Genomic DNA, 115,761 nt, shown 5'->3' with positions numbered 1-115,761 from the left:
TATTCATGGATGTTTTAGGAGTAGCCTACAGCATTACTACAGGGCTATTGTGTAGGTACAGTTTTTCCCATTCAGTCTGAAGAAGAGCATTCAGGTATTAATTATCTGGTGATGCAGAACACCTTACTTACTGTGGAAAGATTGTATGAGTACTAGAATTTGATATTTAATTTGACTTTCTAGAGTATAGTAAATAAAACACATGATCATGCTAATCTGTTGTAAGTTGTTTTGTTTTTTATTCAGTTTACCAGTGTAAGTAACAGCTGATTCTCTAATGGGCTTGTGTCCCTTACAAAGACATTAATGGGCAACATACCTTGTGAAAACTGGAGAAGTGAGGGAATTTGGATATTCTACTGCTTCACCATTTGCTGCCTTAGTTTTAAAGCCTTAAATTACTTCAAGGAAAAAGGTAAATCTTTGCAGCTCAGCACTTCCTTTAATACTTCTCCCTGTGCACAATGTAACTCCGCGCACCTTCTCTTGCATTTAATAAAGATTTAAGAAATTGCTATGTTGTACAAAATGACTGATGGATGGGAGAATGTTTTCCCTAATTTCCCACCAACTTTGTGTAAAGGGTTACAAAGAGGGGAATTTGTCCAACCAGTGTGTAAACTGGTGGTTTAGAGGACAGGGGGTTTATCATGAATCCATTTAGCATTTACTATATTATGCTTTAAACCCTACACAGAACTGGGAGAAGAGTATGGGTTTAACTAGATGGAATAGCCCTGAACTACTTTCAACTAGCAGGTTCAGTGTTGGACTATCACCCCTCTCTTGGTTATAGTGCCAGCTGTAGCAGACACATAATGGAAGTCCCTGGGGTTAAGGTGCACCGCCGACCTTTTACTAACTGAAGTTGTTTTCTCGCTCTGCGCAGTTCATACCAAAAACTGCTACGTAGCAGTCTCTGCATTATACCTAAAAGCTAAGTGCATGAAACACTTTTGAAGGTGGAAATAAGGCACAGGAGAGCTTCATTTATCAATTAACCTTTTCATTTTTATTACATAATGTATAAACACCATGTGGAGAAAAAAAAAAAAAGGGCAAAGAATGACAGGTCTAGTTTAGCAGAACACCATGTGGACTGGCACTAAATGAAAAGACCATGGATTTGACTCAGCAGATAGAAGAGGTGCAAAGATCACTGCCAGTCCATGCAGATTAAATCAGTGTTAAACCAATACTCTGTCCTGTCATGGAATACTGTCTGCCAGGTAAATTGTACTGTAATCCCTTGCAATAAAGGATCCTTAGAAAGTGTCCTACAGTTCCTCAATAAAAAAGGTAGCTGCTTCTTATTTATTATAGATTTCTGAATCATCCTAATTAACTTAAAACATTCACCAGTAAATGCTTCAACAGAAGTGCAATTAAATTATAGACAAAACCAGCAGAGGCCACTCATGAGTAAGTCAGGCTTCCATTTTGCTAAGTTAGGAATTTGTGAAAACTTACCAAGTCCTAAACCAGATCACATTTTGGATCTGTCAGGCCTGAAAACACTGTCTTTTAGTCTTGACATTCGTAATAAGGAATGGCAGGCATGTTTAAGAGGTATGCTTACTGATCAGAGTAATCAGTCTCCATTAAAACATTACAGCACACAAATATCTAAATAAGCAGGGGATGACATTTCTGACATAATTTTTCTATGCAGGTGTTCAATACCTAAATCTGATCTAACAGTGGCAAATTCCTAGGAAGTAATAAATTAGTGTTAATGGCATTGGTGGGTTTGGGGGTTTAACAGCATCTTGACAGGTGTACTAGATAGAGGCACATAAACCATCCTTAACTGGTTACTGATGGAGTGACAATAACTAAAACACCCTAGTTTGTGTGCACACAACTTAAGAAAGATTAGTCTTCTGCATCTTTACCTTTAGAAAAGTTTTGCAGATTTTTTTTAGACATTAAAGGCTCTATTCTGATAGCTCCTGAACTTTGTTCATAAGTTTTGAAAGCTTATTTGGCTACTTTTACTTTCCCCTCTGGCTCTGCAATCATGATAGCCAGACAGTGTAAATAACTCACTCTGCAGCACACCTAAAGGTAAAATGTACACAAACAGTGATAGCTTATTCAGAAATCTCCATCAGTATCACATTTTCCTAGAACTGAATGGTCAAATTTCTTCCAAATTATGTTTTGATTTTGTATTCACTCAAGTCGTAGAAGGAAAAAATCCTTTATCCACTTCCTCCACCTATAAAGAGCAGTTCACGTTTTGCAAGTGGTGGTAAATATGCTGTTTGGCCACACTGGAGAACATTTCCATTAGACCTGAGAACATCTGTTACAGAAGTCTCTCTGTTCAAAAGTAGTTTAAAGAAAACTCAGTTTTGGGAGCTAATTTGTAGTAGACAGGACAAAACATACTTTTTTCAAGTCATGTAGTAGAAAAGTTCCTGCTGTAGGAATATTCACTTTGTCAAATTCTGCCCTCTCTTATATGCAGTTATCAGCACAGACTTTAAAAGGCAGTCACAGTTTATAGTTTCTCCAAAACATTATTTAAAAAATCACTTTCTCTTCTGTAATCAGCTTTTTTTTCTGCTGTTAACTGGCTTACCTAACATGAGCACAGACATGTAAAATTCATTTGTTGCCAGTTAAATATCAGTAGAATTCAGCATAGGATTGGAACTTTCTGGGGAAGGTAAAAACATGGTGAGAAAAGTGGAAGACATAGGTATTAACTTGTGCTCCAACTCCTATTACCCAGGATATCTCTCATTCTTCTTTAATTATAAGAAATTCATAACCTAAAATTCCAAACCATTCAACTTAATAAGGCCAAATACCTTTCTTAATGATAGCCATCACATGCACTAGTGTGACTGACCACCTGTTTGCCAGTTAATCCACTCAGGGACGGAATCTTTCTTACTTCAACATGATTTCTATAATTTGTATATTCCCACTGAAGGGCTTAAGAAAACCTTTGGGTTTCAAGTCCCTCTCTAGCCAGACAGAAGAAGTAAAAGCTACTTCATTCAAGATGTACTAAAGCAGGCTTTTACTTCTGATGTAAGCCTACAAAGTAGAAAAAATACTGGAAGAACAAAAAAAAAAATTGCCACAAGTTGTATGAAACTACAAAGTTGTACAATTTTTGAAAAGCATACAAAAGGTTTGTATTTCCATTTCTATTACATCAACATCACGGTTTACCAAAATCTATATATCCTTGCATCAAATTGCTAGATCGACAGTCAACTTTTCTACAAAAGTGTATGTATGAAGGTACTTAGTTTCATCAGTCCCAGACTGTTACTAAAAAACTGTACATCTGAATATTTAATGCTACTGACTTAATACTTGAACCCAACTACCTGTGTTTAAAAAGCTGTTCTTTCTTACAGGTTAAAATGTCAATTTTCACTGAAGTTAGAGATAACACTTCAGATACATTTCTTTTACACCAGATGCAAAAAGAGCTTAAATATCAGGTTTATGTTTCCCCAACCCAAAGGAATGAAAAGTATTTCAAGCTTCCTCTAAATGCTCTTGCATCTGAAAAAGCCAACATCCAGTATAATGCAGCATTGTGATATCCCCATGGTTTCCCTCTATGGATCCATAAATGTTTCAGCAGAAGACTTGAGGGTCCTTCATTCTTCCAGCAGAACAGTGCACAGTGCATCCTCTGTGTCAATCAGTATCGACGCTATCGCCCCGTCATTGAACTCAAAAGATGTTCCCCCATCCACAACCATACAGGCATCCCAACAGCGGGAACGGACACAGACTCTGCAAAAACCCAAGAACTCAGTTTTCACAAAACTGCTCAAACATTTAAGTATTTCACAGAAGCAACTCAACAATAAGACTGGTTTTTGGCCCTTCTTTTGCGTGGGCCTACAAATGCTTCATCACATACTTAGAGAACCATTTAGCATGTTAACAAGCACTAGAACCGCCCCCAGTTACCACTACTTTGTGTGGATGTAGCGAAGAGTCAAGGACTTGTTCAAATAATTGTTCCCAGAGTCTGAGAACAGCCTATAACTTAACACTTAGTGTTGAAAGCTGCAGTTTAGGTGTATTTTTTTAAAGAAAACCCTTTAATCTTCACAGAAAAGTTTTCAGTTAATCTATGATTCTAAGGCATTGTCTTCATATTAAGTGAAACATACAGTTTCAACTAGCAGTGCTTGAGATTCAAATAATTTGGATATTAATATAGTCTATGTTGTTACATGAATCATTCAAAGAAAAGGAAAGTAATTTCAAACACAAAGATGAAGGTCAGAATGCTTGTCAGTAAGGCCTCTCTTTTAGAACCAGACAAGACAGAATAAAGCTACTAACCACCTTTGTCATCACTTACCTTTAAAAGGAAAATTGACTCAACCATTGAAATTTATCCCTTCATGCAGAAAATGAGAACGCTATTAAGTAATGAGTTCCTGGTCTATACAATGTTCTGATATTCAAAGTTTAATCAACACTTATGCAGGGACTTAGATTTTCAGGAAGACACATCTCCCAGAAATATAAATAGCTTTATGACTTGGTCATACAATGTTGTTGTAAGACTGATGTTTCTCAAAAGGAGAAGAATTTGGGTCCCCTTCAGGTCAGAGCTCCTTTAGACATTTGTTTTGATATAAAAGGTTGAATTAACATTTAATTAATACTGAAATCCTGTATTGTTTTCAATTGTTTATTGTTTATATGTTCAGTTATTCTGAACATATAACTAACAGTTGTACATCTTTGTATTTAATTATGGCAAACTCCACAAAAATCAAAGAATCATTTAGATTGCAAAAGAAATACAAAACCATTGAGTCCAGCCATTAAACTAACACTACCAACTCCACCACTAAAACTATGGCCCTAAGTGCTTTTAAATAATTCCAGGGATGACGATTCCACTACTTCACTGGGCAGCTACTTCACTGTACTAAGTTCCAGAGCTTGACAGCCCTTTCTGTGAAGAAAATTTTCCTAATATTCAATCTAAACCTCCACTGGCAGAAGTGCCCTAAGTTAAAATGATTAATTACCAAATAATTCAGTTTGGAAGGGCAACCTTCTACTCAAAGCAGGCTTTACTTCAAAGATAGGTTAGGTTGCTTAGGGCCTTGCCCAGGCAAGTTTTGAGTATCTCCAGGGATAGTGATAGCACAAACTCCAGACAACCTGTTCTACCACCTGACTACTCTCACTGTGAATATTTTTTCTTCTTTTTTTATCAGAATCTTACATCCTATAAAATCACAGCTGTTGCCTCATATTCTGCTCTGAAAAGAGTTTAACTCAGCCTCCTCTGTAACCATACTTTGGCAGCTGAAGACAGCAACTGGCTCCCCCTGGCTCAGTCTTGCCTCCTCCAGGCTACACAAAAGCACTCTTTGAGTCTCTCCTTTACACGCGGTGTGTTCTGGCCCCTCATCCTCTCAGCAGCCCTTTCCTGAATTCACTCCTGTTTGTCAGTGCCTGTGTCTCATACTGAGGGAAATGGCACACACTCAAAACTGAGCACAGCAAAATCCTTTTATTCTGTAAGACTGCATGGATCAAACATTAAATAGGCATAACACAACTAGGAAACATTTTCCTCCTGCTGTTATGAGAACAATACTCAAGCCACTCAAAACACAAACTGGATGTTGAAACACTTCAAGGGAAAGTCCTGGATTACTCATACTTTTTGACAAATACACAGAATGAAATAAGTCTTCACTGCTGCAGCCAACACTTACTTTGAAGAGAAGCCACGCTGACGGCTACTTGAAAAAACCCTGTTTACAATAGGTTCTCGAACACTGAAAAACATCTTTGGTTCCTCTGGACTATAGAGCAGAGACTCATTGAAATCATTTGTTACTGTAAACAGAGAGATCAGCCATTAGTTTTTACAGGGAAAATTAGTTACTCGCAGAAACACACATTCCTCCAGAAAAGAGTAGCTTCCCTAGCAAAAGGGAATATTGAGTCTTGATAGATGTTTAATAGTCTTCACGGGCAAAAAAAAATTACTTTTACAGAATATTCCTTTCAGTTCTATTGCATGATGAACACTCAACAGCCCTCTTCAGGTAATTAAATGTTTTGTTTCAATTGTGTATTAAATTAAGTGTTTCAAATCTTAGGAGAACTGAAATTTTCCTGAAGATCTATATATATACAGAAGTCTAAATAAGTGTTTTCACATCAAGTAAGACATCTTTTGCCAAATGTGCCTAAATAACATTTGCAAAAAAGACTATTCTTATTGAAGGAGCGCTAAAATACTGAAAGCAGTGCAGACTATTAAGAGTACAAACAAAACGGACTGGTCAAAGTTAAGACACTTTAAAGAAATCTTGCCTTTTCCACTGACCTTTTTGCACTAAGTCCGTGTTCAGAGGCATATCCAAACTTCCACGCTTTTTCGCTGTTAAGAGCAAGAGCCCCAGTTAGATAAGAGTATGTTTATATAAACTTGGCTAATAATACCACACTATTCACTCACCAATCTTAAGGATCTCTTCAACAGCTTGATGTGCAACTTTGTTAATATTATAGGACCTAGACAGAGAAGTAGAAGTCTTGTTTGCTGGGCAGTACAACTTAGAGAAAAACAAAGCAAAAAACCCCCCAAAATTTTGCATACAGACAAACAACTATGTTCAACATTTGGGAAAAAAAACCAAACAATGAGATTAAGTGTGATATCAGTTTCTTCCAAGAAAAAGTTTTAAATTAACTCTTGGTTTGACATCTATCTGTGGCTTTGCAAACCTTAAAAATCCACTACCTGATGTCTTCAGGAAAGAGCATGATACATGGGATGTAGTCTCCTTATCAATAATCCTTCTGCCTTAACTCAGTAACTGCTGTTTAAAGTCTGCCTTAAAAAAACTGAAGCATGACAGTTCTACAGATTCAGTGTGTTCTTATCCCATCTATCCAACCCTTGCAATTTAATTCTGTCTGTTCGTTTTTGTTTATGAATCCCACATTTATTCACAAATATTATGCCTCTTTGTTTGTATCCTAAGGTGTGGGCTTGAATCTCACAAGAACTGGCACATATAGAAAAGGGGCAGTCAGACCAGCCACTTCTGCATTTGACACATTTGGATGAAAAAGTCAGCATAAAGCCTATCAGACCACAGAGCTGCTAAGTGTGGCTGTCCAAGGCTCCTTCTCTTACATGTACTGCCTATCTGCAAGCCTGATCAGATACTGGCAAGAAACTGAGATGCACAGTTTGAAATTTTTCTCTCTCTCACCTAGATGTCCTTTTACACAAGTTTTGGCAGCTAAAGACAACACCTGGACATTTAAATGTCTCTCAGTCCAAGGAGGCTTGAAATTCCAGGAGAGTGGAAAGCCCCCAAACCACAGGGTAAGGAAGATCACTCCACAGGCCTGGTCTCAGTTTAGAGAAGTCCAGCCACATACTGATCACAGCAATGGAGAGGAGCAATCCTAGAGTTTGATCTCTGGTTCTAGGATTCCTCAGTCCAGAGTGTATAAGCAAATGAAATGCGTAAGAACAGCATTGAATTAAGAGTGTACTTTCCCAAGGTCCTGAACACTAGGAAAGTTTCCCTAGCAGTCTGCCAATTTCATCCTTGGCAGGCTCCAGGACTAAGTTATGCTGACTGAATACAAAATTCTGAATTACAATGAAGAGTAAAACCCAGTAACCATGGTTACAGCATGAATATTCATTTTCGAATTTCATTAAAAGCTTCTGTTGTAGTTCATCTTAGCCTGCCACATAAATCCAGGGCCTATTGTACAACTTTAAACTGTGAGCACAAATAGATTTCAAGGCTTTCACTGTACATGTCCCTCACATCTCAAAACTAAGTTGATTAGACTTACATGCAGTACTGCAGCTTGTTTAAGCTGAAAAAATAATCCACCCCTTTGATTAAGCTAGCACAGTTCTATGTAGATATGGTCATCTTTGTTTAAGGAGAGTACTTTGGCAAAGAGATTGTGCCTTGTCAATTAAATATGAAAGAAACAAGAGGCTTGAAAGGAGAATGGACAGTAGATGTGCCAGAGACAACTTAACACTGCTTCCAAGTACATGTTTCCCCATTCTTCTTAGAGCTTAGATTTTTATAAGTTTACTGAGTTACTTCATCTAAGTATTTCCATTTTAGCCAACAAGAGTAGTTCACAGATCATCCCAGTACGCTCTGCACGTCACAGCAGAATCTTTTTCCCTCACCATTCCCAACCATTCATCTTCACATGTGGCATTCACCAAAATTACATCTAAGGTAAACTTCTGTCTCAGTGCTGCAGCTCCTCACCCTTTCAGTGCTTGTCTCCATACCTACAAGTAATGTGAGCTTTACTGTACTGATATGTCTGAGACAGATTTGAACCACGCTGACAGTGAGAATATTTGATGTTCACTGACTTACCCACAGCCCAAAAGAGTCCCAGCATGGACAAAATGCGTAAGCAAAATAGGTCCATCTAGCTTATCTGAAATGATATTTTATATCAAAGCAGTAACATGTACTTACCATGCTTTTGATCCTGTTCCAGTACACACATTAAGCCCTGAACTCTTCTGTTTTTCCCAAGGACCATCATCAACTGATATTTCATAATAGGAGGCCCTATGAAGCGAGAATTTAAAACTGGGTTTGCAGGACTTAAAGTTCTCCCTGAATAAGACAGAACACACAGCCTTATCAGGCACATAACAATTTAGAGGGGCTAGTTTCAAATCTGGATGACAATTTCACAGGCTTTGCACAGTGTTTCCAATTTGACAGTTACTTCTGATTCACTGATTCCCTTCTCATATTAATTTATGAATAAAACCACCTCATGGTTTTGGTTCATCGAGGAATCACTTTTTATACAAGCAGGATTTGTTGGACTTACAAATAAAACTGTAAATAATTACCGTCCTTGCATAATAGTTGCACTACTGAAAAGCTGTGTTTATACTACCATTAGGTCTCATTAAATTATGTCAGGGAACGCTACAATGTAAGGCACTACAACCTAAGTAAGTAATAGCATGGCCTGAAGCTGAATTCTTGATCACTTCAATAATTAAAAATCCACTCCTTCAGGAACAGCTTTAAACCATCAGCAGGCTTATATTTCTCTCCAGGGCAAATTCTTCCCAAAATGGAAATGTACTATGTCTTGGGGTACAATCATCTCCTGCATGTTACTGTTCATGTATCAGGGATTGCTAATGTTAGGTCTAGAGGGGGCAGAGGGTTTCTCTCTATAAGCTTCAGAACATTCAAGAGTTTATTTATGAATTAAAGTTGCTGATGTTCATAGTGCCTGATGCAAGCAGTATGATACAGCCTTCAGATTACTAGGACCCTCTTAGAAAAACACTACATTCACTGTTATGCATGACTGAGTTTCACCTTTCTTAGTAAATGGACCTTACTGAGCTTTTTTAGCTGAAGAATGTTTCAGTCTGGATCCACTAGGAATACAACTCTTGACTGTTTAGTGTCAAACAGTTTCTACTCTTAGTAACTCTTGAGAATATGGGGAGATGAAAGAACTGGAAGTAAATTATTAACACAGGTGTACAGTTTGATTCAGTTTAAGATAATTTTTGCAAGGTGAGTCTGAAGGATTTTTTGAGTTTTTTTCTTCTGTTTCCTTGTTTTCTTCATGGACATGCAGATTAAGACCTTAGAAGCAGCTGCCAGTCATTTTGTATTAATTAAGAGCAAGCCTGTATATTTGAACTTTACAGAAGAGTCATCTCTGTGACATCATTATTTAAGTCTTCGAGTGTAAGGTCCTATGAACACAATAGTTCTTTCTAGAGATTAGTTCCTACAGGCACTGTGTTCCCCAGTGGTTCTCAAATACACTGGAACCAAAGACCACGATGCACTTGTGACACTCCAAGTGTTGGAAAACAACTTTGTGTTCCTCTATCACTGTCTGTTAAAGAAACTTCTCAAAATCTTGATAAAATTAGTAGAAAGCAAGATTTCTATCTCTTTGAGACTAATTCCTTCTGCCAGACTGAGGCTGCAGTCTAGATGAAAGATAAAGCACTCATGGAACACTTATTCTGTTTCCTGCAGCAATCAGTGTCCCAGGCACTGTACAAACACAAGAAGTTGTTACACTCTGAAGTGGGTTTTCTGTTGTTGTTGTTTGGGGTTTTTTTTAAGACAAAAAATAAATGGAAAAGGGATATAAAATACAAGTAAAAGTTTGGCCAAATCCTGACCAAGGATAATGTTTTATCTCTTTTATCACAGCTCCAGTCATATTACCCATATCCTTCTTCCTGTTTGTCTGCCAAACACAGTGAATCTAACTATCTTATCCTGGATAAGGTAGTTCCACAAACTGATACAAACTTGTTTCTTAGCACAATAAAGTAAGTGTTATCTCCCAGTAACGAAGCTTCTGCCAAAGGCAGGCCAAGACCTTTGCTCCTAATGACAAAAAGGTAGGAAAAGGAGTACTTGGTCATGCTAAAACCTATTTCTGCTTAGTCGTGATAAAAGCTTACCAAAAGATATTTAACAAGAGATGTGGGAGAGAAGGCAGTTTAAGGATGGGTATTTAAATCTTCAATAAAGGGAAAAGAAAACAGCCAGGGAAAGGAAAGAATGTCCATACAGGAGGTAGAAAACCAGAAATTAACATCTCTAAAAATACACTTTGTAATATGCAATAATACAATCAGTGTTAAATATCTATAGACTAGAACTGAAATTTTACAGTAAAATCCCACCACTGATTGTCCAATGCAATGTCATAAAAAGAAATTAAGCCAATTGTGCCTTGTTGTAACAACAAACAATTAAACATACCTGGATGAAAGAGATTCCCCAATGAAGACTTCATTGAGTGCTCTCACTGGTAAAAGATGTGGACCAGAAATGTCAGATCCTGCAGATATTGAATACAGCAGTTTTGAATCACAGGTTTACAACCCAAATTTTTAGAAAAAGTTCACAACTCATTGGAGGAGACTCTGCTGCCTGGATTTGTATTGTAAATCTAGTGCTCCATTATCTTCAAGGACTCAATTTTTTACTGATTTAGGCTGTAGCGAGTCACTGTCCTTTACTGGATACAACAAGTATTTGAACCAAGGTCAGTGAGGCAATGACATTTAGGTTCAGACATTGCTTTCCCTGAAAACTCATGGGCAACCAAACAGAATGAATTCTTCTCCTCTGTCAGTTACTCTTCCAGCCAAGAGGTGACAGTGACTTCACAGCTATTTCTGATAAAGTTCAAGGAATCAGACTTTATATCACAAGGTAATTAAGGGGGATTAAGAAATTTTTTGTGTTGACAAGGACTTCTACGTGAGCAAATGCAGTACTGGAAACAGGTTAATCAGAGAATCATCACGAAAAAAACAGTTGAAGGTGTTTGACAACCAAGGAATTACCCAGGAAGAGAATCAGAGAATCTCACTTCTAATTTCTCATTTGCTTGCTGGTATTCTGAGACCAGCTTTTTCAACTGTGAAGTAACAAGTTAAGAGTATGTGTGTACAAACACACAACACACTCAAGTGGTTTTAGTAACCCGAAGAGGTAGCATTTTAAAAAAGATCAGGTATTTTGACATTAGATAAATTAACTGTGGATACTGAAAACTGGTTCTAATTGTACAGTCCCAAATATACAAAAAAAAAAAAAATCCCTTCTAAAAAACATTAATCTCGGTCCTCAGCTAATCAGAGGAATCTCTCAAATGCAGTACCCAAATTTCAAATACTTCAACTCTTACAAATCTTTGTTTTCTATTTCAAGTTATCATAGCAAATTGATTATATTCCTGTAAGATTTTAACCTACCTTGATCCTGGAATCTTTCATTTATGTGAGCCCTGCTGTGTTGCTCTTGGCTCAGCTGCTGTTCATGTAAATCTACAGGGGTTGGGTTAATACCAGTTCCTTCGAGATACAATCGGATTCTTTGCCGCCACTGCCACCTAAGACAAGAGGAAGAAGTTGGTATCAACAGCTGAAATATTCATTACAGAATTAGATAGGATCAGAAAGTCTTCATTCTCAAAACAGAACATCATAACAATTAAATATATTCAAAGTCATGTTTCAAGTTTTATATCTTCCACTATGAGTCCTAAATTTAGAAAGTTAATCACACTAAATTGTAAACGCTTTACACTTCCCAAGTTGCTTCCTCATGTTTTTTGCATGTGTGAAGAGGACACTGGCCAAAAGTAGTCTTAAAAAATCATATAAAGAACAACTCTTCTTTTTAGGCATGTGATTCTAACTTGTGAATGAATGATTGACGCAGGGATTTTGAGAATAAAAAAGATCTCAAGTACAGAGTAATATGTGCTATATTTTTAACATATTTCATTTGTATATGTCCAGAAAAGCAGCTCTGTCCATCCCTTTATACATAAGGACCACAAGTATCCTCTCATTTTAACAATCTCCCCTAGCCTAGGAATTTAGGATGCATCAGAGGAATTCAACTGAAGCACAAGAAGGGTATAAAAGTTATAATACAACATTCAGATCTTTTTATTTTTCCCTAGAGATATCAATTCCTTTTCCTCTTACAATTTAGAGATTTCATGAAATAAAATAGCAGTAGCTTGATTAAGAAAGCAAATCATGAGGAATTGTTATGAGCACATTTTTTCCCCATTCATACTGTTGATACCCAGCTGACAGTCACCAGTTTTTCCTGAAATTACAATAAGGAAGCCTTATGCCTTCTATGACTACATTACTCCTTTTTCCTCATTGTCATCTTTGTAAAGCCTCATTCAACATATCCTATCTGCCCTTAAATTCCAAGTATGGTTTTAGGTAGTCAGGCAGACAGCTTGCAGTAAGTATCACTACACTGGCCTCCTTACGATGCTCACACTAGAACACGTCACATCCCCTAAAAAAAATTAGAAAATGGGACTGTATTCCTATTATACCCCTATTCTGAGACCCAATCTATTACACCACTGGCCACCAAGAAAAGAAACATGGGTGATCTGATATGGTTTGTCCTTTATAAATCAATAATGTTGGTTATTTTATGAGACTACAAGGTCAGTGCTTACATGGATTGTTACACTGACTGACACCTCACGGGTAAGAAGACAATTGCCCTTTTCCAGTCTCTGGCACCTCACCATCCACATACAACTGCAAGCCACCAAAAGTCCTTCCAGACAACCTGATTCAGTCACCCACCTATTTTAGAGTTTCCTTAGGGCCAAATAAATCTGAGAACTGTCAAATGAAACCTCTGGTCAGGTTTTTGCTTAAGAATAAGAGTCCTGTTATTTCAGAAAAAAAACCCTCAACTGATACGTATTTCAGGTGACTGATTTCTGTTGAATGGTTTGTCATCCTAAAAGTATTCCAGAAAGTTACTACACCACAGAACAATGTCTCTTTTAAAATAATTATTAAAAAACTCTTCCCTAGTCTGTCCTTTAAAATCCAGCCTGTTACTTCTTAATTCGAGTGAGATTTTTCTAGAATATCTAGTATTGAAAACATCAAGCTCTCTTCAGCGTGAAGAAAAGCTTTGCCTTACACTCATCTGTTAACAAAAGTTTAGCCACTTTACCTCAGTCACCAAAACCCCAGATCCAACACACTGACCATTTCCTAAGTGCATATGTTTCATTAGCTTCTAATGGCCCTCACTGTACTACATATGCTTTTGAGTCTTAAAATATGTAAACCAATGTACCCTTTAGAGGCATGCAGTTCCTCATTTATGAATTTGCTAAGTCAGAAAAGAAAATAAATTATTGCAGGTCATAACAGAAGGCTTTTTGCTGGAGCTGGCAGTCAATTTTATCCTTTGTATTCCAATCTAACACTCGACCATGAACTCATTTGCAACACAGTAAACAAACACCTACACCAAATTCACAATTTGAGGCATGAAGATTTTACTAAACTTCACCTACTCCTTAGGCATTGCACATCATTCGTTAAGTATTTTCCAATCCCACTGTGCTTTTGAAAACCAAAGATCAGTGAATCCTACCTGAACTCACCACGATAAAGCTTCTGTAGTGCTTCAGGAAATGAACGTGTGTATCTCACAGGCAAGCACAAGTGACCCTCAGATCTAGCAACAAAAAACGACAATGAAAATGACAGTATATCTCTTAAGATTTGGTACCTTCAAAAAATAAGGTTATTTCTCCCACATTTCCCCTAAAAATTGTCTGTTCAGCTAGTAATCCTGCAGGGATATATAAATACATGTATAGTTCCTGTTACCACTCTGGGCAAGGAATTCAAGTTTAATAAACCTGACAAGTGAGAAAGTAAATTTCCTCCACTTACACAACTTAGTGAAACAGGTAAGCAACCTGCCTAAGATCAAAAGAAATCTCATGTCAAAACTAGAAGACTAAACACTGCTCCCCTTTCATGAGTGATATTCGATAACTTGACGGCACTTGTTATTTGAACCCTGCTATTCAAGATTGATAAGGCAGAATAAATTAGCTGTTAATATCAAAAGCAAAAATCTAAATCTGGACTTCCCAGCAGATAGAGCCTTGGAGAATTCTGAGTTTTACTTGCCATTCATTCCAAGCAGGCACTACACACTAACACACTGCATCTACCTAACTGCAAGATTGATTTGGGCAGGTGGATGCAACTTGTGTAGAGTTTATAATAGGACAACTAAGTGCCAATAATTGGCTGCAGAGACTGTATCCTCCGAGGTATGACATGGTTTACATGAAGAAACCACAGCAAACCTCTTCATCTAATGCTCTACTGGATCCACCTGTTTCATAAAGAGACAAAGTTTCTGTGTTTTCAGGCACCACACTTAGCTGCTTTTATCAAATCCCTCATCCTGTCTGGGTTCTATACTGCCATCTCTGGACTCAAACTTCTGGTTAATAATACAGGTTAACCAGCTGCAAGTGCTGTTACACTGGTGTGTGAAAACAGTTGTGGCAGTTTAACACAGTCACATTATCCAGTACTGCTTAGTGTCCTCTCAGATGAGACAGGGTAACTCACTGTGGAAACTTTTCTAAAAAAACCAAAGGGTTAGCCTGATACCTACAACCCACTAAAATAGACATTTACACTGCCAAATACTACAGGCATGCCTCAAATGCACAATGTGCCTGATATTAAATAAAGCATTTTTTCCCAAAATATGTTTTTACCTTTCAGGATCAGTATTTACTCCAATGACTGGTTTAAATTTATCAAAAACCTTACTGGCTGCCAACAACATTGTACCATCACCTACAGAAAAAGTAAACCAAAAGTTAGTATCACTTCACATTCTAGTACCCAAACAAAACAGTTCCCATGTATACTCCAGCATTACCACTACATGCTTTTATATCAACAAACAATTACGTAAGCTGGACAAAAATAAAATGGGACTGCAAAACTACTGACTGTCTTTCAAAGCAGAGCAGTGACAACTGAGTTCAAGATGGCAAATGTGACTGGAAAAAGTACAACTTATCTGACAGCTATACATGCCCAGGCAACTGAATTTGGTAGAAGCAAGCTTTAAAAAAATTTATGGAAATTTCTCAGTGTTTATCAGCAGGTAGGAGAAATTCTTTAATGAATGTAAATTTAGAAAGTATTGCTAAACAAAGCCACAGGAGACAGGAAACAAAACCAAATTTTACTGCAAATCACATAAAACCCATTACTTTAGTTTCATCCCAGTTGTCCTCCTAGAAGGCACAATTTAAAGATCTTATTTGGCCCCAAACAGGCACACTTAGAAAAGAAGTCTTAGGTAAGTAGAAAGCTTCAAAGGAGAAATCCTTAAATGTACTGGTTTCTTCAGATATTAGTATTTTTTTCCTGGTTGTTAAACAGCAGGACAACTATAACCTCAATCAGTCTTTGCAGCTAGATATAAGCTCTGAAAACCTCAGATGAGGTATCACTTCTCAGCTGCTTTCCTCAACTATGACAAATTTTGCCATAAATGGGCACTTTAGTCTCCAGCCTAGAGGAGTTCTTTGAAATGTACAAGAGTGTATTAGGAAGTTTCAGTAGTGTACAGATACCCCTTTCTACCCATGCTGCATGGTGATCAGTAGCTAAGGGCAAAGTGGACTAGTGGGAAGAGGGAAAGCCACAGTCAAGTCTACCACAGATGATTGAACATTATGTTAGAGCCCAGCAACACACAGCACCAAATCCCCAAAGAACAACACTGAAAGAACTGATGCAATCCAATATTAAAAATCAACAATCAGGTTAGTTGTTCTGTTGATTCATCTGAAAACCACTAATCAGTGGCACCAGATGCTCAGCATTCGAAGATTTTTGTCTGTACCATCCAACTTGATATGCCAGTCACTGGAATTAAGTGTGAAATCAAGAAAGACAGTTTGAGGAAGGGGATCAAGTGGTAGTATGTTAGTCTACATCTCACATCTCCCACAAAAAGAGCAGGGTTTAGGGCTACATATAATTACCTGACAGTAAGCAATTTATCCTCTTTATTTGAAAACTACAGTGAATTCCACAGTTTACACAGGACAATTAAACTTTTCCAACATGGCCATGCACTAGGATTCACTTCCTGGTGCTCTACAATTTTAGATACTAGAGGCAGACAAGATGGACACCATCACTCCATTTTGTAATATTTTCTGACAATTAAATTAGCAATTTGCTTTCAAAATGTGCATACCTCAAGTTGCACAGCTGCAAAGCATTTTTGAAAAACATGTCCATGAAAACATACTGAAACAAACACCTCCCTTCCATAAAGTCATACCTCCTGCAGATATAACAGCATCTGCCCACCGAACTGTCTCTTCGTTATATTCTCGACGTTTAACAAGGCGAACTTCGATCCTCTCATTCCTACAAAATTCAAAAAAAGCCTGAATTCTGTCCTATATTGCTCATTGTCACATCCTTCTGAAAAGCTGACGTGTAACTAAGGAGTAATTACAGCCATATTTAGCTTATAAACACTTGACACACAAATCCTTCACATCTTTCTCATTTGTTTTCAAGATGATAACAGAGCGTGCCAGTTAACTGAACTGAGCTAGTTCACATCATGATTTTTTCAGGAACAACTGCTCATCTGCACTCTTTTGAGTACTTCTATTTTAACAGAGCTTCTAACACAAAGCTTCCCTTTGTTATTTTACACTATCTGTGGGTATTTCACTGTGTCTGAAATGTTCAGCATCCATATATTCTTACCTTAAACTGTCTACAACATGCTCCACATTTTTTGTATGGATGCGATGCCGCTCCAGCAGACCAGCATAGTTAGATCCCTTCAAGGCAAGCTGTAAGACACAAATTGTTTTGCAGCAGTTAATCACTACAGTAAGTGCTCTTGAGTAATGCAAATATAAAAAAGCATGTATTTTATCTCAGCGCAGATATGTGTTTTTATAAGCATTCCATTAATTACATCTTTATATACACAGCAGTCAGCTTATATTGACGAGTTCATTACATTAATCCCATGGCCACAGCAGCCAAGAATCACAGACTCTACACAAATATGCAAACAAGCATACTACACTGACTTCCATGCAATTTCAGACACTTTGCTCTACATAAATCAGCACAGTTATACTAACTAGAGTTCTATCATGTGCTAAAAGCACCCAGACAAACAGTTAGCTAATTACCATTAAAATTAGAATCATTGTGCTGTAGAGAAAGCAGACAACAGAAAAAGCAACGGGAATGATAATTAAGAAAACGAGAGTCTGAAATACCTAGGGAGCATTACCCTTCAAATTGTATTTGAGCTAAAATGGAAGACTGCCAAGTGCTTACAAAGGTGACATTTTCTCTGCATTAAAAAAACTTTAAAGACAATCTACCTACTGCCTTTGGTACTGTTCCCTGGATTATATGCCAGGTTTTTCAAACAAGTTGATGTCAATAACAAAACAGACAGTGCAGGTGCATTCTAGCCTCTTCCTTCTTGGAAGCTGGAGAATTAAAATACTTAATGTCAACACACCCTTTAGACCATGGAAACACCTTGCAGTTTATACAGACTCTTATGAGCAGGCAGGGGAGACTGCTGACTGAAGATTAGTTTTGTAGCAGGTTTCTGCGCGAGTAATTCAGTCACCATCTGTCTGCATTCGTTCTTCACCTTATTTAGAGTGCTCATTTGGGGCTGGTACTGCCAAATTTGTTTTTGCATTGAGATTAAGCAAGTGAAAGAGAAAAGATGAAAAGGATGTTAAGAGAAAGGTGTTTATAAATACATTCATAATGAAAGTGATCCTACTTTGAGCAGCATGCTCCTGAAGCTCCTTCTAGATGGAATTAATCTCCAATTATACTGTCACTGTTTTCTTTTCCCTGACCAGTTGAAACCAATTTATCAGCACAGAAACAGAACTTCTCCTAGAGTTTGTATAGAGAAATTTATCTGTGCCAGAAGCTCTGAACAGGCACTTCCAGTAATTTATTCAAGTGCCTTTACTCAAAGTTTTATAACATTCCAAGAGAAAGTGGTGCCAGACAGCCTCGCCTAATCCCATTTTCACAGACTCAAACTCTACAGAACTACCCAGTGAAGGGGACATGACCAGCAGGATATGACAACCAAAGTTAACTGCAATCCAATACCCAAAAATGGAATCTTTATTCATCTGACACCTGTTGTTGTCAAGAAATACAACCACAAGCTAAGTACAAAGACTCAGCATTGAAGAAATTACAGAAAATAATGCAACTAGTTGCTCCGGAACTGCACTGCTGTCCCACTCTTTGTGTTTACAACTGGTGATTTAACTTGCAGGAACAAAATCTTCAGGCGGTCTTACAGCTGGGATCAGGAAACCACCTCCAAGAGAGGCTCTGAGGCTGCCTGGATACCATCAACATGACCACACAGAGACATGATCATAATGTGGATGATTAGAAAACAGCCAGCCAAATATTTTAAGTCATCTTCCCAAAGCTTGCTGGTACTGGCTTACTGGGGTACAGGGCATTATGTCCCATTAATTGTGTCACACACTTAAATCCTTTGTTTCTACTTCTGAGCTATAATGCTTGTACACTCCGTACACCTCTTGCTCCTCCAGAGTCCATGGTATTGTACCAGGAACTTGAATGGTGCCACTGTGGGCTCTGGGGACAGAAAGAGTACATGAGGTCATGGCTAGTTACAGTACTGCCCATTGCTGGGTCTGCTGTTGGACTCTCATCATCCACTTGGAAGCGAAAGGAGAAAGTGGAAAGGAGAAAATAAGGTATTAGCCTCCCACTGACATCTGCTGCCAAGCACCATAAGTCTAATTTGTTAGAAGAACTTTCAGTTGCATGTTTGAAGCACAAATTGATCTTGCTTTACCACCAGAAGAACAAGAAATTCACCAGCAAATAATCTCTAGAAAACACTGACTGTGTTACTAAAATCAGGGTCCCCATTCATGCTTCCTCTAGAAATATCTTCTGCAAATGAAACACAAGCACCTGACAAGCAGACTGCTGCAGCAGCACATGTTTTCCAGGCTGTTGTTAGTTCCACACAACACAGAAACCACACACTGCATCTTGCAATTTTATGTTCCTCATTTATTTGGCTTATTTGTCAGCATGCTATCTTTCAGCTTGGTGGAAGAGAGCTTTTATTTCAGAACAATGACAGTGTAATAAATCTCTCTGTGATCACTGTGGTATTTTTGAGTCACCAACATCAGTGGTGAGCCTACAGCTGACATTTTACTGCAGTACTAACAAAGAAAGTTACGGGTAGTGCCAATGTTGTGGAAAAGAGTCTGTTCTGTAACTTACATTTGCCATAGCTGTGTTAAATTATTTCGACAACAGCTTCAGAAAGCAGAAGAGGCTGCTCAGCAAATAAGCTACCAGTATCTTGACAAGTGGATGAACAATTTCAGCAGCACTGCAGAACAGGTATAGAATATGTAGAGGTCTCCTCTTTGAATTTAGCTCTAGAATAAGTAAGCAAGTATCACTAAACAACAAGATAAATGAAACATTAGGGCCCTGAGTTTAAATAGCTAAGCTACAACTATGGAGCTAACAATTGATCTAATTTGCAAAAGTCTGCAGAGATTACAACACTCCATTCATCTCCAGCCATATCCCCCTAGTTTAGAGATAACTAACTCACAAGTTCATTCATCTAAGAACTCAGAAAGGGACAGCCTGCCTAAGCCTAACCACAGTCAAGTATATCAAACAGGATTGCTAATCACCAGCTGCTTTTCACTTAACTACTCTCAAGAACCAGAGAAGTGCCTACAGCTCTTATGGTCAGAGGCAACAGAATCAGAGTGGTTGAACTGGAAGGAACCTCTGGATGTCAACTGGTCCAAACCCCAGCTCAAGCAGGGCCACCTGGAGCCACCTTCACAGCACCATGTCCAGATGGCTTTAGAAGATCTTCACAGATGGAGCCTCTACCATATCACTGGGCAAACAGTGCCAGTGGTCAGTCATCCTCCCAGTGTTCAGACAGACATACCTGTAATTCAGTCTGTGCTCACTGCCCCTGCTCCTGCCTCAGGTCCACAACCTGAAACCACACTAAAACTATGACAAATATTGCATCTCAAAAGAGCTTTCCACTAAGGAAAAAGAGTAAGATAAACTGAGACCACCATCTGCTTTTTACTTGGAAAGAGCTGAAGGCAAAGATCCAGCAGTCCAGTTACTGTCTGTGTGGTCATCTCCCTGAAGAGCCTGGCAGGAATTTGGTATGTACAGAAAACCCAAGACTGCAAAACAGCCTGGCTTCTGAGCCCCCTGATCAGATAGACCCTTAAACCCATGCCAGGCTTGGGTCTTACCAGGCCTGGGTCTTACCAACTGACTCCTCAAAAAGGCACAGAGGTGTTAGCTTCTGCATGAAGACAACTTGCAAATTCTTCTTCCTTTGGAGGAAGTTCTGATCTACAATTAGGCCTATTAATCTGACCTCAATACCCTGCAAGATTGCAAAATAAAATGCATTATATACATGCATAATAATATAAATGAGAGCTATTACAGCAAAAAGTGCATTAGCACATGAAAGCAGAGACAAACTGGACACAAATATATTCAGGCATAAATTCAGTAATGGTCTTAAACCTCACAGCAGAAATGCAATGCAAAGCAGGTTTCCAGAAGAGCTTGCACTGGAAAACACACTCAGGGGAACAGAAAATGTTCTATGATGGAGATACTTTTCCTCAGAAGACTGAAAGAGAAAAGATCTATATTGGATATCTAAAAATTGCTCTTCTTGTATATTCTGGCCTGATCCTTCTTTAAGGAAAGGATAATTTTTCACAGAGTTCCTTAAGCAGTCACTTAGGCAAAGAACATTTGCTTGACTGCCTTCCTTCTGGAATCTTAGCTCTTACCTCTGGCAAGTCTCACCTTACTCAGTTTAAACTGTGGGTCTGTTGTCCTTGAGTAATGCTGGTCCTCCAGGAAAATGCTGCAACACAAGGACATGGCTTCTAGACACAAATACAGAAGCAACACGAAGCCAAGCAACTTGAGAATACCCATGTTGTCTACATATCTGGATTATGACCTTTGATTTAGAGAATGGGGAAAAGAAGAGCCATAGATGAGTCTTACTGACATTGCTAAACTAAGCATTAGGATAAAAGTGTATGTTCTCTCAATACAGTAACATGATTATTGTCCGGGGTGAAAGAGTCAATGGAGCGCTTTCTACATCTCATCCCAGTACACTGAGATCAGAGAACCATAGAATTCTTTGGGTTGGAAGGACATTAATGATCATCTAGTTACAACCACCCTGCCCCAGGCAGCCTTGTCCAAGACAGTGACACCTTCCACCAGACCAGGCTGCTCAAAGCCTGACCTAAGCTGGACTAACCTTCACGTAGCCTTAAACTGCCACTGCACCAGGGTGGAGTTATTGCCTCGGTGTACCAGTCACTTGTTTTAGGATTGTTGTTCAGTCAAGAGTTAAACTAAATGCCTGACTAGAAAGAAGGAGAAAAAAAAAAAGAGGAAAAAAAAAAGAGAGAAAAAAAGCACCGATCTAGAAACAACTGCTCTCTCTCAAATTTCTACAATGAACTTGCCCACACATGCACTCAAGCAGGAAAACAAGAACAGATCACAGCTTTCTAATCTACCAACCTTTCTGTTCTACAGAAAGAAGCACGAAACAACCCAAATGGATTTAAAGAGCAATAACTAAACACAGAAATTTGAGTTTTAACCTAGAGAAGAAAATGCTATTAACATTATAGGCATAACAATCTACTATTTCTAAGCAAAGTACAGGACTTTTAGAAGTTTGGTATTTTCAGATATTGTCCCTCAAGATTTAACCACACATCCTGTATAAACCTTAGTGCCCTCAGTTTTAAAAGAAACAAGCTTTTGATAGGCATATAGGAAAAAAATATTTTTCTAAATACATTAAATTCTGAACTACAACCAACTTTGAATATAGTACATGCTTCAAAGCCTATGCTTCTTTTAACCTTCCTGACAAAACTTGACTCTGACTCAAAACTTCCTTAATTACCGAAGTCAAAGACTGGCAATGTACAGCTGTATGCAAGTGATGTTCCCAAGTTCTAGTGTTAACTACTAGTTAGGGTAAATCTCCATCTATCATGCCAAAAACAACTGCAGTTTTCCTCAGAGGTCAGGCACACACTGAACTTTTGGATTTCTTATGAGCTCCAATCACATATTAAGCTTTCGTATTTCATAATCTAAGAATAATCCACACACAAATATGTGGGATTAAATCATGATTCAGCTTCTGAATCTTAGATAATAAAATTCCAAAGATGAAATGGATAAATACATACCGAGCAGTTATCCATCGCAGAACTTGCGCAGTAGAAATCTGCACTTTGGAGACATATTTCAAGTGCCCCACAGCAAAGACTAGAGGGCAGCCATAGCAACCTGGAATCACAACTCTGAACCTTTAATGTGTTTTTTCCAGCATTAACTGGCACTGATGGGGGAACTGAATTTGGTATAGACAACAGACAGCAGGTTTGGATATGACATCCACTTTCACACTACAGGACAGCACACCGACTCTCAATTTCTTCTGATTATAGAAGAAGAAAAGTATCAGTTGTGTGCTTCAATTGCTGTATTCCCACTAATGAAAACAAGCTTGCTGATACTAGCAAGCTGTGTGGTAAGGTCAACACACTGGAGAGTGGAGATGTCATCCAGAGGACCTGGACAGGCTTGAGAGGGGCAGCCTGTGCAAACCCCATGAAGTTCAACAAGATCAAATGCAAGGTGCTGCACCTGGGTTGGGGCAAGCACCAGCCTTGACAGCAGCTGGGGGATGGAGGGATTGAGAGCAGTTGTGTGGAAAAGGACTTGAAAGTGTTGGTGGCTGAACAGCTGGACATGGCTCAGCAATGTGTGCTCACAGCCCAGAAGGACAACCACAAGTAAACTGCATCCAAAGCAGGGTGGCCAGCAGGGCAAGGGAGGGGATTCTGTCCCCCCTGCTCTGCCCTCAGGATAACCCATCTGGGGCACTGCATTCAGCTCTGGGGCTCCCAGCACAGGAAGGACATGGAACTACCAGAGTGAGTCCAGAGAAGGACCACAACACTGATCAGAAGGCTGGAACACCTCTCCTAGGAAGACGGGCTGAGAGATCTTTACCATGCCTTCCAAATCAAATCATTCTATGATTCTGTGACTCTGCTTTCACAGAAGTTGCTTGACATTTCCCCATTCTCAAACTTCTTAAAAAGAGGAACTGTGGTCTCCTAAATGCTTTTGCTCTAGAAATACTAAATGCATCATCTGATCTCATATGGTTTTGCTATAGAAAAAAACAAGATTGTAAAATCACCCCTTTTTGAAAAACAAGTTAGACAAATTTAAGTGTTTATTAAAAAATTCCAGGCTCACTGAATAATACTGTTTGATAGGTCTCTGGCTCAGTGTGGTAGGTTGACCCTGACTGGATGCCAAGCACCCACCAATGCTGCTCTATCACTCTCCTCCACAAGTGGACAGGGGAGAGAAAATATAACAAAAAGCTCATGAGTTGAGATAAAGACAGGGAGACGTCACTCATTGATTACCATCATCGGCTAAACAGACTTGATTTGAGGAAATTTATTAAAAATTAAATTCAGAGCAAGATAATGAGAAGTAAAACAAATCTTAAAAAGACCTTCCCCTCACCCCTCTTTCCTTCCCAGGCTCTGCCTCCTCCCCTCCAGTGGCGCTGGGAGGCAGGGAATGGGGCGTACGGACAGGGAATGGGGTGTACGGACAGGGAATGGGGTGTACGGACAGGGAATGGGGCGTACGGATAGTTCATCACAGGTTGCTTTTGCTGCTGCTCAGGGAGAGGAGTCCTTCCTCTGCTCCAGCATAGGGTCTCTGCCAAAGTAGACAATTCTCCACAAACTTCTCCAACGGGCTTTCCCACGAGCTACACTTCTTCACAAGCAGTTCCATCGTGGGTCCCTTCTACAGGGTGCAGTTATTCAGGAACAGGTTGCTCCAGCACCAGTTTCAAGTCCTGCCAGCAAACCTGCTCTAGTGTAGGATCCTCTCCATGAGCCACAGGTCCTGCCAGAAGCCTGCCCCAGTACAGGCTTCCCATGGGGTCACAGCCTCCTTCAGGTACACCCACATCCTCCATTGTGGGTCTACCCTACAGGCTGCAAGTGGATCTCTGTATCCCCATGAACCACAGTGGACTGTGGGGGCACAGCTGCCTCCCCATGCTCTGCACCACAGGGCACAGTGAAACTTCAGCTCTGACACCTGGAGCAACTCCTCCCCCTCCTCTTTCACCGACCTTGGTGCCTGCAGAGCTGTTCCTCTCACACATTCTCACTCCTCTCTTCTCTGTGGGCAATTATATCTGCACAGTAATTTTTTTTTTCCTTCTTAAATGTTATCACAGAGGTGTTACTACCATCTTCAATTGGCTCAGCCTTGGCCAGCAGCCAGTCTGACTTGGATCCATCTGGCAGTGGCTCTGTCAGATATGGGGGAAGCTTCTGGTGGTTTCTCACAGAAGCCACCTCCCGTATTCCCCCCCAGTACCAAACTCCGGCCATGCAAATCCAATACATTCAACCTGTTGCTAACAATAGGAAGGGCTTCAGCAGAACCATGTTGGTATTACTAGAGAATTAACCCATTTTGGGACACTCAGCTCTTTCAAGGATCTGCAGTCCAGCTCATTCAGACTAGAACAAGCACTCTGAAGTGAACCTGAGAACCAGTGTCAGTAAGCAGCTGAAGGTCCTAAGTGAACTTAAAATGCACTAGTTTCTGATAATGTAATAGCTAACAATCCAATCTCCAGAGTCAGTGCACTGTTTACAGCATGGCTTTAATAGTGAGTATCTGCCTTAGCTAAAGTAGCAGAGAAACCGTGCAGCCTCCTAAAACAAATTCCCACTGAGAATCAGCAGTAACCAGGCTCAGGTTTAAGTTCTCTATAAAGTTTTAAATAAGAATTAAATTTTCCATTACAAACTACTGCTGAGTTGCAAGCCATAGGCATTAAACCCAGTTTCTCCTCGCTTCCTAGTCTGGGTTATTATTTATCATACAGTCTGTTTGCTTTTATAAAAATGTGATAGGTTAACTGATGCAGTACTTACCATACTAGAAAGATAAGAAGGCTGGTGTTACCTGCAGCACTACTGACTGATGTACTGACTAGCTGTCAGTTGCTCAGAATTGTTCCTAATATTTTTCCTATACACCTGCTAGGTTTCTACTGTTTCGCTGCAATGCTCTGCATCCCGTAGAATTTAAGTCGGCTGCTTTAGGTAGGTTTTTTTTTTCCCTTACACTTTCCTCACTTTTTTCTTCAATAACTTAGACCACTCACTTTCATTAACATGGTCTCAACAGTTTTTCAAATGGTGCCTTTGTATCTGCTATAGACTGGTGATTGTGAAGTGTTTTGCATATTATAGCATTTTGCATGCCTTTAATTAATGGCCAGTCTTCGCAAGTAAAGATCCAGGAAAGGTCTTTACACCTTCCAGCCTGCGCATTGGATTTTTATTTCTGTAGCAACTGACTTCACTGGCAACATTATGTTCCTCAAGCTTTATAGAAATGCTGCTTTAGGGCAAGAGTTTGATCCATACATGAACCAAAGTAAAATTGCCATAAACTGTTTTCTAATTCTTCATCCACCACATTAAAGCCTTATTGTCATTTTAACCACATCTGAGGAATACACATAGTTGTTTGCAATTGAAAGGCTAATGCAGAGCAAATTGTTGTGTTAACTGTAAACAGAGCAGTAACTACTTTCTGCACTAACATGTTTCTAGAAACTTTGTGCAATCCAGGCAGTACAGTCACTCAGTTCTCATTAATTCAGCACAACATCAATATAACGTCATAAATCACAACTAGCGAAGTACTTCAAACCAATATTGAAGTAACTTCCAAAAAGCAGCCTTTTTCAGCTGTGTACAGTATCAGATGCCTGGTTATATAATCCATGAAGTTTAATTCAGGTACACTGAAATGCCCCCTATTTTATATTTATATTTGTTATATATGACTAAGTGTACTTGAACAAATGCTATGGAAAAAAAATAATTACTATATCCTATTTAATTGTTTCCATCATTTTCCAGACTCCTCTTATGACAGAACAACAACATGGAAGGAACTTTTTAATAAAGCAAATGCAAACTGAAGTTACTTAACACTGATGCAAGTATATCAAATTGCAAAGGTAAAGATAAACAAATGTACACTATGGTTGTGTAACTTGTGTTACATCTACACCCATCTCAGTTTCCAGTGGACTAGCTCAAAAATTTTATTTCTGAAAAGAAAAAGTGTCTTTAGCTTTATACAGTCCAGGTGTGCTGTACCCTGTGTCTTGAATTCTGTATGCTTCAAATTCACTAAACTGAGTTGATATTTCTCCCCCTCTTTTCAAGGTAAGGTAAAGCATAGTACAGTCCTAGCAGTTTTTAAACTACTCCTTGAAGGAACAGCTACTGAAATAATTCACATTACAAAATAAGCAGAGATGGGTAGTCCGAACTCAACAAAACAATGAAAAGCTTCACACTATGACCTCATTCGGTAGGTTTCTATTTAAAGATACTACTTCAAATGTACTCCTGTATATCTGGATCTACAAGAGGACACAGACATAAATGTCCTAATACTTACTGCTTTTTAAAGGAGCAACTTTTTTTTAATTATCTGCTAAATTATCTCATTTCATTTTAAAATTAGAATTCAGTTGAACTTTGAAGTTTGCACATTACTTTTTCCTTCTGCTACCTTCCTTGCATCTGTAAAAATTCCAGTGTTTTGAAAATATTTAAGTACTAAATAATTGCAGTGGATCACAGGCATCTGTATTGAAGTGCAGTCCTCTAAATCAGAAATCTAAGAATGAAATACCTGGCTGGTTTCCAAAAGCCTATCTTCAGGTGGCGGTGTGAGATTTACTAACCTGTAACACTAGTACCCAGGAAAGGTAATTAAAAAGTGATACTAAAAAGGGTATCTTTCACCATTTAACATAAAAGATAGTAAAGAATTTTTCTGTAATTAAAATAAAAAAAACCAATCACCTATCAAGTTATAAGTAAAACAGTACAGTTCCCACAAGAGAGAATTTTCTTAAGAGACACAAAAATATGCAGGCTAGTAACAACTAGTGCTATGCACATCTAAATTAGGAATTCAGGGGAATGGGAGGGTAGTGTTCTTGTGCGCACACACACACACACTCCCTCCACACTTCTGTGGGGTTGTTCTGGTGCAAAACACAGAAGCTTCAACTGAAGCTCTCCTACCTGCTGGGAAACACTCCTTCCTTCCTTCCTGACCAGCCCAGCTCCATGTGTTATTGGTGGTGCCCTACGCACCACCTGTGTGCCTCTTTCAGGGGAGGCAATATCCTGCTAACATGTTACCTCTTCTCCAACAAAATACCAGTTTACAACAAAGCCCTATGAACTTCACATCACTGAGATGAGCACCCCTACCAATCTGTCGCAGTGGTCCAAATGAGCCAAAACTTGCTCAAAAAAACTTTAACCCTGTGCTCTCCCTGCCCGCTCCAAATGATGACAACATCAAGGAGCCACAACAGAGTATCAGCTGTTGTCCACACTGAACCATTTCCTTCCAATTAAGACCAAAACAAACCTAGCTTTTCATATGACAAGACTTTTTTCAAAGGTAATTAGAATTGTGTATGAACTGTGTTTGGACAGCTAAACTGTTCATCTTTCCTAAATACCTTCCAGCCATGAGAAGTCAGCAGCTACATCACATCTGCACTATCAAACAAAACAAAGAACAGAACTCAGGAAATTAGTTTTCTCTATCACTGGGGTATTAAATTCTCTTAGTTTACATAAGGACAACAGCAGTGCTTGTTCTGCATGGATTTACTGAGAATGAAATAAACAGCCAGAACATACAGTAACCTTCAGTATTAGTTGACTGGATCATTTACTTTTGTAACCAATCATATTTAGATACTAATCCAAATAAACAGGTCAGAAGAAATGCAAACTGCAGTCACTTCTGGTAAGCAAACTGTCTGTATGGACTTGGGAAAAATATTAGTATTTTCATCTAACTTAAAGATGGTAACTGCAACTTTTAGAAATCCAGTAGGCCCTTCAAATTTCATGAAAGAAAAATATTCCTTGCATGATATGATGCACAGAATTTACTGATGCAGCACTTTTTTTAAAAGTGCTGGATCATTTGGAGGCATTTTCCTTTTGTGGTATTAGAAGAGAAATCTCATCTTTATAGGTCTTTAATCTCCCTTCAGAAGTAAGGACTCTGAAAACCTCCGCAGTAAAACAGCATCCAAAGCACTCAATTATGCTTTTCAGAATTCTTCAGAATTAGACAGTTAATTATGATAGTCAGGTGTGTTTGTGTACACCTATAAACAGATTTAAAAGACTTGTTTGTAAGTGTGTAATAATATCTGCCACAAGACAGGTAAAAACAACTGCCTGGAGCAAGCATGCAGAAATGCAATGGAAGAATTAATCTTTCACAGATCTGCCAAACACTCCAAAGAGTGTTTGCCCTTTTTCTCCATCTCTCCTGCATCTGTTTTGCTCTTTTGCTGTCTGGACTGCTTCTTTACCTCTCCTATCTCTGTTTGCACAGAGAAAGAATTCAGGAATTGTGACCTTGCAGCTTTGACTTTGCAACATTTTACAGTGTTTGTATAATACAAATCACCTGGGGTCCAAAGGAAAGGTCACAGAAGGATTTAAGCCACAGGTGCTCAGGGCCTCTATGCGTTATCAGAAGTGTCAGCCAGTCTGCCTTGATACCGATGTTCTGCTCCTTGGAGTATTCTGTGATTTTTACTGGATATATCATACATATGGTACATACTATGATCTGTACTATATTTTAGTATGTATTGGTGTATGCCAATGATTCATCTTCAGCCTCCTTAAATATGGAACAAATCCCATCTCATTAGGACGTGTGCCCAAAGGCACCACCATTTCTGCATTAAGTGATTGCAGCTTCAGTCTTAATACATAAACACACTGACTGCAACTGCTAAATTCAGGACTCCTCTCCTGTCTCAGTGATCAGGTAGAACTGTTTAAGCCCACAATTATAATTATTTGTGTTATACTAAAATCTGAAGCTTCCAAGTAGAGACATCAGTTATCTTCTAGAAACTCGCAAACATTTCTTCTGCCCACAACTGGTAGGCAAATGAGCTGAGGTACAGTTGGTCAAATCTAACCCTGGAACAGGGCCTTGAAGTTGAATTTCTGTACTTCAGATGGTCAGCATCTAGACAACTGAAGGTCTGTGACAGATGACGACAGCACTGTGCTTCCTTCTTAGACTCCCTCACACCATGATGCTGCCACACCACAAGTCAGGTCCGGGGTCACCCAAGCTTGAGCCCCTGCAACATAACACAATCCCCACCACCATGTCTGGGTTAGCCAACAGCTCCAAGCACCAGGTAAACCAAACCCCTCCTAAGCTCCTTTGCTTTCACTCTCTGTCTCTACCCCAGCGTGAGGCTTTCATATGAGCCTCAACTCCCACCCTTCCCTCTGTGTGGTCCTTCAGCACCGCTGAGCCACAAATCCAAAGGCAGTAGGTCTGGGCTCTTTTCCGAGATCAGTTGCCTTCAGAGCAGCTTCTGAAGTCTCCCCAGGAGAAACAAGGAGAGTAGAGTGCAGCTAACTTCAGGAAGCAAAATGCATCATGTTCCTATGCTGCCCACAAAGGACATGACGCTGCAGGGAAGGACACTTCGCAGTGATCACTCTGTTATGAAGTGGTCTCTGTCCACAATAGAGAGACTAAGTGTCTCTGGAACTTCAGATAACATTATCAATAACGCTGCCATTAACTCAGTTGGAGGAAAAACAATCTGAGACCAGAGTCACAGCAAAATGGAAATACAGAAATTTTTACAGGTCAGCTAAAAAATTTAAGAAACTGTCAGTAAAGATAACTCTTTCGCTCTCTTATTTTCTATTTCAAAAATAGAATTCTAAAAGAGCTTTTCAGTGTGTTCTTGCACAAATCTTCATATTCCTGCCGATACAGCAAGAGCTTAACTCAGTATTGCTACACACACAGTTAGGCAAGTTAGGCTTTGTCTACCTGGCGACACTGAGTTTTATTGCTGCAATTGCTCGCAGGGAGGTATTTTCAGGGGAAAGGTTTTTAAAAAAAGCAGCAGTCTTAGAACAAAAATTCTAGAATTCTCCCAAATGTGCAGAATTGTCTTATACAGGTATGTTTCTCCAACAGGACAAATCCTAAGGTGTTTCTGCAACTACTACAATCGGCACTGAGTTCACAGTTACTTATTTTACAATGAACACAGGTTACCAATTATGCAAAACATGCATTCCTGTGAGAACAGAAACTGCAGCTTCCACTACACTGAATCAAGGGATGTACAATACTAATGACGCTGCTCACTGACTCGTTCACTGTCCTGCCTGTACACAGCAGTAATGGAAAAGTAACAAAACACCCTTTTGTTTTTCTTGGTTTTAGCTGAACGCTGAGGAAAACCTCTATAACTAAACATGAAATGCTTCCTCAACAGAAGCTTAACTTAAAAGGAAAGCAGTCTTACAGATGAGCTGTGAGAGACATTGTTTTTCCATAACCACCATATGAGAGGAAGTACAAGGACCTCTCAGCAATAGGACCCCACAAGGGAATCAACACAGAATGGTGTTTCCACATTAAACCTGTTGATATATGAAATATGACTACAGAGCCATACAAAACATGTAAAAATGTTTGGACAGGAATTCCATAGGGGATGGATTAACAACTGAAGCACGCAGAAAGATGTTAGAACTGTCTTGCTTTAGATAGTGTACTTTTCACCCCAATTCTTTATAAAGCAAGGCTATGCAACCATATAATTTGTCCCTGCAACATAAGTTAAGCATATGTACAAGTTTAATCCAAACATTACAAATTACCAGAGGTCTAAAATATTTCCAGTTCTAAGAGACCAAAGAGAAGACAAATTAATGGTCTTATGCGGAATAAAGACGGTAATATGTGCTCATAATTTGGCCTGCTGGCAGCACAGCACTCCAGCAGGTACCATTCTTTGGTGCACCAGGGGTAGATGAACAATGGAAGGAGACAGACATAAGGTAAATGGAGAACTAGATGAAGTCACTGACCTTGGGGGAAATGAAGACATAAACTGCTGTGTGCACATATCAATTCTTAGAGACACCTGCTTTCCTTAGTACAACTTCATTAATGGACCTTTATACAAAACGCTTCTTAGAGACTAAAGAAAAAGGTTTTTCTAAAACCTTTAGCAAGGGGGACATATGTGGAGGTGAGATTTGACTGTCTGGGAGGAGTTCTTAGGAAAATATATAAGGATGAAAAAAAGATGTGGAGTAAGGAAAGGATAAAATGTGAAAATGTGAATCGGTCCTCTCTAAGTCTCAGAGGAGATTTTTTTGCAATACTGTGCTTTCCTCAGCATGCACTTCTCTAATCTTTACATTCCACGCTGCAAGGAAAAGCCTACCGCTTGCTGAGGGCTGCTGGAATCCCTCCGAGTGTAAAACCCAAACACGCTTACTACACAAATCCCTCGGCAGGCTGCGAGCGATGAATGAAGGGCGGTCCAGTGGCGCGGCTCGCACCGCTCTGTCCATCGGGGGCCGGGGAGGTATCAGGGGGAGAGGCAGAGCGAGGGGACAGCGAACGCCCCGGGGAAACCCCGGGGACACCCGAACACAGAGGCCCGGTGACCCTCCCGCCCCCCGACCCCGCCGCGTCCCCGGCGGCAGCGCCGGCCGAGCCCGTGACCGCGGCCCCCTCCCGCCCTCACCAGCTGCTTGAGGTCCTCCTCGGAGAGCCCGGCGTAGCGGTACCGCTGCTGCTCGAACTCGTACCGCGTCGTCTTCACCACCACGGCCACCCGCGACGGCCGGAACCCGCCGCCCGCCGCCCCCGGCCCGCCGCGCCCCTGCCGCCGCGGCTCGCACGGTGCGGATCCCGTCGCCCCCCGCCCCGCCGCCGCCGCGGAGGAGCTCAGCCCGCCGAGGGCCAGCAGGCGCCGGTGGGCGCCGGCGAGCAGCGGCAGCCCCGGCGGGACGGGGGGAGCCGCTGCCGCCGCCGCCCCGTAGCAGAGCAGGGCGGAGCGGCGAGCGGCAGCCCTGCCGGCGAGGCGGAGGTGGGCGCAGGGGAAGCCCCGCGCGGCAAACATCGCCCGGGCTGGCTGCGCCGCTCCCCGGGACGGGCGAGCGGGGCGGGCGCGGCGCTGCCGGCGGCGGCTGCGGCCGCTCGGCGGCGGCGCCCGCGCACATGGCCCGGCCGCGCCTGCCGCCCCGCCCCGCGCGCGCGCCCGCCGAGCCTGCCAATCGCGGCCGGCGCTGCCGGGCACCCGCCCCGCGCGGGGGCGGGGCCGGGAAGGGGCGCGCCCCAGCGCGTGCGCCCTCCGCGGCCAACCGGGGGGCAGCGCGCGGCGGGCCAGGGCCCCGCCCCGCGGCCCCGGGAAGGGCGGGCCGCGCATGCGCTCCGGGAGGGGAAGGGGCTGCCCCCTCCTCCCGCCTCCGCCGTGGCCCCGCCCCGCCTGCTGGCGGCGCGCGGGACGGGCCGGCAGGCACGTAGGCGGCGCGCGCGGCGCCGTGAGGGGACGGCGGCAGTTCCTGCAGTGCCTGCAGTGCCCCCAGGGGGGCACAGCGACAGCCCTGCCCCCCTCCCCGGTGGTATTGTTGAAGAGATGTCAAAGAGGAAAAAAATTACGCGGTCCTAGACCACGTGAGCGGAAACCTCACGTACTCGTGTTGCTTCTCAGGGTTCTCGGTTTTTATGGTGGTATTACGGCACGGCAGAAAGGCGAATACGAACAGGTAGTAGGATATTTGCGAAATTTAAGATAGGCTGGGGCAATATACAGGAATTCTGAGATAAACAGGGCGCCTCACCCTCGCCCAATCTCCCACACGCGGGATGGCGACAGTGCCCCCCTTTTTTGTGAAACAAGTACTGTGGTGTCCCCTGTTTGAGCAGGTGGATTCAGGGGTAGGTGCTAAACAGGCTGTGGAAGTCCCAAGATGGCACTGCCTGCCTGGGAGGCTGGCCTGCTTCCCTGTGAAACTTGCCTGAGGAAAAGGTCTCTGAAAGTTGGAAAAACACAACAGGTGTTCTGTTTTAGAAGGACTAAATAGCACGTGATCACTAAATGACTTCTGTTGATGTTCTGTCGAGAAACACATTGTTTGAAACCTCTGACTTATCCATGACTGTTCTGATGTTTGATCACAGTGTGTGAGAAAGGGCAGGAAGATGCAGCTCCCATGGGGAAGGATCAGGGAGCAGTGCTTGCTGTGAGTGCCACGTAAAAAAAATAAAAAAAAATTGATCCTGAGTTACTTTTTAATATTGTAAGCACGTTCTCCAGAAATGCTGTGAGAGGTTTTCATCATTATTAATAACTGCCTGCTCAGGCATCAACTGCCACCATCAACAGACAGCACTGCTGCACCAAAGGCCTCACTTAGGCCTGTATTTCTCATTACTCACTTTGCTTGTTGCTCTTCCCCTGGGGAAGTCATAGCCTCTGGCTGCGGGTAGGGATTGAAGCAGGAGCTCTTGCCTGTCACTGCAGCACTCCTCTATACACTATCACTATCTACACAGAGATGGAGTAGCCGGAGCCAGTCAGCCTTTCCCCGCTCTTCGTATAACAATATATTTGTATAACAATACAAAGGCTCTCTCCAGTCTTTACTGATGGGTAGGAGGATTTTCTACCTACAGATTAGCCTAGCCTTGAAGGAAACTATCACAAACCAGATTGCCAGGAGAGTAATTAAACATAAGTAATTCCATTGCTAACAAAAAAAAAGCCTCGTTCTGTGTAACAATTAACTTTTGGATTGTACAAAGCCATAAGTAATACAAGATCCTGAAGGCTCAAAGGATAGAGGAGGTTTTGAAAAGTTATGACTTGGTTCTGTAGGTATCTATTTTATAACTTACTTGACCATTCAGCTGCTTCTCTAGGATTCTGTACTTCATGTATTATCTATTTATATTTAATTGTTTTGTTCTTTGAAAAACAAATCAGCTTAAACTACTAAGGCGAGCTTGAATATGTAACAGTATTCAATTCTGAGATCATGCTATTATCGTGTTACGGTCATTTGAATTAATGCTCACAGCAAGCTTATAAGCATAAAATATATGCATTTAAAAATCTGAATTCAAATCAGTAGATGATATCCTAAAGTTCTGGAAACAATGCTGAGGCACAGAGCATGAAGTGATTCATCCATGGTTCCCAGAAGGAAGTGTCTGACAGACTAGCTGTCAGATCTTCTGGTACCCCACTGTCTACATGGAAAAGGGTTTAAACTTTTGTAACATATAAAATAAAGTTTGTGGAACATTACTTACACTTTGCATCTTACTTTGTAAATGGACCTACTTACAAAATATTCAATAGACACTAACCCCTCCTTACTACAATTCTTGATTTGAATTTCTGTCTGATATATAGGAAGAAGATACAAGTATCTGTCAAATGACACTTTACTTATTTTGAGATATATTCAGTTTGTGACATGTGACATGTCTTCAGGCCCCATTTTCAATTACTTCAGAATGATATACCATGGTGATTAAGGTACAGATTAGTTTATACAAAATTAAATTAATAAATACAAGCGTTTGAGCCTGGTATCCTTATAGGATACAAGTATGGAGTAGGATTGAATTCCTGCTGTAATAACTTTTTAAATCCCTGGCCAACCACAGATAACTTTGATTTGGGCACAGGGGGCTTAAAAATTCTTCATAGAAACAGATGCCTGCAGTTAGAAAAAAATGTTGCGGAATTGCCTATTTTAGACAGCAAGGGCTTACAATACATGAGGTAAATTTCAAGACACAAATCCATAGAAAACCAGACATCCTTAGCTCTACATTTTTTATGTTATATAGAGGATTTAAAAAAAAACCACTATGTAATACACTTAAAATAATCTGTGTTACAATGTAACTGGGAAAATTTATATATAAACACTAAATGATTCTTTAATTATTTCACCAGTTGCAAAACTGAGAATGCATGACTGTACTATTAGTTTAACGTAAGATGGTCTCCAAAAGTAGCCTTTTTCTGCCCAAAAGGATGTACATATTGCTTCTAGTATAGTTGCATCTAGGACAACGGTTCATTTTGTTGAACATATTCACATATTCACTCCTTACTGAATAATGCCTTCTTGTGACAGTTTAATTCATAACCACTGTAGAAGTAACTGATCCAATTATTTACATTCTCTAGACTTTCTTTATGTGACCCTAAGTGCTACTGGTAACCTGAAAATGACAGTGGTACCTTTGTGTTCAAAATGGTAATGCTGTCAGCTGCATTCACAGAGGAGGAGGTAAACACACCATCACCATAACATTTCATGAAACCGAGTCCTCGGATTTGGAGCCCAACTGACAACAGCTGTTAATTCTGATAATCCAGAGGAAAACTCCAAACTAATGGTTAGAGAACATGTCACTTGTGACACATCAGAATCTTATAAGGCATGTAGATGAACACATTTCTGAGCCCAGATTCTATCTATGTGCACTTGGATTTTGCTTGCAATGTGTATACCCTCATCAGTGATTATATAGTTAAGTCATACAATTTGGTTCATAAATTCCAAATTACAAAATGGAAAAGAAGCTTCAGAAAAAGCAAAAAAGCAAAGTAAATGCAGCTATTGTTATTAATGCAAATTTTTTTTTTTTTTACACAAAACCAATGACAGGAGCAAGTTTTCTTGTCCACACTTTCTTTAGAACATGTTTTAATTAGCATAGATTTACTTTTCTGCTTTTCTTCCCACTCTTTGCTTATGCAAAGCAAAGTACACCATTGCTGACTTGGACTAATAAAATTGACTTCAACATTTCAGAAGCAATTTGAATGTGCTTAAAGTGCTGCAAACAAAATTGTTTTGTAAGAATACCTGTAGTGTTTTTAAAAGACAGCTCAGGAATCTCCACTTTTTAGACAGACAACTGCTGTAGAATGAGCCGTGTATGCTCTTTCTATATTTTCCTGCCAGCATTCCCCAGTGGTAAGCCCTCTAAAACCCAGCTAGGAAAAAGAGGACGCTCTTTCCCTCCCTGTTCGTGCTGTACCAGCTGTCACTAGCACTGAAAGCAATTTCAAATGTGCTAAACGTGTTCCCTGTACTCATTCATTCAGTAGAGACATTAGCAAACTCTTGACTTCATACAGTTTGCTAAAACTAGTTCAGAGGTCACTAAAGAGCATGGCGTATAAACCTGAGGGACAAGATTTATCAAGAGATACAAAAGCCTCCGGAATGTAAAGTAAGACATTCAGGCTTTTCCATCCAAGCAGAATTTGCTAGAAATTCATCATCTTAGTAGCAAAAAACTGCATATGTATCATTATTATTAGGAATTATTAGTTTTTCCTTCCTTTGAAAATTACAATTGCATAAATACCTAACATCTTCCAGCTCAGCATCCCTTATGTATATAAATTTATCACGGGGGTCTGTTAGAAATAAATAACATTTATCTGGGAAAAAAAATTAATGATACCTAGTTTCATATAGATTTGGGTCAAATCCCTACACCTGTCTTCAGGCCACAGTAATCCTGGGTCTCATCCATCCATGGTTTATTTCTGCTCCCTCCCAGAATATGCTGCAGCTTGTTCAGAAGCAGGAATGTGCCACTCAGCCCCACCAGCATCACAGGAAATACCCTGAAACTTTTTCCTCAAAGAGTGCCCTTCTCTGATTTCTGTGACTCAGCAACTCCCAATTTTCATTAGGGAGTTAAATTGTCATAGACCTTTCTAGCTCCTGTCCAATTGTTCTGAAACTGAACTATGTGCTCATTGTAGGTCTGACACACGGATGGAGTACACAACTGCTTACGTCTTGTTTCTTTAGGAAAGCAGGCAACAGATTCTGCAGCATGGAAGGAACTGTCTGTAGGAAGCTCTAATTGGGCTGTAAATAAGACTGCTAGTTACATGGAAATTAAAGCAGTAAGAAAATTGTTTATTTTTCAGACATAGAAATTGCTCCAGTTGTCACAAAGTGACAAACTTTACATTTTTAGAATCAAGTTAATATATTACATAATAGCACACCTTCAGTTTTAGTGCAGTGAGACTAAAGAGAATAAATTATTAGGATGTCTAGAGCAAATATTTGTTCTCTATTACCACAGTATCCAATCTTTTAAAAATAGTTAAACATCTCTTCCTCCTCAGCTTTTAGGAGATGTAGCTTTGTGTTTGAGTGTGTGTGCACATGAGCATGTGTGTTTGTGTGCATGCTTATTTATATTATGGAATGATCTTGGGAAGAGGCAGATCTAAAGAGAGTTTATTTATAAGTCTTGTCCCTTACCCTGTGGGACCACATTACAAAGTTTAAGTCCCATGTCCGCGAAAGTTCTGTTAAGCCTGCCCTGGGCCACTCCTTCATTTGCCAAAGATTTTACAGCTGTAGTAGAATTTAGAGGGATACCATGACATTCATGTGCTTAAATCCTGTTTCACAGGCGGCTTTGATTATCAGGACAGACTTTGAAATCAAACTCTGCCTTCAGTGCACAGCCAGCTGAACTCCAGGGCAAAGTTATCACTGTGACCTGTTGCTAAATACACAGGACTGCAGTGTTTTACAACTACATGAGTTTTTATAACATGGAGCTTTGTTCCTAAGGATGAATTGCAGCAATGAAATATGAAGGTCAGTGATGTAAATATTGTCATGGTCAGGAGTGAGACTGATAAAAAAGGACACAATGTACAGCTAGTTATGGAAAAAACATTTTTGTTATTGGCAGATTGAGCTTCACTATTAGACACAAGTGCTCTGTTGTGAAGGATTCCCCTTTTCTTGAAGGCAAAAATCAAGTTCCATTTAAGTTTACTGTCATCCAGATGCTAAATCAATGTCAGACAAGTGGTAATTTTGGCAGGCCATTTAGGATTCAGTGTAATCCAGATGCTAGTTCAACTTCATCTGGATGCCAATCTTGACAGGGCACTGAGAATTCAGCAAGTTAGTATTGTTCCAGCTTCATACATTCATATGTTCTGATGAGAAAACTAAATTGTAATTTGACTCTTCAAGTGTGATGCAGCTTTTTAGATGTAGAAATCCTTATAATTACCTTAATTAAAAGGACTTGAGATATTTAATTGTTTCAGCTCTGAGGACAACAAACAATACAAAAGGCATCAGGGAGCTGCAGCAGAGACATTATAGACATATTTTCTTTATCTTTTAACAGAATGAAAACACAGAGTGTAATTGGTGTGTTTTACTGTGCATGGGCTTATGAATAATCCTGTAAAGCTTAATTTACAGGTGACATTAGAGAAAACTGTTTTTATCTAACTCCTCATGTAAATGGTTAGGTAGAAGGCAGCAGTTTGTGGAATCACTTTTACAGAGAAACTGCATCTTGGGCACTGTTGGGATTATTGAACACATTAGGATGTGTAACATACTCATCTATATCAATGAATGATGCTGTTTAAGGATAGCTGCAGCTAAAGCAGAAGTAATCTCACACATTTAAGGGATTTTTTTTTTTTTGCTGATACTCGTACTGCGCATGAATTTATTTGTGTATATCAAATGGACAATTAATAGTGCAAGTGCTTGTTTTGTGCAACTAGAAAGGTGTTCATGAGTGCAAGCACGTACACTGTTATATTTTGAAGTTCACATGCCCTCTAGAACTGGCTTGCAGTTCTTCATGGTGAATTCTTCTGGTGCTTACAGCTCTAAAGGCAGATCGTGGTTCTTTGCCCTTAGGCAAAATTCTACAGACAATATACAATTCCAGACACTTTCAAAACATGCATTATAAAAACCCCAAACTTAGATGAAGGCAGGTTTCTATAGGCCTTGGTCATGCTAAACTACCAATCCCAGTTTTGCTTGTATGTGCTTACGAATGGGATACTGAATGTTACCACACAACCTTAAATAAATGTTTTCAGGGAACCAATTTAAAGCTTTCCAAATGTATCTTTTAAATAGCAGATGAAAAGTAACAAACAACAGTTCACATATATTATTAGTTCGTGCTTATGTGGTATTATCCATCAATATGATGAATAAACATTTATTCCCTATAAAATTCTTTAATAATGCATCTAAATATATTTAATTCTAAAATTGGAAGTATTTGTAACCGTTCTTGACTATTGGAAGCCATTCATATCCCAGTGCAAAGCAGGCTGTCTGTAATCCCCAATAGTGCATCTCAAGTTCTTTCTTAATATAACTTAAACTGTCCCTAAAATTAATCCTTACTTAAAAGTCATAAAGTAGAACACATCTGATTTCCTCCTTCCAGGGGCTGATGAGTCAGCTTAGACATTATGGTAAGATGAGTTCCCAACTGAGATCTGGGAGATGTCTTGAGCAGACAACGGGCTGCCTGCGGTTCCATCTAGAATGATCTGAAAAAGAATTAAAAAAAAAAATCTTGCTTATTTGGGCATATTCATGTTTTGAAACAATCCAGTGTTTCATAATACCAAAGCAGTAGGTTAAAGTTTGGATATGATCAGTTCCTGGTTTGGGTAAATAGCTAACTAGATAACACAAGATTATTCACAAATATTTGAGCATGTGAATAGTGAATGAAGCCTGTGACCCTCCATGTCAATAAAGACAAGCGCATAAGGACTAAGGAATCTGATGTCTAGGTAGGGCAATGTGCCTGGCATGCAAATATCTCGCTCTGTACAGGGAACACTGTCTTAAGACTTCATTACAGGTGCTCAGAAAACTGTGACAAACACAATATATCTTAACTCATTGGTTATGACAAAGGGGTTTTGGTGCATAGTCTCTGTGACTTTGCACCAAAATTTTTTTGCATCTGCAGAAAGTAGAATAGAGCTGACTAATGCAGACACTTAACATCACTATCCCAGTATCTTTTTAAACGCTGCTACGGCAATCTGGCCACACCTAAATATTTACTAAGAGTTTTAAACTTCTAACAGGTGAAATGAAAGCCTGCATTTGTCAGAACATTAAATCTGATTTCCTTCCTTCTCTCTCCTGATATGGCAGTATTTAAAGCCAGTCACAGAGTTGTCTTTTCTTCTCTGCTTTAGGTGTTACTGATACTGGCTGAAAAGAAAACAGAAACTCCAACAAAGAAGTTAATTCTTAACTTTTCCTCAGTTTTAATCACTATCAGGAGTTTGTGTGTTAGATTTATGATCTGGAAACCTTAACAGTTGATAATAATTTAAATTAAATTGACAGGAAATGTCAAAGATAGCAGTTTTTCAGGAGTACTGAGGTGTTGCACACTTGCCCCTTAAGAACTCTACAAGTATTTTACTCAAAAATAAAAAGGAAGTTCATGTAACATTTTAAACCCAGCAGAGTCGTAATGAAGCTGAGATGGGAAGTGCATATGTAATGGACTAGAAAATGTCTCTAAAAAACCGTTTTGCATTTCTACAAGTGCATTTGCATTTCTGTGGTATGATACTGTCTAGCTCTCAGACCAACACACTGCTGGTGTTGAGTGACTACTGGCTCTCAACACCAGTAGTCTCCAAAATCCATGCAATTATTTGTAGGTGCACGTGGGACTTGCTCCATGTCTTTGCACACTGTGATTTTCTCTCAAGGTCTACGGCTACGTATGGAGAGACATCTTAAGACTTACCTAGTCCTAGATTCCACAATCTTTGAGTTCACTCTAATAGTTTCTAAGAGAGGATCCCTCCCTCAGGATGAAGTTAGGATCATAGAATCATAGAATTAACTGGGTTGGAAGAGACCTCTGAGATCATCAAGTCCAACCCTTGATCCAACCCCACTGTGATTACCAGATCATGGCACTCAGTGCCACATCCAGCCTCATCTTAAAAACCTCCAGGGACGGTGAATCCACCACCTCTCTGGGCAGGCCATTCCAATGCCTGATCACTCTCTCTGTAAAGAACTTCTTCCTAATATCCAACCTAAACCTCCCCTGGCAGAGCTCAATCAGATCACTCAATCAGAATTAAGTTAGGAGGAGATTTAAGATTGGTAAGGTGCAGTATAAAAAATAATGCATAAAACTTTTCTTTGCCTGGTGACGCTGTCATCCTTGTACCTCACGTGTACTTTCCCTGTTTCTTTGTTCCCACTCTGGGATCCGGTCAAATTCCTACATAATCAGAAAATAAAAAGAACGGAAAACATAGGAACCACTCCTACCTATAGCCCCATGCTATTCTACTGCTGTGAGTGACATTTCATGTGAAAGAAATGCCTTATGTCTCTCATGGAGTTAGACATTAAGGGCCTTCTGCTAATTTTGATGAACACCATGGATCTGTTTCTAAATGTAAACAAAGTGCATTCCTTGGTAGCAAAGACAGAATCTCCTCATGTTTATGAAGAGAGCACGGAAAAAATGTTTTAAGAGTGTCAGAAGCAATGAGTAACAGTTTCAGAGACATTTTAGTCACTTATGGATCTAAGTAGTGACTTCTGATCCCTACCACAAATGGCAAGCTTAGGCGTTGTGGCCCTAACAGATCCATGTTATGGCATTATGATTTTCTGAGCCTGACATAGGTTCCTTGTTTGTTTGTGCTGCCAGTGGAAAGAGATGAGCACCCTGTGAGGATTGCACAGTGTCTGCACTGCAGAACTGTCTATCCAATAACTGTATATGGAATTTACACATTAACTGTGCAACTTAGTGATCCTACAGACTGAATTTGTAACTGCCTGAAGTCATGGTGTTTAAAAAACAGGAGTCAGAAGATTTTGTACAGCTCACTGACAGGGGCCTGCCAGCATACAGAGAAGCCCCAAATTGATGGTTCAGATACAGTAACAAAGCTGGCAGAAGTAGTGACGGGTCTGACATTATGCTCCTCGTTGCAGAACACACCCAGGGCACAGAGCTAGTGGGTTCTCTTTATCCACAGGGGTCAGGTACCACTCCTTGCCTATGAGGAGAACATGCTCCGTTACTAGGTTATTCCATATGTCTGGCTAAGGGATTTCTCTGTTCTGTTTGTTGAAGTGGATCTACCATATACCAAAGAGTATCCAAAACCAGGAAAAACTAAAGGGGCTATTTCCTTTCTGGCATTTCCCTCAGAAAGGAAGGGACCACTCTAGATCCAATCATTCACACATTGTCATGTCAGCATTTTTCATAGGTTTATTCATTAAATTAAATAGTGAAAAAAATTTTCAAAAGTGGAATAAAGAATTCCGCTGATCTCTCCTCAGCTAGATATTACAAAGACAACTAGAAGCAAACATAGTTACACTAACTAGCAAAGAAATTAATTAACAACGAAAGAAGTAGAAAAATGAGAGATTTACTTGACTTTGGTCAGCTTAGAGGTTTACTGTCTAGTCTAAATTCATTTCCACAGCTCACTTTGTAGTCAGAGGGAAAAGATAAATACTTTACAGAGAGTTATTGATCTCATCCACTCTCAAAATCTATTTAAAGATTAATTGTTCTGTTTCTTTCCACTTAAGATTTACAGAGCAATTTGTTGGCAAAAATATTCAAACTTCAGCTGGTGAAATATGATCTGATAAAAAATCAGGCACAGCAACTTATTCTTTATGGACTTTATGAAATTAGTATCTCTACTTGAAAGTAAAGTAATTCAACTAAGAATTTAAAAAATACTGGAATAAATATCTATGCTGAATTTGTTAAATCCTAGAAATACCTCTACTATCTTACCCATTGCCCGAACATTAACACCCTGTAGATGTTAAAGAATTCTGTGTAAAAAAATCTTACAGCAAAGTCTTGCAAACATACAGGATCACTTCAACGTCTGCATCACTTTACTGATTATGTACATCATATTTGCTTTCTTCTTCAGTCTCAAGAACTAATTATTATAAAGATAATATAATTATCTAATTTTTCCTGTCTTTTATAGTGTCATGAAATACATAGCATAATCTAGGGTACTCTATGAGTTCACTTTAACGAAAAGGAAATAGCTGTATTAAGAAAACTATCATTGGGGATTTTGAGAAAAAGATAGAATGGAATGAAAGAAAATGGAGGCATTCTTTCTAAATTCTTGTATTTGTAAGAAATATGTAAAGAAACAGTCACTGAGGACTTACGCTTCTTACAACTTATGTACTGTTAAGGAGAAGTGATCTCTGAAACTGAGTTACATCAATAAAAATAAGATGACTTATTCATAACACCCTTCAATGAAAATCAAAGTATGAAAATTAAAGACTTAAACAAGTGCTCTTAAATATACAGGATCTGATCTCTTTCATCTAAATGGACATTTCTATGGTGATATTTAAAACTGACCTCATTCTGTTCAAAACCCATGAGACTCATTTTAATTCCTATGTTTCTTTGGGAAATGAGAGTTCCAGGGACAGGCATATGTAAGATGTGAATGTCTGAAGGTAAAGTGTCTTGGATACCAGTAACTGAAATGTATGCAAAATTAAAACCTTGTGCCTCTGAAGATAATAGAAGATATTAAGATAAGCAGGAAATGCTAGAAGCCATTAAAGAAACACTTAAAAGGGATTGTTAGAACCGCTGTCAGTAACAGGACATAAATGAAGGACAGATGCTTTAACTAAAAGGTCAAGAATAAACGGTACCCCACACATTTCAGAACTTGTTTGCTGGCTGTGATCTGAATATTTGTATCAGAAGTCTCTGCAAATCAAAATAAATATTTAACTTGTAAATCTGTGCTCCTACACTACTTTGACATTCCCTTCCCCCCCGCCCCCCTTTTTTTTTCCTGAAAGAACAAAGAGTTCTTATCATCAATGATCCTGGAAAGGAATCAAGCTCATTCCAGAGTTTCGAAGTTACTGGAAACTCTTTGTAAAAAGTCAGTACAGACTATTTAGAAATTACAGAGGGAATGTTTGATTATCTGGGAGCAATCTAAGGAGTTCTCTGAGCCAACAATTTTCCCATTTCCTAAACAGAGAAAAGGTATTTTTGAGAGAATTGTGTGTGTAAGAGCATCATGGTTTTTTTAGAGCACTGAATGCTACTGAAATGTAGTTTAACAACAATCAATAATGGGAACAAGCACTGTAAACTGCGATCTATTTGACTAAATAGATCGCAGAAAGGGACCTGGGATCTTGGTCAACAGCAAGTTGAACATGAGTCAGCAGTGCCAGGCAGTCAACATGGCAGCCAGAAGGGCCAACCATGTCCTGGGGGGCATCAGGCAAAGCATCGCCAGCTGGTCAAGGGAGGGGATTGTCCTGCTCTGCTCTGCACTGGGGCAGCCTCACCTGGAATATTGTGAGCAGTTTGGGGCACCACAATATAAAAACATATAAAAATATTAGAGATCAGGAGGAGGCCAACTAAGATGAGGAAAGGTCTTGAGGGGAAGCCATATGAGAAGCAGCTGAGGCCACTTCACCTGTTCAGCCTGCAGAAGAGGAGACTGAGGGGACACCTCATTGCAATTACAATTTCCTTGTGAGGGGAAGAGGTGGGGGGAAAGCAGTGATCTCCTCTCTCTGGTGACCAGTGACAGGACCTGAGGGAATGGTGTGAAGCTTAGCCAGGGGAGGTTTAGGTTGGATATCAGGAAAAGAGTTTTCACGCAGAGGGTGGTTGGGCACTGGAACAGACTGCCCAGGGAAGTGGGGCTGACAGAGCTCAAGAAGCATTTTGACAGTGCTCGCAGGCACATAGTGAGGCTCTTTGGTTCTTCTATGCAGGGACAGCAGTTGGACTCAATAATATTTAGGGGTCCCTTCATATTTAGGATATCCCATGGTTCTATAATAAAGGGAAAAAATCAATTTCCTTAAGGAAAACAGTACTTATAGCCGTTACTGCCCATTACTTGTTTCTTGTTGAATAGTTGTTGAAAGGAAGGTTTTAAATATAAGGACAAAATGTTACCTAGGTGCAGAGGGAATCTAATTTTGTGACCTACAGCTCAAACATGCCTGATGTAGCCCATCTGTTAGAAAACACAATGTAATTGGCAGCTCCTGTATCCACTGTAGCAGTTTGACACAAGCAAGTGAATTTGCCCCAGAAATGTGACTTGTCTTTTGCTAAAATAGAAATAAGTCTAACAGCTGTTTCTGCCTTGCTTTCTGCAAATGGGACCCCAGCTCTGTTGTGAGCTGTACTGATAGAAGGATTAAGTCATTAATATCTTGTATCCTGTCTTTTATTTCTTGTTTTAGTGCCATTTTCCCCTTTCAAGAACCTACATTTTTGTCATGTTGAAGAAAGCCAGCAAAACTAGTGTGTAAATCCTGCAAATTTCCTAGTGAGGTGGTAGTTTCAGCTGATCAAGAATCAGTGTTTCAAATGAAGTTAATCACTGCATAATAAATACCTTATTAAACACATTGTGGTTCACGCTATTAGTAAAATGTAAACACTGATATGAATGGACTCATTCTTCTCTTACTCAAAAAAAAAATGGTATTCAATATCTCTAGTAATCTCTACTAAAATATACTGAAGAAGCATTTAGGTAAAGTTGGATAATATTAAATTTCTTAAACCTCAGCCTTTTGTCAAAAGAGTATTCCACTGCTATAAATATGTGGATGCTTGAGGTGGCACTTTAATAGTAGGAAGTCAAAATACCAAAAAATATTATTCCATTCTGCCTGAAAAAGGGTTATCTGTAACAGATGAAAGTTACAGTCAGTATGAAAAACAAAAGGCCTGATTTTCATTGTTTTAAGGAAATACCCTGAAAGGATTACAGCATTTCCAGGAAAACTTCTGCTTACCAGATCCACTGCTGCTCACTGGAGTTATTTTTTCATCATCTTCATCATCACTATCACAATTTAATGGCTGAAAATCTATTTCTGACTCTGCATCTGCTTGATTAGCATCTGGCTCTTGCTCAGCAAAGCTCCTCAATGCCACAAGGCGATGATGTATTGCTGCATACAGGTCTTCAGTGTCTTTTGAGCCTGCCTGCAGAATATAAAATGCATACAGTCCAAACTAACTGAGAAAAATCTCTTATCTTTCACGGAAGAGCTGACTAGGAAGTTTAAAAAAATAATGAAAGAGTTGTATTTTGTCCTTTTTAATCAAACCACCCATTTCAGATTCACACTTAATAATTAATATCCAAATATAAATTTAAATACAGATAATGTCAAGTTTCTGTAAGTAGCCTGAGTTTTATAGTATGTAGCTGTTGATTATTTTCTCTACAGTTACAAGAAAAATAACTTTAAAAATTATTTTCCCTGAAAAATGGCTGTTTGCATGGAGGACTTGATATTCCAGATGATTCCTGGGTATGATTCTAGAAGTAAGAAAGCATTGAACTGTTAATATATACATAAATATATAGATATATATTCATATATACATGGATACTATAGGGGTGGATACCAACCACTTCAGTGCATGGAGAAGCAGCTTCCTGCAACCCTTGCCACACCCATACAGCTGCCATACATTTTCATTGTGTCTATTTTTACTGCCCAGAAGTTCCGGGACAGAATTTGCAGAACATCTATGCAGACTAGAAAAACTGTGCAGCACCCATGGAAATCAGGACATTTATAATTTCTTACATGCAGATGAGCAGTCCAGCACAGCCATATTTAAGTCAGTCCTTGTCTGGAAGTGACAGACTTACAGTGCTTGCATATACAGCGCATGCTGCTTTGCTTGTGTATGACATGTGATGCTTCCTGGAAATGGTGATTTAGTTTTTCTTGCCTGGGAGGCTGAGTCCTTCCTAGAAAGGTCTCCTAGGGAAACTGTAAACATCCTTAAAATCATGTGGATACTCTCAACGTATGTCTAGGACATACGGGCTATTTATTCTTAAATAAGTCCACCACATTTCCATCCCCAACTTAGCCCTTGCTGGAGAAAACCAGGTTTCCCAGGACTATTGTCTTACATAAGGTGACATTGCAAACTGTATGTTCTTCTCAGCTGAGAAATGGAGGTCCTACACTGGATGGATTATTGCAAGCCCTGTGCTAAAAACCATGGCAGAAAACTGCTGCCTTTTACCAGAGCAACTTAGAAACATGTAACTACCTGTGTAGAAATTCTTATAGTATTGCTTTCATAAAAAAAAAGTAATTGATGCATGCTACTGGAACGATATCCATTGCATCAGTGCTGTGTGAGCCAGAGTCTGGACATGTCTGTCCTAAGGCCATAGCCCATCATCACACCTAGTTTTTCGAAATACTAAGGGATAGCACTTCTAACACATTCCATAATAAAAGCCACATAATAGCTAAGCTAAGCAGAGCATGAAGGCCATTTGTTACAACCAACCTTCAGCAAGTCTTCAGAGTCCTGGATGAACAGGGGGATTTGTGTGGAGTTTTTATTTCCCGCTTACCTGAGTTAGAAACACTTGAACAGAGTGGTCCTCTTGGTCTGTTGCAGTGAAGCACAGGCTCTTTCTGTTTGCTCTTTTTATAACCATTTGTTCCCAGAGTCGGGTGTTGAGAATCAGTCTCAAGCTGCCTTGATTTCGCATAACTGAAATAAAAAGGTTTATATGATAAGATAGTGGAACCATCTTAATTTTTACTGCATTTTTCTCTAACACCTATATACAAGTACTATTTTCATCAATTATTCTTTTAAATTTGGTCTAAAACCCTGGTGAGATTTATTTTTTTGGTTTTTTTGTTGTTGTTTTTTTTTTTTTTTTTTTTTAAATACCCAGATATATCAGTTTCTTTCAATACACTGCCACACAAAGGAAATAAATAATCTGCTGAAACTGTGCAATGGCAGCACAGTAAAAACAACATTCCAGAAGCATCTTGAAAAGTGTTCCTGGAAAAGCAGAATCAACAAAGAGCCAACTGTCAGACTGATGACTGAGCTGAAGACATACTGCAGTAGCAGTGCATACAACCTAACAACCTATGCAAGCATGGCTGTATAAACCAAGTGAAAAATGCCCAGTGCCTCAGTTTGTAACACACCAAACATTATCAGGTAAAAAGATTCTCAGCAACTTGACTTAAATAAAACTAGCTTCTCAGTTTTAAATGTTCTGAAATAAACTTATTCTGGCCAGCATTAGTACAAGTTACTTGGTGTTTTGTGTATGGGGTACTTGTTATTTAATTCTTACTTAGCCTTGACTGCAACATTCCATGTTTATTGCTTGAAGTGTCATTAAGCCTCAGGGATCCCCTGCCTCTTTCAGTCCAGGTTAAAGAAAGCTTATTAAATACAAAGAGTTTGCAGTTGATCTGAAAGAGAAATACTTGATGAAAATTGCCAGCCAATACCATTTTTACTGTTCCAAAACTTTATGGTTCCAAAACTTTTGATGTGGCTTTTAATACATCCATATGCATGTATACAAAGATAGACGTATAGATATATCACCATTGCTACTTAAAATGAAATGACTCCTAAATCTGTGCTAAATGCTTTGCTCACCATGGAAAGCATTCAGCATGAATTCCAGTTTACTTTTTCAATTATTTCATCTCCATTAGTTCTTCATCTGTAATATCCACAGCTGAATTTGGTGCAAGTGTTCTACAGTCTGATTCCCTCAATCAATACAAACATTTTGCAACTTGGGATACCAGTACCACTAGTAGAAGAGTGGTCTCCAAAGAGAGTAAAACTTTCATATTCTGGCAAGACAGAAGAATTATTCAAAGATAAAATAATACTAGGGGTTTTTAAATCATATACACCATTGCTATTTTCTGAGAAAATAGCATTTTGAGGAATAGCAAGATATGTCATGCCAGGTTGGAAAGATCATTGATAATTTAGATGAACTATAAAACAAATTACTTTAAAAACACGTTGCTTTTTTCCCAAAAAACTTTTGTCATAAAACTCATCTTTACTCAAATCACTTCCAATTTTGAAGCTTTAGTTACTGTTGGTATACTGTGTAGATGCTTGTAAAATACCACTACAGAATGAAATTCTGAATAAGTCACTTACTGAAAGAGACTACAAAATGAAAAACTGTAATATGAAAATGAAAATACCAACCTACAGGAAAATGGGTAAGCTGAGGCATGCCTTAAAAAAGTGAAAATGTAAAATATAAGCTGAAGTTATTTTCAGATTGCTGCAATCTGTAATAGATCCAGATGTTCTTTTGAACAAAAAAACTGGTCACCATCAAGGCTTTATGTAATACACACCTGCAATACATTGTGTTCTGCTTCTTCTCCAGTTATAACTTCAACTTTATCTAACAGGATTTTCTCCACTGGCTTGGAAATAAAAGCAGCTGCTGATTCAATTAGTGTACCATTTCTCAACAAAGTTCTTTCTGTAGGGGAAAAAAAAAACACACAAAAACAAAGGAAATCCTTTCTGTACAGGGAATATTTTTAGGATAACAAAACTAGCACACAGGATGCCCTGTGACCTCCATAATACCTGCGTTATCTGACATTATTTAGTGTCATTTATAAGTTTTTGGCCAAAGCAATAAACAGAAGAGAAAAAGAAAAAGGCTGGAATACAAAATGCCTCATGAAACAGGCTCATTCTCAATTGAACAGGGCTGTCTGCAATTGCAGAGGTTTGTCCCTAGGGAAACAAGCAGAAACAAGGCATAAATAATGAGATGGTTTTCCAAATTATTGGAAGTATTATATCTGTTATATTGCTTTGAAGATTAATAAGAAAAGACAGGTCCTAATATTCATAATAATAATACATATACAATGAATATTTGACAGGAACACAGAAGGACAAGATTTGACAGGAACAACATTGCTGAAAAATTTGGTATGTTTGCATAATCTATACACATTTTCCATAGGATTTTTTGTTTTAACTTGTAAGAATACATGAAACCAGAGATTAGTAAAGAGGGGTACAAAAATTTGCAAGAGTGCTTGGCACCTCCTTGGGATTCCCTCACAGCCTAGGTTTTCTTGGCTGAGTAACTTAGATCATGCATTCTGAAGTTAGGCCAATTCACATGATGTAAAATATAGCCGCTTTCTGAACACAGACTTTGGCACATACTACAAATGTGTGTGAGTAGCTGGAGTGGTTGAGTAGCTGGAGAATAGATGAAAATTATTGACCATTACTCATTTGACATCCTCTGAAATACAGTGAAACATAAGAATAAAGCTAACAGTACTTGTTTTCTGAGTATGCTTACTTGTTTGTGGACTAACATGAGAAGATCCTCTGTACATGGATGTTATTTCTCTTTTGTATAAGTCAGCTTTATTACACAGCTTGGGATACTTCCCGGGACTCTAGAAAAACACAGCAGAAATAAAAATTCCTATTTTATATCAAATAGAACACTGAATCATTTAATGCATGCTAAACTGCAATTTTAATATCATCAGAGTTAACACTGATGGAGATGATACAATTTCAGTCTTGAGAGGAAGTAATTTTATTATTGCAAAATCATAGAATCATAGAATCATAGAATTAACTGGGTTGGAAGAGACCTCCGAAATCATCAAGTCCAACCCTTGATCCAACCCCACTGTGATTACCTGATCATGGCACTCAGTGCCACATCCAGCCTCATCTTAAAAACCTCAGGGACAGTGAATCCACCACCTCTCTGGGCAGCCCATTTCCATTAGATAGAACTTCTTTCTAATATCCAACCTAAACCTCCCCTGACAGAGCTTAAGCCTGTACCCTCTTGTCCTACTGCTGATTGCCTGGGAGAAGAGACCAACCCCCCACCTGGCTACAACCTCCTCTCAGATAGGTGTAGAGAGTGATGAGGTCATCCCTGAGCCTCCTCTTCTCCAGACTAAACAACCCCAGCTTCCTCAGCCTCTTCTCACAGGACATCAGTACATCATTCTTCCACCAAGAAGAATGGCCCTTCTCTATGGATCCTGGACTAGGATTTAAATTCACTGAAGAACTAGAATGTTAAAGTACCGCCTGATTTTCAGTTCAAGCACTTAAGTCCCAAAAGAGTAGTTTAAAACTCCCAGACAAACTTAACCTTTCCATCACCTTCAGTTTTTGCAGATTAAGGTACTTAGGCATGTCTAAATAAATATTTGTGGCTCCTGATAATGTTTAATGGCTCAATTCCTACCATTCCTATCCTTTCAGAAGTCATAACCCAGACCTATGGTTGCCAAGCTTTTTCACTGGCAGATATGCATACTGTTTTCATTCTACTTCTATTGAAAACTGAATTTCAGTTCCAGTTTCAATAGTGCAGTCCTCAGCTCGGGAACCACCTTTTAGTCCTAATGCCCTTCAGGACTTGATCCATTAAGCTGTCTCACAAGTGTGCCCGATATGGTTTCACAATGATGTGTCTAGGATGGGTGTCCAATTTTTCCCTCATACTTATTTAGCACAGAATCATAGAATGGCCTGGGTTGAAAGGGACCTTAAAGATCATTTCATTCCAACCCCTGCCATTTACATTTGCTAGAACAGGTTGCCCCAAGCCCCATCCAACCTGGTCCTGAGCACTTCCAGGGATGGGGTAGCCACAGCTTCCCTGGGCAACCTGTGCCAGGACCTCACCATCTTCAGAGTAAAGAATTTTTTCCTAATATCTAATATAAAACATCCCCCCCTTGTCCTGTCACTACATGCCCTTGTAAATAGTCTCTCTCCATCTTTCTTGCAGCCTCCCTTCAGTTATCCTATCTCTTCACAGTTATGATGGAAACTGATTATAGAGTGGTAGGGACCACATTCCTTTATCTCATGTTATGTGTGTTTTACATGGAATATCTAAAACTCTAAATATAAAAAAAAAATCCTTTTCAGGTCACAAAATGAACAAAACAGAAGTGCATATTGGTATGAGTTAGTGATTAAAATGCTTATTGAGGATGGGCAAGATAGCACTTTCTTAGATATTTTCTCCTCAAGAGTCATTGAAACCATATTTGCTCCCATCTTTACAAGAACAGGAGCAGCTAAAAAGAATCAATATGTGAAAAATTTATACTCTTAATTACATTAACCTTGATAAAAAGTCTGCTGGCATTTAGAGATCTTACCAAAACTCTTTCGACCATGTTTTCCCCAAACACAAAATCAGAATTGCTGCTGGTTTTTACACTTCTTTCTTCAAGTAACTGACTTCTGTGGGAACAAAATAGCGTAAGAATGTTATTTAGGATAACTTAATGCTTTTTAAAGATTTCCCACACCTAACATTAAAGACAAACAAAAAGTGACCATGTAAGTAATGAGACTCTTTAAGAGAACCTGAGAATATTCTCTATGTAACGTTTCAAAAAAGGAACAGATAGTATCATGCTGCATTTCAGGAAGATTATTGAGGATATTCCTTAAAAGCAAAGAACAAGAAGCAAACAACATACCTTTTCTTCCTCAGGGAAGTGTCTTACCCCAGAAATTTTTAATGAGTTTTTAATGAGTTACTTTTGTTTCCCCCTTTCCCTTTGCGGGAAGGGAAACAAATACTTGTAATCTTTTGATACTGGACAACTATAGTTTTAGGATTAAATTCAAGAATATTCTAATATAAATGAAGTTGTGATTTGACCTGCTAATTACAAAGCCACTTTAACATTAACAGAGTCTATTTTTTGTGAAAATCACTAGAAAAGTGATCACTTGCAAACTTCCTTATGTGGAAGCTGTCTCTGATGCTGGTTTGCTTTTGCTTTTTTTTTTTTTTTTTCTTGTCACATTCTGTTCCAGAAGGATGAATTGGCAGGAAGACAATCTGATATTGTGTCACAGACTGCATACTTCAGCACCACTTACTTCTCTTTCACATTATTCATCATTCTTGGGAGGGTTTAATAGCGCATGTGTCATCCAGAGGACATTCCTGTTAATAAGCTGGGTTTGTGACAGAACTTTGATGATTGCCTCTAAAACGTCGTTTCTGTGTTCACGGCTACAATGTGCTTGGAATCTCTTCAAGTATTAAGGGCTTACCAAACACTAGCAGTCTCCATTTTACATATAATGAAAAAAACATTCCTTAGATTTCTCATGCTTGGTGTGTTGCTAAGACTAAGAGTAAAAATGAAAGAGAAATCAGAAAATACAGCTCTTTTCAGCCTTGAAGTGTTGTATACGTGTTTTGGGCCATGAACAGGGAGTCTGAAGCATGCTTAAATTAGTGAGTTTCTTATTCTTACACGCACCCTCTTCTAAAATTCAGAGAATTTTGGTCCATTTCCATCCCAAAGATTCATCTGCTACTTCTGTGCTGCTCCAGTGGCAACTTCTTAAGGACAGCACACCAAAGGAGCCAAAAACCAGGAACTAGAGGCTTGTTTCAAAGAAATAATGTGGGAAATGGATTTCAATTATTTTCAGAAATCTAAGACAAAAATACTCTGTGCAGAATCTTTCTTTTTTGAGACAGTTAACTGGAAGCACCAGCCTTAAAATCTTATTAAAACCTCAATACCCTTATGCTGCTGCATAGCAAGAATGAAGTGTACCAGGGATGACATTACCATGGAGATGCAAAATTAAGTCACTGAATTCAAGGAACAATCACTAACAAGGAACAATGGGAGGGAAAATGTGGATAAAATACTGGTAAGGAACTACACAAGGGGATCAGATCCAGCTACTGCCCTTCTCAGAGTAGCATAGGTTGTACAGGACCAAGTAGCTGCCACTTCCAGTGCGGGCCTTGAACCCTTCCTGTTTTCCAAGCAATCCTTGTGCAAAGCTGAACACATGACCAGAAGCCTGTGTTTTCCCAGCACTGTATTTCTGTCACTTGTGACACAACATTTCCAAACTTTTAATCAGAATCAAGCCACTGCAAATTTCTCTTTTTCAGTTCATTACTGCAGCCAGTCCAGGAAATGAAACTGGTGGTGGTTTCCTGTGACAGGGACAGCTGCAGCAACTGCAGAGGGCTGACATGCCATCCCTTTCTCCACAGAACTGTATCACACAGAGAACATGTGGAAGAGGAGGGAAAGTCAGAGAGACGTCTGCAGGCAGGAGCAATCCCTGCTGTTACATGCCTCTGTATTTAATTTTGTAAATAAATGTCAATAGTTTTGCCTTGATTGAAAATCAAAAAAAAACCCTAAAAAGTTATTTTCTTAGCAACGGTCTAGTTGCAATGTTCACTACTGTTTAGCATGTATGTGGAGTTTAATAAAGTTGTTTGTTATTTATGGGAAAACAGCTGTGCTAGAAAGATTTTACTTAAGTATTTCAAAGCATCACTTAATATGGATCAGAGGAATGGCATTTACACCCTCCCTCAATCTCAGAAGAGCAGTTAGCAACTAGTTATAACTGAATTAGTTTTCAACTGTCAAATAAACCAACATTTACCCCAATGGCGATATACAGAATTAATGAGGTCCAAAACCACCACAGATTAGCAATTCCTCTTCTAAAAAATGAAAATAAATACAAGAGAAGCACTGAAACACTCTGTTGCATTTCTCTGTCTACTTCAGAAGAGAAAGTTACTCACCTATATTTTCCCAGGTACTTTGCAAGTAACAGAAGGTAAATAGATCAAAAGTATCAATACAAACTGATTTAACTTTTCCAGTATGTGCATTACCATCATTCTGAATCTGCTAAAAATCCAGTGTGCTGTGCAGCTCATTGTTATCCTCACAGGGCATCGTCATAGCATTAATTGTAATAAAAAAGACAGGCTGGCTCTTCCAAAATCACAGTGAGTATCTGTCCTTTAATGATGTCCTTTTTGTAGATAAGCATTAAGAATGTTTGTGCATCTAAAAATCCCTTATCTCCTCAGAACCCTGGCACTGTGCATCCCAACCTTTATCTGTGGCCCATCCAGCTCTGTAGAAGACTGGCACAGACTCCTTTGCAATTAACATATTTTCTCCCTTCTTTAGGTGGGAGGGGCAATTAGGCAACATCACAAATCTGTTACTTGTGGCCCTAGCAATTTTAAAAATCATTCTGTCATCATAATTGATATCAGGGGTATTCCTGATGCTCACAGCTTCCATGTAAATAACCCTCACCAACCATCAGCAAGCAGTATTAATACCCACAAGGAGACCTGCTGACACTGATCTGGCTAACCACAGACCTAAAATTCTCACGAGCCAGTCTTCAGAGAGAGGCAATAGCCCACTTTTGCAACAGTATGAGCTCTTTTGTTCACATAGGGTGTCAAGAGGTGGGCAACATCCCAGTCCAAGGAAGTCATCTTCCTCATACAGAAATTCTGAAGTCTGTGCTGCACAGAAATGCTAGCCTATCAGTCATCACAGCTTGCTCTTTGTGCCAGAAATGCTGATCTGTGGACAGAAGTAGAGCATCGGTTGAAGCAGTCACCTGGTCTTCTAAATCAGCCTTATATGTTTTTCTTTATGCCTCTTGTGTCCAATATGCTGACATATTTTAGTAGTTCCTTAAAAGATTGAAACATCCTGAGTTTCTCTACATCTTTTATGAGATGTAGCAGATATATCATCAAAAGAGAGATAGCAAACCGATAGTCTCTTGCTTGGTGGTTGCTAATGAAAAGCATACTGTCCCACAGAGATTAATTCAAATCAGGAGTCCATTTTTATGGCATATGAAGCTCATGCAAACCTTGGCATGCAAACCACTGCACTCTGCGTGGGTGTAGTTAGCATTGGTTTAGTACTATGTGAGACATGCAGGATGAAAGGGCATGCCATCATCCAAGTGATACAATTATGTAGAATTACAATAAATAAAAACTTACTGTGTTGTCTGAGAGCTAGACAGCTTTGTGGTAGTAGATGACCTCACTGCTGTTTTGGAACTTACTGAATTTTCAGCTGAGGAATAAGAGCTGTCTTCAGATAGCTAGGAATAATAAAACCAGATGGATTAATTAGATCTTGTGTATTTTCTGCTTAAACAAATCTTCTAGAATCCAGAGTCACTGATAGATAGACAGACAGACAGATACAGATACATATACAGGTAGTCACAGATAGCTATGTGGTAGTTGGCAGAGCTTCCTCCAGCCAGTGCCCTGAATTAAAATGCTAAGATCTCACTTTCTGAATAAAATCCAGAAGACCCAAAGCTGATTTGCCCACAGAATCCTCATATGAGAAAGGTGGGACAGCCTGCAGAGAAGAGATATTGTTTTCAAACACACTCAGAATGAGCTTAACATCATATCAAGTCAGTAATCCAAGAATTCCACTGAGACTCGTATGGGAACTTTCTTGAAAATCATGCAGTGGAATAATTAATCTCTTTAAAACAGCACTGTTTTGTTGAGGGGGGGGGGTTGTTGGTTTTTTTGTTTTTGGGGGGTGTGTGTGTGTGTTTTAATTTGAGCTCCAAACATACATTAGCCAGGAAAATTATTTTTCTTTTTACCTGAACACGTGCTTCTTTCTTAGTCACTAGAGATACTACAGGACTTTCAGGACAGGTCTGGGCTCGTGGGGGTTGTAAAATGGCAGGTCTAATGACATTCCGCAGTTGACTTGGTGACAAGGATCCTTGCAAAATACAAAGACAAAATATTTAAACAGAAACTTTTTCTTCACGTCTAATTCATACCTGTATGTCTTACCTCTTTAACTGAAAGTTTCAAAACATTTTAAAATAATGTTTATTGTTGTTTACATATTCTGAAAAATTGTAATGCTTTCTGAAATATATAACTGTGCAGTGAAACCAATCCATGTTACCCTATCAGGATAAAAAAGTAATGTGTTATGTACATAAACAAACATATTTGTATTTATAAAATATATTTCTATTTATGGATTTAAATATATCTTTATATTTATACTTGTATTTACTGCTTTGTTTTAGATCTGTCTTCTGGCATTTCAGATTTAATCCTTCCTCTGCAAATGCAAGATGGTTTTTCATTACCTTCTCCAGGAGCAGAAGTACTCAGAAATTCACTATTTAAGGCTATATTCAGTTCTACTCAGTTATATTCAGTCCACTCAGGAAATAAGTAGTCAGAGCAGATACTCAGAGCAGAGTTCATAGGACATTTGCACTGTCAAATGAATAACCTATGAATTGCATAAAGATATTTAGCTTATCACCCATTATGGAAAATGGCTGACATTTTTATGTCCTCTGGATCTGCTAAGAATGTCTTTGTGGAACTACAATGAAAAAATATTACAATGTCAGTTACCTTCTTTTGTACTTTTCATGAAGTCAGGGTTTCTTCGAAGAAGAGCTGTAGTCATGAACATGTTATTCTTCTTTACTACAGAAAAGGAAATTAAACTTCAATAATTAATAATAACCAATTTTAATCATTAATTCATGTTTCTGTAACCCCTCCCTATTTTAGAGGTACCTGAACAATATTTCATCCTATCCATCTTAAAAAGTTCTCTGAGATAGCTGTTTGCTGTCTCAGTTTTACGGGTGGGTAGACTTACGCACAGAAAGCATCACAGTTTTCCTGGCTATGTCAGAGACACAATGTTTTGGATATTAATGAATGTTTTAAATTCAATTTTTATTTTTTTACCTTTGAAACTGTAGAAGTCATTGAAATGGGAATGCCATCTAGCTGAGTGTTAGCCAGTATTAAGATGGATAAACGATGCCCAAGCATATGGGAATAAATAAATGTATCCTGCCCTGTTCTGCTAAAAAGGCCTTCATAGCTTACTGTAATAATGATGGCCATTCACTCTTAATGCTTTCACTGTTTTAATAAAGACATCAAAAACCAGAAAGAAAGTGATGGCAACTATATTGTCAAAGCCTAAAAGATAAGCAGGCTGTTGTTGCTGTTATGTCGTGAGGATCCAATAAAAAACACTCAAGAAGGCTGATTCAGGGCAACATAAGAAAAGACCTCTTCTTTATTAAATCCCAGCTCCTTTTATATCATTTTCAAAAAGCAGCAAGCAAGTAGCAAGTAAGTAGCAAGCAAGTAGCAAGCAAGCAACAACATCCTAATTGGCCACTCATCATTACTGATACACTTGGCAGCAGTCGTGAGACACCTGGAGATGCCCAAGGCCGAGGCTGTGGTTCTCACACACCGAATCTACTGACTCACAGTCTGCCCTCACTCCCCAATTAGCCTGTGAGTAAAACTTACTTATCTTCAAGGCCACACTCGAAATTTCCCAAGTTAATCTCCTCTTCCAGGGAGCTAACAGACCCGCTGTTAACCCCTACAGGCTATTGTGGATAGCTGTGGAGCCAGCCAAGGATTGTTGCTAATAACATGGTGTGTGAAAGTGCAAGATGTAGCTGGAGAAGGGACCATATGGAGGTAGGACAGCTTTCTTGGGGACAAAAGTCCTTGTTCTGGCTCCTGGAGATAAGCACAACACAGCACAGTGCAATCACAGGAATGAGGCTGAGAAGAGGGGATGGACTGTAGGGGGGATCAAGACCACTGAAGACACCCAAAGCCTCCAACCCATTTCCAGAAAGACTTGAAAGAACAGAAGACTGCTCCTGGTAGCTGATTTGCACAGAAAGAGACAAACTTGTCTGCAGAGTGGGGAAAACTTCTCTTTTAAAAGTTACCCTCATGAACCCCAGGTGTATGTGCACACCAGGGCCCTGGACACCCCATCAGCTGAAGGCAGGATTAGTAATCTCTTTTTCTCTTTCTTTCTCTCTCTCTCTCTCACTGTCTAATTCATCTCTCTCTTTCCTTTCACCCTACCCCTTTATCTAAAACCCACTGCTCATACTAGGAGATCAGGGACTAACTTGCACCAATTTCCATACCAAGTATGTTATTTACTAATAAAACTTTGCAACCTTTTGTAGGCTGTCTTTCCTTTCCACCATGAGCATCTCCGAATCTTGGGTGCTCCCATCACACATGTCCTGTAAAATGGCACAACTGATACACTACATACTTTTTCACTACTTTTTCATTGCAGAGAGAGTGTGGTTTGTTGCTTTTGCAATGGTGTGTCCTCTTATAATTGTTTAGAAACCCTTTATGCCAGTGTCTGTCAAGGACCTGTCTCTGGTAAGAGACAAACTAGGATTCAAGACCAGTCCATTGTTCTTGTTAGTGCTAAGTAGGTCACTGGTTAGGTGGAAGACTGGATAAAAAATTATTTTCCTATATTCCATCACCATTAAATTGCAAGCAAACTATTAATGTAATTACTGTAACTACATTCTAGGTTTTTTCAAATATAATTTGTACTACATTCTGTAATTGCCGATTTGCAAAGTATTCAAAGATTCCACCCCAAACCTTCAGGATGCAAAAAACATGTCTTCTCTTGAAGTGCCAGTCCTCCTCCTAAAACATTCCTTTCTTTTCTCTAAATACCAGACTAGTCCAATACACTACAGCTCTGTCCTGCAGAAGAAGCCTTTCTGTACACCTCTTTATTGTAGCTAATACCTGCTTTTCTACATACATGTTTATTTTTAACTACCTGTTTGGGAGGGAGGGAAGGTAGGAAGGATGGTAAAGGAAGATGATCTCCCTCTTTTCTGAGTGAGAGGTGTATCTGAAAGAATAAGAGACTGAAATTATCATCTGTTTGGAGAATAAGAAAGATAAATTTTAGCCAGGTTGATGTCATGTCTTCAGTGGTAGCAGAACAAATTATTATCTGCTATCTACAAGCTTTCTGAAGTAAAGTGTTGGGTGATGTCTATACTGCTGATTCCGAGAGGTCTCTGAGGCCAAGGGGCACAGCCTGGGTTGGGCACACAGCTGATCCCCTCTGTAACAGTTCTCTCCTGGAGACCTCCAGCTGGAGAGGTGCAAAACAGAAACACGGAGTGAGCTACCACTTTAACAGTGTGGGCAGTCAAGAGGTCAAATACTCAAGTTTCCTCCTGCACCCGATGTTATTGTACACATGCCCTACAATTTCAACCATATATAAGATTTTTTTTTTTTTTTGTATGATGTTGGTGTAATTTTCAGAGTAAGATTTAAGGTAAGCTTAGCTTATCTTAAATCCTCTTAGCTACATTCAAGTGTGTCACAGAACTGCATAAAACAAAATACAGTGTACATGATAATGTATTAATACATATAGTGTACACTTTGCATATTAATTATTAATTTATTTTACTAATTAGAACATATTCATGCCTAAATTCAGAAGTACCTTTCTGGTCCCATCCATATGTTAAATAAACATTATAAAAAACAGATCAGTCCTTCTGAACTCAGTGATCTGTGTGCATTTCCCATGGAAGCAGTCCTTAAAGGGCCTTACCAGTCAGCTGTTTGCTGGACAGAGTGGGGGCCCTTTTGGAAACTGCTTTACATTTTTAAGGATTGCCCAGGGAATGATGATCTCTTCCAGAAGCCAGGGAATATCATTCCTTCCATCTTTCTTCCCCCCCGACTTTGTGAGCAACTCAAGAAAATTATATGAAATACATAGGTTTTTCATTACGTTGTGTAATATCTTATAGGTATGGAAAAAGAATATATTTTTACTTAAATAGGTTTTATTGGAAATTACCAGTGAGTATATCAGTGTTTTATTTTTGTGACTCGCAGCATGCCTACAGTGCAAAAATATTTCTTAGACAGAAAAATTCATCATTTTCTTCACCAGATGAGAATATGGAGCTACAGAAATTAGAATATGACAGGAGCTAAATGTCATACCAGTGTTAGGCTGAGAGCCAGACTTTTGGAAAGTAAAAGATGATGATCTTGCACGTTTTCTGGAACAACTAATGAAATCTAGAGAAAAGTAAACATAATGTTATGCAGGGACAGGTTGGCAGGGAGATTTCAGCACAATCTTATGATGTAGAATTAAAATCTGAACGCAATAAATTCTAGGACTGACTTACAGAACAGCTTTAAGGCAATAACTAAGAACAAGAGGCCTTTGGAATCTCACCTGCCACAAAGCCCTAGGGAGTCTTTTTTATTTCTACTAAGTTCAGGGAACTCAAAGCAGGCACTCAGAATCAGTTCATAGCAAGTTAATAGACATTAATAATGAGAACTGACATTATAATGCTGGCTAAACAAATAGAAAAGGGCAGTGAGGAGCTCATATAGCTGATGAATATGTTTGGTAAATTTTCAGGGCTTCTGGAGTTTGCCTTTCTGGTAAATATGAGAGTTAGGATGGAAGGATTCTTGAGGTAAGACAGGGACCTGTATATTAGGGCATAGTAGGTTGCTTTACAACCCACAGAGTCTTAGTCTGCTAACAGGGATTTGCCCCTGCTCCTACCAAGTAAGTGTCCAAACATCATTTTAACAGGCAACAGTCAGACCTATGAATAACCTGTTGTGTATTATACATGAAGTGTATGAAGTGGTTATTACCATTTTCATCTTTGCAGACTGGGTCTTCTGCAGGACGCTGGGAGGAAAAAAAAGGCATGGAAAGGTCAAAGAAAATAGAAAGTCATTTTCTAGACCAAGACACAAACTCTATCAATCCAGCATACATGCGTTAAAAGCAGTCTTGTCTCTACTTTCTACTCTTCCCTGTTTTATTTTGAGAACATTTGTTACAAGTCTTAACCTGAGCTAAATTCTTTTACTACTACTAGGTAATTTCTATAGAATCCCCATTTCTCAGCAATTTTTATCAATAAAGTTAAAAAAAAGCTTTTTACCTTCAAAAGACGATCCTTCTTTTCAAAAACAAACCTTGGCTGGGCAAGCACTGATCTCTCTGGAAAAGAAATAATTTCTAATAACAATTCTGTAATAGTACCTCTCAACCACAGTTTTGAAAATGCTCTGTTATAATAAGCAGGAATTTATCCTTTTGTGACAAAGGAAGAAAATATAGAGCTGCAGTGATTTAAAGCACAGAACAGCAATTTTTTTAAAAAAGCTGTAGTCCTCAAATCTGAGTGTGAGTTTTGCCTAATTAGATGCCATGGGATTTGGCCTCATATTTTTTAACAATTCTTTTAATGAAAAAGAAAAAAAACCGTGCTTGTAGCCTTTACAAACAACACCTGCCATCGTTTAAGAACAGGGGTGAACTGCGTCTTTGGGTGTAAGAAAAGTGCAAAGATGTGACATGCAAAATAACCATAAAGGAAAGAAAACAAGGAAATGTGTTACACTTGGCCTCTCAGCCATCATTCACACATCCCACTCTTTAGGCTTTAGGGAGGTGAATGCTTGGTGTTAGTTTTAATGTGTGATTGTGATATATAAACATAGGAAGCTCTGTACAGCAAATTCTACTCTCAGTACACCTCTCCATTTCATGATTGAAAAAAATTTTGGATCCATTCTCTTTTCTTCTATGAAACATTTTTCACACACACTTGCCTCACATCAGATTTTATGTTGATTCAAGGTTCACTACTTCTGCATCTTATACAACTTTTTCAGGCTGCTTCAGGTCACTAAGCTTGTGACCTTCACAGCCTGTGGAACTCTAATGGATTAAATTTAGTTGTCAGGTTAAAAGAAGAAGGGGTTTTCTCCAGCACCACTGATTAATTGCACATTTATTATTCCAATAAATTGAATAATTAATGAGCAAAGAAGCAGACGCAAATGGACTTTTTTAGACTACTACACTCAGGATTTATCTCATGCTAGCTTGAGGTATCTGTGATGTGCAGTCAATAAGAACAATCAGCTTCTGAGTATGAGCATGTTTTAGCTGTGTACTTCAGATGAGGAATGAAAACCTAAATGCGTGCATTTCTCTCCATGGCTGATAAGGACAGACTAGTGTGACTACTGAACTATTTGACTGGCCTCTGGCCAGAGAAATCCCACACTTGATACCGCTTTAAGTGACATTTGATAGAATATTAATCACGTACACAACATATTTATAACACTGGCTTCCTCTGTTACCTCTTCATCAAAAATGTCCAAGTGAAAATATATGGATAGATAGTTTTATCTTGGCTTGCACACCTATCTGTGACCAAACCACTCTAGCATTGGTATCAGTTACTTAAGGGTTTAATAAAGCAAGCATTAACCTACCATGGAGGGGTTAATATTACTACATAAAAATATTTTCAACAATCAAGAAAAAAGTAAACATTGTCAAAATAAGTGCTTAATTTCTGTAAATGGGCAAGAAACATGAAACTGTTACTCAAACTCAATGATATAAAGACACAGGAGTAATTTTATATTTTCTGGGGCATTATATGTGTGTAAAAGACAGATTTTAGCAAACTTGACATGCTTTGCAATGAAAGACTAGTTGATCCTTAAAGAAAAAGCAGAAGAAAGTTCACATTGTTCCTCTGGAAAAAAGATAACTCTCTGTTGCTGAGAGTTGAAGAAAAATTCCATAATCCAGTTGTAGCTGGGGTCCATGGCACGGCATGAGATGGAGCAATTCCACTTTTATTCACTAGAGGGGAGTGGCATACATAAACAATAGTATTTCACTGAAATATGATTTTTTAAAGATAATAGGCTTTTTCCTGCCCCCTTAAAAAACAAACAAGCAAACAAACAAACCAACACTGATATTCTTATTTAATTAAGGAAAAAAACACAAAAATTAAAGCATGACTAGACAAACCTTTATATTCTCCACTGTATTTCTCAAAGCTCAAAAGCTTGCAACATTTTTAAAGGCACATTTTCTACTCCAAAGAACAGAATTAGCAAAAAGTGAATTACTGTGAAAAAGGAATTGACTTGCTATCACAGAGTGAACTTTTTCTGGAGCTAAAAGGCTGTAGGGAGTTTGAAGGAATTATGAAAGTTCACTACATTTCAAACTACGAAATTCCAATAGTAGTTTAAAACCCAGAAGTTCCTGAAGAAAAAATTATAATTGCTTGATTACCAACAGAAACATGTGAAGCTATTTAATAATGGTATCTCATAAGATAAATAGGTATATTTTATTATTGCAGTAAATATAAAGGATATATCTCATCAATTGCTCTTGAGCCAATGGGTTGCCTATAGATTTAATTTTATATTGCTGGTACACAAATCAAGAAAAGTTTTTCATAATTCCTGAAAAGTACTCCACAAGAAGAATATTCTGTTGGTCTTACTCATCAGTAAGATCTTCACTCTTCAATCAGGCTGTTCGTAACAGGGTTTTAAACATACATTTGTGTTAACCATGTTTGCCTCTGAAGCATAAATTTCCAGTTACGTTTTCAACTTCCTAGATATTGGAGCATGAAACATCTGCAGCTGACCCCCACAGAAAAAGATAAGCAGAATTTCTTGTGGATGTAACACGAGGCCATCAAGGAGTAACCACGAAGGTGTCCATGTGATAATTTTAACTATGGTGAGTACATTTGCACTTCTCCTCTTCATTTTCTGCACTAGATCTTGTGCTGCCAGGGTGGATGGCTGTGCTGGGAGGAAGAAAAGTCCTTCTGCACCCTCTGCTCTTGGCGGCATTGAGGGCACCTAGCCAGACAGTGCGAGACTCTGCTCCAGGGAATAGGCAGCAGCCAAGGTTGGGTACAAACAGATGCAGAGGAACAGGAACAGGGTGGGCTGGAGCCATCCCCCTCATCATCACCAACAAGACACAGACAGACACAGACTGGCTAGTGCCAGATTAGGACTGGGCCACTCCTGTCCTCAGCAGCTTGGCACTTGCGGATAAAAGAGGCTGATGGAAAAGTTACCAGAAAAACATACCAAATTAGCTGCCTCTGGCTGCAAGGACCAGAATAATCCACCAGCCTCAGCCAAGAGTCCAGACACAGAACCTGTCTGCCTGCCCATGAATAATCACCACAGACTGGGCTCTCTTTCCCATGCTACAGGTCCCCTGAATCTGTCGAATTAGAAAGGTCTTGGCCTAATGCTTGCTGTATTCAAAGTTCAACATCGGCCCTTGCCTGGAAGATGCATTAGAAGTGCCCAGTTCCTCTGCTTGAAACATCACCTGGATGGCCTCCTGGCTCTAGCCTCCTGTCCTGCACATAAGCACTGTCAAGTGTGCTCCAACCTGAGCTACTTGACATGGAAGGCACCCTGGTCACAGGATGGAGCCTGCATTTTTAAAGTTCCATTTGAAACAGCCATTTTGGGCTGCTGCCTAAGAAGCACTGGCCAGAATGACATACAAGAAATAATGTAAAATTGCTTTTACCAGCTTTGCTAGTATCCCAAAAGCCAGCACTGTTCATGAGATATAAGGATCTCTCCGCTTTAGCTGTGACATTCCACTCTTCACTTCCATTGCTATTGCTTTTTCTAAAGCTGTTGAGACTTCACAAAATATATGCATTAAAATAAGTGGGACACTGATGGGTTTGAAAATTTTATAGTTATTATAATTGTTCCATCTTGCCCTAAACACAGATAAATGACCCTTAACCTTTGAGGGCTAAGGAGGCAGTGGAGAGAATATAAGCCCATATGTGTTTCTAATTTTCAGGCAGTCCTATGCCTGAAATCATATGTGAAAAGCGGTGACAGTGCTATTCCTCCAAAAGAAATGCAAAAAACCCCTCAAATCTTTAAAAATGTAAGATGGGAATTGTGATCTCAATAAAGGTTTTTAATTTCTGACTTTGAAACAATTAATTTTTACATTTTTACGTTTTCAGATTAAAAGAAAAAAACTAAAAAAAAAATTAGTTGCCTCTTCACCATTACCAAACTTGACAGAAGTCTGAAAATGTTTTAATTCACATTCATACCACATACTTTCACATATTTATATCTAAAGATGGAACTGCTGGTGGCCAAGGCCAAGCCCACCAACCAACAGTGACAACACCTCTGGAATAATGGATTTAAGAAGGGGGAAAAATTACTACACAAGACCAATTGCAGTTGGAAGAGAGGAGTGAGAATGCATGAGAGGAGCAGCTCTGCAGACACAAGGTCAGTGAAGGAGGAGGGGGAGAAAGTGCTCCAGGTGCTGGAGTAGAGATTCCCCTGCAGCCCGTGGTGCAGAGCATGGTGAGGCAGCTGTGCCTGTGGAGGTCCAGGGGGGAGCAGAGATCCACCTGCAGCCCATGAAGGACCCCACACAGGAGCAGGTGGATGCCAAAAGGAGGTTGTGACCACATGGAAAGCCCAAGCAGTCTCCTACCAGAGCACATGGCCCCATGGAGAGAGGAGCCTACTGGAGCAGGTTTGCTGGCAGGACCCCCAGAAGCCCATGGGGAACTCACATGGGAACAACCTGTTCCTAAGGACTGCACCCTGTGGAAGGGACCCACACACTGGGGCAGTCTGTGAAGACACACAGCCTGTTAGAGGGACTCCTGTTGGAGAAGTTCTTAGAGGACTGTCTGCTTTGGGCAGGGCCCCACACTGGAACAGGGGAAGAGTGTGAGAAGCCCTCCCCATGACGAAGAAGGAGAGGCAGAGATGATGTGTGATGAACTGACTAAAACCCCCATTCCCCATCCCCCTGCTCTGCTCAGTGAGAGCAGATAGAGAAATCAGGAGTGAAGATAAGGCTGTGAAGAAGGAAAAGGTGGGTGGGAATGTGTTTTTTTTTTTTTTTTAAGATTTGGTTTTATTTCTCATTACTCTACTCTGATTTGATTGGTAATAAACTAAATTAATTTCCCAAAGTCTAGTTTGTTTTGTCCATGACGATAAATGCTGAATGATCTCTTCTTGCCCTTATCTTCACACACAAACCTTCTGTTATGTTCTCTGCCTTTTCCAGCTGAAGAGAGGAGTGACAGAGTGACTTTGGTGGGGATCTGGCATCCAGCCAATGTCAATATACCACAACAGTAAATAACAAAACAAAACGAAACAAAAATCCACCCCTCTTGATCAAAAATAATCTTTCTCAAATAGAATATGATACTGGAAAATTGTATAATCTCTGAGTGATGTCACTGTCCTAAAAAACCTTTGACTGCATTCAGCTTTTCTTCATAACATCCTAGTAAGCATTACACAACAGGCCAAAACTACAATATGAAAATATATAATCAGATTATAATTTTATCCTATCAAATGATGTCTATGATGTAGTATTAACAAGTCTCTGTGCTCTGATATCCTATAGAATGAATTTCAATAGCTTTGCACATTACTGCTATAATTCATGAACATAAAAGCAGAAACACTTTTGAGTTTTGATGTTATAGCTTAGATTGCTGGTACCTGAGTCAGAGAACTCAAACCAAGTAAAGTTAATCGATAATAATAAATTCTTGCACATAACATTGCCACTTTGCTGGTTTCACATATAAATTAGGTCAATGAGATCATGTAGTTTGGGAAGATGTTGGGAAGAAAAGTAGATTTACTGTGACTTTAGTTTCTACAACCCCAGAGATAGTTTCATATTTCTAAAATACTAAGAAAAAAACACAAGGAAAAGCTCTGACTCTGTTGCTTATGAATATATGCTGTTTACAACTATTACTTGAAAAAAAATGCAGATCAAATTTGTGGTAATTTGTGGCAATATACAAGAAGAAAAAGCAATGATCAACTAGCATTTAAGTGGAAGACATGGATCCAGAAATTTATATAGTTCTAATCAAAAAAAGAAATTGTTTTATTTATGCTAGACAATCATCTGTCCATTAACACTTGGCGTCAAGGAGTATTAGAGTTAAAATGTGTACTTATGCAACTAATTTTTGTTCAATGTGCTGCAAAAATATAGAAAACTACACTTATATTTTGGGCAATAAAAATGCAATGACAGTCAGAAGAGAAACAATCAATAGGATAAAATAACAAAATACTTTGTCCTCTAAGCTCAGACTCATGTTTAAATATTTTTTCTGGCTTTTGATACAAAAAGACATCTGTCAGTATTTCCAGAGATGGACAGTTTTCCTTTAAAAAGAGGTGAAAAATAGCAAAACCCTTCTGGCTAAGGATTTCCCAAACCTGCAGTAAAACCATGGTTTCTGTTTTAAAAGTACTCACTGGAATTTGTAACATAAAGTAAGAGTCAGTTCACAGGCAAGCAAAAGTGCTACAATGCTGCCAGCCAGCATCTCAGGTTCCTCAGTGATCTCACTACATAAGCCAGGTTTTTCTCTGCCAAAACTTAAGCAAAGAAGATTATATGAGGCGAAATGGGGATGTCCTAGAACAGTACTTTATGCATCAAACTAAATAAAAGTTAATTTAAAGAAGTACAGAAAAAGGTTTATAAAATTTCACATTGCTGATCCCGAGGAACAGGTGTGTTTCTGGAAACACTGGGCAGTTGAGTGCTCTGGTGGAATTCACATGCACAGCTGGCTCCTCAGCACTTTTGAAAAACCAGGCCACTAATTTAAGACCCTAAATATGGACCTAGAAATATGCTTTCAGATTCTCATTTATTACCCTTCATGCTTTTAATTTTTACTTATGAAGAATATTCAATACTTTCTAAGACAACTGTCTTGAAAATTAAGATCAGTTTTAATGCCAAGACTACGGGATTTGGATTTTCCAAGCAAATTTACCTTTTTTTTTTTTAATGAAGACATCATAAGATTGATTAGGCCATTTGCATCTATATCTATTATATTGTCTATTCTATGTACATAATGGGTTTTATTTAATCTGTAAACACTAAAAACAAAATGGGAAAATAAAACAGGATCATAAATCAAATTCTAATCTGGTCAAATCTCCAATGCTAATGAGAAGAATTTTCCATACACAAAGGTGCTAGAGATTGCGTGTTGCTATGCAGTAACATCCAGATTCAATATCTTACTCATAATTCCAGACTTCTATGGTAATGGAATTTTTTCCTTTGTAATACCCTTCTGAGTGTCAGTGAATCAATAAATTTGCAACAATTTCTCATGAATCTTGATTTTCCAAAATTGTTCAATAGAAATTGTTCTAATTAATTGGTCCAAAACCATGATGAAACATTTTATGTGAAAAAGTAGTCTCGGTATTGTTAAAATAAAGTATTTCAAACATATTGGGATGAGATTTTGACAAAGTCTTTTATTATTTGAAAAAGAACATTGGTGAGAGTTTTACTTATAGAGAACTTAAACAGATACCACAGATATCTGGCCTTGCTACAGAAGTGACTGTACTTCAGTGGCCCACTAAGAGACTGCTGAACAGAGCACTGCGTGCTGTTCACTCAGAGTTAAAGATGAAGTGCACATTGCTTATCTTGTGTTCAGACAGAGTCCTGTAAATACAGCTTGGGGAATTGATAAAGAACTTCGCATGTCCCTGTTTGGATCAACAGAGGGTACATCATCAAAGAAGTCAGTTTCTGTTTACACCGCTCAGCAAGAAGAAAGGGAAAGTTCATCCAACTGACTATTGCAAAATAAAACTTCTGAAAGAATTTTTCCTGGGACAACTTCACTGCACTGTTAGGACTCCAATCTTGCACACTCTTTGTTGTAGAAATAGTTCATAACCCACATAAATAATTTCCCTGTCATCAATGACACCAGCTGTGAGAGCAAGGATCCTTCATACAGGCACAGTCATGCATAATCAAACTCTTAACTTTTTAGAACATATTCATCCTCTCTTAAGTCACTCTTCTCAATGCTACAGATTAAACACAGATAAGGATCAGGGTGGAAAGGGTTCTTCTATTCAAACAATTCCATCTAATACTCCTAGCTCCCACTGTGGTTTACAACATGCCATATGAGATTTAAAATTAACATACTTCTCTTCAGCCATGAAAACTCAGATGACAGCCTGAAAAAGTGTTTATGAATACAGTATATGTCACACCCACTCATCTCTGTAGAGCACAGTTCTCATCTTTATATGGGCAAAACATAAACAGGCATTAAAAAAACAATAAAAGTCATCCTATTTCAGCAATACTTTAACGTAATTTCTGAGAGAAATGAAATCCAGTTGGCTTTATTTCAAAACATTAGAGTGAAGAAAATATTCTTGGGAGTCTCACCACTACAGAGAAATTCTAGCAGTGATGCAGTGCCAGAAGTAAATGTGTCACTAGACCAGCGTAACTGTGCCAAAGCACGTAACCAAAAATTGTTTTAGAAACACTGAAACTTCTGGCATCCAAGGGCTCAGCATTTTTCATCCATCATAAAAGTCTATAAAATACTCAATGCAAGAGCAATAAAATTCATAGGCATATAAAGTGTTACAAATTTCAGGGCATTGTACCAACATTAAATTTTGTAAATCCTACAAAGTACCACAGAAGTAACACTCGGGGGTTTTGTGCAGAAATTGAACTATGTAGATAATAAGGCCACGACTGAACAACACTCACACATCCTTAAATTTCAGTTAGTAAATTGGACTGTGTGCTCCACATTAAGCACAAACTGAAAGGCTGATCTACTGATAAATTAGTCCAAGCACTCTAAACTATATCAGGCATAGCATCAGGTTTAGACTTTGAAAGTGAACAGTTGGTTCATGCTAATTTGGGTTCCTTCATCAACCTGTGTGGTAAAAAATGGTTGGTGGCATCATTTGCAAAAAGTCCTTAAAATTAGCACTTGTTTCTCTTTGCATCCTCTTAAAAACTGATACTTTTAAAATTTCAAATAAACCATTCTCAATTCGTGGCCTTCCTCACAACCTCAATGACAAAAGATTTTGCTGCCTCTGTGGTCAGACAGCTGTTTGAGGAACTAGAGCAGGACAGTTTTGCTCTCGCTGGGCAGGGCAGGGCAGGGCAGGTATGGCCAGGAAAACAGGTGCTGCTCTCAGGTATGGCCGGCAATGCAAGTGCTGTTCTCACCCATTGCCAGGCCCAGCATTTTGGAAAGCTGCAGAAATCTTAAATGGCAGGAGAGTCAACACTGTCAGAAGCATGGAAAGGCCACACACAGTGTCTGGTAGCGTCCTTTCCTCAAATAAGATACAAATTGAAGATTTCTGACAGATTACGACTAAAAACTTGCAATAAAGAAAGCTCAGCCAGCCAAGCTCTTGTTTTCCATTATGCGCAGCACTGTTACCAAACGGGCACATTCTTTGAGTTTATCCCATTCCCCAAAAACCTCCAGGGGAAAACAAGAGACATGCAAAAGACATTAGCTGACAAAACCTACCTGTACAGCATTCCTCCTTGGGATCCAACGTGCTGCTACAGGAGCCACGGCTGGCGACGGTCTCTTCTTGCAGGTGAGCAGCTTGGTGCAAAGCCCAGGGACCACCGGGGCAGTCTGTTCTTTTGGGTGGGTCAGGCTTAGCCTTCGCACCCTGCCCAGGTCTGGTTGAGAAGTCACAGCTAGCACAGGAGTGCCGCTTGCCTTCGCCAGCAGGAATGGACTCGTTTCTCATTGTGAGGTCAGCACAAATACGCTTTTACAGATACATGTAATCATGTATGTTTTGTATATAAATCTGTATATATAAGCCGTAGTTGGGTCTAGAAATCTGTATTTGCCCTCACCAGCAGTTCCCCGGGCCAGCCACCCTTCAAACTAGTCAGCGAGGCCCCGGACGCGCATTCCGTGCAAGCGCTTCCCGGGAGGGAAGGAGGGATGGAGGGAGCGGCGGCGGCGGCCGGCGGGGACTGCGGGCGCTGCGGCCGGAGCGCGGTGACAGCTCGGGCTCGGGGCCAACTCCTCGCCCGCGGGGCGGGCCCTGGGAGGGGACATGTAAAGCCGGGCTCATGGACGCGGGGAGGGAGAGAGGGCGGGATGGGGAGCGGCGTTTCCCGGGAGCTGCCGAGAGCGCCGGGATTCAGCCGCGGAGCGCGGCGTGAGGAGGCTCCCGGCGGGTGCTGTGCCTGGTATTGATTTTAGTGGGCTCTTTGTTTTCAAAAGGAGATGAAATATCAAGCAAGGCAGCCGAGTGCTGTGATTGTTCCCGTGCTGACGTGAACCAAATGCAGCGTCAGCAGAAATAGGTGTTGCGGTCCCCTCCTTCCAGATGCTCCATGCTGCGAGTTCATAAAGCCTTGCCCGTGCCTCCTGCTGCTCTCTTAAAAGACAACAGCCCCAGATTCTTCATGTGGGAGCAATTTCAGGCCATTTAATTTTGCAGGTCTGGTGTCAAACTGCCTGCAATCAATAACAGTTGAAAAAAAGGTAGGAATTTGCTAAAAGTTCATCAGAATCATATGTCTAGTCAAATCTAGGTTCTCCACACAGCTAGTATCAGATTTTTCACAGAAAAAGATGTAAGAAGTCCTAGAACAGGCAGATGCTCAGTGATTTTCCCTAATTAGAGCCCCAGAGTGTGGCATAACTTCTGAAGTGTGCCATTTTACCCCTGCTGCAATAGAATCAGAGAAACTTTTACATTCAAAAAGACCTCTAAGATCAACAAGTCCCACCCTTAACCCAGCACTGACAAGTCCACCACTAAACCATGTCCCCAAGTGCCGCAACTACACATCTTTCAAATACCTTCCACCACTTTCCTCAGCAGCCTATTCCAATGCTTGACAACCCTTTCAGCAAAACAATTTTTCCTAATATCCAATCTAAACCTCTCCTAGATCCACTTGAAGCCACTTTGTCTTGTCCTGTTGCTTGTTACCTGATAGAAGAGGCTGACCACCCCCACCTGGCTACAACCTCCCTTCAGGCAGTTGTGGAGAGTGATAATGTCTCCCACACTCATCAGACTTATGCTCTAGACCATTCCTCAGCTTCATTGCCCTTGTCTGGACACACACCAGACCCTCAATGTCTTTCTTGTAAGGAGGGTCCCAAAATATAGCATTTGAGATGCAGAACTATCAACCTTAAATGTTAGTATTGGGTATTTTGGTGAACTCCAATTATAAGTGCAGCCTATGTCTAAACCTTACTAAGCCTTTGACTTGATGTGTGCATTCTGTCAGCACATTCCATAGTCATCGTATTGCATGAAGTTTGCCAGTTTTTATTTTCCAAAGTTTCAGCTTAAGTTGAATACTGCCTGATTAGTATTATCGGCAGCAGTTCTATTCTAGCTTCTGAACAACACTTTAATGTTTTATACTTATATCATATATTCTAGCTATCTTCTAGGATAAACTCTTTAAAATTTTTTGATCATTATTGCTCTGAAAATTGCTTCTGCTTCTGTCACAGCTCTCCAGCCTCAAATTCAAGAACACCCTTCTTTAGACTTAAAAAGTGTCTAAATAATTGACAAAAGTGCCTTTTTTTTTTTTTCTAAATCTACTATATGTTCACTTCTGCCAAGTATATGAATTCTTAGAAATTAATTGCTAATAAATATTCTTCTGTGTATTCATACACAGTGATCTACATATTTTCTAAGTACTTAGAAGTTTTAAATTTGCTCTACATGTATGCATTTTCTACCATATAATCTTACTGTGTCTTATTCTACAGGATCAAGACTCCTATGCTTTCAGTGAACAGTCTGAACAATTGTATCCTGGACTGCATTGATAGAACGGTTTGGCCAGCAGATTAAGGGAGGTGACTCTGCCCCTCTGCTCTGCCCTTGTGAGATTCTGCCTGGAGCACTGCATCCAGCTCTGGGATCCCCAGGACAGGAAAGACAAGGACCTGTTGGAGTGAGTCCAGAGAAGGGCCATGAAGATGATCAGAGGGTTGAAGCACCTCTTCTGTGGAGACAGACTGAGAGAGTTGGCATTGTTCAGCCTGTAGAAGAGAAAGCTCCATGGAAACCTTGTAGCACCTTCCAGTACCTAAAAAAGGCCTACAAGAGAGCTGGAGAGGAAGTTTTTACAAAGGCATGTACTGACAGGACAAGGGTCAATGGTTTCAAACTGAGAGAGGGTAGGTTTAGATGGTGAGGCACTGGAACAGGTTGCCCAGAGAAGAGTGGGAGTGTTCAAGGCCAGGCTGGGTGGGGCTTTGAGAACCCAGTCTAGTGGGAGCTGTCCCTGCCCATGGCAGGGGGGTTGGAACAAGGTGATCTTTAAGATCCCTTCCAACCGAGCTCATTCTATGATTCTATGAAAGCAGCTGCAGTGTCTGACAACAGATGCAAGTGTTTGAAATTAATCCCTATGCCTCCCTATGACAGACTTTACAGAATTGTGTGGGATCATTAGATATCTACAGATAACTGCTGGAGAAGGAAAGTGTTCTGGTAAAGCATCACATCAGCTTGTCCTGTTCTCAGCTTCAGCATGTGGCCACTGCTGAAGATGGGATACTGCAGTGCAACACAGCATCACCACTCTTATACCCTTTTGTTAATATCATTATTCACTTTCCTTGCCAAACTCCTTTAAAAAATAAAATCTTTAATGCACTGTGACAGCCAAGTGAGTGCAAAATATCATCTGAAACTGGAAACTAGAAGTAAAATAAAAACTGAAATAATTTGGAAATTATAAAGCACATATATCCTTACTTTTGGAATTTCACCTATGAAAAAGGAAATTAACCAACAGTTAGCTTCTCCATAAGTAGTTTTTCATCACATCATGGTGAAATTAATTTTGGATTAAGAGAGAGAGCAGTAAAAAGCAGAGGAGTTAGCTGGGTCTACTCTTGACTAGTCACAGCATAAATGCTTTATTTCTTCAGGCCTGCAAATGGTGCAAGGTTCTTTTATAGGCAAAGTAACAATGAATGCTAGACCAAAGTCATTATAATCTAATTATGAGTCTAGCAGTTTTGTGAATACTCAATTGTGAAAAACAAAACCAAGTGTTTGCAATTAGTGTTCAGTCAAAGTCCTGAAAATGCCTGCATGTGTCCTGCTGTCATTTTAACCTCTTCCCACATTTCTTTTCTCAGAGCACTTCAAATGCTGTCTATGTGACAGACTTTCTGGTTTGCCTGTCTGTTCAGCTGTGTGGTAAAACAGCTGAACACAGTGGAGCTCAGCGAGGTAGCTGAGTATATCCTTGTTAATGCTCACAGAATGTTCTCCTTTCACCTGCTACAAAGGCAATGGCAAGAGCTGGGGTTGCAATACACTTCTCCAGACTGGATAAAGCCAAAGTCCTCAGCTGCTCCTCACAGGAAATGTCTCCCAGCCCTCCCATCAGATTTATTGGCCTCTTTGAGACCTCCACATCCTGCTCCACCTGCAGGGCCCAGCACTGCACACGGTGAGGTCGCACAAGGGGAGCACAGCGGGATCATCCCCTCTCTGGGCCGGCTGGTTGTGCTGCGTTCAATGGATCCCAGGATGGGTTTTCCCCCTGGGCTGCTGGGGCACTCTTTGGTGACCCTCACTGAGCTCAGCATCAGCAGGGCCCCTACACCCCTCTCTGCAGGTGTCCAGCCACTCCTCTCCCACTTTATACCCGTGCCTGGTGTTACTCAGTCCCAGGTGCAGAATCCAGCATTTGGATTTGCTAAATTCCATCCCATTAATGATTGTCCAATGCTCCAATCTATCTAGATAGCTCTGCAAGGCCTCTTGTGCCTCAAGAGAGTCTACAGCACCTTCCAGTTTGGATCATCAACAAACTTTCTAACAGTGCATTCACATCATGCATCCAGATTGTTACTACGTGGAACAGAACTGACCCTAGAATTGAGCCCTAAGGAACACTGCTAGTATATAATCACCAGTCAGATGTAGCCCCATTTGAGCTAGTTCTTTACCCAGTGCACCATGAATCTGCTCATCCCACAGCTCGACAACTTGCCCAGGAGGATGCTGTGAGCAACAGTATCAAAAGTATTACTAGAACCCAGAAAAAATACCTTCCCTTCACCCACCTCACAGGTGACCTTAACATAGGAAGATATCAAATTATTCTGTGAACTAATTAGTTTGTGAATTCCCTTTGTGAACTCACCTTGACTGTGCCTGATGATCACATTGTTCTTTAAATGCCCTTCTTCCCACTCTCTACCCCCTATATATTCTGTTTTCCTACCAGGAAAATCTACGCAGGCACAGACCTGTAGCTCCCTGCAGCACATCCTCTGAATGCAGGGCAGGAGGCCAGGACTGCTTTATCACCACACACAAGTGCAGACCTAGTCCTCCCAGAGACAGGGCTGTTCCCAGTACGTTTCTCTACTCTATGCAGATGCACACATTCCCACTGCTAGATTTTTAACTTCATATTTTGCAATATCAAAGCATTTGTTCTTTACATAAGCCCAAGTTACAAAGCCAATTAGACAACCTACTTCAAAATCAGGATGCTACCCACGCTCTGTTGATGTAAATGTAGAACAGCTGCGCACTTCCAATCTTTAGAAAAAGCCAAACATTTCAATTGTCGTTCTGCAAGGACAGCTACTTTTTGAGCAACATCAGTCAATTTTTAATTCATTCTATGTGAGCTCTATTTACATTGTAGAGTAAAGATTTATAATAACGACATGATGCAGTACTAAATCAAAAGTCTTGCAAAATTTTATTTGAAAATATATAATAAATATTATATATAATATCATTAATCCAAATAGAGATGTATGGAACAACTTTTACTCCGGAACCTATTTCTATGACTAAAGTTGAAATATTTGGACCTTTATTTTAAATCACTCATGATAACTTGCAAGACAACAATAATTACTTTGATCTAACATTTTAGAGCGTGTCATGAGTAAGTATACAACAAATGATTCAGTACAGCAGAAAACCTAGCAAAATACTTCAGGTATTTATGGGTTTCAAGTGGGAATCAAGAAAAGAATTGTTAACTAATACTGTAAGATATGTTAATGCCTCCAGGAAAGCACATTCCAGTTCCCTGTATCCAAATCCCTATTGCCTGAAGTTACACCTATCTAATAGTAGGAACTTAAGTAAGGCATCTAAATTAAGAACCACATTGCTTTACTTCTACACTATACCTCACACAGGGTGATTGTTGGGGTCTACTTCTGAGACAGGGCAAGCATGTTCATTGTTAACAGATATTTTGGGGTGAATTAAAGTGAAATGACACTAAATAACTGATATAACTGATATCTAATGAACTGATTTTATTAGAACAACTGCTTTGAAACTGTAACTGGAAAAAAAACCATAACACATTAGAAAAGGAGTGAATAACCATTCTGGAGTACATGATCACCCTAACAGAGGAAAAATTGAAAGAGACAAACAGAGAAAGATAGATAGGAGAAGAGATACAACAATTTCACCACCCTTGGCTCCAGCAATGCATGGGTGACCATGGGACCATGGTTTGTGGTTGGGATATGCAGTCCTGATCTGTTGGGGGTGGGGGCCCACGTACACATTGAAAATTGAGGTTTTATAACCCTTATTCTTCCAGTAAATGCCCCAATACCTGTTCCAGCAGTTCTGAGCATGTGCACTCTTCTTTCTGGAGGATTCCAGAAGTCTGGCAGCATCAAGGTGGGGAGGGGTGAGTGTGAGTGTGTCTGTTGTGTCCGGGTGTGCCTGGACAAAGTTTCTGAACAAAGTTTCTGAGTAAACCTAACTGCAAGATCCAAGTGTTTCACTAGAGTGATTTATTCCAGTGATCTGAACTGCCTCTGGACAGACACTGTCAATCCACTGACTGTGGAAGAAGAATAGACTCTGAAGGTTTTCCTTCAGACAGGTCCAAAGGGAGATGAAGAGTTTCTTGATTAGTCCACACTGAAGCAGCTGTCCATCTGAACTCGGTGGAATGTCTTACTATAGCTTATGTATAAACATAAAGACAACATAAACATTCACATTATGACAGCATCATGGCATTACAAAATGTAAAAAATGTCTGATACTGTGCTGCATTGTTGCTATTTCAGTACTGCATGCTCTGCTCTAAGTGACACACAAAATTAGCTGGATTCAATATCCTGGCAAATTTCCAGTCTTTCTGTAATGAATATTCTAGGGCATTGTTAACATTACTTAAAGCTATGTACAACAGGCTTGGTTTTAATTAATCTGCCTCCAGCAATTATTAAAAGAAAATTCAAGGCGTATTAGGAGATAAAATTCCTGCTGTGCTCAGCAGGACAGGATCAGACCATGTCCTGTCTTGTTTGCTCTTCCAGGGAAGAAGAGGACTGGAAAAGGTCCGCTCTGCTCTGTCAGCTGACTCCAAGCCACGTTAACAGCCACCTCAAAAATTTCTATATGAGCTAGTCCAGAGATGAAACTGAAAGAATGAAAAGAAGTGAAGAAGAAACATCCAGGAATCCAAGAGAATACTGATTAAAATGGACTAAAGCTAAATAAATATGCCATAAATTCTAGAAGCTTAAGTCCTTGAAACTTATTGTAAAAGACCGTGCTTTTAGTTAGGAATATCTGGGGTTTACCTTGCTGTTAACAAGTACTCTATTCTCTATTGGTGTCTGAGGCTACTTAATACACCCCTCTTTCACTGAGTTTCCATTCTGTTCTCTGTTTGCATTGCACTCTCTTTCCTCCTGGGATAGGAAATGAGCTCATTACCATCAGACCTCTCATCAAATACAGAAACCCAGTGAACTACAAGACTTACATATAAATCTCATTTTTATGCCATAATTTACATAATATTTGAAATCTCTGTAAAATTTTGAATGTAATGTAAAATTGCTTTTGAACGGCAGAAAACTACTATTTTAATGGGCACCTTCTTTTAATAATGAATACTATGAAGAATGTGTCTTAAAGTGAAACCATTACACTTTTTACAGTAGGTTTGCATCTTTTCTACCTATGGTTTGTGTCTTCCCTTCTTCTACCAGCACTGTTTAACATCTTCGCTGGCAATATGAACAGTGACATGGAGTGCATGCCCAGCAAGTCTGCTGATGACACCAAGATGTTGACACAACATAGGGAAGAAATCCAACCGTGTCCTGGGCTGCATCCAGAGCAAGGTGGGCAGCAGGTCAAGGGAGGTGATTCTGCCCCTCTGCTCTGCTCTGGTGAGAGCCCTCCTGGAGCACTGCATCCAGCTCTGGGGCCCCCAACATAAGAAGGAAGTAGACCTATTAGAGCAAGTCCATAGAAGGGCTGCAAAGAAGCTCAGAGGGCTGGAGCACCTGTTCTATGGGAACAGATTGAGAGCTGGGGCTGTTCATCCTGGAGAAGAGAAGGCTCATGGAAGACCTTGTAGCCCTTTCCGGTAGCTAAAGGGGGTCTACAGGAAAGCTGGAGAGGGACTTTTTGCAAAGATGTGTAATGATAGGACAGAGGGGAATGGCTGGGGTCTCACCAGGGCAGAGCAAAGGGGTAGAATCACCTCCCTTGATCTGCTACCCATGTTCCTTTGGATGCAGCCCCGGACACAGTTGGCTTTCTGGGCTGCAAGCACACATTGCTGCTTTTCATGCACTCACGTCCAGCTTTTCATTCACCTGTAGCCCTAAGCCCTTCCCCACCGGGCTGCCCCCAATTCCTTCATCTCCCAGCCTCTACTGATACTGTGAGTTGTCCCAACCCAGGGGCAGCACCTTGCACTTGGCTTTTTTGAACCTCATGAGGTTCCCACAGTCTCACTTCTTCAGCTTGTCTGGGTTCCTCTGGATGGCATCCTGTCCTTCAGGCATGTTAGCTGTATCACTTGGCTTGGTGTCATCTGCAAATTTGTTGATGGTGCACTTGATCCTACTGTCTCTGTCATTGATGAAGATACTAAATAGTGCTGGGCCCCATATGAATCCCTGAGGGATACCGCTTGTCACCAATCCCCAGCTGGATGTTAAGCCATAACTGAATGTGACCATCCATTCAATTTCTTGTTCACTCAATAGCCCATCCATCAAATCCATATCTCTCCAATCTAGAGCAAGGGATGTCTTGGAGGTCTGTATCAGATGTTACTCATTTCTCTGAAACTGGAAAGTTTCACAGATAACCCATATCTAACAGTTACTGCTTCATTACTATAAAATCAATTATAAATGGAAAGTTTAATGAAATGCAATGCCTGTCCTGCAGTTTACTTATCTAAAGAGCATGTCAGACCAATACTTCAGAGGTATTAATACTGAACAATAAGAATTGCATGCATTGTATTCTGTAGTATGATGCAAATAGACAGAACTAGTTCTTAATAGTTCAAGTGTAGGGAATTATTTCAGTTCCAAGAATACATATTTCTGTATAGGCAATATATACTACTCCTCTAAAGGTTAAAGCTTCCTCGGGTATTTCTGTACACTTCACTCAACTGGGAGATTTTTCTTTCAAGCTCAGTGAGTGGTTGTATTCATATTTATATCACCTAACTCCAGAAAAAAATTATTTCCAGAGTTATTGAAAGAATTCAGGAGTAAAGTGAAAGGCAGCTGGACGCCTGGCTTCCACGAATGTCTTAGGAGTATGCATGTACATTTGAGTAAATGCTAAATGGCAACTTAGCATTAACTATTTTTAAACTTAGTTTAGCATCACATAAAATAATACCAGTTAATAACTGATGAAGATATGCCACTAATACAATTATGCCTTAACAATGTAGACATTTTAAGTAAAATAATATGGGGAGTGGGATCCCTATTACCTCAATTTTCTGTTGGGAAAAGAGCAGATGTATGAATTTGATAGAAATAATGTTTTCCATTTCACTATTTTGTTATGTTGGAGGAGCAATTTCCTGAAAGAATCCCATTCATGAACTGGAAAACGAGTACACCCTTCATATTTGTTGAAAAAAACAAAACAAAACAAAACAACAAGCTGGAGCCTCTTGTAGGCCTGGAAGGGTTTCTATGTGGCAGCTCAGCTAGCAAGAGAAATCAGTAGGTTATCACAAAATGGAACAGACCCTTCTGATGATTACATCAGACTTCAGGCAAAAGTAGGTTTTATTACCAGTTGGTTTGGCTTCTTCTTTCAAAAAATTGCAAATTACATGACTGAATTGCAAGAACCATTTCATTCCTTTGTGGTCCCATAGTACTGCATTTTTGTATGGTTTTTTTGGTTCCTTACAAGTACAAAGTGACTTCCTGGAGCACAGGGCAAGAATGACTGAAATTTTTACCTACACTATGCAGGACATCATGAAATGCTCAGAAGGATCCCTTTTAGCAATATCATGTATTAATCTGTAAATCAATGAACAGCAACACCTACTTCAGGTTTTAAGACTAATTAGTTTTTTAGCACATGCAGAACAATCCATTCGCACTCTTTTGTTTCAGGCGACATGCAGAGGAAATTCCTTAGTTGTTTTCTGAGTGCAAAAGTTTATTAATTTAACTATTCAAATAGCTTAAAGTAGTGGGTTTCCCCTGGTGGGAAGGAAATCACATTCTTCAACTGAATTCTCATTTACTTTAGAATGGGAAGAGGAATAAAATTATAAGGTACCTTTCTACTAGTGTGCTAAGTCAAACCTGGATATAATCAAACCAAAAGTATATAGTGTTCTTGACCAAATCTAATGCCATGTTACAAAACCTGGCTATAAACAAAGCCTTAGTTCTACAGTACAACAAAACAGACAAATAAATGAAACAGTATTTCTCTAAGAGTGTTGGCAAAACACATCCCCACTTCCAAGGTGATTCCTTAGTAATTTTTTTAAAGCACAGGAATTGTCTGTCAGTAATACAGTACATGAAATCAGCTAGATGGCCATGGTCAACAGCTGATGTTTCACAGAAATTTTGACTCAAACCTGAGGCTCCAAAGAACCAGAACCATATAAGCTTTATGAAAGTCAGGGAAATACTTTTGATTTCAAAAAGAGTCCGTTCAAACCCTTATGAAATCCTATTAAACATACTAAACTCTACTTCCTTGCAGCAGGCAACCATATGATATGAAACATGAGGTTTTATTTATACCACTCTTTACTTAAATAGAGATTAATTGTCTAGTTCTTTTAATGTAAAACATACATACATAATCCAGCCACTGATGTTTGGTGAGTTCCTGTGACATTAAATTCCCCAGGCTTACCCTGTGAACTAGATTTCCGTATATGGACTTCATATTTTAATGTTCTTGGAGTCTGAACCCTTTGGAGTTCAATTGAAGCTGATACTCAAAGCAAAACTTTGGTTGTTTAAGCCTGCATCGAGTGAAATTCTAAAAAGAGCCTGAAAAAGCCCAATGGAATGCAAGTGTCATGTTTCACACGTCTCTGATAAACACTGAAATCTCCTTCATTTGCCTCCTGCTTTGGCTCAATTTCAAGAGCGTGTTGTATGCTGTGGGAGTCTGTGCAGTGAACAAATGGGGCAGGTCCCAGAAAAAGGAAACTGAATTTCAGTCACTGCTGCACCACACTGGCAGCTACCAGACACGAGAAGGATTCCTTCCTTTGCAGACCCGACCATGCGGCTGCTAAGTGTACTGCAGGACTATCAGTTTTCAAGCCCAGCTCCCTCGCCTGTCTGTGAATGATTTCTCAATGTTCAACACAAAGGAGAGAGAGAAGGGCACTTCCCACATCCCACAGCGGCTGGTGGACCTTGCTGGCATGGACCTGGCAAAGCTGCATTTTGTTGCTCTGAACTTCCTCTTAATAAACTGACTTTTTCCAGGCAGAGAAAAATTCATCAAGCCCCATGAAAGCTACTGTGATGATATAATCTCCCTGTCAATGAGTAATTTGTTTTGGTTTTGTTTCTAGTGTCAACATCTTTATGTTACTTTACCTTTGTGTGTATATATGCATACCTGATCAAGTAGCTAACTGCTCACAGCTGCCAGTTCATGGTATTTTAGAGTAAACAAGACCTAAAGAAAGTAGCTCTGCATGAATATGTTTTTATGTGATAGCTTGTCATACAGTAAATTAAAGTTACTATAATTAACACTGCTACAGGGGAAAGTATCAACTTGTTATGGGATCAGTTTCTCATCATTAGACAAACACAAACAGGAACTAAGTTACAAATGCTGGCTTTTTTATTATACTTTATTCCAAGAAAATCAGAAAGCCAAGCAGGCTAAAACACACAGGAAAGGCTGGAATCCAAAGCTACTGTTCAAGGTTAAAGTTGAAAGCCTGATGTGAGTTACTGGGACTGTGGCAAATGTAAAGACTGAGAGATTGTGATTTTGTATAATAGGTCAGTAAGTGAAAAGAAAATCAGGAAGAAAGAGAAGCATTTAAGTTCTTTTGGGAGGAAATCAGACAGAACAAATTCAGCATGTAAACTCAAGTAGTTTTTTCACAGATGCTTTGTCAGTTTCCTCTTTTCTTACCTGGAGGTAACAATAACAAGAATAATGGATAATGACAGATTTTACTATAGTCCAGAAAGGTTTCATTCTTTAACAGTGATTGCAGAGCTCCTCAGTATGACTGGACACAAATTGCTAGGGAAATGGAAATATTAGAACCCACAGCAACAGAGGATAAATAATAAAAGGTAAAAGACAGCATTGTAAAATATATTATTGGGGGGGTTTTCCCCCAGGAAACGTAATAGCAGGTATCTCCCTTTGTGTCTGGGCTATGAAATAAAAGATGTTTCAATACTGTCAAAGCATAAGTAATTACATGCCTTTGCTTCTCCATAACTGTACCTAGCTTCACTGAAAATAAAGTTTGAGATAATTTACTTGTGTAAAATTAGTGAGAAATGAGAACTAGCCAGTGCTATACCCTATTGCACAGCAATTAAAGCAATTCAGCATATCCATTTACTGTCCAACCAGAGGGACATGTGTCCTGAGAATAACTTCATCTGTGTATAACAGAGAGCTGAGTGTTCCTGCACCAAGCCCTAGGTCAAATAACAGCTGCTTATCCTGAAACTGCACAATAAAAACACTAAAACTGGTTAAAACCATTTTTTACACATTGGTTAAACAGAACTTTGAACTCTCTTCTGCAAGATGTACTTCTAGCAAGATAGTAGTAAGAGTGTAAAAGGTACTGTATGTAAGAATAACAATTATATAGACTAATAAATGAGTAAGGGATAAATTCTCGTGACCCAAGGCATGAAACACCAGTGCATTTACAGGAGGTGGGAAGACATATCCAGTTGAGGTATTATGGAATTACACATTCCTCTGAAGTTCACTCAAGCCACTTTCATAGACAGAATGACAAACCATTTATCTCATTTGCATCTAAACATAACAACCTTAAAGCAGGATTGGACTTTTTAAAGTCCTACATTTAGACTGATGTGAAGCCTTTTGTGAAACACTGGGCTTCTTTTGATTTGGAGAGCTGTGTCACTTCTCTACAGGTTGTTAAGAACCATAACTTGTTAGTCATACAATGTCTTTCCTCAAATAAACTGTTTCTGCTTCCTATTAAATCATGAATTTTCTGATACTGTGATTTTCTTAATATTTATTTCCTGACTTGATTTATCAGGTGACTTTTACTAAAGCCCTGAGCATGCTCTGATAATAATTAGGTAAAAGGATAAAATAAGAAGGTAGTTGGGGAAGAGATGGGGAAAGCCACACAACTGTTGAAATCATCCGTTCACATCTGCACATACACTTCTCCTCAAAAATGATTCACACTTACAGGCGGGGGAAAGGAAGAGGGTGCTGAAATAAATAAAGGATTTAGAGGAAAGAAAAAAATCCAATAGAAGACACAATAAATTAATGAAAACTAGAGGTTTACAAGGCAAAGGATCCAGGTCAATGGCAGGGATGGAAACCCCAACTACTAGGAGTCACATCTTCCTTGCTACATTGAGGAACAGTATCCCATAATGTAAAAGCCCTGAATTTGTAGTCCATAACTGGCAAGACTTCCAGAGAAATAAATGGGACTTCAGGATTTGCAGAGGTTTATCTGGCAGTCATGTCTAACCCTTTGAAAAGAGCACATACAGAACCCTAACAAGAACAGAGGCAGGTACTTTCTTCATCTCTGTAGTTCAAATAAATTTTACCCTTTTACTATGTCTCTTTAGGTGTGCGCCCTCTTCCTCTTTTGAGGTTACAATTTTGGTTCCTCACTGGGACTAGAACATGAACTTGTTCTTGCCTGGGTCGTTCTCTGTCATTTTTCATCTCTCCTTCTCTGAGACAGAAGTAGACCTGTACTCAGAGCTCAAAGGCTAACTTCCTCAAAGGAAGTAAAATTGACTTTCAATTTCACATCTGGACACAAGATTAGAAATCCAAGTTCAATAAAGAGCTCAATCTATAGTGTTGCACTTGCTGTAAATATGTGCTGTCTGTTCACAGCTACACTATGGAAAAGTCACAGTTGTTAGTCTGGAAGACTGTTCAGAACAAATATGACACATGCTATGCACCACGGATGAGCCCATGGAAATATTTATCAACAGAAGACTAAAGTTAGCAGTGTAATGAATTCTAAAAAAACCCAGGGATTTGGTATCTCACAATCTGTCATAATATTAGTCAAAAGCTGGCCAACACCTAGGGCAGTCTAAAGGGAATGCTAACCAAAGCATGTCATGTCACAGGTGTTGAAGCAGAACGAGCTGCATGATGGAAAGTAAAATGGTTTATAGTACTTACAGACACAGATTCATTCAAGCTACCTTCTTTAGGATATTAATAACCAATATTCCATCAAGTATCCTTTGAACTATTCTTTATGCCACATTGTTGATTGCCTTTTCAGCATCATAATTTGTGTTTAGGATTTTTTAATGGAAAAAAAAGTAACTGCTGTTACTTTTTTAGGAATCTTCATCACTTTCTGGCAGTCAGTTCATCTTCTTCAAGAGTAACAGGCAACCACTGGCTTTGTAAACCTTTTGTCTACATGGAAAGTTGGAGTATATTGCCAATATACTCTGGTGAAATGGTAACAATAGCAAGGACCTATAATACAGCTGAAATGCTTTTATTACAGAAATGTACTGACTTGGAATTTGCTTTGGTATCTCTAGAGTGTCTTACTTCATTCAGGTAGAACTTATATATATATTCCTTTTCTATCAATGTTAATGATACATAACATTTCCATAGCAAGAGAAGCATTTTCTTTCAAATGCATTTTCATTCAAAATTGCCTGCTTCTTCCATGCTATAATCTACTTAACTGCAATCTTCTTTCCATCAAAAGTTAATTGCCAATAAATAAAAATTATAAAGTTTTTTTCCTAGCACAAATAACTGGCCAGTCAAGAATACAAGAAAAGGCAAAAAGAACTGGCAGTTTCCCAGTCAGGCAATAAACTAGCGTTCCTTGTATCTTTCTTCCAGTTGCTGTGAGCTGGGGAAGTCAAACTGGTATTGCCAACTCTCACTGCCAAAACCAAAAGGAACTCTTAAAATAATCTGAGATTTTTAAAAGTGCATTCAGGATCCTTTCTCTTTTAGCTTTTTCTGGTCTTAGCTTTAAAAAAATTTTGACACCTCTATGGATCAAAAGAGGAAGGAGAAGAGTAAATCTGGAAAGGTGGTCTTGGTTTACGGTGTGACAGAAGTGTATTGCAGCCTCCCAGAAGTGCATAGTCTTTCCATGAGAAAATTCAACACTGCACAAAAGCAGAGTGCTGCCAAAGGAGACCAGAAAGTCTGCTGTACAACCCAGGCAAAGCAGAATTTCAGTAGAAGAAACAAAAGGTTTACACTCTATTGAATCTTTGGTTTAAAACTGTCTGGGTTTTTTCTGAATTAAATTATTTTAGTTGAAGAAGTTTTGGTAAGCAGAGAAACAAATATTTATTCAGTTCTGCTCTGTATTTTATAATCACTGTTGTCATTTTCTCTGAAAAGTCAGGAAAGACTGATTTTAATTTTCTGGAGTATTGTGCATTTTGTTTTGTTTATTTATTGAGTTAAAAAATTTCAAACTCTTTTCACATGGATGTTTTTAAGAATAGATAGGACAGTTCCTTGTTGTCTGTAAGCGACTTCCTAGCTCCCCAGTAAAATATCAAAAGAATCAAATTCACTACTCTTGCAGCTTTAGCAGAAAACCTACCACTGGTGACTAGTAAATATTTTGTGTTTGTAAATCTGCCTGGAATAAGACTCTTCTTGTTTCTATTGTATCAAAAAGACTTAGTTTCTACTTTCCCATCAGGAATCCTTAAGGGATTTAAGACTCTTTGACATCCATCCGGTGATGAGTACTTAACTAGGTTAGGCTCCTTTGAAATCCTACCCTTACATTCTGAAAGGCTGACTCAAAGTGCTCTTTGCAGAAATAATTAACCATCTAGCACTCAGTCTTGGAATTTGTAGTGAGCTGATACACAAAAGTCTAAGGAGACCCAAGATGAAAAGATATTTATTAGTAATTAAAGCCAAAATCTTTCTGAGTTTTATTTTTCTCAGGAGTTCTCTAGTCTTGAATTCATATACAATTGAATAACTTGGTTTATAATGGACATGTATTTTACTTCTGAGAATTATCCCAGCGAAGGATATACAAGTATGAGACATCTTTCCTCCAGCATTCTTAAAGTAATTGATAGTCTGTTCATCTTAATGCAAACTTCATTAAATAAAATCTAAAAAATATATTTCTTGAAGCTTTGGTCCTGAATCAAAATCTATTAGCTAATCAAAGGACACGATCTTCTGCTGGAAGTCCAACAGATTTGTTTTGGGAGTTTGGCTCAGAAAAGATAAAAGATAAGTTAAAACTGGGCAGAAACTTTACAGATTTGCAAAGGAGTTGTTGTCCTAGAAACAGACTGGTGGACCTAGTTTAAAACAAACAAACAAACAAACAAACAAAAACAAAAAAAAACAAAAGCCAACTCTGTAGAAATGCATTTTTAATCACTGAGAAATCTCAGCGATTCAGAGCTGAATGTGTTTATATCCTCCAAACTTAAAGAACTATTCAGATTATTTTCTGATTATTTACAGAAATGTATAAATATTAAATATTTACCTATATACCTGAAGAAATATGAAATATGAAAAGCTATACACATTCACAGTAAAGCAATATCTATATTCATACAATTTATAATTATGTACTGTAATAAATGGCAATTATTTGTATTTGACAGACCAACCATATTTATACCAAATACAGATAGAATGGAGGAAAAATATTAGGGAGAGCAGCTGAAGAGATAACGGAGAAATAAAAGAAGACAATATAAAAGGAATATAAGTAGTAAAGGGAAGAGGTAATGAGAAGGTAGCAGTGAGCAGGAGTGTAAAACATCTGACATGTTTATTCAAACACCTTTCCTCCAGGAATCCCATGTCCTTCAGATTGCCCTGGAAACAGGCACGTTCATTGAGACAGTGAAGCTAGAGGAGAGATAATAAACTTGGACAGAAGAAGCTCTGTGAGTTCCCTTTCATGGACCTGTTCATATTACAGGCCAGGTCACTGCTCTTCTTTGGGCACTCTCAGAAATAACACTTAATTCTTGCAGCCATTGGTTTCACGATCTATGGATTCTCTACAGGTGCCTTCCTCCATGGATTCTTACAAGACTGAATGAAACTCCACCTCTCCTCATGCCCAGACTCTTCTACCTACCTGTTGTCTTTTGTTCATGAACAGTCTTTTCAGCCCATGTATTCATGGACTCTATTACTTTGCCTTCTTTGGGAAACTCTTGCCTGTGCCTTTTTTCCTTCCTTTCTTCCTTTCATCCTTTCTTCTGCTTCTTCCAAGTCTTGTTAGAATTCAGGATGATCCGCTGTTTCACAGCAAGATTATTGCATAACTGTGGATGCATGATCTCCTGATCTATTTACCTCAAAAAGCATATTTTTTAATAATGTTCTTTTACTACCATTTTGCAAGGAACTGGAAATTTGCAGCCTCAGTTCTCTTTCTAGCTTCTATCATGTTTTTCTTTAATAAATCATGTGCTCAAAGACAGAGAAGCAAAGAAATACAAGGCTCTTGATACATCTAAATTGAAGACTATACACTACTAGGAACAATGGATTATTTGTGCTGCCTCAAATACTGAAAAAACTAGATTTATTTGATTAAAAATAACAAGGCATCACATAAATTATACCCAGTAGACTCATTCGAAATAGAAGTCTTTTGACAGTTGTTAATGTTCAAACACATATCTAACATATTACCACAAAACTCACAAACAAATGTTGATTTGTAATGGACCATGGGATTACCTTACAGAACTGAAAGAATCTCCCATTTAATCTACCTGTTTTAGTGGTCAAAACCTGTGAGGACGGGTAGATTTTTTTTTTCCAGCCACATAAGTTGGATTATAAATCTTTTGGAGCACACTGACACTTCCAAATCAAGTGATTGTAAAATGGTGTGAGGCATTGCTTTCCAGAAGCTGATAAGAAAGGACACTCTGCTCCCTGTGAGATAAATGTATATCAAGTTAAGAAGCTTGAAGGACAGCCATCTTACAAAGGAAAAATGCTATTTCATTTCAATGACACTTCACTGAAGGATCTGAAACTCTAAAATTTAAGATTCCTATCTAAAAATCACAGAGAGAATTCAGCAACGCGAAAGACAGTTTTGCACAGAAAAAAAATCATAAAAATGTTTCCTTGTTTCAATTCATTTTGCTACTATGTAGAAAACTCTGTCATATGTGTCCCTTTCTGTCCATGTGGGGAAGCGAGTGAATGGCAGACAAAAGAGGCAATATACAATTTACAGTAGTGGATTATTGGATTGCCTGACTATTGTTTTCCTGACTATAGAAGTCAGAAGTATTACCTTATTCAAGCTTATTGGTGAAGCATATGCATATCAAATGGCTAGGACATATTACTACAGTGTCTAAATAAATATTCAACTTAATGAATTTGCAGTTGCAAATCAGCAATTTGATCTACATAATATTATTCCTAAGAAAGTTATTGAAGTTTAAGGAACTACGCCAGTTTTAGCTAACCTGATCTATTTTGTGCCATTCTAATATAACTATGGTTGTGTCACCGGCATGTCATGCTGAAGACATCACAGTAGATTGTGTGGGTTTGGCACCCCATCTGAAATCTTAGCATCTTGAAAATGCTGAATGTCTTGCTCTTTGTGGATGTTTTTGTCATTTGGTACCTTTAGAAAAATATTTGCTTCAGCACATCATTCTGCTCAATGAAGTCTTCATCTGTCTCCAGACTAAGAGCCAAAACTAGGTGGAAATAGGTTTTATAATGCTATTTACAGTTACAAACAATGTTTCCAGGGACATTTCCACAAAAGAGAGGGTATATGTGATGCTGACACAAAATAATTCACAACCTATATATCTGAAATAGCAATATATACCTTAAAATGCTGATGTGCCTTCTTTATATAATTTCATAGTCAAACTGCCATTTTAAGAAAGGGTGGAAAGTCTTTGTTAGCTTCACAGAATCATAATGCTTACAGTATGATTATAATAATATAGCCAGCCATGCTGTATAATGGCCATAAAAATTATTATGGCATCTGCCAATTTCTACACCAAAACTTAAACATTTGCTTGAACTTCACAAGAGCCATAGAAATATTCTCAGTTCTGACTAAAAGTTAAAAGCAATTGAAAATATCTATGATTCATTCTGTAACAATTTTATTTTTTATATATTCATGCTTCTCATGTGCAGTCTTCTATTGTTCAACCTGGCTTAGACATGTTTCCCATACCAACACAGCCTTTATTAGAATAACAGGGATTCCAGGGGGCATACATAATTCAAATGCATGCTAATCTAGTGTGTATTGCTACACTGACAAAACATTCCTAAAGCTTCTCTTTTTCTATATGACTTCTGTATGCCTTTTTTTTTTACTATAGGACCACTCTGTGCATTGTGCCTGAGAAACCTGGGAAATTTTTGCCGTCTTCAGCAGAACAATCAAGTTTGAAAATTCATGCAGCTAATAGGGGTTTTAAAAGGTCAATCACAGACACAATCCTTATGTCTATCTTATTAAGGGTGATTAAAAGAATGAGATTATCTTCTCATGTTAACTTGTCTACCTTGGGTCCCAAACTGATAAACAAAGACAGATGACAAAGTTATCCCCATCTTCAGTTTGGCCCATTCCTGTTACAGTGGTGGCTGAACTGTTCATGAAACAGCTGTTCCATAAAACAGCTGACTTACATGTCAAAGCAGTGCTCTACAGCCAATCAAAATCAATGATGTATTTAGCTCAGGTGTACTGCAGATAACTGCAGCTGGATTTAGCAGCCATGGTTAACACCAGCTTCTAGCAGCCCAGTTCTTGTGCAGGAAGCCACTAACAGGTATTTGGACCTGACAACCATAGCCTAGAGCTCTCACATTAACGCAGAATTGTCAGTGATGGTTGGTTTTAATGCAGTGGCCTAAGGACTGGTGTAGCTAAGGAACAAATAGAACAGTTCCAATTCCAATCACTTCAGCTGCCAGATCTGAGTTTGGCTGTGACTCTTGCTGGAGGCCTGAGTTGCTCTGTCTGTGCTGGTGCTAATGTTTGTTGTATAGAAATTACCCTTCTAGAAACAAGTCCCCACAAGTCACCACAGCTAGCAAAATCACTCATCACAATCCTTCCTGGAGAGCCATGGAAGATTTCACGTGTTCTAGCAATGGTCAGTGGAATGAGCCAGTAGCTCTTCCTTAGAATGGCTGTGTTAGCTGCTGCTGAGTTGTGCTGGTTTGAGCTATAGGTCAGTTCACTCCACAGTAAAAAACCAATCTGAGTTGAAAGAAGAGTTGGGATTTCTCGGTAAATGGATTTAAGGCAGCAACAACACACGTTATGAGTCCAGTGAACTCTGCAGTGAGGGTAAACCCAGTGAGGCAAAAATGTCACTCAAAAAAACCATGTTGGGATTTAACCTCTGGAAATAATGAAGGCCATGATGATATAAAACAACTTCTCTCAAGGATCCCTTTTTGTTCTCTATTATCATTTTTTAGTAGAACATAGAGACTAATTGACCTGAGGTATATCACCAGGTAACTATATACCTGGGAAAATGGGGTGGGTATCTATATGACATATGGGTCTTTCAAATATTTAGAGTACTAGTCACAGTGATGTACCACAGAGATCAGCCTGACTGTACTCTATGATGTTAGTCCAAAAGTTTTTTCTCTCTGTCTCAACTGTTTCAGAGAGCTCAAAGGCTCTGTCAGAAAGGAGAATGAAAGGTAAACACACAGTAACATCATTGTTCTCTGCTTGCACAAAAATTAACAAATCTTGTTTATTGAGGGTTACAATGTAGTTGAGCTTTAGCTGTGTGCTTTTATGAAAAACATTCTCATTTCTAGTCTATTTCAGGTATTTCTGCTCTTTTTCCACACCTGAGTCCTGTAACAGGGGGACTGGAATACCTGGAAAGCTGGTCCTGCTTACAGGTACACATAGTGACAGGTAAATGATTACATTTTCTCTATCCCCACCTCCGAGCTGGGGATTTTCCACTACGCTGTCTTTGCTAAGGGAAAGTTTTAAAATGGTAGCAGAGTCTCAAGCTGTCTGATTTTAGTGCTGATAGAATGGTACTTGATTTGCTTGACTAAGGAAGCTGCTGGCAAAAAAATGTTACAATTCGCAATTCACTTGTCTCCTTGCATATTTTGGCTCCATATCAAGTTTCTGAAGGTTTTTTCCAGACAAGTGCATAATACTCCGCACATCTGCCATGCAGGCAAATGCCAATTTGATGAAAACATTTTATTTATACAGGTTAATGCAAAAATGTAGTCTGATGTGTTACAAATACCAATTCTAATACTACCAATTAGAGCTATGATATCATTGTGGAATGGAAAGATTCTTCTCATTTATTGGGACTGTATTCTCTTTTTAAAATTCAGGTTTAGGGTTTACAGGATCAGAAACCTTTCTTGCACAAATAATACTAAACACAGGAAATCTTATATGTGTAAATATTTGAGGCTTCCTCCCCTTCTCACCCTCAAATATGTAAGTTTATGTGATCTGTTAACATCAGAAAAAGTCATCGATCACAAAAATGAAAGATGGAAACAGTCTGTATTACTAAATTACTGAAGATTAATTGTCATATATTTACACTCTTACAGGTATTCTTATTTTTTTCCTAACGAAATGGAAAATGTATATTCTTACTCTGCATGCAATAGGTTAATCTGAAATATCATTTGGCATAGGCTGTACAGGATTTTTTTAAAAGAAAATACAGTTAATTTGGATAAATATACAGCATTCTTAAACCATACAAAAGTATTTCTAGTCTAGCTAGACTTTTAATTTTTCATCCTAAATATGTAAAATAAACAACACAGGAAAGATACTATTCAGTGCAAGCAAAGACATCAGATTCTAACTCTTATTGCTAGCAGAATGTTCTTCCTCAAAATAATTTGTAAAATGTTAAGTCAGAAAAAAATGTAATTTAAATGAAAACGTGGAAAACATGAACTAAAGAATGCTGATTTAGTCCTAGTTCAACAAATCATCCCTATGTGACAAAGCTTTTCAATGCATATGTATCTAGACACATAGCACAAACTCATGCTTAAATCCCATTTATTTGAATAAGACTTAAGCACATGCTTAAGTTCTTTACTGAATTACAGCCCAGGATAGCTGATGGGTAAGATCAAAAACTAGGATGATATAAAATAATTGACATTGTAATTTCAGCTTTTGAGTTCCACAGTTCATCCTTAAAGGTGTTAGGAGTCACATAATTTTCTGCAGACACTTGTGATTAAGTTGTGGCAGGGTTTGTTGCTAACAGTAATATAAGGAATAATGACATAAGGAAAAAAACCCCGATTCTAACTGATTAAAAACTTCATAAAATTACAAACCATGAGATCCCGAGTGACAGGATAGAAATCTGGTTTCTTTCTGTTAAATCCCCAATATTAGTCGAGAATTTTCAACCAAAATTTCTTTGGAGTACTCTTTATACTCTGTTACAATGTGCAAGATAGATAGAAATGGCGTAGGGCTTTTTTGATCAAGCTATATTTTCTAGTATTCATACCTCACATTTTATGTGTGTTGCTAGGAGAATTCTCCTCTAAATTAATAAAGTCACATCCATTTATCCAGCTAAAATATGAGCTTCTTGTTTATTATAATACCCAGTGCAATTCACTTAGGTAGAAAGTTCAAAGCTCATAGTACACATGCATACTTTTTTTCTACATCTTCTCTATGTGTTACTGATAAGTGCATTTTTTCTACTTTAACTGTTCAGAACTGTGATTTTACTTCAAAACTTTTTAAAGATTTTTTATTCCATTGCTTCAATTAACCTAAGTTCTTTCAGAAGGGGATCTGAAAGTAAAGGATACAAAGAAGGAAGAACTCATTATTACATCTCCTTAAACAGGGAAGAATTTGAAATAGAGGGAAATTTACCTCACCACATTCACATAGAAATTTTTATAAAATCTTTTCAAAAAATGTATTTGCTAAAAATCTAATGCTACAATGTGGTCAAGTTTTTTATTTTGATCTTCTATAGCCTGTGTATTTGATATTTAAAATTCAAAAGTGAAGTTATATTTATTAGCTTGAATGTTTCCCATCTGCTCTTTAATTAGATCCATTTTAAATGAAATTAAAAAAAAAATCAGACTTCCAATAAATCTCCACTTCCAATACGGTCAAAACTTTCAACTTCAGCTTTTGACTGACACTGCCAACTCTCAGAAATATGCACAATTGGTTTTCTTTTTGTACAGTTTGTCCTTTCCACAAATTTCAAAACACACTATTGGCTCCAACAAGATTTGTGAAATAATTTTGTCTACAAAATTTAAAAGAATAGCTCTACATAACTCCTAGTAACCACAGCAATGTGGGATCAAGGGTAGGACTTGATGATCTCGGAGGTCTTTTCCAACCTGGCTGATTCTATGATACTATGATATAGCTAATTGTTAATTAATATTTGACTAAAAATTCCACTCAGACTAAAAGAACATTTTAACAGTTTGGTCTCTGCTTAGATGAAAGCCAACTTCCTCTTTCCTAGCCCTGCATGAAGAATACACAACTGCTTGGATTGACACCATTTGTACTTATCCACATACACAAATTAGCAGAAAGTCAGCTTTGAGTCTAAAACCCAGCCTAAATCAGCTAAAGCAGTTTGGAAAACAAACCATACACTGGTATCAGGAAAAGAGAAGAAATAATAATAATGGCCAGTCTTCGCGAGCGAAGATCCGGGGAAGGTCTTTACACCTTCCAGCCTGCGCATTGGATTTTTTTTTAGGTGAGACACAGTGTGCGGGGAAGAGAGGAAAAGAGAAGAAAAGGGACTTGAACACACTGGATGGAGGGAAGTGTGGTTTCAATGGACTGAAGGTGTGGAAGGAAGAAAAATGTATAGGAAACCTGTGGTCACTGAGCAGTAGGCAAGAGAGTTACAAAAGGGGTGAGAAAAGACTTCAAGATGCCATTATGGGACCTAGAACTCCTGAACCATGGATAGATACAGTGAAAGGGTACAACTGAGAACACACCCAAGGGGAACATCATATCTACACAGGAGATGATGCCAGAAGCAAGAATAATCTGGTGAAGATCAGCTGCACTTTTATGGAGAAGAGAAGGGAGAACCTTTCTAGAGTAACTGTGATACAAACACAGAAATCTCGACATGGCTTTGTAAAAAAGACCAATTCTTTGGTGCCTTTGTCCTTTAAAGCTCAGAAAGAAGCAGATAACATGCAGACAGTATTCACAAGACAGTCGGTGCTTGATACCTGCAAGGACATTTTCTAATAAGTGTAAGGCAAGAAGTCAGAATGAAGTCAACTTTGCACCAGAATCACAGTTTTTAAGTACAAACCTCCTAACTGAGTACTTTCAGATGTAGCCATACTTCATGAAGTTAGGCTCAGTGATTTTCTCACAATGTATTATTATGAACAATCCTTGGTTGGCTCCACAAATATCCCCTTACCAGTGTTTGAGATATACACATTACCACACCTATCTTCTGGGATTTCACAACATCACTAATTACAATCTTTTTAAAAAATACTTACAAATCATAAAGTTCAGGAACATATATAAAATACTTCCTTTATGCACTATTTTGAGCCTCACAAAAATTAAACTCTTTTGTAAGTACTGCAGGATTCTTAACAGCCTTTCTAATTACAATATTTAATCCATCTGACTTTCCATGCTCATCTGACAATAATCTTGTCCTTTAAAAACATTAAAATGTTTTAAAAAAGAAATTACAAGCTGCTAGAAAACTGTAAGCTTCACTTCTTAGAGGAAGTTCATTTTTTTACAATATTCTTTAAACAGGTGTTACTTTAACTTCTACATATATTTTTTAATATTTACAGACAAAGTCCAGGTTAGTTAGAGAATGTAAACTGGGCAGAAAAATTATAAATTAAGTAAGGAACTGATTGGAATTTTAACTGTTCAATAACAGAAACTGGTTTGTTTTAATGTTAACATGTTCCAGAAAGGACAAACATGATATCAAGGGTTTTTTACTTGACATTGAGAAGTACCACAACCTTGTAAGAAAAACACCCTGGATTTCCTATTCAGTTTTCTTTCAGGAAGTTGAGAATGCATTGGTTTATAAACAGAACACTGTTTTAATCTCTGAGTTATGGGCATTTTCCTAATTTATATGAAATCATTTTTAATAATAAAAAATTTATCTGCCATACAGGAAGGGACATTTTGCTATTATACAGCCACATTGGAGATTTTTAATCAGCTTTAACAATAACTTAATTACAAAAGAGAAAAGAGATTGGTATCCATCCCCCCACCATTCAGAGAACTCCAACCCGAAAAAACAATGGCATCACAGCCACTTAACTGTTATTTAAATTCCTTTAAATTTTTCCTTCTACCGGTATACTTATATGCTATAAAACATCTGAGCATTCAAAAGTTTTGCAGAAAGATTCCAAGACAATACACTTATTTTTTTCAGTTTAAAGATGCATATTGTTCCCCTCTCCTCCACTATTCTGAGACCCCGCCCAGAGTACTGTGTCCAGCTCTGAGGCTCCCGACATATGGGAGACTGGGAATGACTCCAGAAGAAGCCACGAAGATGGTCAGGGGGGCTGGAGCACCTCTGCTATGGAGACAGGCTGAGAGCTGAGGCTGTTCAGCCTGGAGAAAAGAATGCTCTGTGGAGACCTTAGAGCTGCTTTTCAGTACCAAAATGGGGCCTACAAAAAAGCTGGAGAGGGACATTTTACAAGGGTGTAGGGTGATAAACCAAGGAGGGAATGGCCTTAAACTGAAATAGGGCAGGTTTAGACTAGAAATTAGGAAGAAATTCTTAACTGTAATGGTGGAGAGCCACTGGAACACGCTGCCCAGAGAAGCATGGATGCCCCATCACTGGAAGTGTCAGAGGCCACTTACACAGGTTGGACTGGGCTTTGAGCAACCTGGTTTAGTGGAAGGTGGCCCTGCTCATGGCAGAGGGGTTTGAATTAGATGATCTTTAAGGTCTCTTCCCACCCAAACCATTCTATGATTCTATGGTTATGTCCCACTGAAGTCAGTGGCAATTTTGGCTGTGACATCAACTGGAACAGGCAGGGTAGGTATTCCATATTGCTCCTAGACTTGTCATTATGAAGGTGATAATCATTATTCTGTTGTGCTGAGGAGCTGGACGAAGGTGGTATTCCTTTCTTTATTCCTTTGCACAGCCAGATGTATTCACTTTTGGAATAATTTTAATACTGTGATTCAGTTTCCTACAAGTCAAACTAAGAGCTGATATGAGGCTGAAGAATCTCCAGAATGGTACAAAGGGTGATCAGGAAATCCCAATTTTTAAAGGAAATAACAACAATATTTTCAGAGGTGTCAAATTTTCTATATTAATACAATTCAATAGGATTCATCTGTTTTCCTTATAACTTGAATTTTGACCTTAGATGTGTGACAGGGCAAACAAAACTCTAAGCTTTCTGATAAACCCGGACCAAGGCGTGAATAATTTTTATACTATAATTGGATTTTTAGTGAAAGTCATCAAGATTATTTGCTTTGAAGTTTTTATCAAAAACATGATGCTTTTAGCTGAGTTTCCTGTTACATTTTTGTTTGAATTCTCAGTGTATGCAAACCTTATGCAAACTGCAGCCAGACCGAAATCAGAACTCTTGCCAGCAAAAACTGCTGAGTTTCACACAGCTTTAAATATTTTACAAGGTCTGAAGCTTTGTTTGCTCTCATTTGAAAGAACTGTTAGGATACTGCTCACAGTTTGCCTGACCTCAGCCTGTAATTTGGAAGGTTTACTCTCAGGCATACCTGTAACTTTCCACTTCACACTCAGTCTCAACAACTTGGGAAGAACTGAATGGGCAAAATATGAAAAGAGAGTCTCAGTCTACAACAAAAATGGCATTGCCTTTTTACAAGTCACTGAGAAGTTAGAAATGGAGTTCTCGAATGCTTGCAAATCAGTGTCCTAAAGAATAAACAAAGCAACATACTGTGTGGGGCGTGATACCAATCACTCTAGGGAACATGAGATCATCACTGTAAGAACTAGGACATAACGTGTAGGCTAGAAAGCTGTATTGTTACAGGTCACTCACGCTGATAAACATATAAATAAGGGCATGAAATCTAAAAACAGGTAGTGGAGTATACTCATTCATCATGTGAACAGAATGGGTCTGTGCTCATTCTTCCAACTTTTTAATTTCTAAGTATCACAACTGAAATAGTGATGACAATAATTACCAATTACAAATTTCTAACTCTAAAGCCACTGCACAGGTAAAGAAGACCTGGACATTTAAAGAAAAGGCAGCATTAGTTGAGTGGCAATTAACTCTAATTTGAGCGGATTTTGTAAGCAAACATAAGAACACTGAAGTTACTAATATGCATTTATGCATCTATTGTTATTTTTAAAAGGCTAGTTTTATATTGCAAAAAATCAGTGTATCGGCTACCTGGGAGAAAAATGTGAATGGTAGTAGAAAGCACTTTAAGGATATCATGAAAAATTTGGAAAACAAAGACATTTTCTGATGAATGTGACAGCAACAATGATCTGTATGTACAACTATCTATATACAAAAATATATACTCAAATGGAAAAAGCAGGATACCATCAGCAAGAAAAAAAAGACTTAAAATGTGAGAAGTTTAGAAAACTGGTAAAGAAATCAATGGCTCTAAGAAGAAATCTATGGTTTGTAGAGATAAGGACAATAATGAGATTTTCTGTATATTAGGACCAATGAATAGGTTCCTGATATTGGATATACACCATGGCCACACAGACATGGTAAAACGTTAGTAAAAGGCAGCATACTATTATAATTTCTGTCTATATCTGCAGAAGGAAAAAAAAAAAAAAAAAAAAAAAGCCGACTATGTATTTGTTCCAGGAAGATAATTATACAATTTCCATGCAGAAACTATGCAAGGATATCATATAAGTACTGGAGGGTTCAGGGGAAGTCAGTAGGTCAATGTTATTTGCATTTAAAGTTTTAGCGAGCTAGAGAGTTCAGAGTTATCTGAACCATAACTGTTAATTTTCAGTAACTGTTGGAACGCTGAATAACTTCTAGAAATCTGGAAACAAAACTAATGCTGAGAACATATATTTAAAAGGTGAGCAGTCCAGATAACTCCATATTTATCCACTTGAGATTGATTATAACAAAATCTACCACTAATACAGATTAAGTGAGAATTTTGAAATGGTACTAAAAATATATCCATCAATATAAAGATAAAAGAAATAGAGCCTGACAACCCGACTGACCTTTTTTTTTTGCTAAGATGCCAAGACAGGACTACTCTTTCTCACCCTTTTGTCTGACAACTGACTCTGTACTGTTACTTGTTATCAGTTATCTGGAAGAAAAGGTAAAATTATCATTGCTAAAACCTGTAGATGACACAGTTTGGAGTTCTGGTAAGCACTGATACAGATGGGTCACTGGTACATAATGAGGTCACTTACTCAAAGGGATATGCTCAAACAGCATTCCACTTAAGACAACCAGTCATGAATCTCTATATCAAACTACATTACCATAATGGCACTTTCTTGTCTTACAATCTAAATATTAAGTCATCTAGTGAAAATCATTCTTTCAGCTACTGGGCAGTGAAAAACTAATCCACATAGGTCAGTTCCAGACACAGCCCTGGATTACAATTTTGGTATTATGGCATCTGACATTTAATATAGAAACCTGCAAACAGTAACACAGATTATTGCAGCCTAATAGTAACAATGGTACATAGAAAGTCCCCTTATTCTCTGTATGCCCAAAAAGAACAGGAACAATTGGTCCAGGTTCAGAGTCTTTGAGATTCAAATACATGGGTCATTCAATTCCTTGTGCCTGAATGTTCTACCTGACGTGGGGAAACAGGGAAATCAGAATGAAGAACTGTAAGAAGTAATAAAAGACAAGAAGCTTGAAGACAAGAAGCAGATGGAAAGTTTGGAAACATGGGAAGACTATGGTCAGATAGAAGGACAGGAATGTGGCTTTCAGAGTCAGCATTTTTAAAGGACCAGCTCAAGCGAAGGATGTTGAGTAGGCAATGCACAGTGTAACTGAGGTTTGATGTTGAGAAATACAACTGAGAATGGCAAGAAAAAGGGGTGTCAAACAAGTAGGAGTAGCAATGAACAGCTTAAATACATGAGACATGGAAGGAGAAATATAAATCTCCCAGTTTGCACAAAAATAGAAAAGCTGAAGTGTAGAAGGCTTACAAAGACCAACCAAAATTAAGATCATATTTCCAGAAAACTGTAGATGTTTTCAACTAAAAAGCACTGAATGCATAACACTGGGCAGATATGTAATTCTATCACTAGTGTTCAGATAAAAAGAAGACAGTTTTGTCTGAAGAGCAGGGAGTTTCACATCTTTGTTTAGTCTTCAGATCTGAACTAAATTAATTCTGCTATCAAAGACTCCCAAGGAAAAAGACTCTTGTCTGAAACAGTAAAGGTCCGTCCTTGTCACCCTCTCCTTTCTCCCTTTCGCTCATGCAATGGGGGAAGGCAGAAAGAGAAGTCACAGTTGCAGAAATCATGGTCAAGATCACCACATGCAAGCCTTTCAGAATGGTGTTGGGAATGGCAGAATACTGGGGAAATAAAAAAACAAAGAAAGGTGAAGGAGTTTTGGGAAATTTTATCACCTGTCTGCTGTATCTTGAAAACAAACCCTTCTTTCCTTTTCCCTTGTCTCATACATCCAAGCCATATATCGTTTTTTTCTTTGTGCTTAGCAACTTCAGGACACCATTATTTTCCTCATCACTTTCATTTCAAGGTCTTTTGTTCTCTTATTTCTCAAAATTTTGCCTTTAAAAACATTTTCCTGGAAATGTTTCCTGCTCTTTTACTGGTTATTTCTCTCTGCTTCTTCTGTGCTCATCTGCTACATTCTTTTGATTCCACCTGCTTTAAATAATAATCTTTTTAGGATAAGAAAATGATCTTATTGAACGGTTCACAAATGAGCATTTAGGCTTATGGGTATGCATTTAGATGACACTACTGAACTGCACAGGTTTAAAAAGCTGTGCTCATCAAGCAGCAAAGGAGCTGGCTGGCTCCTGATCACAAAGCATCCTGCTAATCAGCATGCTCAGGATGGAAATGATTTGCTGTGAATAAAACAAAGATCTTTTTACATATTGGCAACTCTTAAATATTAAAACAAAAAAACCCCACCTTATTTGCCATACATATAAATACCAATTTCATCTACAGAAATGCTGGCCCTTATGAAATTGTTTCAAATTCAAACAAATATTTATGATTTTGGTAACGTCTGCTCATCGTTCAAATTACTTTATCCTTGTATTTCTCACTAGAACTGTAAAAATGCATTTTTTGGATTAAACAAGAAAGATAAGATTAGGTTAGGTTAAAAAAAGCAGATTGGTTATCTTCCGTAAAGTAAAGGTTATACATTTCAACTACCATAAAGAATTGCAAAACTTCAGTGTGTGTAGGGTTAAAGGGTGGAAATGTGCTGTAACTTGCAGTGGAAATTTCCACTGCGTGCTTTATTGAGAGAGGAATGAGCCATACCCACAGTAAGGGGGGCTAGGGGTGTGGTCTCTTCATAAACACACTGGAATGCTGTGTCACGCTACTTTTCCTTCTAGCTTTCTGAGCAGTTTTTGGTTTTGGTCCTCCTGAGTTTTCTGGGATCACAATGCACACAGATCCACTAAAACCTGTGGGACACTTGCCCAAGGATAAACTGCAGGATCATATTTTAGCCTGCTCTAATGTTTTCTCATAATGACAGATTGTACCCTGTAGTATTCTTGAATCTTTGTCGCCCATTCCCTCAGTCACCCTTTTTTATTATAATTCTGCCTTTTTTAAAATTCTCTACAGTAAACAAACACATAATGATGGATATGGGGAAAAGTGTGAGGTTTGGGGGGACAAAAACTGTTCTGTCTGTAAAACAGTAGTACTGTTCTTCTAAACTGGTAGTTGGTTAGAGGATACACGAGGGAAGTTAGGAATACTTGGAGAAAAGTTACCTAGAAAGTCAAAAGAAGCTCAGTACTGCAAACTGAGAAATTTGATTTATTTATCAGTTATTTGTAAAAGGCCTTGTATATGAAGAAGCATCTTCCGAGGTCCCTTCCAGCTCAAAGCATTCTGTGATTCTGTGATCTTGTGACAAGATGGAAGTTTAGATCTCATGAGGAACCCTCAAGTCATTCCCATCACTTGGCCCATAAGTTAACATACACCTTTTTAAAGAACAAAAATATTAAAATATTTCCCATATAGCAAATCAAAGGTGATCAGAAATACAAATTTCTTTGGTTTTGATATGAAAGCCTTGCAAAGGCTGGGTGTGCTTATTCTACTAACGACTTAGGGGAGAATGAGGAGGGAGTTTGTGTAGGTCATGCCCAGCTTATATATGATCCAGTGAGCATTGACATCTTCAAGTAGATCAGGTTGCTCAGAGCCCTGTCCAACCCAATATTGAGTGTTTCCAGGATGAGGCATCCATCACCTCTTGAGGAAACCTGTTCCACTATTTCATCACCCTCATTGCAAAAAAATTCTTCCCTACCTCTTGTCTTAATATACCCTCTTTTATTTTAAAATCATTACCCCTTGTCCTATTGCAACATGGTCTGATAAAAAGCCTGTCCTCATCTTTCTAATGGGCCCCTTTTTAAGTACTGAAAGGCCGCAATAAGGTGTCCCTGTAGCTTTCTTCAGGCTGAACAACCACAACTCTCCCAGCCTTGGTTCATGGGAGAGGTGCTCCTGATCATCTTTGTGATGCTCCTCTAGACCTGGTCCAACAGGTCCATGTCCTTCCTCTGCTGAGGATCCCAGAGCTGAATGTGGCACTCCAGGTAGGGTCTTGAGTGGAGTAGATGGGGAGAATCCCCTCCCTTACCTGCTGCCCGTGCTGCTTTGGATGCAGCCAAGGACACACTTGGCTTGCTGGGTTGTGAGTGCACATGGCTGGGTCATGTCCAATCTCTCATCCACCAGCACCTCCAAGTCCTCACCAGAGCTCCTCTTGATCTGTTCATCCCCCAGCATGTGTTGATGTCAGAGGTTGACTTGACTCTCATGCAGTACCTGGCATTTGGCCTTGTTGAATGTCATGGAGTTTCCACTCCTTGAGCTTGTCCAGGTCCCTCTGGATGGTATCCCATCCCTCAGGCATGTCAAAAACACCACTAACCTTGGTGTCATCTGCAAATTTTCAATCCCTTAATCGGTGTCGTTAATGAAGATACTAAATAACACTGGTCCCCATATGGACCCCCAAGGGACACCACTTGTCACAGATGTCCATTGGTACTCTGAGCTGTTGACCACTATCCCCTAGATATGACCATCCAACCAATTCTTTATCCAACAAACAGCCCACCCATCAAATCCATCTCTCCGGTTTAGAGAGAAGGCTGCTGTTGGGGACCATGTCAAAGTTTTACAGAAGTCCAGATAAATGACAGCTGTAGCCCTTCCTTTGTCCACTGATGCAGTCACTCCATCACAGAAGGTCACTGGGTTGGTCAGGCAGGACTTGCCCTTGGTGAAGTTGTGCTGGCTGTCCAGAATCACCTCCCTGTCCTCCATGTACCTTAGCACAGCTTCAGGAAGGATCTGTTTTGTGATCTTCCCAGGCGCACAGGTGAGGCTGACAGGTCTATAGTCACAGGGTTCTTTTCTTCACTTTTTAAAGATGGGTACAATGTTTCCCTTTTTCCAGTCACCTGGGACTTCACCTGACTGCCCTCACTTTTCAGATATCATGGAGAATGGCGTGGGAGCTGCATCAGCCTCAGGACTCTGGGATGCATCTTGTCAGGTCCCATAGACTTACGTCTGTTCAGGTTCTTCAGGAGCCTTGAACCTGATCCTCTCTTACAGTGGGAGGGATTTTGCTCCTCTAATCCCTGCCTTGAGTTCCGTCCACTCAAGAGGTGTGGAAAGGAAGACCTGCCATGAAGACTGAGGCAAAAAATTGTTGAGTATCTCAGCTTTCTCCTCATCCACTGTTACCAATTTGCAGTCATGTTCTTCAGGTGTGTACACTTTCTTTGACCTTCCCTTTCACAGAAGCCTTTCCTCTTATTCTTTCCATCCCTTGGCAAGTTAAACTACAGTCAGTTCTTGGCCATCCTGACCCCTCCATACAGAACTCGGTAGTGTCCCTATACTCTTCCCAGGATACCTCCCCCTGCTTCTGCTTCCTGTTCATTTCCTTCTTGCCATTTAGTTTGACCAGCAGGTCATGGCTCAGCTGTGGTCTTCCTTTTCTTGATTTCTTACTTATGGGGACCAAGAGCTCTTGTCCTCTGTGTAATTGCACCCAAAAGATCTGCCAGCTCTTCTCCACTCCCTTGTCTCTGAAGGAAGTTTCCCAGGGGGCACTGCTGGCAAACTCCTTGAACAGCTCAAAGATTGCTTTCTTAAAATTTAGGGTCCCGACTTTACCCTGCACCTGACCCATAGGCCTGCAAACTGGAGGAAGGACTTAAAATTTCCAAACTGAAAGACTGCAAACTTCTCCAATGCGCCACCATTGCAGGCCAAGCAGCTTCCAGTCTTAATGTCACCAGTTAGCTCACTTACATTGGTAACTGAGAGGCCCAATAAGACATCCCCTCTGCTAGCGCTGACCTCTTTTAAGAAAATACTTATCAAGTATTTATCTCACTTTAAACACCAGAGGGTACCAATGAAATCACCCATCAGAAGATCTGATAATGCCAAGACAAAATATTTTTTCAGAGTAACACAGTTCACTGAGGTATTTCTTGCTGTAAAATGTTGTGATGGTCAGTATTTTAAGGGATTCAAAATAAAAATGACAAAATGCAGTGAATTCAAAAACTGTAAGGAAGCTGTGCAGCTGCCACCTCAGGAAATAAAGGATGCCCAAGCAGAGTATGATTTTTGTCTCACTGAGTTTTCCACAAGCATCTGCTGTGGAGCCACAGTAGAAGCAAAACTGAGATGAGACAAAACTTAGGGATGTCCAAGCATGACAAATAAATGTTCCTGACTCTAAACATCCAACACTACATTTAATAATAACCCAATACCCACACCTAAAATCTGTGAAACCACAACATTTGTAATATAAGAGAATGAACAACAGTTCATTCACATGTCACAACAGTGACAGCACTTTGGGCCCTGCTGTTTATTCACTTATATTAGAGAAAGGGTCACATCTGGCTGGCCCAGATGGATTGAGGGCAGTCCTGAGCAGAAGGACTTGGTGATGCGAGCAGATGAGAATCTTAACATGACCTGGCAATGGCACTTGCAGCACTTTCACACACTCCAGGGAACTCCTAAACTCTTTCCTCATCACTGTATTGTATTTCCAGTAGATATCTGGTAAGCTGAAGTCCCCCTTGAGAACAAAGACTGGTGATCATGAGACTACCTCCAGTTGCTTATAGAATATTTCATCTGCCTCTTCACCCCCACCAGGATATCTACCTTCTTGGCATTACCCCACTTCTTATCCACAAAAGCTCAATCCTATTGTCACCATCATCAAGCTTCAAAGTATAATGACTTAATGACTTTGAATGACTACTCCAAATTTCTTCTACTATGAAACCAAAACAATTTTAAAACTGCAAAAGATCAAACTACATTATCAGGCAGAAGTGTATCCAAAGAAATTTTCATTTAATGAACAATCAAATGATGGAACTCACTGTCATAATATTCTCTGAATATAAACACTATAAAGGGAATCTAAAAATCAATTTGACAAAATAATGGAAGAAAAGAAATCAAGTAAAAGCCTCTAAACAAAAACCTACATTTATAAATTCCATTCACAAGTCACATATTGCCTCAGGAATAGAAGGGCACATTGAAGGAAACACCACTATGTTCCTGTATTGCTTGTAAACTCTTCCTCTAAGCAGCTGCTTCTGGCAACTGGCAAGGACAGATTCTGGATTAGGCGGATTTTGGGACTGACCTAGTGCAATATAAAGGTAATTATGTCAGATCTTCATACGGCGTTTGGTCATGCAGTTTGCAGAATGAACATCAGCTCAATAGGAGCAATCTCACTTCTCAAGCTAAAAAAAAAATTAAAGACTTGACCATCTCTAATTCACTCTCAGGATATACATTTACACATCTAAATGATTTCAGGGAGAAGAAATTGCAAAGTGTAATAAGGCAAAATGGCAGCAGGCAAAGTAGCTTGCTTTAACAACAACAACAACAAAGGTCTGATTTTTTCTTTTGAAGCTTTTATTATTCTTTAAATCTGAAACTTAATGTCTGCCAATGATTTTTTTTTTTTTTGCTTCTTTAAGGAGATAAGTCAGTGCAAAAATAAAGAGAAGTCCACAGCTACATGATAAAAATCCAGTTGAGTCATAGAAGAAGCAAGGACTGTAATAGCTAAAGTAATAATTGAGAATGTCAAGTAATACCAAGTGCATAAGGCTCCAAGTATGCTTTTGAGGGGAAAATATCTTTCCTCTGTGGAATTATGTTTGTAGGCAATAGTGATTTCCTGTGCTACATGAAGGTGCCTAATATTTTGAGGTGAGCTATAAACTTAATTTGGAATCAAATCTAATGGAATAATGAGAAATATTTTATATTAGCTTCATGTCAGTAGCAACAAATCATGAAGTCTTGATCAACATGCCAGAATTATATGCCAAGAAAAATAGAAATTCCAAGACCAGTGCTAGAAGAAGAACTGGCTCCTTGGATTAGGGCAAGCATGGACTCGACTAAAAGGCTTTTCAAAGGGCCATGCACAGATTTAAGGCAAACAGAACAGCTACTTTTGCTAGATTGTTTAAACCTGTATCTAACAAAAGGTTATGCCTTTAAACAACTTCCACTAATTTCAAATTAAATGACTTTTGGTTCCACCTAAGTTGATGTATTGAAGCTGCTGATGGCTACTGAAAACAATGTTAAAATGATAAATAAATAACTACTCATTAATGATAAAGAATCTGACACTTATGCATCCTTAGTGCTATTATACAAAGGACAGTATGAGTGAAATCTGGTTTGTCCCCCTACAATTTAAACATAAGCTAAGAAATAGAAAGCTTACTCTAATCAGAGTGGGGTTTAAGAGGAAAAGTATACAAAATCCCAACACATTATGGGATCACAAAGCTGCCATAGCTCAGTGAACAAAAGATCATACTGCTGGGGTTGAAATTAAATGTCCAGAAGTGGTGGAGTGGTGTTCTTTATGTCATCTGATGTGTCCCTGGTGTGACATGTTGTCCCAGATGACACACATCGACACAGGAGGCCTATAATTTAGCCTGGAAGAAATTAAAATTATGCAACAGTCACACCCAAGACGCACAGTCAGGACGTAAACAGACCAAATGACCTCTCTGCTGAAATCAAATTTCAAAGGAAATTGGCTGGATAACTATTTAACTTGGAAAGGGTGTAAATCTTCTTGGCTTTAGTTCTTCTAACAGGAGATAGGGAAGCATATTTCTTTAACAGAATTGGTAGCAATCTTGGTTAGCCACATGGTAAGGACTGTATTGCCACAATGAAGAAATAAAGCAGTAGGTGAAGGGGATCTTATAAGTGCTGCTACTCCATAACACATGCAAGTTATTCCCCTTGGAAGTACTGCATCAAAATTGCCACACTACCCTACTTTTGCAAACAGAACTACCCAGGCACAACAAGGTGTCTGCTGAGAGACAGCAATGCCACCATTAGATTTCCTAAGCAAACTGTGGTCCTGCAGCTTATCTAGAATTTAGTGAATTTTTTCTAAAGTAACACATTAAGCCTTCTGCTTCTACTAATGAGATTCCAATCCCTCTTCCGGTCACTTGAGTAACAGTTATGTTAACAAAAACAAGGCAGAAATGTAGCAAAAAGTAAAAAATATGTTTTAGTGGTGAGTGCTACTACTAAATCATAAAAACTTTTCTGAACTGATGAAAAGAGAGGTCAGAAGACAACACTGGATTTCATATCATATTTCAGATGTCAGATGAAGAGACACGGAATTATTTTGAAAAGTAACATTGTTGATAACAGTTACAGTTACATAAAAATGATACTTCAATGTTTCTGAAATTGAGACAAGAAACAAGAATTTGTTTTGAGTTGCTGGTGTCTGGAAGCTTTAGACACAGTGCACCTTTCGCCCTGAATGTGAAGGCAGTCAGTCTTTTACAGTACTTTCTTCTGAATTTTTTTTAAAAACAGTTCCATAATAAATATAACCAGGAACGTGGCAAATGCTTGTAAGAAAATATGCAGTTAACAATCAGAAAAAAAAAAAAGTCCCTCTCAGAAACAAAGTTGTAAACTAATTGTAAAAATGCAGATCTTAACAGATGTGCAGTGAAAGACTGTGGTTTATTGAAAAACCAGAAGCAACAGGATATCTGGAGCTAGGGTATGTTAGAAGCATTACACTACTTATGGTAATGAGAAAGATATGCTGTGGATATACTGACCAACATGGTTACTTTGGATTAGACTTTTTGAATCATTGAGAGACTTAAAATAAGTCATTACAAAAATACTTTAAAGGTTACATCTTAGACTCATCATTTTTAAAGGGATACAAGCATCTGATTTACCTCAAACAATTACAAAAGTTGCTTGAATACTTTAGAATCTGACCTTGTGATGGTTGTTCAAGGCTTGTATCAGTAGCATTGATATCCTTAAATTTCTGATATGATCACACACCTTGAATTTAAACGTTTCAAACCTTTTTCTATAAAAGAATGGCAGCCAGAGAGTATAATCTTTGGATTAATTTAACATATGAAGTGACTGCAACCATCTCTTCATCACTCTCTTCAACTACCTGAAGGGAAGTTATAGCCAGGTGGGGGTTGGTCTCTTCTCCCAGGCAACCAATAGGACAAGGGGACATGGGCTCAAGCTCTGCCAGGGGAAGTTTAGGTTAGATGTTAGGAAGAAATTCTTTACAGAGAGGGTGATCAGGCATTGGAACAGCCTGCCCAGAGAAGTGGTGGATTCACCATCCCTGGAAGTTTTTAAAAAGAGATTGGACATGGCCCTTAGTGCCATGATATAGTAACTAGAGTTGGATCAGGGGTTGGACTTGATGATCTTGGAGGTCTTTTCCAACCCAATCTATTCTATGATTCTATGATTCTATGATCTCTCATAAATTATTCACTTTATATTTCTCATTGTTTACTACACAACTAGAGGGTTTGGCAGATGAGGGGAAAGCAATGGGTGGTGTTTATTTCAATTTCAGTAAGGCTTTTGACCCAAAGCATCCTTATAGGCAAACTGATGAAGTACAGACAGGTAAGGAGGTCAGGTAAGGAGACAGAGAGACAGAGAGAAACCTGGCTGTACTGCCAGGCTCAAAGCAATGGATGGAGCCAGGCTCTGCTCAGTGGTGCCCAGTGGCAGGACAAGAGGCAATGTGAAGAAACCAAAATACAGGAAACACTGTTTACACAGAAAAGAAAAACTTTTTAATGCAAAAGTGATTGAACATAGAAACAGGTTGCCCAGAGAATTTATAGAGTCTCCATCCACGGCAATATACAAAACGTGAATGGACCCAGTCCAGGGTAGCCTGCCCCAGCTGCCCCTGCTCCGAGCAGGGAGGTTGGTCTATGCAGTCTCTAGAGGTCCCTTCCAACCCGCACTATTCAACAATCCTATCATTTAATTCACATCATATATTCCTCTAAACAGGGACCTTACAATCTTGTATGTTAATAAAGCACAACTCGACAATCTACAGAGAATTCCAATGACTGATTCAATTATACTCTGAATTGATCTAGAGGATTTCTCTCATGTTCCCCTAGTGAGACACTTGGAGGGTTTTCTGCTTTCTGTGATATGCTTGTTTCCAAAGGCTGAAGAATTGTTACCACCTGTAAAATATTAACTGAATAAACAACACCCAATAATTTAAAACATCTGCTCTTTGTGAGCAAATTTGAAAAAAAACAAACTAAAAGTTTTGTAATAAAAATGCTGTCTAATGGTATAATGTTGAAGCAGTCTGACAAGTTGCCCAATTCTTTCATGGCTGGTGCCCTTAAAAACTACTCCCTGTTGCGCAGTTCTTTGCTGAAGTTCTGAAGTCTGTTTTGTCTTGCCAGCGTTACTCTTCTTGCTCGTGGTTCAAACACATGCCATGCAAAACACAGCATTTTTATGACATTAGCAATTATAATTCTTTATTGTTTTATCTTACCCTGAGTGTGCCAGATATTTCTCAGAAAATATATACCAGAAACACATGGGCTTGCCTTTATCTCATTGATAATCTTCATGTCTAATATAACCCATTTCCTTTTTTCTGTGTTGGGTATTTGGCAGTGCAGAAACAGTATGTTCTTGTTATGTACATCAAAACATTTCCCTTATCCGAGTTCGCTAAACTCAGGATCAGTGTAGGTTTTTCCCATAAGCAAATGCCACCTGCACACACAGCTACAGACTGGAGCAACATGAATCATGAACAGTGATTTTGCCCCTTCCCTGAGATGGAACAACAGACGAGGGTGAAATGCCCATTCACTCCTCCCCCTCTCGCCCCTGTCTGGTGGCGAGTTCAGTACACCTGAATTACTGTGTTACCTGGGCGTTGCAGTCAATTCACACTTTGCTCAAGAAGGTGTCACAGTGTCACACTGAGGATATACTTGGTTGCCACTGACACCTTTTTTTTCTGAGAAGCAGAGGTCCCTATTCAGTTGCATAACAAAACTCTTCCAGCTTTATTTTCACATTTCTATTAGGGCTTTTCTGCCTTTGACAGATATGTTCTTCTGCTGTTAAGTACAAAGAAGAAAATATTTTTCAACCTGTTATTTTGGTCCTGATACAATCTTCCAGGCAGTTTTTAACTGACACTTTTTTCTTTTTCTCTAGAAAACACAAGCTACTGTCCTTCTCTGTCTCAAAGACTTCTGGGCCCACAGCCCCAACTACTATTTCCCATTTTTACTGAGATACTGACTTGAATATTCCATGAACTGCCATCTTCTGAAATATCCTGTTTGCTTATAAACAACACTCTAAATCACTCTTCACTAGACTGCCCACAAAAGGATGATAATTCAGTTTGTGGTTTGCTTATCATACAAACCAATGGTACCTTAATGTCCCCTTGTGCTGATATGATGGTATCCAGTGTCACTTGTTTTACACTGCAAGATTTTTGACCCCAAAAAAATCATTCTGTGGAATCTTGGTCCATGAATTAGGCTTATTGGCATTAAAGTAATGCTGTTATTGTTCTATGAGGTAATGTGAGTAATTAGGTAACAATAGTTATTACAAAGATTTTTATTATTATTATTATTAATATAAATAATTTCTTTAAGCTATTTATCTTGCTACAGTGTAAAAACTGACAATATTATAGAGCAATACATTCAAATACATCCTTTCAGTAATAAACAAATGGGATCTGCTTTATCCTGCTTAATCTCTGGGAAATAGTGGTTTTCTCCAGAAGATGGTGCTTATGTGCCACTAAATGAACACGACGATGCAGTTCTCCAATTTCAGGCACGTTTCCTACACGGTAGAACAGAAAATAAACAATCATTCATGATTTCTGTGCTTCGTGTTGAAAAGACTGACTGAACTGTCAAGATAAGGAACTGGTGTATTTCTTCACAGGAATGACTTTTCCAAGTTTTCTAAAATGTGCTCTCATCTCATTTTCCATGCAGACTGACAGAGAAAAGGTTTTTGCTGCTGTCAAGTATTAGTCTATGCCCAAAACAATGAGAAATAATTTATATTTCTTTTTACAAGACAAGAACATGTAAGGTGTTTTAAGTATGAATGAATTAATTTTGTACTAATAAATTCCTGATGAGAAGCGGCAGGTTTGATGACTGACTTTTAACTATTTTGGATTAAGAAAATGGTTTTTTTAAGCCAAAAAATGAAGATTTAAATATGTTCTCAAAAATAAGCTCAAAAGGATTTCTTTGAAATTAAACCATGAAGTGTCTGGGTGTAAAAAGAATCTATAAAGAAACTAATTTATTTTAAAAAAACCCCAATATTTTCATTTATGCAGTATCTTTCATCCAACAGGAACACAGAAATTATTTTAGAGGCTTTGGTACATAATATTTAGATTTTCAGAAGTTCTAGTTAGAAAGCTGATTTGGAGGGGTGAGGATTGTATCCTTTCTTTTTGTTATCAGTTGCTAGGATGTACTTCCAAACTTACCCATCTCGGTCTGAAACTTTGCTTAGACTCTCATAAACACACAGTCTCTTTCACTGATTTCAAACAGAAGACTGAAGGCCCAAGAGATCAGAAGTTGCTATTCTCTCTGTGCCTCCAGAGATTCTCTGATAGCCAAGAGCACAGTATCCTTGGAGAAACACAAACTATTCTGGTGTCTAAAAAAACCACTGTGATGCACAGCAGTGCTACAGCCACCACAGCTTTTCCTGGCCCTATGACCTGGTTCATGCCCCATAAGCATGTAGCCTTCACTACAGACCTCTGCGCCTTGCTCGAGTTCTCTACTGGATAAAGGCATTTAATTTAGAGTTTATAAGTTGGTTGATAACTCTGATGAACCAGGCAGTTACCCGACTGGAGAATCTTACTAGGTCAGTGTCTGTCTGTATCTTTTACTCTATGGTATGGTAGTTACTATGTGAACCTGAATTAATCTAGCAGTTAAAAAAATAAAAAATAAAAAAATCAGAATTACTACTGAAGTGAAACGGCTTTCAGTATTCAAATTTGGAGGTTCATTACACTGACTATCTTCTTCTTAGCAGAGACCATCAACTTCACACCACTATGTATTGTCACACTACTGAGTTGAAAAGTTAGTCAAAATTCAGGGCCTTGGTGGCTTATCTCCATTAGGATCAGGAATGGGGAATGTGAGTCAGATAGAGCTACTTTAAACAAAATGGAGCTGAGGTTCTGTTTTCTTGAAGACACTTAAACTGGCTATATGTTGATTCCTGAGTTAGAAACTGCCCAATCCATTACCCTGGCAAGTGTTGTGTCCAGAAACCTCTATCCCTCTCCTCAGATTCACATTTGCCTCCCATTTAAGTACAATCTGTGCCTATTATGAAAGTTTTACCATTAGAAACTACTTTGACATGCTGCTGAAGGTGACAAACGGCCAGACAAAGTAAATTCTGCCCTAGGCCAAGGGAAAAGCAGGATGTCACCTCCATTTCCTTTGCATGCACATCCAGTGAGTCTGGATACAGTACTATCACCCAGGATGCTGACAGCTGGACTACATTTGGTCCCTTACAGGAAAAAAATAAGAAAAGTAAAATATCCTCAAACAACTCAGATGTGCTATCCTAATCTGTGGCAGGGAAGCAGAAAAAACCAACCACAGACAGCACTGTTCTGCTACTTATTTCCATTGCTTGGTTACGAGCTGAGTAGGTATTGATTCTGTTGAGAGGAATTGGGCATTATATGGCAGTGGACTCCAATCTTTGAGCTGGAAAAAGACTGAGTGAGCAAAATAAATAGCAATTCCAGCCCTATATTATTTGTTGTAAATGCATGAGCAATGGAGGAAGTTATTTTCAAACCCAGTTTGATAGAAGGACAAAGGAGAAAAGGAATATGCTGCTGAAGAACGAAAATTGCATCTACCGGAGTTGTCCTCACTTTAGTTTCTTTCCTAGAACTAACTTTATTTCTTCTGGTAGAGCTTAAATGACATAAAGTCTGGATTACATGTCTCTAGACCTTGCCCCTTCCTTGGTAGGATGTTCTTTTCCTTCTCTTTCATCTCATCCCTGTGGAGTTCAGAAATATGGTATCTTGCACAGTTGCAACTGAACAGTGTTTGCCCTCCTCAGAAGAAGGACATGAGAGTCCCTACAGAAGGACCCAGTCTCAACAGCTGCTCTAGATTTTTTGGCCTGAGTTCTTGAGAAAATAAGGCTCCAAAGAGATCTCAACTCTCTTTATAGAAATCTTTGTGACCCAAGGGTTCTCTTCTGTTTTGGCTCTCTCGAACCTCACAAAATAAAAATTTCAGTTGAACCTTTTCCCACAGAATAGACATTCCTCGTATTTTTCTCTCATTTTTCAAATCTCTGGTAAGGCTGGGCTGACAGTATCATCTCACCACGTTTTTATTAAATGCTTTTACTCAACCAGTGCATACAGGAAATCAGACTTCACTAGGTCCAGCACTCGCTGAAATACTTCTTGTTCCAAACAGTCAGTCCAATATCTCTGGCAGGGATGTACCTCTGCCTCTCATCCCACACTTCCACCTGGTGCCTGAAAATCCTCCAATAACCAGATTGTAGGTATTTCTTTCCCAGAATTTCCCAGGAAATGTGGCCTGCATGGTCACTGCCCTCACAGCTGCTTGTTCTATTAGCACAATAGTATTGCAGCATTTGTTCCTCTTTAAATACTTGGGCTGGCAGAAATGCACTTTTTATTCTAGGATTCTAAGAGGAGCTTCTACTCTGCACACCTCAGCCAGCAGAGCTGAAACATCTGTCCAAGAGGTTGGTGAAAGGCACTGTGGGACAGTTACTGCAGGACTGTTCAACGCAAGAAGAGCACAGCATGTCTATACTGGATGTGGAGTTACTCAGCCCAGACAGAGCTGAGGCCTTGCTGTCTCATAAATGGAGACAGACTGGGGGCCTTTCTAAGGAAAGATCTGAACCACAGATCTTGATTTTTGCAAGAGTACACACAGACTACTGACTAAACCCAAAGTCACAACATTGCCCTTAGATAAAATGCAGTATTTTACCAAGTAAGGACTTTTCCATCCTAATGTACCCTTGGTAGACAAAATAGACTAAGCCACTAATATACATCCTCTTCTTTCTTCATGGGTATATCTTTTGCAGGATTCTTTCATCAGTAGTTATAAGAGGCTTGATAGTGCTGTACATCCATGCAGTAGCAGCATGAAGGTTACAAGACTACCCTATGTTGGAAAATTCTGAATCCCAGTTTGTGCAATACCCACTTTGTAAGTTTACAGGGTGTTTTATACATTTTTAACTGACTTTTAACTGCTAGTAATACTATGTTTGCCTAATACTATAAAATTCAATTTTCATCTTCAAGCACTCTGCATACATTAACATAATCCTCTTAATTAATTACTTCAGTATTTCTTGTTATTTCTCCCTCTCCCAGAACTGTTCAAGACCAAGTTGAAGAGCTGCTGCTACAGCATTAACTGTGCAAACCTCACCAACATGTAATGTATAACACTTGATTCTACTAGAGTGGAAATGTACAGTATTATCAAATACAAATTTGATAAGGCTTTCCTCTTGCATACAAACTAATAAAAGAGCTTTTGAGAAAAGGTTGTCATTGCAAATGGGCTAGAAGAATTAGAAAACAA

The 115,761-nt window shown here is 39.0% G+C and overlaps 2 protein-coding genes across 7 annotated transcripts; both read right to left on the bottom strand.

Moving 5' to 3' along the window:
• Positions 1–989: 989 nt before the first annotated feature.
• Positions 990–32,678, bottom strand: NADK2 (NAD kinase 2, mitochondrial). Of its 4 annotated transcripts, none has more exons than XM_050329275.1 (12): positions 32,301–32,678; positions 17,171–17,259; positions 16,731–16,819; positions 15,139–15,220; positions 13,986–14,069; positions 11,801–11,937; positions 10,800–10,878; positions 8,505–8,648; positions 6,482–6,537; positions 6,350–6,403; positions 5,730–5,853; positions 990–3,768 (listed from the first exon to the last, which is right to left on the bottom strand). In XM_050329275.1, exons 1-12 carry the CDS (start codon positions 32,676–32,678, stop codon positions 3,630–3,632), a joined length of 1,455 nt encoding a protein of 484 aa, XP_050185232.1. In that variant the 3' UTR covers positions 990–3,629. The 4 variants fall into 4 exon arrangements, with proteins under 4 accessions (XP_050185232.1, XP_050185233.1, XP_050185235.1 ...); XM_050329276.1 differs by lacking the exon at positions 32,301–32,678 and adding an exon at positions 21,341–21,906; XM_050329278.1 differs by lacking the exon at positions 32,301–32,678 and adding an exon at positions 20,783–20,903.
• Positions 32,679–37,503: 4,825 nt separating this feature from the next.
• Positions 37,504–71,812, bottom strand: RANBP3L (RAN binding protein 3 like). Of its 3 annotated transcripts, XM_050329199.1 has the most exons (15): positions 71,312–71,810; positions 61,994–62,052; positions 61,698–61,734; positions 61,020–61,097; positions 59,821–59,895; positions 57,579–57,653; positions 56,795–56,919; positions 56,163–56,266; positions 52,489–52,573; positions 50,643–50,742; positions 49,663–49,793; positions 48,618–48,738; positions 47,868–48,010; positions 46,270–46,462; positions 37,504–39,953 (listed from the first exon to the last, which is right to left on the bottom strand). In XM_050329199.1, exons 1-15 carry the CDS (start codon positions 71,541–71,543, stop codon positions 39,871–39,873), a joined length of 1,641 nt encoding a protein of 546 aa, XP_050185156.1. In that variant the 5' UTR covers positions 71,544–71,810; the 3' UTR covers positions 37,504–39,870. The 3 variants fall into 3 exon arrangements, with proteins under 3 accessions (XP_050185156.1, XP_050185157.1, XP_050185158.1); XM_050329200.1 differs by lacking the exon at positions 59,821–59,895 and having other exon boundaries at positions 71,312–71,812; XM_050329201.1 differs by lacking the exons at positions 59,821–59,895; positions 61,020–61,097 and having other exon boundaries at positions 71,312–71,811.
• Positions 71,813–115,761: the final 43,949 nt, after the last annotated feature.

Source organism: Myiozetetes cayanensis, unplaced genomic scaffold, assembly GCF_022539395.1.
Source record: "Myiozetetes cayanensis isolate MyiCay16 unplaced genomic scaffold, myiCay2020 scf4, whole genome shotgun sequence".
Classification (NCBI taxonomy): Eukaryota; Metazoa; Chordata; class Aves; order Passeriformes; family Tyrannidae; genus Myiozetetes; species Myiozetetes cayanensis.
The sequence above is the reverse complement of the archived record's forward strand: the minus strand, read 5'-3'. Positions and strand labels throughout refer to the sequence as shown.

Bases quoted from the DNA above. Each gene is read 5' to 3' on its own strand.
- RANBP3L (XM_050329199.1), bottom strand. From the start codon at position 71,543: ATGAGAAACGAGTCCATTCCTGCTGGCGAAGGCAAGCGGCACTCCTGT. The intron at 61,735-61,993 runs GTAAAAAGCTTT...TTTTCCTCCCAG, and splicing joins AGAAGGATCGTCTTTTGAAG to CGTCCTGCAGAAGACCCAGT. The intron at 46,463-47,867 runs GTAAGCGGGAAA...TATATTCTGCAG, and splicing joins TTCAAGTGTTTCTAACTCAG to GCAGGCTCAAAAGACACTGA.
- NADK2 (XM_050329275.1), bottom strand. From the start codon at position 32,678: ATGTTTGCCGCGCGGGGCTTCCCCTGCGCCCACCTCCGCCTCGCCGGC. The intron at 10,879-11,800 runs GTAGGTTAAAAT...CAATATCTGCAG, and splicing joins TGAAAGATTCCAGGATCAAG to GATCTGACATTTCTGGTCCA. The intron at 8,649-10,799 runs GTATGTTTAATT...TGTCTTATTCAG, and splicing joins GGGGAATCTCTTTCATCCAG to GGAGAACTTTAAGTCCTGCA.